This window comes from Balaenoptera musculus, chromosome 11 (genome assembly GCF_009873245.2).
Source record: "Balaenoptera musculus isolate JJ_BM4_2016_0621 chromosome 11, mBalMus1.pri.v3, whole genome shotgun sequence".
NCBI lineage: Eukaryota > Metazoa > Chordata > Mammalia > Artiodactyla > Balaenopteridae > Balaenoptera > Balaenoptera musculus.
In genome coordinates this window covers 67473067-67593364 of record NC_045795.1, presented here as the reverse complement: position 1 = coordinate 67593364, position 120298 = coordinate 67473067, and the positions used below count along the sequence as shown (strand labels likewise).

The 120298-nt window shown below is 50.8% G+C and overlaps 5 protein-coding genes, 1 long non-coding RNA gene and 1 pseudogene across 11 annotated transcripts; 3 read left to right on the top strand and 4 right to left on the bottom strand.

Annotated features, from left to right (window-relative positions):
• Nucleotides 1-6761: 6761 nt before the first annotated feature.
• On the bottom strand, nt 6762-14317 carry GLYCTK (glycerate kinase). 3 transcript variants are annotated; one of them, XM_036870008.1, is made up of 5 exons: nt 14236-14317; nt 11174-11589; nt 10791-10942; nt 10025-10200; nt 6762-9762 (listed from the first exon to the last, which is right to left on the bottom strand). In XM_036870008.1, exons 2-5 carry the CDS (start codon nt 11548-11550, stop codon nt 8896-8898), a joined length of 1572 nt encoding a protein of 523 aa, XP_036725903.1. In that variant the 5' UTR covers nt 11551-11589; nt 14236-14317; the 3' UTR covers nt 6762-8895. The 3 variants fall into 3 exon arrangements, with proteins under 3 accessions (XP_036725903.1, XP_036725902.1, XP_036725904.1); XM_036870007.1 differs by lacking the exon at nt 14236-14317 and adding an exon at nt 12072-12163; XM_036870009.1 differs by lacking the exons at nt 10025-10200; nt 14236-14317 and having other exon boundaries at nt 9593-9762; nt 11174-11862.
• On the top strand, nt 14025-26359 carry LOC118904150. Of its 2 annotated transcripts, none has more exons than XR_005021939.1 (3): nt 14025-14119; nt 14518-14763; nt 26203-26359. It is a non-coding gene; the product is annotated as an uncharacterized LOC118904150 (long non-coding RNA). The 2 variants fall into 2 exon arrangements; XR_005021940.1 differs by lacking the exon at nt 26203-26359 and adding an exon at nt 19009-19229.
• A 5161-nt stretch (nt 26360-31520) lies between these two features.
• On the top strand, nt 31521-48845 carry WDR82 (WD repeat domain 82). Its single transcript, XM_036869309.1, has 9 exons — nt 31521-31979; nt 36098-36195; nt 38966-39032; nt 45062-45161; nt 45571-45687; nt 45932-46087; nt 46894-46963; nt 47515-47657; nt 48659-48845. The coding sequence occupies exons 1-9, from the start codon at nt 31819-31821 to the stop codon at nt 48686-48688; spliced, it is 942 nt and encodes a 313-aa protein (XP_036725204.1). The 5' UTR covers nt 31521-31818; the 3' UTR covers nt 48689-48845.
• On the bottom strand, nt 41877-44098 carry LOC118903459 (annotated as a pseudogene).
• Nucleotides 48846-53231: 4386 nt separating the features above from the next.
• On the bottom strand, nt 53232-61021 carry PPM1M (protein phosphatase, Mg2+/Mn2+ dependent 1M). 3 transcript variants are annotated; one of them, XM_036869935.1, is made up of 10 exons: nt 58052-61021; nt 57239-57362; nt 56830-57084; nt 56262-56374; nt 55809-55893; nt 55601-55719; nt 55373-55436; nt 55039-55146; nt 54778-54926; nt 53232-53977 (listed from the first exon to the last, which is right to left on the bottom strand). In XM_036869935.1, the coding sequence occupies exons 1-10, from the start codon at nt 58273-58275 to the stop codon at nt 53959-53961; spliced, it is 1260 nt and encodes a 419-aa protein (XP_036725830.1). In that variant the 5' UTR covers nt 58276-61021; the 3' UTR covers nt 53232-53958. The 3 variants fall into 3 exon arrangements, with proteins under 3 accessions (XP_036725830.1, XP_036725829.1, XP_036725828.1); XM_036869934.1 differs by having other exon boundaries at nt 53233-54308; XM_036869933.1 differs by having other exon boundaries at nt 53541-54429.
• Nucleotides 61022-66545: 5524 nt separating this feature from the next.
• Nucleotides 66546-83610, top strand: TLR9 (toll like receptor 9). The gene is made up of 9 exons (XM_036869686.1): nt 66546-66719; nt 70434-70511; nt 72578-72756; nt 73169-73264; nt 73499-73603; nt 73752-73877; nt 74575-74725; nt 74842-74963; nt 80464-83610. The coding sequence occupies exons 1-9, from the start codon at nt 66695-66697 to the stop codon at nt 83551-83553; spliced, it is 3972 nt and encodes a 1323-aa protein (XP_036725581.1). The 5' UTR covers nt 66546-66694; the 3' UTR covers nt 83554-83610.
• Nucleotides 83611-89168: 5558 nt separating this feature from the next.
• ALAS1 (5'-aminolevulinate synthase 1) lies at nt 89169-103287 on the bottom strand. The gene is made up of 11 exons (XM_036869317.1): nt 103138-103287; nt 101964-102182; nt 98588-98794; nt 97662-97811; nt 97040-97262; nt 95442-95626; nt 94450-94629; nt 93953-94117; nt 91592-91860; nt 90710-90872; nt 89169-89483 (listed from the first exon to the last, which is right to left on the bottom strand). Exons 2-11 carry the CDS (start codon nt 102160-102162, stop codon nt 89323-89325), a joined length of 1902 nt encoding a protein of 633 aa, XP_036725212.1. The 5' UTR covers nt 102163-102182; nt 103138-103287; the 3' UTR covers nt 89169-89322.
• Nucleotides 103288-120298: the final 17011 nt, after the last annotated feature.

Sequence of the window (120298 nt, the reverse complement as noted above, 5' to 3'; positions counted from 1 at the left end):
CGCTGCCCTGGACAGGCTTGCCCATGCTCCAGGGGAGAAAGCAGAAGGTGCTGGACAGGTGGTCAGAGATCCAGGCTGGAGGCCTGCCTTTGCCCTGACAGGCCAGTGGTCTTAAACAACCTTCTACCTCTCTCCAGTGGGTCCTCTTGCCCACCCCCCACCTCAGCCAGCCCAGAGCCTGTGGAATCTCAGATGTACAGGGCACAGTGGCATCAGAGGGGACTCAATGTCCAGGAAGGACTAACCAAGCCACTGTCATCCACCTATATAGGACACTAGTTACATGCCCGGCCTGGGACAGCAGGAGGGAGAAAGGCTGATGACCGAGCAAAGCCCTAGGCCCTGGGGACAGCACCAGTGTGAGCCAGCAAAGGAATAAACAGAGCTGGCATGTGAGGTGGAAGACAGCCTGAGGAAGTCAGGAAGGCTTCCTGGAGGAGGAGGACCTCCACTGTGAGAGAGGAAATCAGGGCCTCAGAGATCAGATCATCTTTCAAGGTGTGATTTTTTTTTTTTTTTTAATGCCAAACTTTTTAACCATAACCTTCAGGTTGGGGTTAGGAGAGAGAAGAGAGCATCCATCTGGAGGACGGCCCCCAGATGGGACTCCAACCCATTTGGGGGTACTGAGGGACACAGAAGGAATGCCAGCCCTGTGTCAGGAAAAGTTGTGTCCAGAATGACCAGAGCCCTCATCCTGCCCTCTCTAAGCCTATCACCATGGACCAGCTGTCAAGCGAGGGCCCCCATCCCTGTCCTGTCTCTCATGAGGCTGTGGGGTGGGTCCCAAAGGCAAGAGTTTGAGGCCTCAGCACTGCAGCTGGGGCCTCCAAGAGCTGGGTCTTCTCAAACCCAACAGAGCCAGGCAGTGCCCAGTCTGGCGAGTGTGCCCAGGTGCCTCAGTGTGGGCATCCCTGTTCTCCCAGCTCCACCCCACCCGCCTGCTGCCACCTCCGTAGACATATGCTGCAGCTCCACACCCTGCAAACACCACATGCTCACTTTGGTGAGCAATGGCTCCCTGCCTCCCAGGATGGAGGAAAGAAAAAACAAGAGGGACGTGGGGCCTAGCCCTGGACAGGCCCAACTCCCAAGGCAGCCTCGGCCAAGCCCCTCCAGCTCCCAGGCCTCATGCTCCCAAGAGATGATATGCACTCATTCATTGCCTGTCCTGGGCCTCCATTCATTCGGCACAACATGGTCTGGGCTCCCCTACACTGGCTCCAGGAGACAGAAACAGATAAGAAACCATCCTTTCATCCATGACATCTGCAACTTACTCTCAAATGGCTCAGGAAAAAAATTACATATAACTATGCACACATACAAGAGCAAATACATATATAGAGAGGGAAAGCAAGTGAGGAAAAATATTAACAACAGTCGACATGGCTAGAGGGTATATGGGTGTCTTACACTATTCTTATTGACAATTCTTCTGTAAATTTGCATTTATTTAGTAGTAAATGGAAGGAAGGAAGGGAGGAAGGAAGGAAGGGAGGAAGTGAGGAAGGAAGGGAGGAAGGGAGGGAGGGAGGGAGGGAGGTCCTTTCCTTTTATGGGATTCCAGGCTACTAGAGGAGGTAGCTGGAACAGTGGCAGCCGGGTTGATGTGGCCCTCCTTGATGGGGCTGGGACGGCTTCCCTGAGGAGGTGGAGGGAGTTGGGCTAGGCAGAGTCTAAGGGCATCTAGCTCTTACCCTTCCACGAAGGGTGGGATGGAGGCTGACTCCTCCTCTCCCTGTCACAGCTTTAGGCAAGCCCACAGCTCCCTCCCCTCTTCCTGCTCTCCAAAGCATGTTGGTGTGCTGGACTTTCTATAAGGAGTCTCCAGTGGGATGAGAAGGGGAACTTCCCTTGGTCATAAGCTTAGGAGGGCCTCCTGTGCCTCTGAGCATGGGAGGAGACTGGACCAGCCCGGGGTGCTGTGCCTGGGACTAGAGAGGGATAGGATGGCTCTGATCAAGGCCACCCTACCTCCCCTGCCCCTCACAGCACTAACACAGACATGTGCCCCAGCGGCCCAAGCCCAAGCAGAATTCCCTGATGCCCTTGCCTGTCACAGCAGCACTTGGCAGCAGGAGGGAGCAGCAGGAAGTGGTTCATTATTCCATCCTTCATTAGGTCTGCATTAGGCAGCCCAAGAATCGTGGGATGTGCAGGAGGCCTCTGCTTTAGATGGGCCTGTTAAGGGGCTGCAGCTCTGGACCCGCCCCCTGCAGCCTCCTTCCCAACTCACCCCCTCCCTATCCCCTGCTTCCCCACTCCCTTCATTCTTCCCCATTGTGCCTACCATCCTCCCCACCTCCCTTGGGGCCCCAAATGCTCCTCCCTAAAAGGGGACTTCCCCTACCCAGTTCTCAGTCCAGGCTTTGGACCCCATCAACCATCCCCTCCCCCAAAGACACAGTGACAGTGGCATCCCGATGTGTGGTCAGTCTCAGCAGAATGAAGGGGAACCCTGCCCGCTTTCACAGCCCATCCCCTCTCCCCTTGACCTCAGGCTGACACTTCAGAGCCTGGACCGCCCCAGAGTGGACCTGCCCTCCATTCAGGAGACTGTCCAGGACGCTCCAGACTGCGGCACCCAGAGGTCAGCAGGGGCCCGTTCCTCCATTCAGACACCTTTGTTCTTCTCCCGCCTTTGTCCCTGGCCCGTCCTCCTAGCCAGCCCACAGCCCAGAGCCTTACCCCTCGCCTGGCGGCTCGCCTCTCCCTCCCATTCCCCTTCGTGGCCTTTTGCCCACTCAAGTAGCAGAGCCTGGCATGGGATGGGGTGGGGCCTCCCTGCCCACCCTGCCCAGCCCCCAGCCCGCCCGCCCCCTGCAGCCCTCCTCTCCACCGCTCCCTCTCCTGCCCACGCCCCCCTCACTTGCCCCATGTCCCGCCCCTCTAACAACCTCCCCTCTCTAGGTCTGGCCCCCTCACCTCCTCCGCCCCCTCCCCATTTCCTCTTCCCTCTCTTTCCTTGGCCCTTCAGTCCCTGGAAGTCAGGCCTCCTCCCCTCCCCTCTTCTCTCTCATCCTCTCCCTTCTCTCTTCCCCCTCCAGTCTCCACTCCTTCGCCTGCTCACTCACCCTCTCCCTCTCCTGCTGCCCCCCTCTCTCTCCCCCACCTCTTTGTTTCAGCTGAGAACCGGCTCCTCGGGACAGTTCCCACACCGCAGTGCCTCTGGTGAGGAGACAGCGCCGCCGAGGTGAGCTGAGCGATCGGGCACCGGCAGGCGCGGGCAGCCGGAGCTCTGGGGGCAGGTGGGTGGGGAGACGGGGCAGTCCAGCCTGCCGCTTCTCTGCCCGGACCAGTGGGAGCAGCAGTCGGAGTGCCAGCTTCAGATTCCCCGGTGGTTAGCCGGAGCCAAGGACAGAGGGGCAGCCAGTTGGCCACGGCGGGCAAAGCTAGTCAGGAGCTGGCAGGCTCTGTCCCAGCCCTGGTGCCTGGCTTCTGTGGGTGGCCCTGGGCGGAGGGAGACCCTCAGGGGGTACCCGACTGGGTGGGCGGGGGGCTGGGCTGCCCAGAACAGCCATCCCTGACGGTCTGAATGTATGCCCAGTCTTAAGAGTCCAGAGCTCAGGACCCTGCCTCTGGCTGGGTTGCGGCTGCAAGGTTGCCAGGTGGCAGCAGCAGAGCTGTCTGTGGGGCTGTGACCCCTACAAGTGTCCATTCCTGGGGGGCTGTGGTTGCTGGTCAGGTATGTGCTGGACCACTCCCATTGCCCAGGTGGGGGGTGTGGGCGAAGGAGAGCTCTGCCCCATGCTACAGGCTGGCTGCTTTCACCCCAAGCTACTGACCACCAGACCCAGAGAGTCACATGGAGGAGGGGCACTTCTCCCTGCCCTATGGGTCTCTGACCAGCTCCCCCAAGATGGGGTCCCCAGGACAGCTCTACCCAGAGTTGCAATCAATAGGGATTCAGGTCCAAGCTCACATGTTCCTGCAGTCAGCTTCCTGGGGTGAACTGAGCAGGACAGGGAGGAATGCCTTGATGGGGGTGGTGGGCAGCTGGGAGAGAACAGGTGGAAACGGAGCCCTGGCTCTTGAGTAAGGCTGTGTGAGTACTGGAGATGACCCAGGGCTACACAGTGATCCGGAGACCCTGACGCTGGGTAGGAGTGGATGGAAGGGGCAGGAGCCAGTGCCATGGGCCCCACCCCCTTCTCAGCTGGAGCTGGGGATAGAGAGACAGGGCTGGATGGGGACAGAGGGTGCCTCTCACACTTCCCCAGAGAGGCGAGCAGGGAGGCTCTGCAGGCTGCCAGAGGAGGGGCAGGAAAGGCCAGGAATGTGAGGGAAAGGGTGGGGGGATTCCCACTGGGGTGCATCTTGGGGGCCAGACCCTGGCTATCTGGCTAGGGCAGGGCCAGATCCTACAGCTCCTTGAACCCCCAGGAGCCAGCAGTGGACAAGATCATGGTGGGTAGTGATCCCATGAGGCAGAGCTGTGAGGGGCATTTTTCCCGCTAGGACTGGGTAGACGGGGCACTTGTTTCTGGGGGCCAACTCTCCCTGGACAGAGCCTCCTTATCTGAGCTGGCAACAGCCCCTCCCAGACAGAGCAATCTGTAGAGAGAGGGGGCATCAGAGCTGGGGGCCCCGGGGCCCCAAGCCCACCCCACACAGCCTCTCCAGAACAGGGCAGCCTGAGCCAGGGAAGCGGGACAGCAAAGCTTCACGACTGGCCTTCTGGTTGCCTAGGGAGGGGTTGACCGTCAGACATCCCTGTCTCAGGGAGAAAGGCCAACCCTCCCAGCCTGGGCAGAGCTCACCCCAGCTCTGTGGCCCTATCTGTCAAGCGACAGCCCACCTAGGCCACTGGCTTCCCCATCACTCAGGGCGTGTCAGTGTTCCCCCCGCCCCTACTCAACCCCTGTCCTCCCCTAGCACACAGGATTCCTCTCACCCAGCTAGGGACTCCTGGCCTGGGGTCAAGACAGTTCTCCCCCATGCAGCCTGGGCCTCATCAGGTCTCCCTCACACGTGATCCAAGCCCAGAGGGATCAGGCTGCCCCACCTGTTTTTCTAAGCCCTGAGGGGCTCTCTCGAAGGCTGAGTCAGCTTACTCTAGCTCCAGCTGATCCCCCCCACTGGCTCTGTGATCTCCCATGGCACTGTGCACCCCAGCAGCCATTAAAGACTCAAATACCACACCCTGCCAGTGCCAGTCCAGTGCCAGAGGGCAGTAGTCACTCGCTCGGCCTCAGTCAGTGAGCACCAAGACCTCGCCGGCTCAACCCCGACCCTGCCTGGAAGAAGGGGCCTCCCTGAGCCAAGAACTCCCTGAGCTTCTCCTTGGAAGAGGCCAATACCTCTCCCTTCTCTCCCCCTGTCCCTGACCCCCTTCCACAGAGCTTTCCTACCTACATCCATCTGCTGCCGACACCTCCCCAAAGAGGTAAGCAGGATAAGGATGTTGTCCCCATTAAACAGAGGGGAAAACCAAGGCCTGGAGAAAGGAGGCTGGCATGGCCAAGATAAGGACCTAGGACCCGACTCCCACTCCAGTGCTCCTTCCAGGTCTTTTAACTGCCACCTTGGTGAGACCCTATATGCAGTGGGGTGCCTATGCTCACCAAAGTCCACTCGCTGCCCAGGCTCTCTGCCCCACAAATCCTCATGCCCTGATGGCATTCCCAGCAACAGAGGAGCTAGGTTACTCCCAGGGGTGTTTGAGCCAGGGCTTCCAAACTTGGTTCCAAAGTGGGCATCCAAAGGGTTGCCTGGGCTGGCTGAAGGCTGCCGGAATGAGGCTACAGAGGAGCGGGCAGGGAGGAGGTGGGAGGGGGTTCCCGGGCCTGGTGATGCACCTCTCTCCTACATGCCGCAACTCTTCCACCCACCCCCCCACCCCCATGGTAAGGATGGCCTCAGCATCAAAGTCCTAAGACAGCCTCCTGGCATCACTCCTTGCCAAAACTCCTTGTGGGGCCTGCCACCACTGTCAGTGTGAAGTGCAACCCCTTCAGCCAGGCACACGAGGCCTTTTGCCAATTGGCCTCTGCCAGCCTTTATGGCCTCCTTGCTGAACTTGCATCACCGTCTCCCCAACATTCTAACCACACCAAACTGTGTGTGTCCCCCACCCAACTCAGAGCATGGCTCTGAGGCCCACTCAGTGACTGTGGGTTGAACTGGACACACACGCCTACACGTCTCCGAGCACACACACAGATGTGCATACAGATGCAGGCACACACCTTTGTGTGGAAACCCACCGCATGTGGCTTTTTGCCAAATCACACACACAATGGAGCTGTGAAATCTAAGCCAAGAGGGACTGACAAATCTGTTCTAAGGATCCCTCAAGAGACCAGCCATGGTCAGGTCACCATCCCCAAGCCCTTGGCAGGGCAGCAGGGAAGCAGGAGTGGATCTCTGGCTCTGGCTGAGCCCTTGACAGGCCCCAGGGTCTCTAAGCCCCAGAGGGTAGGCAGAGGATAGTCAAGCACGTCCCAACCAGGCTCTCATTCTGGTTCTGTGGCAGACTTGCTGTGCAGCCCCAGACAAGCCACCTTCCCTCTCTGTTTCACCAGCTATAAAACAAATGGATTTGGATTGGCAGACACCTAAAGGCTGGCCAGGCCCATTGCCCAGCTGCTCTCAGTTCATGCCAAGTGTAGAGAATGGAAGCTGTTGGGGATGGAGATGAGGTGGGAACGAGGGCAGCAGGAACCCAAGTGGGGACAGACGGAAGCCAAGAGCCACAGGACGGGAACAGTTATTATGACCCATAATTGACATTTATGGAGCAAATAATAAGTCCTACAGAACACTCACCATGTAGGCTTTATCTCATATTTTCATCTAGATTGCAGCCAAATATATCCTTTCTCATCTTGGGGTTACCAAATGGGCAAATCTAATGGGTTAGGCCCAATCCAGCCTCTGGCCTCCAGCCCCCACAAACACAGGCCCAGGGCAGGGGCCAAGGTGGCCAGGGGGAGACTCTAGCAAGACCCCACTCTCACTCACCCCTCAGCAGGTGTGTAAGCAGCTATGCGCACAGGAAGCAGCACAGCACAGCCCGCACTGAGGATCTCCGTGTACACACACTGATGCGTTCCCCCTCCTGCAATGCCAACACCAACACCTGCGTGCTCACATGCCACCACACACATGCATGCACATGCTTGGGACATGGCAGACAGGCCCTCTGCCACAGCCCCAACCCTCTTATCCTGCTGTTGCTGGGAACTTGACACCCAGTGCTAATCCTCATGCCCCCGAGGGCAAGGACTGAAGCAGGGACAGGGCATATCCAGAGGGTGCCAGAGGAGCACCGGGGCACAGGCACAGCCATGTGGGGACAGTAGCCCCTAAGACTATGACACCCCCACCCCTGCCGGAAGAAACCTCCCACCAGGACAGAAGGAAATGGAGCCCCTGCATCACAAAGGGGTGTGAATTCCCCTCTCCCCTAAATCTCCCTGGACCCCAGAACCCAGCTCACCTGCTCACTTCCCTCCCCATCCCCAGCCCACCAGGAACCATCTGCAAGCTGCACCGTCTAGAGCCCAAGTAGAGAAGGGAGGCTCTTCCCAGGAGCAGGGCACGCCAGCCCTGGCCCAGAGCGCCTCACACCCTCAGAGAGGAGGGCACGGCTGGGGTGGAGAAGGGGGCCAGCAGGAACAGCCCCAAGCCTCGCTGTTCTCTATGGCTTTTTATTCCTATGTGATTCTACTGCTCACTCATATAGGGATTGGAGCCGTGGCGCACGGCGGGGGCAGCCAGCGGAGGGCTCGAACACTGAATAAGGGGGCCCAAGGAGAGCCAGGACAGCGGCCCCACCCTCTCCCAGTGCAGTCTGCTAGCCTGGCTAAGGAAGCCCTTCCTCTGTTGCTCCCCTCCCCACTGGCCTCTTCCCAGCCAGCCGTAACAGGAGAAGGGGAGAGGGGCTGCTGGACCCCACCACTGCTCTGACCCACCATCCCAGCACTGGAGACCCCCACTGCAGGCTGGCACCAGGAACTGGACTGTGTTCCCAGAGGAACAGCTAAAGGATCTGGGGGCAGGGAGTGGGTCAGCCTGGGAAAATGGGTCTGGCACAAGGAAACAACACCCAGTGTCCTGTGTGGCTGGGGGTAACCCCTGGATAAACAGGGGTTTATCAACCAAAGAAAGTACAGTCTGTCTAAGGGCTGTCCAAAGACAGAAGGGAGGGAAGTCCTTGGTGGCAGGCAGTAAGCATGTGCCCAGCGAGGCACACATCACAGGGTGGAGAGATCTCAGCAGGGGTGCCACAGGGGAGAGTGACAGTTGGATGAGTGGCCAGTCCCACCCAGACGTCAGAGACTAAAGTTCTTAGGCCTGTCCTCCCTGGGGTCTCTGCTCACCCACATTGAGCGTGTTGGGAGCCACGCTCAACCCTCCCAAGCTCCTGTTTAAGTGAAGCAAGTGCCCTGCAGAGATGGGTACAGAGAACTCCTGCAGGGCCCTGGCACAGGGGCTGCTGCCCAACACCATTCCCCTTCCCGGCAGCTCCCCGCTAACCTTTGCTGTGAGGGAAGAAGCACTGAGAACCCGTAGTGCGGTCCTTTTTATTTTCAGTCCTTCCTGTTTCACCCCACAGAAGAAACAGGCTCAGGAGCTGAGCAGAGGGGCTGCCTGGGGGAAAACACTGGGAGCAGCAAACTGGCCTAGGGGGGCTCGTCCTGGTCCTCAGGTGTACCTGCTGCCATGGCTGAAAGTAGGGGTGGAAGAGAACCCCCATCTGCCTGTCTGGTTGGGGAGTTGGACACAAAGCAGAGGCCCTGGTTTGGAGGTGTGAGGGCCAACCATGTAGCTAGGGCCAAGGAGAGGAGAGGCCCTAACGCCTGGTAAGGCCCTGGGGACCAAACCTGGTCTTCTCCAGGACGCTGCCCTGCAGGCCTCCTCTAGGTTCCCAAAACATGACCTACAATATCACCGTGGCTGCAGGAACAGGAGGTGGGCGTCCATGACATTGGTGCCAGTCAGCCCCGTGTGCAGCAGGTGTGCCCCACCCTGGAAGCGGCAGAAGAAGGTATGTGAGTCATTGTGGGCTAGGAAGGCAGCCACGTCCAGACCCTGGGCAGCGGCCTGGCTGATAAGCTCAGGCCTGACCCAGGCCCCGGCTGCCTCTGTGGGCCCATCCTGCCCATCAGTGCCACCGCTCAAAAACAGCACGTCAATAGGCCCCCACGGCCACCGTCCCAGCTCTGCTCCAACACGCAGGGCCAGTTCCTGGTTCCGGCCACCCTTGCCTGAGCCCTGCAACTGCACTGTGGGCTCACCACCAGCCAGCAAGCAGACCGGGCCCCGAGTGCCCACCACGGCCTCCAGAGCCTCCTTCAGCTGTAGGTCTGGGAGCTGGAGCTCAGCCGCCAGTTCATAGAGTTGTTCATCCTCCTCCACAGAGGCTCCAGCCCCAGGCATGGTGAGGCGGGCTCCAGCCACTCGGGCCAGCAGCGCATAGAACTGGGCTACACTTTTCACATCTCCCTGTATGGCTGTGCTCAGCACCACAGCCCTGTATCCCAGCGCCTCGGCCTGCTTCTGAGCCTCGGCCAGTGCCAGTGCATTGGAGCCAATGATCACATTGAGGACGTGACCACAGGTGTGTGGCCCATGGGGGTCAGAGTCAGCCCGAGCCAGCACAGTCTTCACAGAACGTGGCAGGGCAGCACGAAGGCCATAGCGATTGAGGATGTGCAGGCAATCTTGCACACTGTGGATGCTGGCCACAGTGGGGCCGCTGGCAATCACCTCCACAGGGTCCCCCACCACGTCTGACAGAATCAGGCTCACCACCTGGGGAGGGGTCGCAGAGGCAAGGCTCAGTCCCACCTGGTCCTTGCCCCAGGGCCCGTGAGGATAAACTGCCTCCACCTATCCACACATCCTCACACCACCCAGTGCACTTCCTCACCCACTTCTAACCCCTCCCAAGTGGGTGTGCAAAACACCTAGCCCTGTGGACTCCTGTACCAGGCCTCTGCCCTTCATCTCCCTGGCACATGTCGGCCTGGCTCCACCAGCCCAGGGCTGCCTGGGGAAGAAGAGACCCACGCACCTGGGCAGGGTAGGCGGCCTGAGCCAGCCCCCCACCCTTGAGCTGGGACAGGGCCTTCCGGATGGTGTTCAGCTCCTGGATGGTGGCTCCACGGGCCGCCAGCAGCTTGGTGAGTGTCTGCTTCTCCTCCAGTGTAACAGGTGGGATGGGGGCGGGCAGCAGGGCCGAGCCCCCACCTGCAGAGACAATGAAGACGCGGGGCAGAGGGGATGGATGACAAAGGGACTTCCCCACTGGGGGGAGCAGGCAGTCAGTGCTCATGTTAGGGTAGAAAAGGGGAGGCTAGAAAGAGGCGTTAGGGTGCCCCCGTGTGGACATATAGTGAATGTGTGCACAGTCACCACACCCAGGTTGAACCCTGCTTTGGGGTAGCCCAGGTCCCAGCAGACACTGGAAGAACTATTCCTTAACAGCTTGGAAAAGGCAGCAGACCTAGAGGAGATAGCAGAGGACGAGGGTGGAGACTCTGAGGGAGCTGGAAACAAGGGTTCTAGCCCCAGGTGACAACGGTACAGACAGCAGCAACAGAGACATTTCCCTTGCAAGGCCTGAGTGAGGTGCCCTCTCATGGTTATCCAACAAGGTCAGTCAAGGGGAGGACCCCACAGCTCACAGGAGGCCACCAAGGAGTCAGCCATCCAGGCTCTTTACTGCTCCCTTGTCCTGTGACCTTGGGAGCTCAGACCAACAGCTTCTTGCAGGCCTGATATTTGGAAACCCCCACCCCCCATCAACACACTGTCCTGAGCCAATCTGGCACCCACACCTGAGATGAGCACGAGCAGCAGGTCATCAGCTGTGAGGCCTTCAGCCAGCTGCCGGATGGCCAGAGCAGCCCGCAGGGCATCTCGGTCCGGCAGGTTGTTCTCTGCGCCCTCGAATACCTGGACACGGCTGTGTGGCTTCAACAGCATCTCCCTCAGGGGAGAGAGAACGGAGAGCAAGATGTGGGGTGGGCTCCTCTTCGCACCTGATTTCCCAGATGTACAGGTGAAGGGGACATTAAAAAGGACACCCACTGACACCCACCCTGGAGCCAGGCCAGTCCCAGAAGAAAATGGAAGCTGGTGAAGGAAGGAAGCCCCGATCCAGCCTGAGTCTGGGCCCAGGTTCCCCTCCAGATAGGAGCAGCCCCCCAAGGCTCCTTACTGCTTGCCAGCACTCTCCATGGCAGCACGGATCCCCTTGGGAACGCTGATCACGCCCTGCACAAGATGCTGGCCCAGTAGCTCCTCAGCTGCAGTTGCCATGCCCAGCACAGCCTTGCCAAAGCCCACCAGGTAGAGGTTTTGCTGCAGCTGAAAGCTCCGGTCCCGCACCTTCAGCTGCCCGCTGTCAGGGTCCAAAGACAGTGCCCGCTGCAGCATTGGGCCCGGCAGCACGGCACCCACAGTGCTCTCAAACAGCTGCCGTGCCTGCTCTGCCAGGGCCATGCTACTGGCCAGCCGGGCCAATGGGCCCCCCCAGAGGAGTGGGCTCAAGGGGGCTCGGGCCAAGTGACGCAGGACCTGCAGGGCTGCAGCCATGCCCCACTGCTCTCAGCACCACCTGGCATCCATGGCTGCCTAGGAGGAAGAAAGCACTAGTTAGACCGTTGCAAGGCCAGAGACAGGAGGCTCCCCACAGCCACGGCTCTGAGGGCTCAGATCCAGTGGACCCCACAGCTGCTGCTGCAAGAATGGGCCATCTGCCAGTCCGAGGAGATTTCCTAAGGCCCACAGCTGCCTGATCTCACTCCAGTCTTCTGAGCCCAGGCCTGCCACCCAACCATGTCCTCCTCTTCCACAGGCCTCACGCCAGCCCTCTGGACACTCTGCTCAGAGTCCAGAGGTCCTGTTAGCTGAGCCCTCCTCCTAGATCACTCCCTTCAGCTGAGAGTTAATCATTCCTAGAAGAAGAAATTACTATCAGTGGGCTGCCACCCCACCCCTTTTCCACCCCCTGCACTTCTGAGCCTTGCCCGGGGCAACGCCCCTTTCTGGCACTCCTTCCTTGCCTCTTTACCACTTCTGTTGCTACAAAGCTGCTGGCTGTCCCACCAACTGACCTTGAGCCCAGTGACCTCCAGCCTGCTCTCTCTTTTTTTTTTTTTTTATTTATTTATTTTATTTTTGGCTGTGTTGGGTCTTTGTTGCTGCGAGCAGGGGCTATTCTTTGTTGGGGTGCGCGGGCTTCTCATTGCAGTGGCTTCTCTTGTTGCGGAGCATGGGCTCTAGGCACGCAGGCTTCAGTAGTTGTGGCTCTCGGGCTCTAGAGCGCACAGCCTGCTCTGTTTCATTAGCTCATGGGTCTGGGCTGAGGAGCCTGGAAAGGCTAGGTCTGTGTAGGGAGGCTCTAGGTTTGCTGGGACACCGACAGGCAGGTCCAGGCACATCCTCGGGGCACACAGCCCGAAGAATCCCAGCACTCAGGGTCAGTCCAGCAACAGGTTCAGGTTCAAATCAGAAGTGGCAGCAAAGCCTGGCTCATAGTAGAACCTTGAAGAAGTCCTTAGATGCCACATGACCCCATGTACCATTGGGCCCAATCTGCAAGACAGAAAAGGATGCCCTTCCACCTACATGGTCAGACCCACCCATGCCAAGAACATGCCTTTGGCTCTGACATAACAAGTCTTGGGTCACACCACCCACAGGGGTGAGAGCAGCATGGCTAGAGTAGGCAAAGGGCAGGCTTCCCCAGCTGAGGCCAAATAGTCATTTTCCCCACTGGGCACAGTAAAGGCTAAAAAAGCTTTAAGGTGAAGGTCAAGAGGCTGTAGCGGAGTTTAGGGACAATAAAGCCCCAAAGAGCTCATCTGTAAAAAGGCATTACTTTAATAAATGCCCACCATAAATGCTGCCAGCTGACTGCAGCAGCAAGTGTGGACAGAGCAGGGGAAGGAGGTTGAGAATCAGGCTCCAGCTCTACCACAGGGACAGCTCCATTTCTCTCATCGGGTCTCATGAGCAAAATGAGAGGTGAGATGAGACTAATGCTCTCCCCTTGACATCCCTGGGCTCTCTGAAGCTATCCACTGTTGTTTTTTTTTTTTTTTTTTTTTTAATTTTTAAATTTTATTTTTTGGATGTGTTAGGTCTTCGTTGCTGTGTGTGGGCTTCTCATTGCAGTGGCTTCTCTTGTTGTGGAGCACAGGCTCTAGGTGTGCGGGCTTCAGTAGTTGTGGCACGTGGGCTCAGTAGTTGTGGCTCGTGGGCTCTAAAGCGCAGCCTCAGTAGTTGTGGCGCACAGGCTTAGTGGCTCCGTGGCATGTGGGATCTTCCCGGACCAGGGTTCGAACCCATGTCCCCTGCATTGGCAGGCGGATTCTTAACCACTGTGTCACCAGGGAAGTCCTGAAGCTATCCACTGTTAACAAAGAAAATCTGGACTCCAAACATCACTTTATCCCACACTCAAAAAACCTGGCAACTTCTAGCCTCTGGCCACTGAGCCTACATGGAGCTCAGCTTTCCCGTAAGAGAAGAGAAACCGCGCCCGACTCCAGCTGTGAAAGGGAACACAGGGGGCGCTGCCACGGGGACTCAAAATGGGCCCAGCTGTTGCCGGGGGCTCGTGAGGCTGGTCCATTAGGACTGGCGCTGAAAGCGGCTTAGGTAGCGATGGCTGATTTTGACAGTCTGGGAGAAATTTGTTACCTGTTTCTCTGATGGATACAGGCCTAGAGGATACCAGCTTTGCCACTGGATATCAGAGCCCAGGGCAGGGGGCGCCCAAGAGTAAGGTAGACAGATAAAATACCGGACGTCCAGTTAAATTTGAATTTCAGATAAATTAGGAATTTTTTAAATGTAAATACGTTCCGTACAATATTTGGGACATACCTACACTAAAAAATTATTTGTTGTCTATCTAAAAATTCAAGTTTAACTGGACGCCCTGCATTTCGTTTTTTGCCAAATCCAGCAAGTCTACTTGTGACACCGCCTCTCCTAAACTCCCCGGCCCTCCAGCAAGAAACCCGGAAATACCGAGCGGACCCTCCTTGACTCCTCCCAGCCACAAAGCGAGGCTGGAGCCCTTTCCGGCCTTCGCCTGCCCGCCCAGCCCCGGAAATGGCGTCACCCTCAAGCCGGAGCCTCTGGCTTTCGTGAGGTAAATGGCGGCCGCGTAACGTCCGGGGTAATGTCCGAGAAATAAGGGCCCGCTGACGCCTGGGCCCGATGTTGCGGGGCCCAGTGGTTCTGCGGGCCCTCGCTGCGCGGACTTACCGCAACACCGTTCAGTGCCGCGTCTTCCAGCCCCGGGGACCGGAAGTGCTTTGGGGGGCGGAGCGGAATCCGGAAGTATGGGGTGGGTGGGGCGCCTGTGGCTGGAGGCCGTGGGGAGCGGGGGCCGGGGGCAGCAGGAGTCAGGACGGCGATTAGGGTATTGACTCTGCCCTGACCGCCCGGAGGCCTGGTTGGAGTCACCTTCAGGACTCGGTGTCTTCACCTCTACAATGGGATAATAATCGTCGATTTCTATAATCCGTCCCCTTCTTTATTCTGTAGGATTCAACCAGTCGCAGATACATTCCGACCTCCTGTTAGGTGCCAGGCACTGGACTAAGCAAACAGGTTGAGAATCAATACTTACCCACAACACACCCCTCCTGGGGCCAGATGAAGTCATCCCCGTGCCTCCTCATCGCTGTAATTCCACAATTCATTCGTGTTCCCCGCCTTCTCTCGTGAGCGACCAAATCACAGCTCTGACTCAGCAAGAGAGTTCTAGTCCGTGATTCTCGAACACACAAGGTGCGTGTAAACACGAAGGACCCTGGGCCTCCCACACTGTCCCTGCTCTCACGCTGGGCCTGGCTTGATACCTTCCCACATTCAAAAGACAAGTCCTGACCAGACACAAAGACACAGAAGAGTACATTGTTTTTCCTGATGTCTTCTTGGGAAGATCACAAATAACACAACAGGTCTTAAAACATATTTCTCCCCACCTCCTCTTTTTAGTAGCTGCCACATCTCCCCTTTCCTCTCCAAACCATGCTCTGCTCTTGTCAAGAACTCCTCCTCCCCCCTTCCTAGCTGTCTCCCTGGATTTTTCTTTCCCGTTGTAATAGAGGACCTTTCATTCCCTATCAACTTCTCCCAAATGCTTCCCCACCCCATCATCAAAACAAAGGCAACTTCAGGAGGATCTGCCCTTTTTAGGCGTGGGGAGATTGTAAATACTTAAAATTGCAGTTTTTCCTTGCTTATAGTAAGCTGTCTTCATCCATCCATGCATTTATTCATTTCTCCAACATTCAACAGACATTTCCTGAGTACCTTCTAGGTGGGCCAAATGCTCTAGCTGCTGGGATGAGTAAGCAGTGGTACTTTTAGTTGGGAAACTTACTCTGCTTTTGTAATTACATTCTCGCGCTTGGGGGGGTGGGGAGTGTAAATTTGAGCACCTCTCATTATTTAGTCCCAGGGACTCATAAACAGACACCATTTACTGTGCCAGTGCTGTTCTGTCAGGTTGTTAACAGGAGACTAATTATATCCATTTTTTTAATCCCCATCCCACCCCACAGCTACTCACAATATGCATTTAACAACAAGGTTTAGATGCCCACTGGACTGTGAGCTCCTGGAAGGTGGTAATTTGGTCTAATTAATACTTGTATTTCCACTGCCTTGCGTAGGACCAGGCACAAATACAAGCCGGAATTTTTTTTTTTTTTTTAATGAATTAACGGTGGGAATTCCCTGGCAGCCTAGTGGTTAGGACTGGGCGCTTTCACTGCCGGGGCCCAGGTTTGATCCCTAGTTGGGGAACTGGGATCCTGCAAGCCGAGTGGCTCGGCCAAAAACAAAAAAGAAATTTTTTTCAAGAAAACAGTGAAATGCTCAGCTACAAAGTGCTGCAGACCCTAGGTGGAAAGGATTGCACAAAAGGGAAAGAGATGCTGGTGCGTGGGAGTAGAAGACTTCATGAGGCAGTGGGATTTGGGTCTAAGAAAACAATTAGGCACATTAGAATGCTTAAACATACCTTGATAGTAGGCATGAATATGTCTACAGTCTTTGTACACTTGGCAATAAGTATCAGTGTCAAACATGACAGGCATTTTCAGTCCAAGGAAATAATTGGTTATGTGGACAAAGATGGTATAAGGGAGAAAAAAACTTTTTCCTCTAATCTCTTAGGTTTATTGACTGAGGCCCTACAAATTAAACTGACACATGACAGATTAACAACAGAATAAGGTTTATTTCATATGGATAGGAGGGGCCTCACAGAAATGACATGAAAACTCCAAAGAAGCCATTAGGCCTGAGAGCTTATGTACTATTTTTAACAAAGAGTGATATTTTTTGGAGATGTGATGAGACAAAAGGGGTTTGAGCTTCTCAGGGCAGTAAATTGTGTGAAGGTAAATATATGAGGGAAACTAATGGAAGATAAGGATTGCTGAAGTAATATTTGTCTGTGAATATTCACCTCAGCGTTGGCTCCCCACCTCCTAGTATGGGGAGGGTGCCTTTCTCATGAAACTGAGCCCCCCAAAAGTGGGTTCCCTTACCAAGTTTATGATTAATCTCTTTATCCAAAACTTTATTCCCTTTCTTGTCCCTTCTGACCTCTATCCCTTTTTTGTCCCCTTTGACCGCAATCTTTTGCTAACTGAACACTAATCAACCAGAGTCAGATGACTAAAACTGCTGTTGTAGATAACATAGTTGATGTACAAAAATTGCTGTTGTAAATATCATCATTAACATACAAACTCAGGTTGTTTCTCCAGGGCAAGATGAGCTAATAGGCCCCCAAGCCATGAACCACCTGGCCAGAGAATTGTAACCCAGAGATATCATGTCTCCCCAAAATATGATTACAAAATGTCATAGAAATGTCCCAAGACGATAATTAATCCCAGACGATAATTAATCCCAGTTTCTTTGTTCTTTCCCTTTAAAAACACCCCCAACTCAAAGACCAAGATGGACTGGATCTGAGACTTGTCTCCCACTCCCTTGCTTGGCGCCCTGCAATAACCCCTTACTTTGCTGCAAACACCCTCTATCAGAGTTTGGCTTTCTGCGCCGTGGACACAGGAGTCCTTGCTCCGTAACACTCACAGGAAATTTGTCCTGCTTTTAGGTTAAAAGGAGGAGGGCACAGAGCCCTTCCTGCATCTGCTGTGTCTCATATTTTTTCAACTCAAAATAATTCTTATGCCAAAGTGGCATATTTGGGGGTGGCATACTCTGATCCCCTTCAATGGACATGAAGAGATATTCAGCCCAGAGATTTTATGAGTATAAACAATCTGAACATCCATTGATAAGAGAATTTATACAAATAAGTTATAGTACTTCTAAACAGACATTAAAAATAATATAAATTCTAATATTATTAAGGCTAAGTACATGCTACTTTTTGTAGCATGACTATTTTATGACTAAAAAGACTGTTGAAAAGGCCATTTAAGTAGAATTTAAGCCTTCCTCATTATTCAGGCAAGCCAAAGGAAAGAAGGCTATGGATTGGGGTACATTACTCGTACCCTATTAGGGGAAGGTTTACTGAATTGATTCATTCAGGGTAAGCTTTAATTTAAAGGTTCCCTTTTAGAAAAAAGGAAGAGGTCATTTCTGGGTGATGTTGGGTAGTCAGTGACCAGGAAAAGGTGGTGTGAATGAAAAATATTTCCTGTCATATTAGTAAACAAAGGATGTTGCAGCCATCCAGCCATCACATTACAGGCGCCCCAGCCGTGAGCCCTGAGGGAACTCAGGATAGAAAAATAATGCCCACCATCAAATCATCAGACACTGCAGGCCCCCCACCCCACCCCATGGTGCACCCTGAGGAAATTCAGGATGAGAAGACACAGGACACTGGCCCCAGATAGCTGAGGTGCATATCAAAGGAATGATTTCAGTGACCCCAGACTCTTGCATCTTCCCATACATAGAAAAATGCTAAATTCCTTAACTTGAGATATCTGGGTTTCTTTAATTAATAATGTTCCAACTACCTGGTCTTTGTTGCAAAAACTCTTATATCCTGGCTCCCGCCTTGCCTTTTCGGAGCAGTCTCTCAGAGTTATCTGAGATGCTGTGTCCTGGGCTTAAGTCCTCAGTTTAGTCCACTGAATAAAACATAACACTCAACTTCAACTTTTAGGTTGTGCATTTTTTGTTAGTCTACGGTGGCAATAATGGCACCCATCCCCACTAACAGTGATGAATCTCAGGAATTCATCGTGGATAAAGTACTAGGTCCCCGTAAGTCTGAAATATCCCCCTACCCCACACACAAGCTCAAGGGGGTCACCAGGGGTAGTGAACGGTGCAAATTTGGGAGAATGGTGCTAAATCTTGGGCTTTCTGACCTGGAACTTTGCCATAAATAAATCCTGCTCATTAAGGAAGATGATCACAGATGATGTGCTGCCGTTTGAGGTTTCAGATGCCTGAGGAGGTTTGAGGTGTTAGTCCATGTCATCAGCACAGCAGAGCCAGCAGTCATACCCCAAAAGCACCCACTTCTCTATCGACATTTGTCCTGTTGTCCTCCAGTGGTGGCTAATAGTGTGAACTAAGAATGCCACTACCATATCAGTAAACAAAGGATGTTGCAGCCATCAAACCACCGCATTACAGCCACCCCACCCCCACCCCCCCACCCCCCACCCCCATAGTGCAACCTGAGGAGACTCAGGATGAGAAGACATAGGATACTGGCCCCAAATAGCTGAGGTGCATATCAAAGGAATGATTTCAACGAGCCAGACTTTGCATCTTCCCATACATAGAAAAGCACTAAATTCCTTAACTTGAGATGTCTGGTTTTCTTTAATTAACAGCAATCTTTTGATGTTCCCACTAACTGGTCTTTGTTGCAAAAACTCCTATAAATCCTGGCTCCTCCCCTACCTCTTGGGAACAGTCCCTGAGAGCTGTCTGAGAGCCTGTCTCCCACGTTTAAGTTCTCAGTATGTCCACCGAATAAAACAACTCTCGACTTTTAGGTTGTGCATTTTTTTTCAGTTGACAGGTATATAACAACATTGAAGAGGTGAAGAACATTTTGCTGTGTGTATTCACAAACTCAGGAGAGTGTTGTGCACTAATCAATATCGTGAAGCAGGAGCATGAAGCAGAAAGTAGCTTCCACAAGCAATTCTTTGCATTGTTGCAAAAATCTTGGTCTCCTGTGCACCGATGCCAAATAAAAATACAGAGACAGAGATTTGTAAGATAAGAAATAGAGAGGGGACTTTCCTGGTGGCTCAGTGGTTAAGAATCCACCCGCCAATGCAGGGGAAATGGGTTCGAGCCCTTTTCTAGGAAAATCCCACATGCCACAGAGCAACTAAGCCCGTGTGCCACAACTACTGAGCCCACGTGCCACAACTACTGAAGCCAGCACACCTAGAGCCCGTGCTCTGCAACAAGAGAAGCCACCATAATGAGAAGCCCGTGCTCCACAATGAAGAGTAGCCCCCGCTCGATGCAACTAGAGAAAGCCCGCACAGCCAAAAATAAATAAATAAATTTCTTAATTAATAAATAAATAAATTTATTTTAAAAGACAACGAAATAGAGAGGCTTTTTTATTTTGTTTGCCAGGCAAAAAAAGACGCAGTAGGCTAGTGCCTCAAGAACTGTGCCTCCCTTCCCTGGGGAGTTACAGGGATTCTTATAGGGGGAGTTCTTAGTCTGAAGTGAGTGATAAGGATCAAAATGGTGAAGGTCTTGCATTCTTCTTCTTGCATTATTTCAAAACAGTCACTGCTGTGTCAGGCAACCCGGTAATTTGGTCCATTAGTCTCTGGGTTATCAACCTGTGACCTTTCCGAAATGCAAACAGCTACAAGGGGTGATTTGCTACAAGGGAGTGCAGGATGTAATTCACACAATGTTGAAGAGTGATAGGTTAGCTTTGTGAAGTACAAATCTAGTTACAGACACTACAGATTAGTAACAGTTAAAATAAAACTAGGAGTGATTAACTCTTTCAGGCCAGGTTATGTTTCTTCTCTAGCCTGTTCACTGTTCCCTTTATTTTCTTTGTTCTCAGGAGAGGGAAAACTTCATTTCTATTTTTGCCGCAACAGCATCAGTCTTGGGTTTCTGTGGCGGGGCAGATTTTTATTCCATCAGTTCACGTGGCTTCTGGCTGGGGTCCCCCTCCTTTACTGCATTTTAATTATGACTGGACAGAGACAAATGATAGTAAGAATTCAGGACCAGCAGGGGATGTAATATTGATATAAAACCAAAAATAAAAATAGTGAATATGAATGTGTTCAGACTTTTCTTCAATAAGGTGAACTCAGTTTGGTTACTTTAATCTGAAAAGCATTGTGAGTTATTATAGTGCCTTCATAACAGAACCTGTAAAAAGTTCTGCCACGTTAAAATCCACTGTGAAAATTGAAAAGTGACTTTTTAAAATGTTTTTTTTAATTTAGTTATGGCATGCGGGAATCTTAGTTCCCCATCCAGGGATCGAACCCATGCACCCTGCAGTGGATGTGCAAAATCTTAACCACTGGACCACCAGGCAAGTCTCTGATTTTTTTTTAAATGCAAAACCTGAGATAAGTCAGAGGGTGTCTGTCATCAACTCCAAACTGGAGACAGCGGCCTTCCCAGGGGGTTGCTCCTGGTCTCCGTGGACTCCCTCCCCTTGTCCTTGACATCCTGTACCTGGGGACTCAGTCCCCTCTTCCCTACCATTTAGCCCCTGATGCCTCACAGAGGAGTGGAAGAACTCCCTTGGGGGGCTGCCAGAGTCATCTCTGAAGTGAGCTTTTAGGAGCCCCCTTTCCCACCTCCCCACTCCCCCACCCCACCTTTGCCTCTGTAAGCCTGGATGCTTTTCCAGGGCAGGCCCAAGGTGGGGTGCTCCGGGGGACCCAGAGCTCTAGTGAAGGAAGATGTCGGTGGAGGGTTGCTCAGCGGGAGGGAGAAGGTCAGGCAGTCTGGAGGCGCGGTGGAGTGGAGCTGTACTAAGTAAAGGCTTTAAAACACCCTAGAGCTATTTTTCTTGGGAGGAGGGGTGGGGGAGAATACAAACAAGCACCAGGAAGCCGCTCAGCTGTGACTGATGAGGGCTGTGAACAAGGGAGGTCGGAGCGGCAGAAAGGGTTTTTAAGCCTTTTGAAACAGTTTTATAGTATTAGAGGCAGTGGCTTTAGGCAGTTCTTCCTGGCTGTGGGCAGTCTAGGCTTATCAGGGAAGATTCCATCCCGTCCTTCCAGAACAAGAAGGCATTGTTTACCAACAATGGACTTTGTTAAATGTGAAGATTATCTACCCTTTGCCCTGGAAACAGAGCTGGAGCTTTCCAGTTCAGAAGCAGAGTGTGAATCTAGACTCAAATCGCTTACTAACTGCATGACCTTGGGAAAGTTACTTAACCTCTCAGTCTTCATCTTTAAAATGGGGTTAAGAACATTAAATAAATGATGTGTTTAAAGCACACATAAAGGGACTTCCCTGGCGGTCCAGTGGATAAGACTCCACGCTTCCACTGAAGGGGACCAGGGTTCGATTCCTGGTCAGGGAACTAAGATTCCCACAAGCTGTGCGGTGTGGCCAAAAATAAAAAAAATAATAATAAAGTACACGTAGAAAGGCTCACAGTTGTGGCTGGGCCAGCTTCACGGGTGTGTGAACTGCGCAGTCACACAGAGAACCAAGGTCAGAAAGGTCCTGCACTAAGTGCTGAATATTCTGCTGTTGCTGTCTTGCAATTCTTAACAATTTGTTGAGGAGGAATTTGTAAATTCTTAACAATTTGTTTTATTTTGTACTGGGTCTGCAAATTATGTAGTCGGTCCTGCTACCAGGGAAAGATGCTGTCCTTTCAACCAGGCCTCCTGGTCCTGGAGTTTCAGGACCTCTCTGAAATTCCAGACACTAGGAGAGCCGTGCTACACCCTGGGAGAGGCAGAGGTGGCACTGAGTCCCGGGCAGGACTGAGGCTGTAATGAGAAAGTTTGAGGCCCCTTCTATGACAGGCATGTCCTGGTTGCTTGGCCCAGAAGAGCTCTTTATCAAGGGGCGTCGAAACCCTAGGCTTGGCTGGCTAACTCAGTATCTGAAGGCCACACTTTGAGTCCTACACAGGCTGACTCCTTGGGGAAAGTGAGCACAGTATGTAATTCAGGAGTGGTACAGGCTGCGTGAATTAGATGAAATCAGCCACGGGTTCCTTGCAAAAAAAATAATTTTTTTTAATTAAAAAAAATCAAATGTTCTAATCTTTTAAAATCCTTCTGGGACTTCCCTGGTGGCACGGGGGTTAAGAATCCATCTGCCAAATGCAGGGTACACGGGTTCGAGCCCTTGTCTGGGAAAATCCCACAGGCCTCAGAGCAACTAAGCCCGTGTGCCACAACTACTGAGCCTGCGTTCTAGAGCCCCTGAGCCACAACTACTGAAGCCCGCGCACCCAGAGCCTGTGCTCCACAAGAGAAGCCACCACAATGAGAAGCCCGCGCACCACAACGAAGAGTAGCCCCCAGCTCGCCACAACTAGAGAAAGCCCGTGCGCAGCAATGAAGACCTAACACAGCCAAAAATTAATTAATTAATTTTTTTAATTTTTAAAAAAACTTTTAAAAATTTTTAATCCTTTTAAGCATATATTAATTCCATCATCAGAAGGAAAAAAACAAACCAAAAAAGCCAAGAAACCAACAAAAAATAGAAAATGTGTTTCAATAAATAAAACCGTTGCTGAGGATGCCTATAACTCCACAGAAGAGGTTTTTGTAATTTCTGTTTGATGTAAAATGTTACCTCTGCTCATGGCCAGGGTTTATTTCCTCTTGGTGGTAAGTGAAATGAAGCATTCATTTAGCAAGTCAAACAATTTGTCAGGTAAGAAGTGGTTACATGTGAACCGGCAATTGAAACATGTTATACAAAATTACCAAGGGTTGGGATTGTGTTCCAACATTCTGTTTTCCCACTTCGGCAGTTAAGCTCACACACACACAGCTTTCCCAAAGAAGAGAGTCACCTGACTCTGGTTACTGTGAGGGCTTGTGTAGAAAGTTGAGGGGGTAGCAGAAAACCACCCCAAAATGTGCTACTTTCACATGTGGATTGTTTTGCGTTGAAGGCAATTAAGACCCAGCAGATTCAAGAAAAGCTTTTTACCTCTCCCTTAACTGTCTAAGAGAATTTAGATAGGGAACCTGTACCAGAAAGAGAGAGATAATTTTTTATATCAGAAAGACTTACCTGTGTGGCATGACAAGCTTTTGTTTACCAGACATTTGCTCTTCTCATCTTCCTGTGAATTGTCTTCCTCCCCTTTGAAGCCCCAGACCACTTCCCCCTTCTCCTTAGCTCAGGATGGTATGTAAGCCTCAATTACCTGACTGCCTTTGAGTCTGTCTTTGTGGGGCTGCTGTACATACTTATGTAATTAAATTTGATACTTACTTACTCTGTCTTATGTCAATGTAATTATTAGACCAGCGGATGAACCTAGAAGGGAGGAACGGAAAATTTTTCCTCCCAGACAAACTTATTCAAGCTCCAGGGAAGCCCCACTGGGCATTCTAACTCAGAAATTTATCTCAAAGAATTGGAATTCGTAAGGAGTCCTCAGTTTTGGAAAGAAGATATATTGTTTAGGTCACTTTAAACTGCAGCATGAAATGTAGAAATTTAACAAATGGGCCAATCTCGATCCTATTGTGGTAATCATTTCACATTTTTGTATAAGTGTATCAAATCATCCTGTTGGGGCTTCCCTGGTGGTGCAGTGGTTGAGAGTCTGCCTGCCGATGCAGGGAACACGGGTTCGAGCCCTGGTCCGGGAAGATCCCACATGCTGCGGAGCAACTGGGCCTGTGAGCCACAACTACTGAGCCTGCGCGTCTGGAGCCATGCTCCGCAGCGAGAGGCCGCGACAGTGAGAGGCCCCCGCTCGCCGCAACTGGAGAAAGCCCTCGCACAGAAACGAACACCCAACAGGGCCAAAAATAAATAAATAAATAATTTATTTTTAAAAAAAATCATCCTGTTGTACACCTTAAACCTGACACAATGTTACGTCAATTATCTCAATAAAGCTGGAAAAAAAAAGAAAACAAAAACCCTATCCAACTAGCTTAAACAATAAGGAAAAATTGTTATTTCACGTAACAAGTGATCTCAAGGTAGAATGGCTGTAGGGTTAGCTGTATAGATCACAAGGACCCTGTGTTAGTTTCCTAGGGCTGTCATAACAAAGTCACCCAAACTGGGTGGCTTAAGACAATGGAATTTTATTGTCTCACAGTTCTGGAGGCTAGTAGTCCAAAATCAAGTTGTCAGCAGGGCCGTGCTCCCTCTGAAACCTGTAGGACAGACTCCAATCTCTGCTTCCATTGCTACATGGCCATCTTCTTTGTGTCTCTCATCCTACAAGGACACCAGTCATACTGGTTTAGGAACCACACTATTCCAGTATGACCTTAACTGATTGTATCTGCAACAACCCTATTTTCAAATATGGTCACATTCTGGGATACTGGGGGTAAGGACTTCAATATATCTTTTAGGGGGGACACAATTCGACTCATAACATTCCCTGTCCATCTTTCTGCTCTGCCATTCTCAACCTGCTGCTACCTTTAGGCTGCTCTCTTCATGGTCCAGCCTGGCTATAGCACTCCCAGGCATCACATCCAGCGCAACAGTGTCTTTCAGATGAAGAGGGAGCATCTTTTCCTTTTACCTCTTTTAGAAGCAAAGAAATCTTTCCAAGACACCTCCCCCAGCAGACTTGCTCTCATGTCTCATTGGCAAAAATGTCATCATATGTGCATGCCTGATACCATCACTGGGAAGAGGAACAAGACCACTCATTGTGATTGACTTGGACCAGCAGTTCTCAGATTTGAACCTGTATCAGCATCACCTGGAGAGCTTCTTATAACACATTGCTGGGCCCTATCCCCAGAGCTTCTGGGTCAGTAGGTCTAGCGTGAGGTCTGAGAATCTGAATTTTTAAAAAATTTTATTGAGTTATAGTTGATTTACAATGTTGTGTTAATTTCTGTTGTCCAGCAAAGTGATTCAGATGTGTGTGTGTGTGTGTATAAACTTTTTAATATTCTTTTCCATTATGGTTTATCACAGGATATTGAATATTGAGAATTTGAATTTTTGATGATTGGAACTCTTCAGGTGAGACTGATGCTGCTGGTCCTGGGACCACACTTTTTGAGAACCAGTGGTTTAGACTAATCAGGTTTTATCTCAGAGGTCTGGGCTTAACTCTTGGGAAAAGCATTGCCACTCAAAGAAGGGAGGATGTCTTGGACAAAATCAGGATTCATCAGAAAGGAATAAGAGGAGAAAACTGTTGGTTAGGCAACCAGTAGTGTCTGCCATACAGTGGCCAAAGAACAGGCAGAAAGAGAGTAGGAGTGTGTCCAGACAGGCAGGAAGAAAGTCAGAATGGAATGATGTCAAGGGAAGCATGGAGAAAAGATTCAGGGAGAGAATGATCAAGACTGTTAATGACATAGATAGGGTCAGGAAGGAAAGCACTGAAAAGTGACCACTGGATTGGACAACCAGAAGATCTTTATTGATCTTAGCAAGAGCAATTTTATTTTGTAGACAGCACATGAGAACAATTATACAAAATATGAAGTTATTTATAAATCATTATCTGCCACTGATGCCAAGTGCTAGAGCTAATTCCTAGCATTGGGATTGGTTTTCCTGGAATCCAGGTAACTAGGTGACTGATAAGAGGGGACAATGGGGTTTTGATTTATTGCTGAACAGTAAAATAAGTTTACTGAGACAGAACCCAGTTCTGAGCTCAAGTTCAAACACAGCCACATCCTGAGACCTAAGTTACAGACAGACAAGAGGTCATGATTATGGGACAAATGTTTGCATATCCTCATCTATTTGCTGGTCCACACATGTCTCCACATATGTTCAGATATGTCTACTTACCCAATCAATTCCCACCTCCTCCTCTCTATCTCGGCACATTTACTGTCTAGCTTTGTAAGCAACTGTCTGCAGGAAGCAACTCTGTGCAGGAAGCAGCTCTTTGCAGGAGGCTTTTTGTCTTGTCACTTTAGCAAAGCTATATTTTAACTAACCTTTACACCAGATGCCCCCCATGCTTAACTAGCCTCCAGCCCAAACACACCTTTTAAGTCTTTTGATCACACAATGCCTTGCCTAATCTATTGACTCTTTTCTTAGATTAAAGAAGTAAAAATGAAGAATAATGAACAGATGACTAGATCTTTTCCCCAGCCTTCCCTTCAGTAATCCTGCAAGCAAACTACATGAACAAGATAGCATCTAAAAGGGGACTTCCCTGGCAGTCCAGTGGTTAAGACTCCACGCTTCCACTGCAGGGGGCATGGGTTTGATCCCTGGTCCGGGATTTAAGATCTCTGGTCAGGAAACTAAGATCCCGCATCCACATGGCATGGCCAAAAAAAAAAAAAAAAGATAGCATCTAAAGGAAGATCATGGGGAGTCTGCACACAGCAGAAAGTGACAAAGAATCTGACCCCCTACCTTAATGATGAACTGAGATTATTTCCCCTTTTCTCTTTAAAAACTTTGATGGCCTAGGAACTTCCCTGGTGGCGCAGTGGTTAAGACTCTGCCTGCCAATGCAGGGGACATGGGTTCGAGCCCTGGTCCAGGAAGATCCCACATGCCTTGGAGCAACTAAGCCCGTGCGCCGCAACTACTGAGCCTACGCTCTAGAGCCCGCGAGCCGCAGCTACTGAGTCCGTGTGCCACAACTACTGAAGCCCGCGTGCCTAGAGCCCGTGCTCCGCAACAAGAGAAGCCACCACAATGAGAAGCCCATGCACTGCAACCAAGAGTAGACCCCGCTCGCCACAACTAGAGAAAGCCCGCGTGCAGCAATGAGGACCCAACGCAGCCAAATAAATTAATAAATAATAAATTAAAAAAAAAAGAAAACCTTTATAAAAAAAATTAAAACCTTCATGGCCTAGCAGAATCTTTGGAGTTGGTTCTGGGACACAGGTCCACCTTCTCCCCAGGTTGCCAGCCTCCTGAATAAAGCAACATTTCCCTTTCCAACCATCTCTAGTCTCTCGAGTACTGGCTTTTAAGCAGTGAGCAGCCAAACCTGAGTTTGGTAACAGCTTCACATATACACATAATTATCTATAGACAAGTCCAGGTTCTGCCACTTGCTGCTGGAATACCTCTCTTGGTCTCCATTTTTGCCTCTCATAGAGTCGTTATGAGGCTCAAGTGAGATCATGTGTATAAATAAAAATGTATATGTATGTAAGATAATTATTACAGCTAGACATCCTTTACTTTCTCCACACATAATGTTGCCAGGTAGCGATTGATTCCCAAGTATTCGGATGAGTACAATTTTTAAGATATATTTATACTGCATGATTCCAACTAGATGACATTCTGGAAAAGGCAAAACTATGGAGACAGTAAAAAGATCAGTGTTTGCCAGGGTTTGGGAGTGGGGGAGGGATGAATAGGCAAAGCACAGAGGTTCTTTAGGGATGTGAAACTACTCTGTTTACCATGATAATGGATACATGTCATTATACATTTATCCAAACCCATAGAATGTATAAAACCAATAGTGAACCATAATGCAAACTGGATTTAAGGTGATTATGATGCGTCAATGTAGGTTCAGCCATTGTAACAAATGTACCACTCTGGTGAGGAATGTTGTTAATAGATGAGGCTGTGCATGTGTGGGGGCAGTGGGTATACAGAAATCTCTGTACCTTCCTTTTCATTTCACTGTGAACCTACAAGTGCTCTAAAAACACTGTCTTTTTAAAAAAGAGAGAGAGAGAAAATGGAAAAAAAATAAATGGGCCAATTAAATACCTTGAATCCTTTGGCTAAATTCATTTGTTCAATTAACAATATATATTGAGTCAGACCTTGGCTGGGCTCTGGATAAAATGGGAAGTAAAATTACTTTCTGAACATATAATGGAATAGTAGATAGCCATTCAAACTGATTGTGTAGTTCTGTATTTATTGATCTGGAAGATGTTCATTGTATTCTATGACAAGAGTAGGTTATAAATAATATTATATTATGAACCCAATAAAAATATATTTCAAGGGAAAAAGTCTGAAAAGTTCTACATCAAAACAAATGTAACAGTAGCTACTCCTGGACACTATGTTTTTTTAATTATTTGTATTTTTTAGTTTTCTGCAATGGATATGTATTTGCTTATGTGGGAAACTATGTATGTAAGTAAATGAAATAATGATTAAAAGGAAAGGAAATAGGGCTTCCCTCGTGGCACATTGGTTAAGAATCTGCCTGCCAATGCAGGGAACACGGGTTCGAGCCCTGGTCCGGGAAGATCCCACATGCTGCGGAGCAACTAAGCCCGTGCACCACAACTACTGAGCCTGTGCTCTAGGGTCCGCGTGCCACAACTACTGAGCCTGCACTCTAGGGCCCGCGAGCCACAACTACTGAAGCCCGTGCGCCTAGATGCCGTGCTCCGCAACAACAGACGCCACCGCAATGAGAAGCCTGCGCACCGCACTGAAGAGTAGCCCCCGCTGGCGCCCACGCGCAGCAACAAAGACACGATACAGCCAAAAATAAATAAATTAAATAAATAAATTTTTTTTTAAAAAAGGAAAGGAAATACAAAAAATTAAGGCTGATGCTCTTTAAGGCAATCTGATTCACTTCTGACTGCAGCTGTCCCCTCTGTCCACCCCCCACTGGAGCCAGCCTCTCTGGGTCACTATTTATTTATGTATTTGGCTGCGTCGGGTCTTAGCTGTGGCACGCAGGATCTTCGTTGCGGCATGTAGGATCTTTCGTTGTGGCACGCGTGCTTCTCTCTAGTTGTGGTGTGCGGAATCCACAGCGTGCAGGCTCAGTAGCCCCGCGGCATGTGGGATCTTAGTTCACTGACCAGGGATCAAACCCGCGTCCCCTGCATTGGAAGGCAGATTCTTAACCACTGGACCACCAGGGAAGTCCCTCTGGGTCACTTTTTAAAGTCCAGCCTGTTAAGGCACTGTTGGATTGGAAGCCAGGAGAGCCCCACTGCAACAGGCAGGGAGCCAGGCTAGGAATGTGAAACAGTGAGAAGGTGAAACAGGCTGAGCCATTTCAGGGTGCTCTTAAAATATGAAAAAACGACTTTTTCCATACCAAAAATAATTCAGGAAGTCAAGTCTGGGGAGGAAGCTTCAGTCTAACAGTGAAATCTGGGAAAGGTACAGGAAGTACACAACTTGAAAGATATATTGCGAAGATTTATTTTGCCTTACAACATTCAGCAGACTATGGCTGTTTCTGTGATTATTTTTATAGATTGAGGGCCCAAAAAATAGTATCTCACTGGGTACATTCATCTTCCCAACCATTCTAAGACATGGCACCAGATCTGTCTTTGTTGCCACCGAACCATTCAAAGCAGACTCTACATTAGCCTTTCTAGCCTGTGAAATAAAAAAAAGCAGGAATTGCAGGGAAGTTTGTGCTCTTGGGGGCACAGAGGACTTTTCTTCCACTGCTTTGCAGTTTGGAAAGTTGCCATCCATTCGGGTTCCACTCAAAGAAGCTTTTTCCAGACCCCAGAACAAATTGTAGCCAGAAGCTCTGCTCTTTGTCAGGAGGCAATTGCAGCCCAGACTTAGCCAGGATCTTGCCCTCTACTCTCAGAGAACAAATTCACTTTATGTGTAGGGATCCTGGTTCTTCTTTTACCTGGGGATGGGACATAGCCCCTGGTTCTTTCCAGAAAGCCCCCAACTGTCCTGAGGTTTCTGTTTTGTTTTGTTTTGTTTTTTAATAAATTTATTTTATTTATTTATTTTTGGCTGCATTTGGTCTTCGTTGCTGCGTGTGGGCTTTCTCTAGTTGCGGCGAGCGGGGGAGCTACTCTTCGTTGTGGTGCGCGGGCTTCTCATTGCAGTAGCTTCTCTTGTTGCGGAGCACAGGCTCTAGGCACATGGGCTTCAGTAGTTGTGGTGCGCGGGCTCAGTAGTTGTGGTGCGCGGGCTCAGTAGTTGTAGCGCACGGGCTCAGTAGTTGTGGCACATGGGCTTAGTTGCTCCGAGGCATGTGGCATCTTCCTGGACCAGGGCTCGAAACCATGTCCCCTGCATTGGCAGGCAGATTCTTAACCACTGCACCACCAGGGAAGCCTGAGGTTTCTGTTTTGCTTTCACCATTGTACAGGTTATATCTGATCTCTGGATATCACTTCTTCCCAGTATCAGTGATTGAAATGTTTCAGTCTTTCCTCTTCCCTTTTCCTTCTCTTTAGCCACTGTAGTTTAGTGAAGCAAAATAAATAGGCCTCTGTCTCCACTGTTGGAGACCCAGGCAATTAAACTTTTGAGGGGCTGCACACAAGTTAGAGACCTATGAACCCTCATAGGAAGTTAAAGCCAAGGCGCATGGTACCTATTTTGTGATCAGATATTGTTTTCCTTTGTTAGAGATCAACTTTCCTTCCTTTTAAGGCAAAGAATCCCTTATGCGAACCATCACAACAATCCCGATGACTACAAAGAGGATAATGCAACTGTTCTATATCTTGAATGTGGTGGTTCCACAACTGTATGGGGATTTTAAAACTCATAAAACTATCTCTGAAAAAGGCCAATTTTTACTGTACATAAATTATACCTCAATGGAGAACACCAACAACAATCTGGTTTAAGTAACATGCAAAAATGTGTAAGATACAATGCTAAAGTGGGGGGAAAATGACAGCATCTACAGCTTATGTTGATATATGAATAAGGAGGAGGATATCAGAATTTAAAACTGTGCTTTGTTGAATGAGATAATTTTCCCTTTCAAAAATTTACTTGTAATTGATGCTATGAGTTTTTTGAGCTATAAATACGTTTTAAAACTTAAAGATGAGTGTTTATAAAATGTGTGGAGCTGAACACTTAAAATTAGTTCGTTTTATGCACTTTATATATCAATTACAAAGTTTTTAAAGAAGGCTTAAAGAAAAGTTGCGGGTGATGGTCACAAGAGTGTACATCCAAATGAAAAAAAAAATTCACCCAAATGAAAAAAAATTCATCCACTTAAAATTTATACAGTCTACCGTATAGTACACCTTAATTTAAAAAATACATAAATTTAAGTCTTCTGGCGATGTGGTGGACACGCGGTCAAAGCCCGACGGCGATGACTCATACCCAGAACAGGCCTCCTGGAGCGCAGCCCACCCCCGCAGTACCTGCTCTCGCTCTGCCTGCGGCTGGGACGCCTGCAGGGGGCGCCCGAGTCTCTCGGGGGAGTTGCGACCCCGCACAAAGACCCACGGCTCCCGAGAACCCGGGGCCTTGGGGCCCAAGGTGGGGAAGGACGTGGGAGTCCCCGCCCCTCCCGCCCCCCAGCGAGTCGGGGAGTCGCCGCCTCTGGCCACCCAGCCACACCACTCCCCGCCGGCCGCGCTGACGTCACCGCCCCGCCTCCCCGCCTCGCTCCGCCGTTCCCGCCCCGCCCCCTTTCCCGGCTGGCGCCGCGGTGAGGCTCCTCGCCCTCAGCTTCTGCCTGTCGCCCCAAGATGGCGGACACAATGAACCGGTGCCGCGCCGGTTGGCCCTGAGGCGACCGTGAGGAGGACCGGTCTGCGAGACCCCATAGTCCCGGCAGAAGAGTGTTGCACAAGCAGGAGGAGGAAGAGGAGGAGGCGGCCCGACTGTCGGCCGCTCTCCAGCCCGCCGCCGGCGCGGCGCCGCGCCCGCCCCGCCCGGGTCGGCCCCTCGGCAGCCCGCCCGTTCGCCGGGCTCCGCCCCGGCTCTGCGCCGCCGCCGCCTCCAGCAGCCGCCGCCATGAAGCTGACCGACAGCGTGCTGCGGAGCTTCCGCGTCGCTAAGGTGTTCCGCGAGAACTCGGACAAGATTAACTGCTTCGACTTCAGCCCCAACGGCGAGACGGTCATCTCGAGCAGCGACGACGACTCCATCGTGCTCTATGACTGCCAGGAGGGCAAGTGAGTGCACCGGTGGCCTTGGGCCCGGGTCTGAGTCCCTCCCGCCCTCCCCGTCGTGGCCCTGCGCTCCCCCCGCGGCCCGCCCTCTAACCCGGTCTGGTCCGCGGCCTGTATTGCACACGCTCCTGCCAGGGCTGCGTCCCCTCCGAAGCCGTCCGGGAGACCTTTTTTTTTTCTTTTAAAATAACGATAGCAATAATAGTAATCGTATTTTTGTTTTGTCTGTCTTCGGTCTCCTCACAGAGAGCCTTAGCATCTCTGGCCAAACCACACCTTGACCTTGACCTTTAAACGCAGGGTCCGCCCACCGCTGCCCCAGCTGGTAGCTTTTCCGCTACTCTGACTCCGTCGAAGGTGCCAGTCTGCTGTGGCCCCCGCGCAGAACCGCAGAGGCTGCTCTGCTGCTTCGTTCAACAGCGGCAGCTCGCTCTCTCTGCGCTCTGCTCGGTGACCTCGATTCAGCCCTGGCACTTCACCCGTCCCCTGCCCCTCAGCTTCCCGCCGCCTTTCTGCCGGAAGGCCGCGTGGGTTGCAGTTGTTAGCTGTCAGGATTTATTTGTTGCCTCTTTGGGCCCCCGACTTTTCCTTTCTGGTCCAAATCATTCTTTTGCTCCCTCAGTCCCGATGCCCACGTTTATAGTTAACTTTTTACCTGCATCCGAAACTTTTCCTTTTTGCCAGACACACCTGGCTGTCGCTCCCAACCTGAATGTGAACCTCCTAGTAGAACAAAGAAAGCATCGTCTAACAATTTCGTGTTTCTTCTTATACTTTTTTTTAAAATTACACTTTATGGTCCGCTTGGACTTATCATAATTCCGAGTCTGAACATGACATTTCTAGGTTGTCCCAAGTCCTCTGGAGACCCACCACACCTGTATCTCTGCAAAATCTTAAAAGCACAGCTTTTTGCCTTTTTCCCTGGGGACTTGTCAGCTTTCCCCTCACCCCCGCCCCAGACTTGCTTTCTCTAAATCCTTGCTAAATTGTGATCTCCTTTTTGAATCCTTGGGTTTTTCTTTACCTTCTCCAGCTGTTTCTTTTGTCTGTTTTGTGTAAACCAATGTCTTCTATAAGCTTTCTTTTGGAACTTGTCTTTTCATTTGTAAATTTGGTTATCTAAAGTAATGCTGTATTGGTCTGAGCTATATTGTTCTGCCCAATTTTTTGCCATTTGGGCTGTGGAAAAAGTATTATGTAACTGACTCTGGATCTGCTTGCGGTATGTGGAAGAGTGGCCTATAGTGGTGGTCCTGAGGGAAGAGAGAATTGTTAGCTGGACTGATGCTGAGAGATGTGAGTCAATGTTATTCATTTCATAGATGGGTTTTCGTCCAGGTCCGGCCACTTGCATTAGCCTGGAATAGAGAGTAACGTATAAAGCTAGGGTGGAGATTGGGGTTGTGGGGTCCTGGAGCTAGAAGTAAATTGAAGCTGACTTGCTTGAAATGTTTAGTGCTTGTGCACAGATCAGAACCTCTCCCTGGATGAATCTGAGGATGGAGATGTATATCCTCATTCAAAGAAAATGAAGGTTGTAGCAGCATTTCTTCACAGTTTGTCTCCAAATACTGCATAATTTCCGCGGTTGGTAGGAATGACATTGACTTGAAGGCTGTCTTGTTAAAAGTAAAATGTTAATTTTATAACATAATGCAGTTTATTCATTCATGTAGCATTTTTACATAATTATAAACTTGCAGAAAAGTTACAGCATTGTTTCAAAGAACTCCCAGGATCCAATAATTGGTTACATTTTGCTCTGTTTGCTTTGTCATTCTCTGTAGATACACACACACACACACACACATATATATATATGTACACACACACACACACACACATCTATATATATATATATTTTTTTTTCTTTCCCTGAACCATTAGAGAGTAATTTGGAGGTATCAAGCCCCTTTATCCTAAACACTTCAGCATGGATTTCCTAAGCACAAGGACGTTTTCTTAGGTAACCAGAGTACAGTTATCCAAATAAGGGAATTTAACATTGATACAGTAGTATACAGCACGCTCTTTAAAATATTCATATGGATTAATTGTGACCTTGTTTCATTGTGATCTGTGGTCAGAGAGTGACCTGATAGGAGACCTGGGTTCTAGTTTGGCCTTGTGACCAGGTATGTGACATTGGTCAGATCACTTCTCTGGCCTCTAGGAGTCCGTGATCCTAAGTGGTAATGTGAAGAAAAAATTTGCCACTAGTGTAGGTCAAACCAACATTGGAAGAAAAGTAACATTTTCTTGGAAGGCACAGTATCTTTATTACATGGTACTAATGTTGGGAGTTTGAAAATGGCTAAAACAAGATTCTTTATGCTTAATATTTTCCATGTGTACTGTTCACTTAAACTTTCTTTATAATAGAGTTCATCCATTGAGTGATTTTTAAAAATTTTTTTAATTTTAATTTTTTGGCTGCACTACATAGCATGTAGGATCTTAGTTCCCCAACCAGGGATCGAACCTGCGATCCCTGCATTGGAAGCACAGAGTCTTAACCATTGGGCCCCCAGGGAAGTCCTGAGTGTTTTTTTTTTTTTTTTTTTAATTTGAAAGTATACAAAGGATATTATCTGTGGTAGGTGATGCGAATTATTCAGAGAGAAGGATTTAATATTATTTATTCGTACCTGATCACCAGAATCATAGTTTGTGCAGAGAAGCTTACCACAATATTCGTGAAAGAATGTTATGCATAAGCTCTGTAAGATCCTCTGAAATGGATGCATTAGGATCTTGCTTTCAAACTAGGAAATGATATGAGGTAAAAGATTTGTGTTATTAAGAACAAAATCTCAGGTTAATATTATGGATATATTTGGATATGGATATATTTGAGACAAATAGGCCGTATATAAGTGAAACTGAAAATTTTCCTTTAACATTGGTTCTTCAGGCTCTGTCTTCATTATTGTAGGGTAAATACTGAGATAAGTAAGCTTCTGTTTCCATTGGTAGGAGCAAAGTCAACTATCTTTTGAGAGCAAGCACACATTCACACGCACGTTCACTCACTCACTGGTTACCACACAGTAACTACATGGCAGAACCCAGGGTGGTGGACTTGACAAGGTAGCATTTGAGCTGCTCTTTTTGTTTATCTGATCTTTCAGTAAAGGTAAAAATGTGGAAAATTCAGTGCATTTGGAGTGAGAAGTCTTGTTTGTAAATAGGTTTAATATAAGGAAACCCTTGACGTCACAGAAATTGAAAGTGCAAATGATTAAAGTTCCCTGAGTCATCTGATTGTTTAGCATCTAGGTTTCAAGAGGTTTTTACATTGAGAGGGTGAACTTCTTTTTCATAAATTAAATTCTTGAAAAACATTAACATAGGATTTATGAAATTCTCCTATACCTAAATGTAGAATATTATGAAGTTTTTGGTTAAATATTTTGCTGAGATCAGTTTCAGCTTGATCTTCAGGGTGCTATAGAAGAAGATAACATTTAAGGAACTTCAACAAATGGACTGATAACTTCTAACTTAGAAATATGTGATTTTACATTTAAGTAAAGAGAAAAGAATCAATGACTAGTTTTGTTAGGGAGAGTGAGGTTTGTCTTGTAAAAGGCTCAGTAAGTGCTTTGGACCTGTAAGATAGAGAGGATGGAAATATTAGGTTATATTAGGAAAGGCAGTTTTGCATCTGGTTTCAGTTTTGATAAATCATTTCTTCTTAAAGAAAGAGCTTCTTTCCAAGTGAATGGCTTAAGTTCTGGCCTCATTGGTCTGGCCTATTCCCATTTTCCTCTTTCTTGTAAGTTATGACTTGTTTTGTGTGTCTTTCTTCCCAAATAGCTGTACTTCCTCTCAAAGCTTACTTTTGAACATTGTAGTAAAGGCTGATTTGAGCCCTCAGATTTACTTCCACTTCCTAACTTTGGCATTTGGTATTCAGAGGTGAAAAGCTGTTGCACTTGATTGATTCTGTTTGTTTCCACCCTTTTGGAAGAAATTCTGTTTCTTTTCAGTGTTAGAGCTTACCAAGAATCTTCACCCTTCCCACATCATTGAAGTGCTTCTCTTTATATGAAGATCCTAGATTTTGGTGATGGAGGATTTTGATGGTTTTCTTTCTCTGTCCATTTCCTCGTCAGACCAAAGAGAACCCTGTACAGTAAGAAATATGGCGTGGACCTCATCAGATACACTCATGCAGCAAACACAGTCGTTTACAGCTCTAACAAAATAGACGGTAAGCAAGCCTTCTTTTTAGGAAGTTATGGTCATGGTTTCCTTTGTTAAATCATTCACGGAATCTTTGTACTTCTGTTTGGTTATAGTTACTTTAAATTCTCCTATGATGTTAGCTGTGCTAACATTGTTATGACTGAAGGGATGCTGGAAGCAAGCAAGCCATTAGTACTTTTGAAGGACTTGAAACTGAGTATTCAAGGTCTCCAGTTTAGAGTGGAGAGTGGAAATAGGAAGCCACGAATTGTATTTACGGTTTGAACTTCTTGAAACTTGAATACTTTTAGAAGAAATAAAAGGAAAGAATACTTGACAGCAAGTGGTAAACAATGCTACCTTCCCGTTCAGAATATATAGATTTGAGAAAAGTTTTACAGATGCTTGAGTTATGGTGGTTTAGCAGACATTAGAAGAGTTTTTGGTGTGTGCCCAACCATTTATGGTCTGTGTCACAAAGGACAGTATACTGACCTTAGTTATCTTTGATTCCAGGGACACTTTTTGATTTGAATTTTATCCCTTTTTCCTTTCATTTATTTATCTTATTTTTTTTGGCCGCACTGCACACATGTGAGATCTTAGTTCCCCAACCAGGGATCAAACCCTTGGCCCCTGCATTGGCAGCGTGGAGTCGTAGCCACTGGGCCACCAGGGAAGTCTCTCCCTTTTTCCTTTTAAATAAAGTTAATGTCTTTGAAGAATAAAGGCTTATTTTTAGAAATTAAACTTGTGAATTTCTTTCTCTAATAAAGGATCTCTGCCTTTACCTGCTTTTCCCCTGGGATAAGTCATTCTCAGTTGACAGATTGTCTTGGAATTGAGCTATAACTTTCATGTTAGGACTCTTTTTTTTTTTTTTTAACTTATCTCACTGATTTATTGATTGTTTCATTTTTAGCAGTACGATTTTTCTAATGTCATTCAACAAAGATTGCTTAGACCGCTATTTTGGTTATGCCTATCTCAGAGCAGATGGGTAGAAGTCTTTTCTTTTTTTTTTTTTTTTTAAATGAGACTTTTCTGCCTGTACTTGATTTTTAGTAAGTATATCGTTTATACTTTTCATGCCTCTATTTCAGAAGTGGTTTTCTAAGTAAGCAGTGCAATTGATGCTTTTGGACAAGAATATAAAACAGGATCTTGAGGAAATATATCTCTGTGATCATCTGAATGAATGGTATATTTCTTCTATTGGGGTATATTTCTTCTGTTGGGGTGTTTTTCTGGGTGATTAAATGAGGATTCTCCAAATATGGTGCAAGATGAGGCAAATGTGTGGCACTTGCAGCTTTGCTGCCAGGCCTCTGCTGTGAGGATGTTGCTTTTCCTGTCTCGAGTGCATCCGTCCTGAAGAGTTCCTCCAACGCTCCGTATCATTTTGCCTGATTCCAGGCTGAGGTAGTAGTTTGTACAGTTTGAGGGTCTATGATACCACCCGGTACAGGAGATAACTGTACAGGCCACTGCCTTGCCAGGAACAGCGCGCCAGCTACCTGAGTGGGGCGGAGAGGATGGCGACGCCCTGCTCATCTCTGGGAAAACCAGGTAATGGGGAGGAAGTCTTTTTCTGCTTAGGGCAGGTGAGTAGTTCCTAGCAGTAGAACAACCAGGAATACTTTATAGTTGTCATTCGAGAACTTTGAAGATGTTTTCAAGGAAAACCATGTTTAGTTTTGGAATATACAAAGAATGCCTTTTTCCCTCTCCCAGGTTAAATGCCCTTTTATTAGTACCCCTGTGAACCACTGGGATGACTTGGTGCTTTCAGCCTCTTTGTTCCTGTGTTGTGTTTGCCTCCAGAATGTTCTTTCTATGCTTTCCTTTCTGTATTTTGGCCCCATTTCCTATTACCTTTTTCTCAACAATTGTTTCTTATTCCTAGTCTTTTCAGAGGCATAGTACTTTCCAGTTCTGTTCTTTATGGCACTTCATTCCCTTCCCACCACCATCATTTTTTGTTTTACTTTTTCAGAAGGAATCATTTGGTTTTTAAGAGTATTTGTCTTGTTTTCCCCAAGCACAAATCTCTGTGATTATTTCTTTCTTGGAAATTGTCAAATTCTCACTGCTATGACGTGGTATAGTTCATGATTTTGATTTTTAAATGTCTTGCGATCTTTTTAATCTAAATTTTCTCATTTCTTCTTTTGGCCACTTTATAATTCACTTTTCTGCATAAGGGACCATTGGATAGTTGGTTAATTAGAAAAGAAGTAGTAGAACGTTACTTCTCTTTCCATTTTATTTAGTTTTAATGTAAATTGTGCATCCAGTTTACATTCAGATGAGGTGAGGGTTGGGTTGACATGCTGTTGGAGAACGCTGGACAAAAGTATCTTATGCCAGAGTCCAGCCTGATCCTCAGCTCAGCATGGCTGTTTAATTCTTTGAGTCTGTTTCCTCAGTAGCCATATGTTTTTCTTTAAGGTTTGCCATTCTGTGGGCATTAAAACTGTTGTGGTTTTTTTTTTGGGGGGGGGGGGCGCATATTTGCAGGACAAGTTTCATTGTAACTATGCAGAAGCCAAAGATTGGCAGCAATAGTGATTTTAAACATTGCTTTATAACGCTGTCAACTTGAGAACTCTGCTTTTGAATTATGTGAAATCTCTAGTCCCGTGAAAAGGAGTTATTAACTATTATTTATTCATACCTTGCTTGGGTTATGGAAAACAATGAATTCTTTGACCTTGTCTTTTCAAGATGAAAATGCAAAGTAAATTCCTTTAAAAATAGTAGGATATCATCATGCCTTATTTATCTTCTTACAGATACTATCCGTTACCTGTCCTTGCATGACAACAAATACATCAGATACTTTCCTGGACATAGCAAAAGGTAAGACGCAAGTGTTACAGAAGTAGATAGTTCTTTTATCCCTGAGGTTATCCAGAGAATGAAAGAGTGGAGAGATTTTATTAGTGAACTGAAGCTAGTTTCTCACTGCTGTTTGGCATACCTCTTAATCTTCTCTTGTTAACCTTCCCTAAACAGTCAACTCATGATTAATCGAGGTTGTAGAGGCCAGGGGTAGGACTTCATAGATAAACCGAAACCTCAGTTAAAACATTAATAGGAAGAATGTGGATTAAAGATATTCAGTGGAAACCTATGTAGTAAAAATAACATTTGGCATTTAGGGATCCCAAATATCAGACATCCCTTAATGAAAGTACATTTACATGTTTGAGGCCTTCCAGTATAGGTGGCCCCCATTTCAGCATGCCCCTGCTCTACATAAATGTGTTCCACATGAAGAGCTTAATGAGGATGTAAAAAAAAATTAATAAAAGTGTTGGCTTCCCTGGTGGCGCAGTGGTTAAGAATCCTCCTGCCGATTCAGGGGACATGGGTTCGAGCCCTGGTCCAGGAAGATCCCACATGCCGTGGAGCAGCTAAGCCTGTGCGCCACAACCACTGATCCTGCACTCTATAGCCTGCGAGTCACAACTAAGCCTGCGTGCCACAACTACTGAAGCCCACGTGCCTAGAGCCCATGCTCCGCAAAACAGAAGCCACTGCAGTGAGAAGTCTGCACACCGCAACAAAGAGTAGTTCCCGCTCACCACAGCTAAAGAAAGCCCGCGTGCAGCAACAAAGACCCAACACAGCCAAAAATAAATAAATAAATAAATTTATTAAAAAATAATAATTGTCCTTTCATACTTTTTGAAAGTCAAGAAACTTGTTTCCTTATTTTTTTTTTAAGGTATATATTTATTTATTTTATTTTTATTTTTTTTGGCTGCGTTGGGTCTTTGTTGCTGCGTGCGGGCTTTCTCTAGTTGCGGCCCTCGGGGGCTACTCTTCCTTGCGGTGCGCAGGTTTCTCATTGCGGTGGCTTCTCTTGTTGCGGAGCACGGAGTCTAGGCGCATGGGCTTCAGTAGTTGCGGTGCGTGGGCTCTAGGGCATGAGGGCTTCAGTATTTGTGGCGTGCGAGCTCAGTAGTTGTGGCTTGCGGGCTCTAGAGTGCAGGCTCAGTAGTTGTAGCGCGTGGGCTTAATTGCTCCGTGGTATGTGGGATCTTCTCAGAGCAGGGATCGAACCCGTGTCCCCTGCATTGGCAGGCAGATTCTTAACCACTGAGCCACCAGGGAAGTCCCCCTTATTCCGTTCTGTAATGCAGGTTGCTTCTCTCTGTCTCTTATCTCAATTCCCCTGGTATTTTTCCTCCAGTTTTTCAAGTTTGGGCTGAATGTTAAACACATTTTCCCTTGGATGATATATTAATCATTGGTGCTTCCCTTTGCAAATGTACAGTAACCCTGTATAGCTTGGAGTGGTTCAGAGCCCTGACAGGAGGTAGACCGAGAGCACCGTTTTCAGCTGCACTTCTGATTGGGCAGGGGCATTTCTGCGTTGCTGAAGATAAGAGGTGGCAGCTGTTGGTTACTGTGTAGTTCAAAGAATGGCTTGTGACAAATAGATGTTTTTGCTTGTTTATAGTCAAATTAATGTTCACAAATATACTGTCTGTAATTAAGACTTGATTGCAGTTGTTTGAAATTCTTTCCAGTCTTCCCAGTTGCCCAATTTCTTGACCTCCTGACCTCCGGATTCTTAATAGATGACTTTGTCCCTCCCTTTTTGAGAAAATCAAGGCCATCCAAAATGAGTTCTTTTCGACTCCTATCTCTTTCACCTAAACTTCTCTCTTCCTTAGAACACTTTCCCTGAGAAAGAAGTAGCCTTTTCTTCTTTGAGAAAACCACCCCCTCTGTTTTTACTTCCGTCTCCTTACTGGACTTTGCTGCCCACAAACTTAGTCGGTCTTCTAAATTTATTTATTTTTATTTATTTTATTTTTGGCTGCGTTGCATCTTTGTTGCTGCACGTGGGGTTTCTCTAGTTGTGGTGAGCGGGAGCTACTCTTCACTGTGGTGCGCAGGCTTCTTACTGCGATGGCTTCTCTTGTGGAGCACGGGCTCTAGGCACGCGGGCTTCAGTAGTTGTGGCACTCGGGCTCAGTAGTTGTGGCTCACGGGCTCTAGAGCACAGGCTCAGTAGTTGGTGGCGCACGGGCTTAGTTGCTCCGTGGCATGTGGGATCTTCCCCGGGCCGGGGCTTGAACCCTGCAGGCGAGTTCTTAACCACTGTGCCACCGGGGAAGCTCTACTCACCAGGGGAGCCCTACTCGGTCCTCTTTATCTTCCTTAAATTTATTTCTTGAGCATGTCACCCACTTTTTTTTTTTTTTTTTTATTTATTTATTTATTTATTTATGGCTGTGTTGGGTCTTCGTTTCTGTGCGAGGGCTTTCTCTAGTTGCGGCGAGCGGGGGCCACTCTTCATCGCGGTGCGCGGGCCTCTCACTGTCGCGGCCTCTCTTGTTGCGGAGCACAGGCTCCAGACGCGCAGGCTCAGTAACTGTGGCTCACGGGCCTAGTTGCTCCGCGGCATGTGGGATCTTCCCAGACCAGGGCTCGAACCCGTGTCCCCTGCATTGGCAGGCAGATTCTCAACCACTGCGCCACCAGGGAAGCCCTCACCCACTTCTTTTCACCGTCAAACATAAAAGAATAATCTGCATATTCCCTTCTCCACCTCCTCATACTCACTCACTGTTTAACTCACTCATCCAAGCCAAGCTGTTTACTCCCCTTTCCCTGCTGCCTCCAGGTAAAATCCACTGCCTGGGGCTTTTTTTGGTTAACCTCTCAGTAAAACTTTTTTTTTCCTTTGGCTTCTCATCTTGGTTCTGTTTTTGCTATTTTTTGCCTCTCTTTCTCTTTTTGACTCTAAACAAGGTTCTACCCTAGCTTTTTTCTCCTCCTCTTGGTATTTGGGCCATCACTGATTTCATTCACCTCAGATAGCTTCCCAAATCAGTATTTTCAGCCCATGATTTCCAGACTCAACTTCTACCTACAGGTCCAATACTCCATCCATCGTTAAATTCCTTGGGCTAGCTCTTCTGTCTGCCTCATGTTTCTTCACCCCTGTCCCTTCCAATTCTCCCAGCTCAAAGGCTCTGTTACCTGTTCACTACTTTTTCCCTGCCTTCACATCCAGTGAGTTGTTAAATCCCGTTGATTCTACTTAGGTTTAACCTCGTGTGTCATTCTGCTCCATACGCCTTTACTTCTGTCCTAGCTCAGGTAAATTATTGTCAACTCCTAATCTCCCCATCCCTCAGCATCCTGCTTCTGCACCCTGTTTTTACAGTTCTGACCACAGCCTCCCTCGAGAAACCTTGGAGTCAGATTCTTTTCCCTCTGCCTGACCCATTTTCCCAGTGTTATCTCCCACCACTCCAGTTGAAGTGAATTCTGGGCTGCTTCCTGAACTGCCTCATGCCTTCCTATCTGGCAACTTCCAGAAAGGCCACTCCCATTGAAACCCTGTTCACCACAGGTGCTGCTTCTTCCTGAAATCCTTCTCTGACCCTCTCTTGGAGTTGTCTGGACTAGACAGTTAAGCTTCCTTAGAGTTGAAGTCGTGTTCCTCCTTGTATTCCCTCTACCTCTCATCGTAGAGCCTTGTGCCAAGATAGACTTCCTCTGAGCTTTTGACCTGAATACTGACCTAAAATTACATGTTCATATGCATTCTGCTCACTCCGTTTTATTACCACCTCAGCATTCCCAGGAGATTTTGGCTTAGAGTATCATTAAAATTTTTAAGTTGATGATCTAGTGCAAATGTTAACTTAGTGATATTGGAAGAATTTTTTTTTTTTGGTCAAAAACTTTATTTTTAAGGAAAAAAAGTACATTTGTCCATTTTTTACTCATGGCATACATTTGTAATTCTTTCTAGTGGAACCAAAACTTCTTGAACCCCTTTCAGAGTCATCCAAAATTTGAACTTCCTCTATTTCTACATTTAAAAAACCCATTCACAAATGAGCTGTGCAATTTGATCTGCTTTTTGTACTCCAGTTTTTTTTTGTCAAAATGAAACAGTACAACACCAACATTTCCTCTGTAATCTTCACCTGTGACACCAGCTCCTATGTCTGTGAAGCGTTTTTTAGCCAAGGCAGAATGTGGAACTACTCTTCCATAACACCCAGAAGGAAGAGCCATCTGAGTGTCCATTTTCACAAGGGCTTCCTCTATAGGTGGTACTACAGACTCATAGGCACTGTACAGGTCATAGCCCATGGACCTCAAGGATCCCTCTGGTTAGGGCCGTGGCATGCTCCAAGAGGCAAGTAAAGTGGAGTCACATGCCATCCTTCTCCACAGGCTGGGCCCAAATGCCGGGGAGATGATGGGTATCTTCAACGCAGAGCATGGCAGAGCAAGAACATGAGCAGAGGGGACAAGAGAGCTCAGGATGAGGCCTTGGAAGAAGTATTTTTCAGTGAGTGACTGGTGTAACCATAAGAGGGGACCCATATCAGAAATATAGCATAGGCTATTAGCATAGGGCTGTGGCTCTCTAAGTGTGGAGCCCAAACCACCAGTCTCAACATCACTGAGGAGCTTGTTAGAAACACAGATTCTCAGACCTCACCCCAGACCTACTGGATTAGAAATTCTGGCAGTGGATCCCAGCAATCTGTTTTAACCCACCCTCCAGGTGATGCTGGTACCACTCAGGTTTGAGAACATCAGTATAGTCCACAAACCTCTAGTTAAGGAATCATGCTTTTTTTTTCTTTTAATTGAGATATAGTTCAGTACCATAAATTCACCCTTTTAAAGTGTACAATTCAGTGGTTTTTAGTATATTCACAGAGTTGGGCAACCATCACCACTATCTAATTCCAGAACATATTCATCACCCCAAATAGAAACCCTGTACCCATTAACACTCCCCATTTCCCCTCTTCCCAGCCCCTGGCAACCACTAATCTACTTTCTGTCTCTATAACTTTGTCTATTCTGGATATTTTTTATAAATGGAACCAGATCATATGTGGCATTTTGTGTCTGACTTCTTTCACTTCATACATGTTGTGATATGAATCAGTACTTCATTTCTTTCTTTTTTATTTATTTATTTTTGGCTGCGTTGGGTCTTCGTTGCTGCGCGCGGGCTTTCTCTAGTTGTGGTGAGTGGGGGCAACTCTTCGTTGTGGTGCGCAGGTTTCGCATTGCGGTGGCTTCTCGTTGCGGAGCACGGGCTCTAGGCTCGCGGGCTCAGTAGTTGTGGCTCGCGGGCTCTAGAGTGCAGGCTCAGTAGTTGTGGCGCACGGGCTTAGTTGCTCTGCGGCATGTGGGATCTTCCCAGAGCAGGGCTCGAACCCGTGTCCCCTGCATTGGCAGGCGGATTCTTAACCACTGCGCCACCAGGGAAGCCCCAGTACTTCATTTCTTTTTATTGCCAGATAATATTCTTGTATGACAATAACACGTTTTGTTTATCCATTCATTAGGTGATGGACATTTGGGTTGTTTCCAGTTTTTAGCAATTATGAATAATGCTGTTGTGAACATACATGTACGGGGGATTTTTTTGACATATGTTTTCATTTTTCTTGGGTATATACCTAAGAGTGGAATGTTTGGATCATATAGTAACTCTAACTTTTTGAGGAAGTGTAAAACTTTTTCAAAGCAACTGTACCATTTTACATTCCTACCAGCAGTGTATGAGGGTTCCAGTTTCTCCACATCCTCACCAACTCTTGTTATCTCTCTTTTTGATTATAGCTTTGCTAGTGGGTATGAAGTGGTATCTCATTATGATTTGATTTGCATTGGAATCATATATTTTTATGCTGTAGCTTTAAGTTGCTTTTTTGATTATACTAATTGCCTTTGATTGTTCCAGATTGCTTGCGTATGTGTGTTTCTTAAAATGGAGTTTTTAGGAGAACACATATATATAGGTAGGCAGGTAAAGTGGTTTAGAGTTCATATCCAATTTTTGTTAATATTTCGCTTCAACTCTTATTTATCTTGATGCATTGCAGGGTGGTGGCCTTGTCCATGTCACCTGTGGATGACACTTTCATTTCTGGGTCTCTTGATAAGACCATTCGGCTCTGGGATCTCCGGTCTCCTAACTGCCAGGTAATGTTACCTCACAGTTACACTTTAAGCGTTTTCAACTCTCCCTCTCAAGGAAGGGGGGAAAGCAGTGATTCTTTTCTGGGATCCCAGAGTCTTTAAATTTTGGAGAAGATCTTTTACTGGTAGGAAGCTGGTAATTAAGCTAATACCTTAATCCAGTGCATACTTATGATGATCTGTGGCTTAGTGCTTTAAAAGCAGTTTTCCTGGAGCCTTTGAGCTATAGATTTTAGACTCCAGGGATTTGTTTTTATTTGAATTCAGTGTCTATAAAATTATACAGTTAGGGTTGATCTGAAATCAATTGCATGGAGACCTGGGTTTTTTTAACTTCATTTTAGTTAGTCTTGTGTTTGCTTTTGGTAGGATCCTGGGTTCATTAACTTTTTTAAAATTTCTTTTTTCTCAGGGTCTCATGCATTTACAGGGCAAGCCAGTTTGTTCTTTTGATCCAGAAGGATTAATTTTTGCTGCAGGTGTCAATTCTGAAATGGTCAAACTTTATGATCTTCGCTCTTTTGATAAGGTAAATCTTTGAATCTTTGAACCGTCTTGATATTATGGAAGTTTTGAAGGGTGAGATGGACATTTAAGAGCCTTTTTCTACAGTAGAGGAGGTATGTGGTAGATATTAGAAAGTGTCAGAGCAGTACTTCATCTTCTGCTTTCCCTAGTCAAAAAGGAATCTAAAGGGATAGAATGAGATTTGGCTCTGGCAGAAGGAATTATTGATTTGCCTTGGGCCTACGGCTGCTGTCTGTCTTTTGCAGGGGCCATTTGCGACATTTAAGATGCAGTATGATCGGACTTGTGAGTGGACAGGACTTAAATTCAGCAATGATGGCAAACTCATCCTCATCTCCACCAATGGCAGCTTCATCCGTCTGATCGATGCATTCAAGGGAGTGGTGATGCATACGTTTGGGGTGAGCTGACAACTTTGAACCATGTTTTTTTTTCCATACTCTACCTTTTTTCCATGCTCATCCCTTCTGAGAATTGTGTCAGCTAGTTGGTGGAGACCGGCAGTTGTCCTTGGCTCACTCGTCGAGGCATGGGACTTGCATTTCTTCCTGCACGTGGCATTATTCTTTGGATTCTGAGACATTCACTTCTCACCCAATGACTCACGTTGGTGTTCAGATAATATAATAAATTCCTGACCATAAACATTTTCTGCACCTTGAATATGGAGTTGGGGATAAGGGGGTGATTTGTAAGGGGTGGTAGCCGAGTTTGAAACCTTGGTAGCACTGTGCATGAGGAAGAAAGGGTTTCACAGAAGGGAAGGTGATGTATGTACTACAACATGGATGAACCTTGAAAACATTATGCTAAGTGAAATAAGCCAGACACAAAAGGACAACTGTTGTATGATTCCACTTAAATTAGTTTCCTAGAATAGAGATAGATAGTAGAACAGAGATTGCCAGGGAGCAGGGGAAGAGGGAAATGGGGAGTTACTATTAAAGATTATGAAGTTTCTGTTTGTAATGATGAAGAGGTTTTGGAGGCAGATGATGGTCATGGTTGCATAGCATTTTAAGTATACTTAGTGCCACTGAACTGTACACTTAAAGATACTTAAAATAGTAAATTGCTATCTATATTTTACAGTAAAAATTTTTTTTAAATCAAAAGAAAAGAAGAAGATGTATGTGCTGGGTCAGTGTTTGTAGGCCATTATTTTTTGTTAATGGCACTGTAATGAGAATTGTTCTGCTTGTTTTAGGGTTATGCCAACAGCAAAGCCGTCACACTGGAGGCCTCGTTTACTCCAGACTCGCAGTTTATTATGATTGGTAAGCTTCCTTTATCCCCCGCCTTGGGTGTTACTTATCTGGTACTGTGCATTATGTTATTTCTGTTAGTTTTAACTAATTTAAGATATTATTTATTATCCTTTTGAGATAGAGTTTCTCAGATTTCTGTGTAGCATGTTATGTCAAAGGTATAGTGTCTTTAAACTGTCCTGACTTTGCTTTCTTTTCTGGGAACGGGTGTTAATGTTGGTCTTCCCTGGACCATCATAGAGTTAAACTCTACAAGCATTGGTGTAACCCTTCATTCAGTCACCTTAGTGTAGATGTTCGTAGGGTGATCGTATTCAGCCCCCTTTTTTAAATGAGAAAACTGAAGTTAGAGGGGAAGTGACTTGCCTAGGAGCAAATAACTAGGGTCTAGATCAGTTCCCAAAGTGTCTTTTCTTCACTGCCATTACTCCCTCTCCATCTCTGCTGGTGGCTGGGTCCTGAAGCTTGGCCTCTCTCCAGATGTCAATCCATGTCTCTTTGCCGCTTGTCTTTGTATTGTGCCTTGAGCTGTTGTTATATCCCTTGATCATTCTCTTCAGGTTCAGAGGATGGCAAGATCCATGTCTGGAATGGAGAGAGTGGTATAAAAGTAGCTGTGTTGGATGGCAAACACACAGGCCCCATTACCTGTTTGCAGTTCAACCCCAAGTTCATGACCTTTGCCAGTGCTTGTTCCAACATGGTATGTGAACAACGGGAGATGTCCTCCGTCTAGGGGCCCTTTCCAGTTGGGGTGGTGGGTCCTTCAATGAGCACAGTGAGCTGTGTTCTAAATAGGTACAATTACAAGCACCCAAGTTCATGTTTCTCAGCTGGTGGCTTCCCTGTTTCACCTCTATTATCTGATCTTTGGTTGGGCTGGTCTTTCACTTTTGCTCTTCTTTCCATGATCTAGGATCGCCTCTGAGCTCCCAGGAGATCTTAGGCCAGTTTTTGCTCTGGCTCCTGGTTTTATGCCCAAACTACCTGGGGCTATGCCTCACAGGTTTTTGGCTTCTTAAAATACTTTGAACCAGCCTTTTGTGGCTGTAACCTTTCAGTTTTCCATTCCTCTCAGGTTATGCTGAGTTCATCAGAAATTCTTACAGTTGATCACAACTCACCACTTAGAGTTTTCTCCAGGCCCCTGTCTCTTCCTAGACAACACTAGCAGAACAAAGCATCAGTGAGTCTCAGCCTCCAGTTTCCTCTTGGCATGTCCTAAACCTACCTGGGTATTCGGGCATGAGGCATTTCATTACTAGCCTACCCAGAACACATTGCTCCATTTCTTTCTTTTTTTTTTTTTTTTAAACAAAGAAAACAGTGTCAGAAAAAAATGCAGCAAAACCATCCAATCCAGTCCCTCACAGTTTTTACAGCTCATGAATGAGAGGGTCTGTCTGAGGTCACCTGGTAGATTAGCTGTGAGGCCAAACACCCACCTCCCAGACAGCACTTCTTCTTTTCTTTACCACTGGACCACTATGTTGGAAGTTAGACAATGTTTATTTTCACATAGATAGGGGAGTGTTTGTCCACAGATTGCCAGAGTCAATTGGTCAGGAGGGAAGACCACCAACCATAACTCCTCCAACTTTGGGGTTGGGTGCCTTGATGGTGGGGGAGGGGTAAGAAAAACCCTCAGAAATGAGGAGACGGGCTTGGCTTTTTAAAGTTGACTTATGTTCTCCTTCCATCCAGGCCTTCTGGTTGCCCACCATTGATGACTGACCTGCATAGTGCTTGGCTGTTTTCTGTACAGCGAGGGTGGCCAGTAGGAAAAAACTCAGAGGGAACTAAGATAATAGTGAGATTGGATCATTTGACTGGGCTGCAGAGCATCCTTCCACTTGGCCTTCCCAAGGATGTGCTGTACATTTGCTCAAAAGAAAAAAATTACTTTGCCAAGCTTCTTCAAAAGGACTCTTGGTGCGGCAGATTCAATCGGGACTCAGATTTTCCAGCTGTCACTGCACCGAGCTCCTCCAGAGGAGTGACCAGACTCGTGACTAGGGTATAGTGGGGCCCTCAAGACACCTTCAGTTTTGAATGTATTTGCTGCTGAGGAGTCGGTGAAGTTGTTAATTCTGCACATCCCTTCGCCCACCCCCATAAATGCGTGGGAAGCCACAGTTCTGGTTTTGAGATGCTAGGGCAGCTCAGTGCCCCTTGCCCTCACCCTGCATGTCTTGTTACTGGTTCTCCCTGTGTCATTGTGGCATTATCCACAACCATCACGTTACTTAGGTGCCAAATATTTACAGAAATAAGTCTTCATATATCTTAGGGTCAGAAAGGGACAGATACAGAAGGACCTTGCTTGCCAGGAAGCCTTGCAAGTTAGTCATGTGAGGGTGGATGATCTGGGTGTGCCTCAGGCTCTGGGTGAGGGAGGAGGGGTAGCAGATGAGTTCCTAGGGCTGGGAGGTTTAGCAGCAGCTTGGTGTGGTGCCCTGTCATCAAAACAAACACACAGTCCTTCTGGGTGCCTGCCAAGTTTGGTTGTATACAGAAGCAAGGTGGGCGTCTATTTTTGTACATGAGATACATCACGCTTTTCTGTGGGCCAGTATTGTGGAGTGAGTCTGAGTTGTTTACACTGATGCCTTCCCTGCCCACCACAAGTTGTGTACATAGTCTCCAGATGATACCACCCCTTCCCCAGCTCCCAACCAGGAGCTGGCTCTAGGCTTGTGTTATATGTTATATTTAGCCTTTTTATATATGACTTGAGATTTCTGTTGTTTGTATTTTAGCACAGTGTGTGTACACCTTCATTTAAATATATCGTATGTTTGCATACATATATACATATATGTATGTATGCATATATATATGTATGTGTGTGTATATATATATATATATATATGTGTGTGTGTGTATATATATATATATATATATATATATATATATATATATATATATTTTAAAAGTATCTGAAGGAGATAGAGTCCTCTGCCCCAGGAGAAAGACTGCATTCTTGCTAATAGTGTTTGCCACAAGTGTTAGTCTTCCCTATTACCTTTTTCCCTTTGGGAGACTGAACAAAAGCAAAGCTTTTGAGTGTTTGCTGTCCCCATGGCAGCTAAGTGAGGGTCTTGGAATGACTCCCTTTTGTTCCTCAAGCCGCACTTTGGGGCTTTCTCTGCAGTATTAGCCCCCTTTTTGCCCAGTGATGCTCTGTCTGCGCCTGTATGTGTGTGACAGTCACTTTTGCATGCCTTTTGTGTCTGGCTCCCAGCATTTGGGGACAGGATGCTGGAACCAGAGCATTTTCAGCTTGTCTGAGGCTTCTTTGCCAATTATAGGTCACTCCTGTTTACCTGGTATGCCTGCTTTCTTAACTTCTTTTCCTTGCCTTCTCCTGGGAGAGGGAGGATTCCTCATCGGGGTTGAGGTGAGCTGCATGTAGCTCATTGCCTTTTCCCCTGCATGGCCTTCTTAGAGCAGGACAAGTGGCATATTATTTCACTAAGTTCCCAAACATCTAAGCAAGTAACACATTCCCTGCAGATCCAGAAACAGGCTCAACAAGGTTATGTTTGACTTGCCCAAGAGTAACCTAGAGCTAGTGGGGAAAGCAAGCCATACTGCCTCTGTCAGCAGCAGGAATAGGCTGTGAATTGACTAGCAATTACTGTTTTGTTTGCTTTTTTAGCAATTATTTTGGCTTGTTCCTTAACCTTAAAAGCAAGGGCATACGTCTTTCCCAGACATAGGCTGGAATCTGCAGCTTCTGAGGTACCACACACCGTATAGCTATGCCTTCTCAGAGTGGAGGGACTTTTAGAAACCAAGTGATCTGAGCTGTTACTGCCCCACCCTGGCTTTCCAGGGTAGAAAATTCATGGTAGGAATAAATGTTCAGAGAAAGTAATCTGGAAACTATAGGTTAATAAGAAAGCCTGCATAATTAACATATCTGTACCCAGAGGAGCCACCACGCATGACTTGTCTATCAGCAGGAAAATGATTTGTATTGAGTTCCTGTGTGTCCAAAGCTGAGGCACCATGTCCTTTGAAAATATGCACTGCACTGCTTCTATTTATGGGGACCTGTGGCTGCAGAGCTGGCTCCTGAGTTGGGAAGGAGAGGGAAAGATGCAGCTGGAAGTGACCGAATATGGTGTGGTAGTGGGAAAAGCAGAATTAAGGGAGAAGAGAAAAGAGTCTGTGGGTGAGCGAGGCTGAGGAGCACCAGGGCTGCAAGGACACGCTCAGTAGGAGCCAGAGGTGCTTAAGCTCTCCTGGGGGTGGGGGGTACACCACGCTCTCAGGAGTCAGGGCCAAAGCCTCTGATTTATATGTGACAGTGACATTGCACTGCTCAACCACCAGCCAGTGGGGTATTTTTTTTTTTTAAGAAAACCGTTGCAATCATAATTAATGCTTATTAAGAAAAATCTGGGAATTTTAAAAAGAATCAGTTTGCCACCCAAATGTTACCACTGCTAATCTTTTGGTGTTTAGTGTTCCTCTAGACATTTCTGTGCATAGATTTTTGGTGTGTTTACATAGTTGTTATTCTACTGTATATACAATTTTATGTCCTTTTTGTACTTAACATATAAACGTTTTTTCCATGTTATCTGTCTTAAACAGAATTTTATGGCTGCAGCCTCTTCCATTGAGTTTTCATAGCATTGTTTGCCTGGTTCCTAGAGTTGGAGGGAGGGGGTGGGCTGTCTCCTGTTAGTCCTCCTGGCTCACACTGGGACTCACTGTAATGCTGTGTGGAAGGGTTGTTGGGCTCCCTGGGACTGCCCCTGGTGACTAAGGCCTGTGCGCTGGTGGAAGGAACCCCTAGATCCAGCTCTCAATGCATAGCAGCCTGGGTATCCTCAACTCCAGGTTCTAATAAGCAGCCATAGGGCCAGAAATGAGTGACCAGGAAAAGGCTGGCCTGAGCCAACCTTGAGATCCTCAAAGACTGCATCTGGCATGTACCTCAGGCTGCCTTTCATCCCCCACTGTTACCTCAACCCTTGATCAGATTGGCAGCCTCTAGCTGGAATAAGGTTCATCCTCCTAGGCCCTGGTTTGTTGGGGGCAAGGATAGTGGGGTGTCTCTGAGGCTCCTGCACCAGTTCTGGCAGAAGGCCTGGCCACTTGCTTGTAAACCCATTGCCTGGCTGGTGAGTTGGTAACTCACTAGTAGCTCAGCATCCTCAGCTGCAACACCTTGGGCCTGCCACTTTGTGCATGGTCATTAGAGGTTGGCCAAGGACTCTGGAGGGCAGCAGAGGGAGCGTCCCGGCTTGTGAGAGGTAGGCCCTGCATAGGCTCTCAACATGACTGCTCAAGCAGGAAGAGTCCCCCCTCACGGCCTGGTGGGAGGGCTACTGCAGCGTTTGGCTCTGCTGAGAGACATGAACATGTAAGTCAGTGGCTGCCCCTGCAGCGGTCACTCCTGTCAGTTTGGCTTGTTCGCAGTTGAGAGACCCACTGTTGCCCACTCCCTGGGCTTCAGCCTAGTGGTGTGAGGAGCAAGACCAGGCAGTGGGCCGGGTCAGAAGCAAAGCAAAGCAGACTTGGGGCAAGCAGGCTCAGTAGTTGATGTGGGTGATTGGTTGGCAGGCACAGGATACTGCCTACGCTTTGCTGGGCGGGGGGAAAGAAGGTGAGTGGTGGGGTGGGGACTGCTGAGGGAAAGAGGGGAAGTAGTAAAACTGCAGGCTGGTAGGGCACACTCTTCTTCTTGCCAGCTGCCTAATTAGAGTCCTGGAGAGGCTGCCCAGAGCTTCTGGGGCCAACCACATTTTCTCAGGACCCAGCTGCAGACAGATGTAGGCCCAGAAGTGCTGGGCTATGGAATATGACTAGGTAAAAAATGAGTAGTTTCGTAGTTTTTCCTATCTCTTCCCTAGAGAACATGCAGGAAGTAGAGTCTAAAATGAGTTAAGGGGCAGGAAAGGAGGTCTGAGAGCCTGCCCATTGTGTTAAACAAGTTTAACCATCAGTTTTGTGGCCTACTGGCCCTTGTCCTTTCTGGCTGCAGTTTAGGGCTGTGAGTTGCCTGGTAAGAATTAATCTCAATTGTAGACTAAAGTTGGAGTAGATCAGGGAAGAGTTAGGAAAGGCTGAGGTCATGAAATTCAACAAATAATTCAACAAACACTTACTGAGCATTTGAGCCTTGGCAAGTGCTGCATGATAAAATCAGTCTTGTGAGGAACATGAAGAACTAAGCTACTCATCAAAACAGCAAGCTCTGGAGCCCCAACTGACTTGTTGTCTCCAGTCGGTAAATCTAGCTTTATTATAAATTTACTATAAACTTTATACTAAAATCACTATAATTTGCCGTAAAAAACAAGGCATCCCTTCTGATACCTCAAGCCCAGAACCCACAGATGGTGGTGGAGACCCCCTTTCTGTTCCCTGGGCAGCAGTTCTCTCACTGGGGCTCACCCCAAGCTGCGAACTGGGGAGGCCACAGAGAAAACACAATGCTGACTATAGGCAAACTTGTAAGGTGGAGCTAAGGCTAAGAGTGATTTTTTTAGAAGGGAACAAGAAAAAGCAAAAGGTATACTGTAACATCAAGCTATACAGCAATTCACGATTCGCAAGGGTTCTTCTGCATACAAACATTTAATAGGAAGGTGATGGGGAACAACAAAACGGCGTTGTTGAGGCATCAGCCTAGGGCAGGGCTGGAGCCAGAGAGGAGCAATCAGGAGACTGGGCTAGAGGCAGCAGCAATAATCTGGGCATTCACTAAGCCAACTCGGGGGCTCCTTCTTGTCCCTTAGTTCTCCCCCAACTTTAGCCCCTGGGCCTGTGCCTCTCCTCCAGCACGGAGGGGAGCAGGGTAGGACCTGAACTGGTCTCTCTCCAAGGGCTGCTTCAAGATGGCTGTTTAGCAGGTATGAGGCTTCGCATAAGGCACTCTGCATGGGCTTTGGGGGTTGTTGAGTAGATAATCTGACATTCATGCATTAGAGACCTGGATCCAAACACAGGCTGTCTGCCCTTCCTGGCATCCTTGGCCAATGCCCTTAGTCCAGCTGTCCCCATCTGGGAATAATATAGTGGGCTGTTAAGGATCCTATCTGAGGAGGCTTACATAGATTCTAAGTTGTAAAGTGACTCTGCCAGACATTATTGACATTAGCACTCTTTCCCTGCCTGCCAAAGGGGGACCTGGGGAGCTGGACTCCCTGTGTTCTTCCAGTTCTGACTGCCTTGTAGAAATGCTCCCCTTGAAATGGGTTGGGGTCAGGGCTGGGTCTGGGGGTGGGGCAGGCAGACCTGCTGTTGACCATGGTGGACGCTCACACTGCACCTGGCCCGTAAGTGGTTCTGGGATGCGATGTTTGAATCCTCAGTGGCTACTGCGCCCTTGGCCCTGGTTGTGCAAGGGAATCACGAACACAGAGACGTCGTCGTAGGACACCTGCCCTTCCTGTGTGGGACTGTCGTCCTTCCCCTGTGTGCTGTGTATCAGCATTTGGGCCAGCTCCGAGAACCTGTGGGGACCATCCTGCAGATGTACTTCGGGGCCAGAGCAAAGAGGCAAGGCCAGCCCTCAGGGAGAACTTGCACAGTGCTGGACACTGAGGACCCAAGCAATGCAGTCTGACTGTGGGGCCAAGCAAGCCACAAGCCTGGGAAGGCCACAGGTTGGACCATGGGTGTCTGGACCCAGAAATTTTTGGGACCCACAGTCACCCCCAGGAAGCTTGAGATAGCTCTAGTCCTGGCCAACTGTTCTTAGCCGGACTCATCTGCAGTGTTGTCTTCTCAACCATAACTACTTCTTGGTGTTTCTGCTGGCACCAACTCAGGCCCAGGCAGATCCCCAGCAGCTATAGTACCTGTGTGGGTCCTCTCGGTTGCCAGGGAGGAAGCTCCGCACCAGCCGTGCCACCTGCTCATTGGACAGGACATCCCAGAGCCCATCAGTCGCCATGACAACTATATCCTCTTCCTGCGGCTCCAGCTGGTCCATATCCAGCACAGTCACCTGCAAGTTAAGCCTAAGGTTTCCTCACTGGCTCCCTTCCCAGCTCCTGCCAACCTTGCATAGTCTGCCTTTCTGGGCAGATAGAAGCTGGTGTAGGCTATTGCCCCCTCACCTGTGGGACAGAGAGCAAGAAGGGCTTGAGCTGAATATTTGTGTCCAGGACTTTGAGCTGATGGTCTCCTAGGCCCCGGGAGACGGCCAGTGTTCCCAGTAACCGAGCCTGGAGACAAGGGAGGTGTGAGGTGACAGCAAACAGCCCCAGCAAATGTACAAGTAAAGCACACAGAGGTGGACTGTGGCCCTGGGCGCCTGGGCTGAGGGAGAAACATCCTCTGACCTCGGAGCAGTCCCTAGGACCCAGCCAAAGCTCCCCACAAGGGACAAAGGAGCTCCCACCTCTACAGGGGGCAATTTAAGAGAGATTCTTGGAGGCGCCATTCACTGACCTGCCTACCCTGTCCATGAATCAGTGGGTACTTGAGATCCGACTGCTCCACGCACTTGTAGCTCCTACCAGGAGCAAACCCAGCATCAACCCAGGCCCTACTTACCACCTCACCACCCCCAACACAGGGCCCACCCTGCCCAGGTAGAAGGGGACTGCTCCAGGCCACACAGCTGAGCCTGGACACCAGGGCTCTCCCCACTGTGTCCCCCAACCCCACCTCACTCACCAGCCGCTCATGTGGTGATCCCTGAACAAAACCTTCTGCCCCAAGTCATCCCCCTTCAGTCGCCGAGGGAACTCCAGTCTGGTGAACTCACCAGCCAGAAGCTCAGGGTAGAGAAAGGCCTGGAATAGGGAGGCCATGCTCAGATCAGGCTCCCTCTGGTGGCCCAGGAGTTGGGGCTCCACAGCCTCCCTCTGCCAAGGGCACCTACCAGCTGCTGGATCCGCTGCCTCTCAGTCTCCGGGGTGAACTCAGAGCTCAGGGGCCGTACCTCATCCCTCCGCACCAAGATGGCCCTGGATGAGGTTTTAGAGGAGAAGGAGAAGTCTGGGGGGGCAGCCTCCATCCTTACCCATAGCCTCCCTCCTGCCGGCCCCTTCTCCAACCACCAGGGGCCAGTTCTGCCCATGCCAATCCCTTGCTCAGAGGCCCCCATGACTGCTTAAGGCCTGCAGGGTAAAGCCTCAGCCATCTGGCCTGGCCCCTGAGGTCCTTGCCCTCCCTGGCATCTGCTGTCTGCCTTCACACTCGACACATGCCAAGTGCACAATTCAGCCAATCTTCCCCAATTCTGTCTCTCGACTTCCAGCCCCCTTTCACTGTCCCCACTGCCTCTGCTGCCTGCCTGCCCACCCCACCCTGCCCACCCTCCGGGCTCACTCACCTGCTATCCCCAGCATTGGCCACATACAGCTTTCCTTGCAGGGTCACAGCCACCAGGGCTGTGCAGCCACCCACCTGTCCTGAGGCCTCCAGCTCTCGCCCGATCACCTCATCCTGGAGCAAACCAAGGCTACTTTAGCTGCTGCTTGTACTGCCAGCATACCACTGTCCCCAACCCTCACCCTACAGTTTACTTCCCCACCAGCAAGCATGGCAGTCCCAGCGCAAAGTCTAGCTATGACTCCAGGATTCCTATGGTCAGGAGATCTAGACATATCCCTTTGGAGGTAGGGAAGTCCTATTCAAAACAGTGAGGAAGGGAAACCAAGGACCAACAGGGTGTGCAAGAAGATGATACAGGTAAAAGCACCTAGCATATAGTAGGCGCTGGACAAATGGGTGGGGTTATGATAACTGTTTAGTAACAAACCAACCAACCCAATCTTGTCCTCCCAATCCAAAGATCCAGGGTGATCACCATCATGTGCAGGGACACCCCACAACCCAGAGTCCCTCAGGTCCCTAAGGGTAAAACCTTCCCTCCTTTCCCAGCCAAAGGTCACACTCACACACTCCTGGAAGGCACTCTCCAGAGCCCCGACAACCAAGTCTTCTGCCCTAATGCCCTTTTCCTCCACAAACTGGGAGTCACTAGGGCGGATGCAGTGGCCGCTGAGGTGCATGGGGGGCTGAGGGGCCACCATGCCCTCTACCACGGCCTCCAGCTGCCGGCGTAGGCAGGAGTGCAGGGTGTTGGCAGCCAGGATAGCTGCAGCTGGACCACCGTGACCATCAAACAGTGCCCAGTAATGACCTGTCAGGAACTGCACAGGAAGGGCTTGGCGTCAGGCTCATGCCTGGCCTCCCCAGTTGTCCCCTGGCTGAATGTAGGGCACTAGGGCAAGAACCTCAGTCTACAGTCCTGGCCCCAATCTTGGCCCCAGCCTGTAAAAGGGGCTCAGGCCCAGTTGCACTCACCTCCTCTGGGCACAAGGTCAGCCATTCCTGGTCCTCTTCAACCCCAAACTCAAATCTCCGGATGCACAGCTTCCCACAGGCCGCCTGATCCTCATTGAATTCAGATTTCTCTGCATTGATGATCCTGAGGCCAGGAAGTGATCAGTGACCCTTTAGGGACACAGCTATGCTCCCATGGGCGCAAAGAACAGATTTGGAACACAAAGAGGAGCCCTCCCTCTGGAGTAACAGCCCCCATGCTGTCCCTGACACACACCTGGACAAACAAATGCTGGAAATTTGCTAACTGTTCAGTAACCTCACAGCTAAAGCAAAACTCAGGGCCCAGCCCATCTGGAGCTTACCTGCTGACCTGGGCCGGGAGGTAAGGGCAAGTCGGCCTGCGGAGGTGTGGGGCTTCCTTGCCTATCCCCTGTCCCATCTCAGCCAGAATCCCCGTCCAGTGCTGCACAGGCCATAACCCAGGGTGAGATGTGTGTGTGTATGTGTGTGAGGGATGGGAGGAGTCTCCAAAGCCCAGAACGCTGGAATTCTACCCAGTGTCCCTACCTCTTTTGAAAGCCCCAGGGGGGGCAGGTCTTTCCCGACCTGAGGTGGAATAGGGGAGGTTGTCAAGAGTGCGGAAGTACCGACAAGAGAGCGTTATCCATAAGGTTGGGGAGGTGGGATCCCTCACTCAGCTTGGCCTGTTTTCTCGGTCAGCACGGGACCCCAGGCAGGATCACAGGGTAGGGGTCGGGGCCTCAGGATTGAGAGTCGCAGGGAGCGGGGAGTGTCGAGGGCAGGGGGGGCCGCTCGGGGCCGGGCACTCACTCGGCATAGCCTGCGTTCCAGGGCAGCGCGCGGCCCCGCACCGGGCTGCGCACTGGCCGGGCGTTCGGGCGGCACGAGGCGTCGGCGGTGCCGGGGCTGGAGCCCGAGCCGCGCAGGAAGCGGGGCCGCCGGTAGGGCACGGGGCTGGCGCGGGGCCGGGGTGGCCGCGGCGCGGGGAGCGGACCCCCCGGCAGGAAGCGGCGCCGGAACCAGTCGGCGGACATGGCGCAGCGGCCCGGGACTGCCCGCGGGGCGCCGGGCAGGAGGCTGGGCCGACGGCACCGCCCGCCCGACCCGGGAGGAGGAAGCGGGCCGGGGCGGGGCGGGGCCGGCTGGGCGGTGACGCCCCCAAACCCCAACCTCCCGCCGTCCCGGACTCTGTGGGCGGCCTGGGTGCCATCCGGCTCCTCAAGCCTCCTAATCAGCCAACGCTGTTATCAACCCCACTTTACAGGCAAGAACACTGAGGCCTAGATAGACAAAGACGCCGGCCCGGCTTACACAGGAACCTGAGCAGGCTGACGTTCACCCACACGTAAGGGGCACGAGTCTTTGCGAGGAAAAAGTCCCTCCTCCCCACCCAGGGAGGCTGTAGGGGTCGATGAGGGCACACGTGGGCCTCCGGGCTGGATCAGTGTCCATGGCAGAGCCTCAGGCCTCTTCTTGCTGGGCCCGGACCTTACGCAAGGGCAAGATGGGAACAAGATGTCCTTGGAGGTGTCAGACTGACACATTGAGTAAGAGTCTCAGAGCACAGTGTTCCCTCAGGAGACCTCCATGCCTCACCCACTCGGCCTGGCACCCTCCACTCCCAGATGGGGCTTGGTGGTCACCCTGGCCTTCCTTATCCTGAGAAGCAGCTCCCACCCTCAAGGCCAGGTCTCCTAAACAGCTGTCCCTCCAATCAAGATGTCCTCTCTAGACAGACAGCAGGGGCCTCACTAGAGTGCAAGTGACTGATGGACAAAAGGAATCCATGGTCCCCAAAAGACTCCAACTGGTCAGAGTTCAGACTTGCGCCTAAGGGAAGTGAAAGACTTTCATCTGGGTTGGAGGCAAGATGTTGCAGCCTCTTAACTCCTGGTTACCTACCACCACTGGGTCAGTGGGGTCAGCAGCATGTTAACAGAGTGCTTTGTCACCCTCTGTCACTGAAGCCCAACTCCCTATGCAGGACTGTTATTTCCATCTCATAACGAGGGGGACTCTGAGGCCCACAGAGGGGAAGTGTCCTGACACCCAGGGCTGTGCTGTTTCCATTATGACAGTGCAGCTGACTCAGAACCCCCAGAGGGGATTTCTCTTCCCCTTCCCTCCTCCAGGAAGGCAGGCTTGACAACTCAAAGCCCCTGAGGCCCCACAGCCCAGGGCCTAGGGAGGGCTGCAGGAGGAGTCCCTACCTTCGCCTCCACACCCAAGCCCAGCATATGCTCACTAGGCCTTACTTCCTCCAGGAGGCCAGCCTTGCCCCATTGGGAGTTCCCTCCACCCAAGGAAGAAGGTTCCTGGGGCAGGGAGCTGTGCCCAACAGCCCCTCCCTCAAATGACTCAGTTTCAGGGTAGCCTGGGAGCTAATTTACTGACCCCACCATGTGTGTCAGGCCCCAAGCACTGGGCACAGGAGTACAGTACTTATGGAAGTGAGCTCCCCTGCAGTGATGGTGGAAGTCCTGGTGGATGGTGCTTGATCCAGCTGGCAAGGGGGAGGGGGAGAAGTCAGAGAAAGCTTTCCAAAGGACACCTGAGCTACAACCTGTCATCAGGACAGAAATGGACCAGGGACCCAGAGTGGGGCAAACCCAATTCTATCAGTGGGGTAAACTCCTCATCCCACCAGCCAATGGCTCAGAAGCTGTTAAAGTCTAAAACTAGAGGAAACAATGCAAACACAGTCTATTCCCCAAACTCACCATCTTGGACTCCCCTGGGTGGATGAAGATCCTGTCCTCTAGGTGTATTCAGAGAAGCTCCTGGCAGCCAGGTGTCACAGGTGGTCTGTTGCCCAGCTTAACTATTTTAAGTTTTCAGAGCCATGTGGAGCCCTATGGCAATCCCATCCTCCCTGTTCCAAGCTGACCTAAGTGTTCCTCCAGTGCTATCAAGGCTCCTCTGGCTCCCTAGGCTCCTGGGAGCCTTTGCTCTTGCCTGGATCCCAAGCCTGACTCTCTTGGTTTACTCTGTCATTTTGCTGAAGCACATCCTCTAACAACTTTCCAAGAAAGGATGACTGGGTCCTGGTAATTTTCTGGGTCCTTGCAATTCTGAAAGGGCTTGTATTCTGCCTTTGCTTTTGATTGATATTTTGGCTCAGAATTCTTTCTGACTGCTCTGTTCATTGTTTTTTGGCTGTTGCTGCTGCTGAAATCCAGTGCCCCTGTCATTCCTAGGCCTTTGGATTGGCTTCTGTTTGCCTTTTCTCTCCAGAAGCCTCCAGGCTCTTCTGTTTCCAGTGTCTGAAGTTGTAGGTGAGGTTCCTTGGGGTGGGTCTGTCTTCATTTCTGGGTAGAGTCCTCCCTGGAGGCCATGCAACTCCTCACTCTCCAGTTATACCCTTATCCTGACACCCTTCTCCCAACTGCTCGAATGAACCCAAGCCTACCCCCTCCTGGCCGGAGACCTTGCCTCAGCTAACTCAGTCAGCATGTGAGGGATGGAGGCGGGGGAAGGAGCAAGCTTAGAAAAAGGAAAAAGACTTTTATGCTATGTTTTTTTCATTCAGCATGAAAATAGCTTTTGTTGAGTCCCATATCTGTTCTTAACAAGATTTATTTTAGATTTAATTCAAAAAATTTAATACATTTCACTATGGCTCAAACAGTTCCCCTCTCCGAAGACAACCAATATTACTAGTTTCTTGTGGATCCTTCCAGAGATGTCAGGGGTATTCTGTGCAAGTTCAAGCAAAAAAACAAAAACATGTAAGACCAGAAACAACAAGTGCTGGCAAAAGAATGTGGAGAAAAGGGAACTGTTGTGTATTGTTGCTGGGAATGTAAATTGGTGTAGCCACTATGGAAAACAGTATGGAGGTTCCTCAAAAAATTAAAAATAGAACTACTATATGATCCAGCAATTCCACTTCTTGATATTTATCTGAAGAAAACAAAATCACTACCTCAGAAAGATATCTGCCTCCACCATGTTCACTGCAGCATTATTTACAATAGCCAAGACATGGAAACAAACTGTGTGTCCATCAATGAATAAATGGGTAAAGAAAGTTTTTATATATATATATATAAAATATAGAATCTATATTATATAGAATCTATATATTATATAGAATATATTATATATTCTATATACTATATAGAATACATATTTAATTTATTATATATATTCTATATATTTTATATTTTCAGCCATAAAAAAAGAAATTCTGCCATTTGCAACAATGTGGATGGACCTTGAGGGCATTATGCCAAGTGAAATAAGTCAGACAGAGAAAGACAAATACTGCTTGATCTCTCTTACACGTGGAATCTACGAAACAAAAAACAAAACCCAAACTCATAGATACAGAGAATAGATTGGTGGTTGCCAGAGGTGGCGGGGCAGGAGGTGGTGGGAGGTGGAGGCAAAATGAATGAAGGGGGTCAAAAGGTACACACTTCCAGTTATAAGATACATAAGTCCTGGAGATGTACTGTATACAGCATGATGACTATAGTTAACAATACTGTATTGTAGGGCTTCCCTGGTGGCGCAGTGGTTAGGAATCCACCTGCCAACGCAGGGGACATGGGTTCGAACCCTGGTCCGGGAAGATCCCACATGCTGCGGAGCAACTAAGCCCGTGCACCACAACTACTGAGCCTGCGCTCTAGAGCCCACGAGCCACAACTACTGAGCCCATGCTCCACAAGAGAAGCCACTACAATGAGAAGCCTGCGCACTGCAACAAAGAGTAGCCCCTGCTCGCCACAACCAGAGAAAAGCCCGCGTGCAGCAACAAAGACCCAATGCAGCCAAAACAAAAAAAAACTGCATTGTATATTTGAAAGCTGCTAAGAGAATAGATCTTAAAAGTTCTCATCACAAAGAAAAAAACTTGTAACTCTGTGGTGATGGTTATTAACTAAACTTATTGTGGTAATAATTTCACAATATATACATATATCAAATCATGTTGTACACCTTGGACTAATACAATGTTATATGTCAATTATATCTCACTTTAAATAAATGGATAAATAAAAATTATATAGATATATATGTTAAATCTTTCCTCTTCCCCTCCTTTTCTTTACCCAAATGATAGCATACTCTACACTGTATCCTGCACCTGAAGTTTTCACATAAGATACCTCTATCTTTTTGTATCAGTCCTTGAAGAGCTGCCTTGTTCCTTGTGAGGGCTGCAGAGCAGTCTCTGCAAATATGCAGACTTTATGTAGCTAGCCCGCCAATGATGAACAGTTAGATTGTTTTCATTTTTTTGCTTTATAATTTTTTGTGTGGGCATATTGGTAGGATCAGCCTAGTAATGGAACTGTTGTGTCAAAGGCATTCATTGTTCATAGCAACACTATTCATAATAGTCAAAAGATAGAAACAACCCAAATATCCATCAGCTGGATGAATGGATAAACAAATTGTAGCATATACACACAATGGAATACTATTCAGCCATAAAAAGGAATGAAATGCTGATACATGCTACAAGGTAGATGAACCTCCAAAACGTTATATTAAGAAGCCATATACAGGACTCCCCTGGTGGTCCAGTGGCTAAGACTCCATGCTGCAAATGCAGGGGGCCCAGGTTCGATCCCTGGCCAGGGAACTAGATCCCAGATGCTGCAACTGAGAGTTTGCATGCTGCAACTAAGACCTGGTGCAGCCAAATAAATAAATATTTTAAAAAAGAAGCCATACACAAAAGGTTGCATATTTTATGCTTCCATTCATATTAAATATCCAAAATAAGTAAATCCATAGAAAAAGAAGAGCAGCCCCCGCTCGCCTCAACTAGAGAAAGCCCACATGCAGCAACAAAGACCCAATTCAGCCAAAACTAAATAAATAAATTTATTAAAAAAAAAGAATGTTTTGGAAGTAGACAGAGGTGGTGGTTGTACAACATAGTGAATGTACTGAATTGTTCACCTTAAAATGGTTAATTTTATGCTATGTGAATTTCACCTCAATTTAAAAGGGGGGGAGGGAATACACAGTAATAATTTTGTAGATATTGTCCTACATGAAGTTTGCACCAATCAGTCTATTTCCCCATCCTTTGACCATTGCAATTTTTTATTAAAATTTTTAATCTTTACCTATAAGTAAAAAATATGCAAGTCTAGTTTGATTTCCATTTATCTTTTTTTAATTAATTAATTTAATTTATTTATTTTTGGCTGCGTTGGGTCTTTGTTGCTGTGCGTGGGCTTTCTCTAGTTGAGGCGAGCGGGGGCTACTCTTCGTTGCCACACGCAGGCTTCTCATTGCAGTAGCCTCTCCTGTTGAGGCGCACAGGCTCTAGGTGGGTGGGCCTCAGCAGCTGTGGCATGTGGGCCCAGCAGCCGTGGCTCGTGGGCTCTAGAGCGCAGGCTCAGCAGGTGCGGCGCATGGGCTTAGTTGCTCTGCGGCATGTGGGATCTTCCAGGACCAGGGCTCGAACCCATGTCCCCTGCATTGTCAGGTGGATTCTTAACCACTGTGCCACCATGGAAGTCCCTGATTTCCATTTATCTTAATAGGAAAGGATACCAACTTTTCACAGGTTTGAGAGACATTATTTGTAGTTCCTTTTCTGTAGATGGTCTTTTTGTATCTTGTGCCCAGTTTTCTACTGGGCCATTGGTCTTTTTCTTATTGATTTATGAGAGCTCTTTATATATAAGGGAAATCAGCTCTTTATTTTGAAATGACTTGCAAGTACATTGTTTGTAGCCAGTTACAGTTTTATGTTTGTGTTTTGGTTTTTTTTTTTAATAAAATTTATTTATTTATTATTATTATTTTTTGGCTGTGTTGGGTCTTCGTTTCTGTGCGAGGGCTTTCTCTAGTTGTGGCAAGCGGGGGCCACTCTTCATTGCAGTGCGTGGGCCTCTCACTGTCGCAGCCTCTCTTGTTGCAGAGCACAGGCTCCAGACGCGCAGGCTCAGTAGTTGTGGCTCACGGGCCCAGTTGCTCCGCGGCATGTGGGATCTTCCCAGACCAGGGCTCAAACCCGTGTCCCCTGCATTGGCAGGCAGATTCTCAACCACTGTGCCACCAGGGAAGCCCTGTGTTTTGGTTTTGATGGTGGGTTTTTCCACATAGACTTTTTATTTTTAATGTAAATAAATGTTTTTTTCTCTTATGGTTTCTGGGTTTGGTGACATACTCAGAAGGACTTCTCTACTCGAAGATTTTACAATTTTCTCCCTTTGTTTCTTCAGTATTTTTATAGTTCACTTTTAAAAAAAAAATTTAAATCTTTGATCCACCTGAAAAAAAAATATGTTCTAATAATTTCAATGGCTGACTCGTTGTTGAGAAACATCAGCAAGAAAGGAACAACCAACCTGCTCCTGGACACTCTGATCATCCCTAGACTCATTTGAGGAGCTGTGTGCAGCTTTCTCATCTTTCTGCCTGAAACCAGATCTCAGCCAGAGATGGAGTCTGTTCGGATATTCCACTGGTCCTTAGGCTCCTCGCTTGCATCCTAGGCTCTGAAACTGCGCAGGACTGAGCCCCAATCCCAGTCTCCCAGGAAGTTCCTTTCTCTGGTTAAACCCTCATCACTCAGGTGTGAGACGGTGATGACGGTGATGGAGGTGATGAGGGCCACTGCCCAGCAGGATTTCTCATCCTTTGTTCCAATTTGAGTAAAGGAAACTAAGGTTCTTGGGGACACTCACTACCTTGTGAATCTGATCAAATCACTTTATCTCTCCAAACCTCAGATTCTTCATCTGTAAGGAGACAATAACACCTACCCTGTAGGGCTGTCATGAGGATTAAGTAAATGTGCCCAGTCATAGTTAGTGTGCAACACAAACACTCATAGTTCATTCAGACACTTTTTTTATTTGGCAAATATTATTGAGCACCTACTAATCCTGGGCACTGTTCTAGGTGTTGGGGATAGAGCAGGGGCAAAAATTTAACGACTGGTGGGGGGAAGACAATAAACAAATAAGCAAGTAAATATATGAATCAGGTAGTGATAAAAACAAAGAGAATGATGTAGGGTGGGGCCAACCAGGTATCAGGGGAGACCTTGATGTTAAGGATGCCATGTAGTTCACCCAGTGATGGACATTTTAATAGGGAACATAACCTTATTATTTTTCATCAATCTGTTTTCTTGGTTAAGTCCTGTTTCCAAGAGGTCAAGGTTCTTATGGTTCTGTGGAATTGCGAAGTGTTCTTGTGGAGGCCCACTACACAGGCCCAGTCCTCAGGGCGTGCACAGGAAGATGAACAAGAAAATCTTTCAATTTTGTGTGAGTTGGACTCTCAGGAGACCAGAAACCCAGGGTCTGGGGCACACAGAGGAGGGCTCAATTCTGTCTAGTTAGGGTGGGGTAGAGGGACAGGGAGCAGGGAGCTCATGCTGGGGCTAGATACCAGGCAGGCCACATCATCCATCATCAACTCTCAGCAACCCCAGCCCCCAAAGCCCGCCTCCTTTCTAATCTTCCCATCCAAAGTCCCAGGACAGGCTCTGACTGGACAGACTGGGGTCAAGTGCTCATCCTGACTCAGTCACAGTGGCCTAGAAGATACATTATGTTGGTAACAGCAGGCAGGGGCTGATGCCAGAGAAGGCAAGTCTGCTGTGTATGGAGCCAGAAGTTGATTAGGAGTTGGGAAGTTTCTCAGACTCACCAAGCTCTGACCCTCCTTCAACCTCCGGGCCTTTGCACACGCAATTCCCTCTTCTCAGAAAACTTTTCCCTCACTCTACCAGGCTTTCCTCCAGGTCTCCACTCAAATATCACCTCCTCCTAGTGGTCTCTTACTCTGCACAGGGCGCTCGCTGCCACAGACACAGCTCATTTGCTGACTGCCTAGTAGAATGTCGGTCTGGGCTCCCACTGCTAGGGCAGGGCCTGCGGGCCGGGACGCCTCGAGGAGCCCAGGCCCCACAGGAGGCGCTCAAGAAACGTCTCCGAGGAAAGGGATGCCACTCAAACGCACGCGCGCCCATCCACACACAGACCACACCCGCCCCCCGCCCGCTTTAAGGCCACAAGTTGGGGTACGCGTGGATCCCACCCACCTACAAACCCACCGGGCCGGAACTCACGGACACAACCCAGCCACAGACCACTCGGATCACGGTGCACAGGCTCAAACACGCGTGCGCCCACACACGCTCGGCCACACGCAGGCCCTTTTCTCTGCCACAAACACGGCACGCGCAAGCGCGCGGACAAGGCGATCAACTCAGTCGCGGGCCCACCCGAAACCAGGCGCCCACTACGCGCACGCGCGGTCCCGAGTCCCCGCCCCCTCCGGGTCTCGCCCGTCAGGGGCGGGGCGCTCTGGGGGCGGGTCTGCGGCACCGCCCGGGAAGCTGCGCGAGGCTGGGCGGCCGCCACCACATCCTCCTACTTCTTTTCCTCCTCCGAATCCAAGCGAGCCGAGCCGGGCCGGGGCAAAGCCTAGGGCTCCGAGGGCGCGGGCGGAGCGGGGCACCGAGTCATGGCGCACCAGACCGGCATCCACGGTGAGGGCGGATGGCGGACGGGCAGGGGGCCGAGGGTCAGTGCTCACGGCTGCGCCCCCTTGCTGGCTCTCGGCCCCTGTTTCTTCCCCGGCACCAGCCTGGGGAAGCTTCCTGTTCTCTTTTGCAGCCGCGGGTCGCCTGGGGTGGGCACATCTTGGTGGGATGCGGACTTACTGTGCATAGTTGAGGGTGGGCGTACATGTACGCACACAGCTGGGGTGGAAGTATCGGTGTTCCCATCTATGTATTTTTGCCTGTGTGTGCCCATCTTTGTATTTTTGTTCCTTTCTGGGGGTGGGTGTACCCGGATGTGCACATCTGAGGGAGTGTGCACGCATGTGCACTTGTCTTGTGTGTACAGTCCTGTGTGTGCACATCTGGATCTGACTGCTTGTGTACATCTAGTGCACATGCACTAATGGCTGATTGGACACTGTCGCATGGAATCATCTTTAGACATCAGTGTTTCGTGACTGTGTGCACATGTCTGTGGGTGTCTGTGTGCGTGTGCACAAGTTGGGTGCATTTCAGTGTTCATTTGTTACCATGGATGCGTGTATGGCTCGTATTGGTTTGTGTCTGTGTGAGGAGGGTGCCCTGACCTTGGGCTCTTCCTGGGACCCTCACAAACTAGGCTGGGAAAAACCTGGGACAGGTTTTTTAATAAGTGGGATGTGGAGAGTCGCCAATCTGACCTTGACCTCTGATCTCTCTGCCATTTTCCACTCTGATCTCCTGAGTCTGCCCCAGCCAGTGCTGGAAGGCTCCTGCTCCAAGCTGGAGGCAGGGAAGTGGGTCCTGACCCTAGAGATTCCAGGCCAGCTCTCCCGACCCCAAGCTTCTCCAGCCCAGAGCATCACCCTCCTCCCCCAAGGGGCCAGTTTCCTCCTTATACAGGATGGGGAAGAAGCAGTGGCCAGGAGCCAGGTGTCCTGACCCTACCTGGGCCTCAGTGTCCTCCTGTGTCACTGGCCTGGGAGGGCTGCCTGGCCTGTGGGGAAGGCCCAGATAGCCCAGTGGTTTGGCTGTCAGCCACTCCTCCCACCACATCAGGATTCCCTGCCCTGGGCCATCACCGTCAAGCAGCCTGACCGCCTGGATCTCTGCTTGTGGTTGTGGCCGCTTGGTGGCTGGCCCTGAGTGGGTTTCCCTGGCCACACCCCACAGGACCAGAAAAGGCGGGGGCCTGGGTCTGGGCCAGCCATTCTCCAAGAAGAGCTGGAGGGGCGGCTTCATGACTCAGCCCCACAGAAGGGAACAGCCCCTCACTGGACCTGCCCCTTCCTTCCCCTTTGTCTGATCATTGCTGCTGCCTCCAACTGAGAGGGGATCAGAAGTTAGGGCTCCTCCTCCCCACTCTAAGCTGACCGGTCCTGTGGCCTGGGCCCTTCCTCACTCCCTCATTTCCCATATGCTGCGATGGGCCTGCCTAGGGGAGTCTGAGGGCTGAGCCCCCCTCCCAGCCCTCCTTCTGCCTGGGAGCAGCCCACTTCTTCCCATTTCTGTCCTGAGGAGGTGGCAGGAGAGATCACCCTGGATGCCCAGGTGCCAGCCCTGACCTGGCCATAGGTGTGGATCTGCTGCCTCAGAGCTGGGCAGGGAGGGACCTGTAACCTGAGGCTTACTGGGAGGGGGGTGGGAGGTAAGGCAGTGGGGGGTGGGGGTGGGGGACATGAATCTTTGATGATAGAGGCTCAGGTGTCCCAGGCCTGGCCTCTGGATTATTGATGGTGACTGAGGAGGCATGGAGGGGGATGTCTCTTCCACTACTGGGGTGTCATTTTGTTCTGGTAACACTAGAAGGGGCGTGTCAGCCTCTCCCTTGGGAGAGGTCTGAGCAGGTGGAAGTGACAGCTCAGCACGGTCCCGCCGTCATTACAGTAATAAAAAATTAATAATTGCTCGGACTTCCCTGACAGTCCAGTGGTTAAGACTTCGCCTTCTGCTGCAGAGGGTGCAGGTTCATTCCCTGGTTGGGGAGCTAAGATCCCACATGCCTCAGGGCCAAAAAACCAAAACATAAAACAGAAACAATATTGTAACAAATTCAATTAATACTTTAGAAAAATGGTCCACATCAGAAAAAAATCTTTAAAAAATATTAGTAATTGTTACTAGGAGAGGCTCTAACCATGTGAGGGGTATTAGCTCCATGTTATAGATGAGTTTGAGGTTCAATGAGGTCAGAGGTCACAGATAGCTATGGGAAAGGTGGAGCCCCTGAGGTCAAGCTCTTCATCAGGGACCTGCTTGGGGTCCTCTGAGGGGCAGCTCTGTCCTGGCCCAGTGGGGCTGTGTCTCCATGCCATGCTGCTCTCAGCCCCAAGGGCCTGCCGGGCTTAGCTGGGACCCTGCCCACCCAGTGGCCTTGGAGTGTGGTATACAGCGTGAGGTCTCAGGCTCAGGGTCACCCTGCATGATGGGCACCTGAGGACATGACCAGAGTTTGTTTTCCTAAAGGCCCCCCCCACCCCGCCCTCGAGCTGCCGGGGCTGGGTCCTATAAATATTCTCTGACCTCAGCCGTCCAGCTGTGTTCCTGCAGAATTCTCCTGACCCCTGGGCAGCCCCAAGGTCATGCTGGCCTGGCCCTGTGCGCCCAGAGACCCAAGTAGGTCCTTCCCAACTTGGACCTTGGTTTCCCTCTCTGAACCACCAGTGGATCTGTGACTTCCATGGTTCCCTAGCTCTGACCATGATCCTCACTTCTGCACTTGGGTCCTTGGTCACTGGCTGTCACCTTTCAGCTCTGTGGCTCAGGGACCAAGACAGGGTCTGTTTTGAGGAGACCCTGAGAGTCACTCATCTTTCCAGCTACCTGGTGGTGGAGGCTTATCGCCCCCTGGCAGGGCTGTGCCAGGGCTGGCCTGGCTCCCCAGGGCCTCTCAGGGTTAGGCAGCGTGGCTGGTGGGCTGGGGCTGGGTGTGCATGCATGTGTGTCAGTGTGTACCTCTGTATTTCTGTGTACACTTTGTACAGCCACTTGCCTGTACACACATGTTAGCCACGCTCTGCATTTGCCTGTGTGTGAATTTATTAGCACCCTGGGGACTGTATCTGTGTGTGTGTGTCTGTGTGTTTGCACGTTTAAATGTGTGTGTCCATTTATGTTAGACCAGCTGAGTGGTGTGTTCATATATGAGGGCGTTTGCATTTCTGTTCCTCTCTCTGTCCCATAGTGTTTATGTGTTTCGTTCACACATGCTGGACTGAGTATGTACCCATTGGCACGTGCAACATGCAATGCATGCGTGTGTGTATGCGTGTACATGTGTGAGTAGACATAGTGGGCAGTGCGCATTGGGAGCATTTGTTCTTGTATTTCTGTCTGTGGACATGATGGTGCTGGGAGTGTCCCAGGCCAGCTCTGTGCTGGGCCTTCTTGGGGGGCAGGGGACAGGAGGGGGCCGTTCACTCTGGCTGGTTTGGCCTGTCCCAGAGCCCGCCCCATTCTCGGGTGGGCTGTCCCATCCCCGTGTGCCCTGTCAACAGAGTCATCCCAGCCAGCAGGCCGCCTGCCTGCCACCTCTGCTGGCTAAATTTGGGAGCTTGTGTTCAGCGGCTGTCTCAGGTTCCCAGTCACATGGGGGGCCGTATTTAACCCGGCTCCCAGCTCCGCCACCAGACCCCCAGGACAGAGCGGGCCCTGAGTGTGTTCCTGCCCACCGTTCTCCTTCTGTCTGCTCATCCTCCACCATGTTTCTTGTTCTGGTAGCTACCGAGGAGCTGAAGGAGTTCTTTGCCAAGGCGCGGGCTGGTTCTGTGCGGCTCATCAAAGTCGTCATTGAGGACGGTGAGTGCTTCCTACAGGCGAGGGTACAGGCTGGTGGCTGGACCCCGTTGCTTCTCTGGGAGGTGGGGGGACATTGGCTTCCAGCCCCCTCAGGACCTCAGTTTCCCATCTGAAAATGGGAGGTGTCTTGTAGGAGAGCGTTGGAGGTGGGCATGGTCATTCTGCCTGTTACACTGAGTAGGAAGCTGAAGCTGGGGGGATAGCAAGGAGAGCCCTCCCCGGGGGGTCCCGCCCAGCCTCCCCAGAGGCTCTGTAGTTGGCCGTTGGCCTAGTCAGGGGGCTGGGCTGGGTTAGGTAGGGTGGCAGGGGATGAGTAAGGCCAGGCACTGCCCCATGTGGCTAGTGCCACTCACCTCCCTGTGTGGTCGGCAAGCCTGGCCTCGCTTGGCCACTGGCTGGGGGAGATTCCTAAGGAGAAGCCAGGGCCCTGCCTTTGGGAAGTGCCCTCACAATGGGGAGAAGGGACTCGTGTCAGCCTCTTTGAGAGCAGGACTAGGGGATTCCAGGCTTGGCTAGGCCTTGACCTGGACCCGGGATACCTGGGGCTTCCGCAAGGGGAGGTGCTGGGGATGTAGGGGTTGGGGGGGCAGGTGAGCTTGAGCTGAGGCCTGAAGTGGGGAGGGGCTTTGAGGAGGTAGAGGATTAGACTGAGGCTTGGGGGGACTTGGGGTAGAAGAGTCCTGGGGTAGAGGACAGCTGAGGGGCTGGCCCTGGAAGTAAAGCGTACAGACTCCAGGACTGGGGGTGGGCCGGGCCGCCACAAATCCTTCCAGCCCTTCTTGGTAGCCATGCAGTAGTGGGCCCTTCTGGGGGCTCCCCGAATGGGGTTGGTGCCCAGCTGACTTTTCACACATTGAATTGGGTCAAAGCAGGGTCTGCCCAGACCCAGAATTCACCCCAGGCTTTAGGGCCAGAGTTGTGCTGGGCTTTGTCCAGGGTCCCCAAATTCAGATGCCCTCAGAGGCTGGGTCAGGGTCATTGGGGTAGGTCAGCCCCCCTGGACCCCTCCAAAGAAGGAACCCCAGTCCTCAGCCTTCCCTGTCGCCTCCCAGACAGGTTGTCCCTGTAGACGTTTAGCAGGAGGAGTCTCTAGGTGAGCCCTTACCTGCATTCAGCATTACAGCTGTGGGGGCACCTGGGAGTGCCCAGGAGGGTCCAGGCCTCCTGACAGGCAGCCATTGCCCAGCTCCCACTGAGTGTGGCTTGATCTGATTTTTCTAGAGAAGCCATGAATTCCACTTCTTATGTGAAACTTCCCAGTTTGAAAAATGTTGGCAACAAATTAAACAACTTGGGCAGTGCTGTTGGGGTCCAGTCGGCCCGTGACTGCTGGTTTTCAGCCTTGATCCCATCTGAGCTCTGGGAGGATAGGTGAGGAGGCCAAGGCCAGAGGGAGGCGGCTGGGCTGGTATGCCTGGCTTGTTGGGACTCCTGGACAGCCAGGCCCCTTGCCCCCATCAGGAGGGCCTGGTGGTCAGGTGCCGGTACCTCCTGGCCAGGCGGTGATTGTCCCCTTGCCCCAGTTCTTCCTCTAGCCTGGGCCTGTGCACATCTGGGCTGGTGTTTGGTGCCACACTAAGGCCCTGTGGGCTGATAGGTCAAGTGTATGTCCAGCCTCGATACCCCATTCAGCCACTCTGCACCAGCCAGGGAGGTAGCAGGCCTGGTCGGCCTCAGGCATTAAGAGGTTGGCTGCTTTTGATTTGTTACTTCCGGGGAAGCTGCAGCTGGTGGGGGGCAGCAGGGTAGCTGTTTATACAGTGTCTGGTAAGAGCCCCTGTCTCCCTCTTGCCCATGTGCCTTTGCGCCTGCAGATCCCTGTGGCCTGAGGCTGTGATCCCACTTCCCATAGCACATTCGTTCTGAGAAGGGTGTGCTGGGGGGTCTGCTGGAGCCCCAGGCTGAGGGAGGAGGGGGCAGGAGGTGGCCCAGTGGGGCTGTGTGCTGAGGAGCTGTGCGGTGGGTCTGAGTGTGTGGGTGTCTGTGAGGGGTCGCGTTGTCGATGGCTGTGGGCATGTGGCTGTGTGTCTTGGCTACTCCTTGGCTCACCTGGCCTCTGCCCCCAGAGCAGCTCGTGCTGGGTGCCTCGAGGGAGCTGGTGGGCTGCTGGGACCAGGACTATGATGGGGCCGTGCTGCCGCTGCTGGATGCCCAGCAGCCTTGCTACCTGCTCTACCGCTTGGACACGCAGAACGCCCAGGGCTTCGAGTGGCTCTTCCTCGCCTGGTCACCTGATAGTTCCCCTGTGAGTCCTAGGGACCCCTGCCCAGCCCCCAGATTGGAGGAGGGGGGAAGCTGGGTCTGATTGAGATAACACGGCCCTGCCCCAGGGAGTCTGAACGGGGGAGACATCAGATCCTGCACTAGAGAGTACGAGAGCAAGGGATGAGGTCCTGCGCTTGGAGCCTGGGGTCTCTGAGAGCGTCCAGCCAGATCAGCCTGACTCTGGGAAGCAGAGGTTGGGCTGGACAACGGCTCCCCCTGCTGCCTGAGCCGCCCTACTGCAGCCTCGCCCCCTCTGCTGGGTGCTCTGCTGCGCCCTCTGCTGGGTGTGTGGGCCCAATGAGGTGACCAGGTCCCCACCCAGAGGCTCTTGCCTGCTCCTGGACGGGCAGCCCTGCCTGGAGGGGTCTCATGGCTTGGCCCCCACCCTTCAGGTGCGGCTGAAGATGCTGTATGCAGCCACACGGGCCACAGTGAAGAAGGAGTTTGGGGGCGGCCACATCAAGGATGAGCTCTTCGGGACTGTGAAGGTAGGCCCCCTCCCCTGGGCGCCCCTCACCCCCTTCAAGGCCAGGACCACTAGGTTGCGGTCATGGACCCACAGAGGGTGAGGTGTTATACAGGCTCACAGAGTAAGTGGGTGCCAGGCTTGGGGATGAGTAGGGAGGGCTGCGAGGGTCCAAGGTCTGCAAGCTGGGGTGCTTAGTGGGCTTCTGCCAGCCCACCCCAAAGTGCTTGTTTACTCCTCTGCATCCACCGGCCAGGATGACCTCTCCTTTGCTGGGTACCAGAAGCACCTGTCATCCTGTGCGGCGCCTGCCCCGCTGACCTCGGCCGAGAGAGAACTTCAGCAGATCCGTATTAACGAGGTGGGTGCGCTGGACAGGGTGGGCAGAAGTCCTGGCCCGAGGCCCTCGAGGTCACGTCAGGCCCTGCTGGCCAAGCCTGTGCTCCCCAGGTGGGCTACACCCTGGTTTGGGCAGGTGAGGGCCTCGCTCAATGTTCACCTGTCCCCAGGTGAAGACAGAGATCAGTGTGGAGAGCAAACACCAGACCCTGCAGGGCCTGGCCTTCCCTCTGCAGCCTCAGGCCCAGCGGGCACTTCAGCAGCTCAGACAGAAGATGGTCAACTACATCCAGCTGGTGGGTGTGCGTTCCCTGCCCTAGGCACACACTCAGGGCGTGCTGCACCTCCACCCTGCTCCTGCGCACACGCATGAGCTCACGTCAGCTCACCCGTGTACTGGTGGGAACACGCCGCCCTCCATCCCTACCCGTTCCCTACAGTCGCCACGTGTGGTGGCTGCACTCTGTTCCCCTGCCCTGCCCGGCCCCGGCTCACCCACAGGGACTCCTGTGAGACACTGTCCCTCAATCCGCCCTCCACGCTGCGTACACACATCACCCCTGGGTTCACCCCTCAGCTCTGAGCCCCTTCCTGTCCCAGACTCCCTCTGCAGCCCCCTGACCACCCCCTTTCCCCAGCCAGGGTCCCTCTGCCCCAGTGGTCCAGCCTGCCCCCTTTCAAGCAGAACGGGTCCTCAGCTCTGAGGATAGGCTGGCCCAAGGGTGATGCCTCCTTGAGGTGAAGGTCCTCCCCACTGTCCTGTCCATTGTCCTTGCTGGGACTTGCTCTTCTAGCAGAGTGTTCAAAGGGGCAGAGTTGGGGCTGCGCCCAGGAGTGGCCTCTTCAGAGGGATCCACATGGCAGGATGGGGGAGGGGAGCCCCGGGAGAGGGAGATGACAGCAGGTTCCCACCTCAGGGAATTCTTGTTGGCGAGGGTGGGCCTGGGCCCTCCCCCGCGCGGTGCCCTCACATCTCCCCCTGCCCCTCGGCAGAAGCTGGACCTGGAGCGGGAGACCATCGAGCTGGTACACACAGAGCCAACGGACGTGGCCCAGCTGCCATCACGGGTGCCCCGAGATGCCGCCCGCTACCACTTCTTCCTCTACAAGCACACCCATGAGGGTGACCCCCTGGAGTCTGTGGGTGAGTGGCCACAGCAGGGCCCCCGCGCTGGCCCACAGCTGGGTGGGCCGCCTGCAGGGGCCATGGGGCAGCAGGAGTCCCAGGCCCACCGCGACTCACCTCCCTGTTCTCTGCAGTGTTCATCTACTCGATGCCCGGCTACAAGTGCAGCATCAAGGAGCGCATGCTCTACTCCAGTTGCAAGAGCCGCCTCCTCGATTCCGTGGAGCAGGACTTCCAGCTGGAGATTGCCAAGAAGGTGGGCGCCCATTCCCTAGGGCCTCGCCTCCCAGGGCCCTGTCACCCCACCCTCCACGTGGGGCATCAGGGTCCCGTGAGAATGGCAGAGCAGGGGCATTGTTGCCCTGTTGGTTGGATGGGGAGACTGAGGCCCAGGGAGTAGTGTGCATAGCCCAGGCTGCCCAGGTAACTGATGTCTTGGACAAGCCCAGCTGTTGACACCCATATCTCTCCTTTTTCCTGGGTCTGGAAGGCAGGTAGGGGGTGACAAGGCCTGCAGGGCAGCAGGCCCCAGGCGCTGTGCTCCTGGAGGTGCGTTTCAGGTGGGGATCTGAGAGGACACCCCAGGGCTAGAGTGAGAGAGATCAGGGGTGTGCCCCAGGAGTGGTGACCAAGGGTGGTGTGTGTTAGGGCCCTCCACCCTTGGAGTGACCGACCACTGCTTTGCCCTGCACAGATTGAGATTGGCGACGGGGCGGAGCTGACGGCCAGCTTCCTCTATGACGAGGTGCACCCCAGCAGCACGCCTTCAAGCAGGCCTCGCCAAGCCCAAGGGCCCCGGGGGCAAGCGGGGCCACAAGCGCCTCATCCGTGGCCCCGGCGAGAATGGGGACGACAGCTAGGTGGCGGGACCCGAGCCCTGCTGGCATGTGGAACTGTGGGGCTGCCCCTACCCCACCCCCACGCCATCCCCGCAGCCACCTCCCTCCTTCCCAGCCTGGGCTCTGGGGTGGCCTCCTGTGGGCAGGAGGGCTGGTGAGTGAACAGTCTTGCAGCTTCCGAGGACCACTGGGCTGGCATTTTGCGACCCTCCCCCTTTGCTGTTCCTGCCTCTCATCCATGTGCCCAGGGCATCTGGGGACCCTGCCCAGCTGGTTCAAGGGACTGGGTGGGGGACCTGGCATGAACCTGGCCCCCAGGGGAACTGAGACTAGGGTCCCAGCATGGCCCAGAAGCCTTTGCCCACAAGGGGTGCGGTCATTTGGGGCTGGGGAAGGGGGTCATTGCAGGACGAGATGGTTGAATGCTGTATTTTTTAAAGAATAAAATATTTTTAAATCAACAGTTGAGTCTGGCCCTGAGGGACCATCTCTGGCACTGGGAATGGGGAAGCCCTGAGCATAGAACTGTCCCCTCCCAATGCAGAAGGGGCCTGTTGGCCTGCTAGGTGGAGCCCCAGCCCTCCCGGCTGCAGATGTGTGGGAGAACCTGTGTTCCTGTGTATGAGGGCACGGCGTGGAGAGGCCGGCTTGTTGATGGGAGCTCCATCCAAGAGGCAGGCACACCGCTGCTGTGATATGGGGGATCTGGGTGATTCGTTTCTGTGGCTGCTGTAACAAAGTACCACCAAACTTACTGGCTTAAAACTACACATTTATTCTCTCACAGTTCTTAAGTCTGATATGAGTCTTACAGGGCTAACGTCACAGTTTTAGCAGGGCTGTTTCCTTCTGGAGGCCTCGGGGGAATCCATTTCCTCACCTTTTCCACCTTCTAGAGGCCGGTTGCATTCCTTGGCTTGTGGCCTCTCCATCTTCAAAGCCAGGGGCATAGCATCTTCTCTCTGATTCTGCTTCCCTCTGCTTCCGTTGCCACGTGGCCATCAGTAGTCAAATTCCCTCTGCCTCTGTCTTATAAGGACATTGTGATTGTATTCAGCTAATCCAGAATACTCTGCCCATCTCAAGATCCTTAACTTAATCCCACCCGCAAAGTCTCTATCACATAAGGGAACATATTCACAGGTGCCGGGGATTAGGACATGGACCTCCTTGGGGGCCTGCCACACTGAGTAAGCTCTGCCCACTAGGTTTCCCGGCTGCCGTGGGGCTGAGGCATGGTGGCTGTTTCCGTGGACCTCTGGATCTTGGTGTCTCCAGCCCGTGTGTGCATGTGCAGACTTCACTGTCAGCTCATTGGCCCTCTCTTAGGTACCTGCGTTCTGCCCCGAAGGGCCTGGGTTTCTGGTCCCAGGGAGTCTGGGAGAATCTCCCTCAGGCTTGGGATTCAGCAGGAACCAGAACTTCATTCTCTGCCTCTGAGAAGTGGGTGGAAGACTCCTCCCATCCTGGGTGGGAGGTGTGCAGGGGTGGGGACATGTGGGGCCAATGATGGATTCAGCTGCAGGATGGGCACCGTCCTTTTTCTTGAGAGTGCACCTTGGGCTGGGACTCAGGGCAGTATTCTATCCCTGGGGCCTCTCTCAGCCCCTACTAAAGCCCTTATTTATTTATTTTTAAAATTAATTAATTAATTAATTAATTTTTGGCTGCGTCGGGTCTTCGTTGCTGCGTGCGGGCTTTCTCTGGTTGCGGCGGGCAGGGGCTACTCTTCGTTGTGGTGCACGGGCTTCTCACTGCAGTGGCTTCTCTTGTTGTGGAGCATGGGCTCTAGGCTCGCGGGCTTTAGGCTCGTGGGCTTCAGTAGTTGCAACACACAGGCTCAGTAGTTGTGGCTCATGGGCTCTAGAGCGCAGGCTTAGTAGTTGTGGCGCATGGGCTTAGTTGCTCCAAGGCATGTGGGATCTTCCTGGACCAGGGCTCGAACCCATGTCCCCTGCATTGGCAGGCGGATTCTTAACCACTGCGCCACCAGGGAAATCCTAAAGCCCTTAGAATTGTAGGGAGGAGAGCTGGAACCCTAGCCAGAACCCAGAGAAGGAGGCTGTCCTTTCCCACCCCAAACACTGGTTCTCAGGTGAGCAGGAAGACAATGCCATCACCCTCAGACTGCTAAACCACCTGGGCCTGTGCACCAGCTGGACGCCTGGCAGCTTGGCACCTGCCTGCCATGACACCCATCCAGAGGTGGGCACAGAGAAGCACAGAGAAGCTTCCCCCTCCCAGCAGAAGCCCTATTTGTTTGTTCATTCATTCACTCATTCATTTAACCATCACTCAGAAACACTCTCTGTGCCTGCCCAGGGCTGAGTGCTGGAGACCCATGGATTCAGCAAATATTGAGCACCTACTATGTGCCGGGTACTGTGCTGGGCTCTGGGGACACAGACAAAAAGATCCTTGCCCTCAAGTAGCTGACATTCCAGCAGAGGAATAAGAGAATATACAAGAAACCATGAAAAATCAGTATTACGGTGTGTTAGCAGGTAAAAACTGTTAAGGACAAATTACGTATAAGAGCTCAGGAATACCCAATCTGGGGTAGGGGGTTTATAAGAATGTCAGAGAAGACCTCATTGAGAGGGTGATGTGTGAGCAGAGATGTAAAGGTGGTGAGGGAGGGGACCATGTGAGTATCTGGAAAAAGCTTCAAGACAGAGGGAACGGGGACTCCCTGGTGGACCAGCGGTTAAGACTCCATGCTCCCAATGCAGGGGGTCCAGGATTGATCCCTGGTCAGAGAACTAGATCCCTCATGCCGCAACTAAAAGATCCCACACGCCACAACGAAGATCCTGTGTGCCGCAACTAAGACCCAGAGCAGCCAGATGAATGAATGAATGAACGAACAGCACATTCAAAGACCCTGGGGCAGGAGAGTACATGGGTGTGTTCAAGCCACAGCTAGAAGGCCAGTGGCTGGAGACTGGTCAGGGAGGCAGTGGGAGGGCAGATACCATAGGACCTTGCTGGCTATGATGTAGACTGGCTTTGACCCCAGAAAGAGCCATGGAGGCATCTGAGCAGAGGAGGGACCTAATGTGACCTAGGGGTCTAATGAGAATAAGCCGTGGGGCTTGAGAGCAGAATCAGGACAGCCCTGAGGAGGCGACGACTGCACTGGTCTAGGCAAGAGGTGATGGCGGCTCAGATCAGGCTGGTGGACGTGAAGGTGGGGGGCAACGGGCAGATTCTGAACATGGAGCCAGCAGGACTTGGTGAGGGTCCCAGGTCACCTTGAGGCTTTGGGCCTGAGTGATCTGTTATGATTACCTGGGTCAGAAGGATCGTGTGAAAAGAGCCTCAGGGGAGGATGAGCCAGGAGGTCCCAGCTGGTCCAGCCATGGGGTTTGTGCTCTGACGGTGTGTTGGGAATGCAGAGGAGGCCCTGCTTCTAGAGAAAGCGGCAGCTGCAGTGGGGCAGGTGAGCCTGGGCAAGGCCAGTGCTGCCCCCCGACCCCGTACGCCAGGCCCGGCATGGCACACAGAGCCCTGGGGATGGGGCCGCAGGGCAGGAAAGGGCAGTGTGGGAGCTGCTGGCCTGAGAGTGCTGCCTGGGGGCAGGGGCTGAGCAGGCCCTGGCATGGGTGTCAGCAGCCCACCCAGGTCTGGCACTGCCCCTAATTCCACTCTCTCACTGACCTTAGACTGGGCTCTGGGTGGTTGTTTCTCCCCAGACTTCCCAGAGGTCCGGTGTGAGGACCATGTGGGATGTGGCGGATTCTTAGGACAGGCTGTGGAGAAGAGGGCGGGGGGAGAGTGGAAAGAGGAAGAGGTGAAGGGGCCGGCTGCCACCTGACTATGCAAATGGCCTCTGACTCATTGCATCCCCCCGACACCCCTGCCCTGGGCATGGGGTGGGGGAAGGAAGGGGGCTAGGTTATTGTGAAATTCTCACTTCCTCTGTTCCCCGAGCCGTCACCACGGGAAGGGGCTGTGAGTGCGAAGCATCCTTCCCTGCAGCTGCTGCCTAGTCTGCCAGCCAGACCCTCTGGAGAAGCCCCCCTTCCCTGTCATGGTAGGACAGCGGCCCTCACTCCCCAGGGAAGGGGACAGTGGGAAGTGGTAGGGAGAAAGGTGGGTTTGGTGGCTGCAATGGTGAAAGGGACAGTCACCCAGGTGGCCCTGGGGAAACTCACTGAACCCTGAAGACATCAGAGCAGAAGACCGTCTCTGAGCCATGAGACACAAACCCACTGCCTGGGTGAGGAGGCTGGGGCCTAGGGCTGTGCTCAGTGGTGGTGCTGGGCTGCGAGCAAGGGGACCCCCAGGCTGGGCGCTGTCTGCCCTTTGCTGCCCAGCCTCCCCTCCAATCCATTCTGACCCACAGCAGGTTGAGTGCTTGGGCTGGGTGAGGTGGGCAGAGGGGGAAAGAGCTGGGCAGTGCCCACCCTGGCCAGGGCCCTGGGTGGTAGCCAGCCTGAACCCCAGCAGGAGACCCTCATTCCCACCTCTTGGCCAAATGCAGAGGGAGGGCTGGGGGAAGCCTGGTAGAAAGCAGAGGGAGATTTTCAGGGGGCTGGAGGGAAGGGAAGATGCCTCCTTGCTCAGGAGGAAAGAGAAATGACCTCTGAGGAACGGAAGGAGAGAGTCGGGGAGAGCCTGGGGGGCCTGTTGACCACCTACCTGGCTCTCCTGTCCAGTTGGGGTTTGGTTGAATGAAAGCTCTAGATCATGAGTCTGGATTTCAGGTCCAGAACCAGTTCTGACTCCCCGTTCTGAGTCAAAGGCTGGGCCTCAGACCTGAGTCCAAGTTCCCTGTGGGCCTTGGAGGTGGGATGGGCACTGGGCAGAGAAACAGGAACCTCCCTGGAGGGCTGGGAGCCCTGCGGGAGACCCCGGGGGGGCGCAGGAGAGGTGGAGCTGGGGCCGTACCCTCACACGGTGCCCACCCCGCAGGGCCCCTGCCGTGCCCGGCACCCCTTTTCTCTCCTGGTGCAGGCGGCAGCACTGGCTGCAGCCCTGGCCCAGGGCACCCTGCCTGCCTTCCTGCCCTGTGAACTCCAGCCTCACGGCCTGGTGAACTGCAACTGGTTGTTCCTGAAGTCTGTGCCACACTTCTCGGCCGCAGCGCCCCGGGCCAACGTCACCAGCCTCTCCTTGCTCTCCAACCGCATCCACCACCTGCATGACTCCGACTTCGCCCACCTGTCCAGCCTGCGGGTCCTCAACCTCAAGTGGAACTGCCCGCCGGCCGGCCTCAGCCCTATGCACTTCCCCTGCCACATGACCATCGAGCCCAACACCTTCCTGGCCGTGCCCACCCTCGAGGAGCTGCACCTGAGCTACAACGGCATCACGACCGTGCCCGCCCTGCCCAGGTCCCTCGTGTCCCTGTCGCTGAGCCACACTAACATCCTGGTGCTAGACCCCACCCACTTCGCCGGCCTACACGCCCTGCGCTTTCTGTACATGGACGGCAATTGCTACTACAAGAACCCCTGCCACCGGGCACCGGAGGTGGCCCCGGGCGCCCTCCTTGGCCTGGGCAACCTCACGCACCTGTCGCTCAAGTACAACAACCTCACGGAGGTGCCCCGCCTCCTGCCCCCCAGCCTGGAGACCCTGCTGTTGTCCTATAACCACATTGTCAGCCTGGCGCCCGAGGACCTGGCCAATCTGACCGCCCTGCGTGTGCTCGACGTGGGTGGGAACTGCCGCCGCTGTGACCATGCCCGCAACCCCTGCATGGAGTGTCCGAAGCACTTCCCCAAGCTGCACCCCGACACCTTCAGCCACCTGAGCCGCCTCGAAGGCCTGGTGTTGAAGGACAGTTCTCTCTACAGACTGGACAACAGATGGTTCCGTGGCCTGGGCAGGCTCCAAGTGCTAGACCTGAGTGAGAACTTCCTCTATGACTGCATCACCAAGACCACGGCCTTCCGGGGCCTGGTCCGGCTGCGCAGGCTCAATCTGTCCTTCAATTACCACAAGAAGGTGTCCTTCGCCCACCTGCACCTGGCGCCCTCCTTCGGGGGCCTGGTCTCCCTGAAGGAGCTGGACATGCACGGCATCTTCTTCCGCTCGCTCAGCGAGACCACGCTCCAGCCGCTGACCCACCTGCCCATGCTCCAGATTCTGCGTCTGCAGATGAACTTCATCAACCAGGCCCAGCTCAGCATCTTTGGGGCCTTCCCAGGCCTGCTCTACGTGGACCTGTCAGACAACCGCATCAGTGGAGCTGTGAGGCCGGCAGCCACCTTGGGGGAGGCGGATGGTGGGCCGAAGGTCTGGCTGCCGTCCAGGGACCTCGCTCCAGGCCCACTGGACACCCTCAGCTTGGAGGACTTCATGCTAAGCTGCAAGAACTTCAGCTTCACCTTGGACCTGTCACGGAACAACCTGGTGACGATCCAGCCAGAGATGTTTGCCCGCCTCTCGCGCCTCCAGTGCCTGCACCTGAGCCACAACAGCATCTCACAGGCGGTCAACGGCTCGCAGTTCGTGCCGCTGACCAGCCTGCGGGTGCTGGACCTGTCCCACAACAAGCTGGACCTGTACCACGGGAGCTCATTCACGGAGCTGCCGCGACTGGAGGCGCTAGACCTCAGCTACAACAGCCAGCCTTTCAGCATGCAGGGCGTGGGCCACAATCTCAGCTTCGTGGCCCAGCTGCACTCCCTGCGCTACCTCAGCCTGGCACACAATGACATCCATAGCCGTGTGTCCCAGCAGCTCTGCAGCGCCTCGCTGCAGGCCCTGGACTTCAGTGGCAATGCCCTGAGCCAGATGTGGGCTGAGGGAGACCTCTATCTCCGCTTCTTCCAAGGCCTGAGAAGCCTGGTCCTGCTGGACCTGTCCCAGAACCGCCTGCATACCCTCCTGCCACGCACCCTGGACAACCTCCCCAAGAGCCTGAAGCTGCTGCGTCTCCGTGACAATAACCTGGCCTTCTTCAACTGGAGCAGCCTGGCCCTCCTGCCCCAGCTGGAAACACTGGACCTGGCGAGAAACCAGCTGAAGGCCCTGAGCAATGGCAGCCTGCCGTCTGGTACCCGGCTCCGGAAGCTGGACCTCAGCGGCAACAGCATCGGCTTCGTGACCCCCGGCTTCTTTGTTCTCGCCAAGCGGCTGGAAGAGCTCAACCTCAGTGCCAACGCCCTCAAGACGGTGGACCCCTCCTGGTTTGGCTCCCTAGCGGGCACCCTGAAAATCCTAGACGTGAGCACCAACCCGTTGCACTGTGCCTGTGGGGCAGCCTTCGTGGATTTCCTGCTGGAGGTGCAGGCTGCCGTGCCTGGGCTGCCCAGCCGAGTCAAGTGTGGCAGTCCGGGCCAGCTCCAGGGCCGCAGCATCTTCGCACAGGACCTGCGCCTCTGCCTGGACGAGGCCCTCTCCTGGGACTGTTTTGGCCTCTCCCTGATGGTGGTGGCCCTGGGCCTGGCTGTGCCCATGCTGCACCACCTCTGCGGCTGGGACCTCTGGTACTGCTTCCACCTGTGCCTGGCCTGGCTGCCCCGGCGGGGGCAGCGGCGGGGCGCAGACGCCCTGTTCTACGATGCCTTCGTGGTCTTCGACAAGGCGCAGAGCGCAGTGGCCGACTGGGTGTACAACGAGCTGCGGGTGCAGCTGGAGGAGCGCCGTGGGCGCCGGGCACTCCGCCTGTGCCTGGAGGAGCGTGACTGGCTACCCGGCAAGACGCTCTTTGAGAACCTGTGGGCCTCGGTCTACAGCAGCCGCAAGACCCTGTTTGTGCTGGCCCACACGGACCGGGTCAGCGGCCTCTTGCGTGCCAGCTTCCTGCTGGCCCAGCAGCGCCTGCTGGAGGACCGCAAGGACGTCGTGGTGCTGGTGATCCTGCGCCCCGACGCCTACCGCTCCCGCTACGTGCGGCTGCGCCAGCGCCTGTGCCGCCAGAGCGTCCTCCTCTGGCCCCACCAGCCCAGTGGCCAGGGCAGCTTCTGGGCCCAGCTGGGCATAGCCCTGACCAGGGACAACCGCCATTTCTACAACCGGAACTTCTGCCGGGGCCCCACGACAGCCGAATAGCACAGAGCAGCAGCCCAGCATGCCTCGTCCCCCCCTCTACTTGCCTCTCTGCCTGGGATGCCCCAACCTGCCTTGCTCTGCGAGACCACTGGTCTGCCTCCCCCTCCCCGCAGCCCCTGGCATATAGCAGGTACTTAATAAATGCTACCGGAGGGCCAACAGCTAACCCTGAGCTCACTGGAGGAGTGAGTGGGAGGAAAAGGGGAGAATTCTCCAGGCCTTCCTAAAATGAAGGGGAGCAAGAGGTGATTTGGGGGTAATTGCCATGGAGAAAAAGAGAGGGCCCACGGGGCATGGGTCCGCAGGGGAGGGAAGATGCTAAGGGCAATTGTGTTCACTGGCATCTTTTCAGGGGAGTCTGAGGAAGACCACCGAGTGTGGCCTTGGTCTTTCCCAGAGAGCAGGCTGGGTCTTCTGCCCCTGTCAAACCCTCCCCAGATGCCCAGTCCTACCGAGCTCAGCATTCCTCTGGAACTGGTCTCAGGATCTGCCTCCTTCACCAGCTGGAACTGAAGCTGCCTCAAGGGCAGAGAACCTGCAGGCCCCCTTCATTTCTGACTGGCGCCAGATTCCTTGGAGGCGGCGGCCCTGGGGAATGTTCATTCCTAAGGAGATGGGGAAGATTTGAGGCAAGTTCAGAGGGGTGATTGTGCCCTCTAGTGGCCATGTCTGTGCTGCACCCAGGAGGCTGGTCCAGGCTGGGGAGAGGAAGGCCTGCGTGTGAATCCTGGCAGCAGCGAGCTGAGAGTCAGGGAAGATTCTAGGGTGAGCTCACAATCCATCCCTTTCTGTTTCCACCTAGAGCACATGCTCAGTCTCTCTGTTCTGACATCAAATGGACACCTAGATGAGCCGCCACCTCTCACAGCTGATTGCACTTAGGTGAGAGTTGCAGCCAGGGTGGAGTATGTGTTTCTAGTTTTGATACTAGATTTCAGTGTAGATTTTGGGATACTGCCAGGAGCCTTGATGCCCACATGCCCAGTGTTTGGAGGCAGCCTGTTCACGGTCTCCACAAGTGTTTGGAGAGTTGTGGGTCCTGTCAGGCCCAGAGTTCTTGTGGTGCTTTGCCCAGGCCAGCTGCCTCACCATCCCCACAAGTAAATCTGCCCTTTGAGGAGCAGAGGAGACACCTGCAGCCTCTCAGTCAGAGCTGGGGCCTGGGGCGGTGGGAGAGTGGAACCAGCTGAGCTGGCCCAGGCCAGTTTGGGGCAGCTCAGGGGCTCAGGGCCTCTGGGCTGGAAGGTTGGAGCTCACGTAGACTTGGCTAATCTTGCAGCCCTGGTGGAGCTGGGAGGCTGCTTTTGCCCTCCCTCCAGGCCACAGCTGGGAGAGAAGTATAGGTTTCCTTCTCCTTTCTGACCTGGGTATAGGGGCTCCTGCAGGGGGCTGGCATCCCCTATTATCTGCCTGCCTGAAAGAAAGACAGAGGAGGATCTCTGACCCACCTATCAGAAGCCCCACAAGGGCCCTGACCCAATCCAGCTTCTGGAAGGGCAGGCTGAAGTTATAGCATGGCCCCATGAGCTTCCGTGGCCCATGCCTGGGGAGAAAAGAAAACAGGGACCATCCTTCCCCCAGGCTGGAGTCTTGGGGGAGGCCCCTGCTGAGTGTCTCTGAGACCTCTCTGGCAACATCTGGAGCAGGAGCAGGAGGCAGGGCCCTGTCCAGGGCACCACATTTTGCATGTGGGAAGCACAATTTGCCTGTCTCAGACCAACAGAGTCTGCCCTTGGGTAGCTCCCAGCTAGAGCCTCCACATACACGGTCACTCACTCATGCTCCCAGACCTGGTTCCTTTGGGGCTGAGGATTCAGAAGAAGAGCATTTTGGAGATGAAGCATGGGGGCTATGGTAGGAGCACTGTTGGGCTGCGCTTAAGTGAGTCTACGGGTCCATGGTGCTTGGATCAATCTGCAGCGAAAGGCTCTGCTGCTGTCTATGGCGTCGGGGACAGAGCCACTAACCCAGGCCCCACAGGGGGCGCTAGGAGCTGGGCAGGAGATAGGGTGGTCGGGAAGGGTGCTCGTGGCTGGCTCCCAGCCCTCTCCTCCACACTGCTGGACATCCATCCTCGCCACTGCCCACAACGCAGCTCTGCAAGGCTGTGGAAGAGATTGGCCTCAGGTCAGGTTACCTGGGGCGATCACCAGCTCTGCCATTCGGGTTATCCTGTGCAGGTGACCTCCCTTGCAGAGCCTGTTTGCTCATCTGAAAATGGGGATGGCCAGAGTTACTCTGCAGGCTGTTACAAGGGTCTGTGGTAATGTATGTAAAGTCTGGGAAACCTAGCGGGTCCTTGGTGGTCATTATTAGGTAAGGGACTTATGCTGAGGACAACTAGCTGATGTGGCTTCGAGATTTTCTCTCTCCACCCAGAGATGGATCCTCCTGAATCAGGGCCCCTGCCCAGAGCACTGAACGGGGTTTGGAGGCAAATGTGGTTGAATCGGAGGCTCGTGAAGCTGGGAGGAGGACTGAGGTGCCTGCGGACCCTGGTGTTTCCTCCTTGTGCTTCTTTGCTGTTGGGGAGCAGTGTGTGCTAGACAAGTAGAGGGCATGAGACTTAGGACAACTTGACGGGAAGAAATGTAAATGTAAGGAAATGCTACCTGCTAAGATTCTAAGCTACAGCTCTCCCTTTCCTCTCTAAGACATTTTATTTAACACCCTAGGCTTCTAAATATTCTTGGGAAACTTCCGTGACATCATACATTTTCACACTTGGATTCTTATTAGAAGCCAAGCTTCTCCTGTGTAAGCAGTTGATAAATCCATCCGCTCCCTCCATAACATTCCATCATCCTTTGTTCTCATAACCACCAGCAGCAAGGAGGAGTTGAGCTCATGACCTTGTTGACCCAGCTGGCTCTGAGTCTTAATGAGAAGGAAGGTGGGTCTCGTTAAGCGTTCAGGGAGAAACACGACCCAGGGTAGAGGGGAAACCACACTGGGCGGAAAGGAGGTGGAGGGAGTTCTAGGCGTGGGAACGTGGCGGACAATGGAAAGGCCCTGAAGACTCTCGTGAAGTAACAGAGCTGGGAAGGCTGAGTGAGGCATGTTTCCTGAGCAGAAAGGAACCGCGTGGTTTTTCCAAGGGGACGTGACTTCCATCACGCCCAGTGGCCTGCCCAGGTGTGTGGCTTTATCTGATGGGACCAGGACTCAGCGAGCTCTCTCAGTGCCTGGGCTGATTAGGGGCGTGGGGCCACCCCCAGCCGCCCCTGGAGCTGAGAGAGGCCAGTGAGGCCGGGAGGCTCTGTGTCCTCCGGCTGCTTGGTTGAGCTTCGGCTCACCTATTCTTTCTGGTAAAGTAGCCTTGAGTGTTCTCACTGGTCCCTATTATGGGCTGAATGTTTGTCCTCCCATCGGTTGAAGCAATAACCCCCAGGTGATGGCATTTGGAGGTGGGGCCTTTGGAAGGTAATTAGATTTAGATTAGGGCAGGAGGTGGGCCCCTTGTGGTGGGATTAGTGGTCTTATAAGAAGAGGAAGAGGGAAAGGTCACGTGCATTTATAGTGAGAAAGCAGCTGCGTGCAGGCCAGGGAGAGGGCTGGCACCAGGAACTGAATCTGCTGGCACCTTGACCCGCGACTTCCAGTCTCCAGAACGGTGAGAAACAAATGTTTGTTGTTTAAGCCCCGCAGTCTGTGGTGTTTCGTTACAGCTGAGACAGTCCCCTTTCGTTCACTCAGCACATTTGCTCAACGTCCACTGTGTGTGTCAGGTACTGTGCATGGCATTGGGGAGAGAGAAGCAAGGAGAACGACAGGGGAACGGTCAACAGGGGTGGTGACCAAGGCTTTGAAGGGAAGCCCGGGGGGAGGCCAAGTGATGGTGAGAACACAGGAGGGGCTGCCTTAGTCCGGGGCCTCAGGGAAGGTCTCCTCGCGGACCCTTCTCCTGTGTGAAGAGAGGCACCCACACCACGATCCAGGAAAGCGAAATCCAGGAGAGAAACAACGGCTAACACCACCAAGGTCTGGAAGCTGGTGAGAACGTCCGGGGGTGTTTGAGGCCCAGGAGTATGTTTCCACACGTGAGGCAGAGCGAACAGATTGGGGTGGGATGGGAGATGAGGTTGCAGAGCTGGATGGGATCCTGATCCCAGAGAATGTCATCAGTCTGTGTGACAATCTAGAATTTAATGAGTGCAATTCGAAGACCCAGAAAAATTTTCTACAGGGGAGGGACAGGATGTGATATATATATTTGTTTTTTAGGCTGCACTGCATGGGATCCTAGTTCCCCAACCAGGGATCAAACCCGGGCTCCGTCAGTGTAAGCGCCGAGTCCTAACCACTGGACCGCCACGGAACTCCGTTTTTTTAAAAAGCTCTCTCAGGCTGCTGTGTGGGGTAGAGGCTGGGGCGGGTGCCAGGATGATGGTGGCGTGAGCAGGATGGTAGCAGTGGGAGGTGACAGGAAGTGGCCTGGCCTGAGGTGTATCTTCGAGGTAAAACGTACATGACTTGCTAACAGTGTCACGCGTGGGCAAGACAGAGTTGTTTTCCACATGAGAGGCAGGAGTAACTGGGTAGATGTGGGACGATGAGGAGAAGGGCAGGAAGGGGAGGAGTGGGCAGACCCAGGGTGCCCTCAGGAGCTGCGTGGTTCAGGTGCTTGTTTGCTGGCCCTCAGTGACGTACAGCTGGAACTGGAAACCCGGGGCTGGGGGAGATCCTGTGCAGGGAGGGGAGGGGTTACATGCAGTTAGAGATGAACCCAGTGGGCGCTCAATGTTCAGAGAAGGACCAGTTCAGGAAGGAGGAGGAAAATCAGGAGAGGTCAGTGGCACGGAAGCTTAGAGAAAGCTGTAAAGAGGCCAAGGACAACCACCTCAAATACCACTGGGAGATCCAATGAAAGGAAAACAGGAGGCCACTGGATTTGGCAAGAAGAAGCAAGACGTGGCAAGGAAAGAGCGGCCTCCACAAGGAACAGGCTGAAGGACCAAGTGGGGAGGGCTAAACAGAAAAGGGGCAGAACAGAGGCAGCAGCTAGATGGGGGTCAAGACTGAGGGAGAGCCTGTTTTATTTTTAGGATGGGTGAGAGCCTGCTGCAGGCCAATGGGGAGAAGGCAAGAGATGGTTGCAGGAATGCATGAGAAGCGAGGGGACCCAGAACATGAGGGGCAGGAGTCCGGGGGAAGGAGCACAAACGCCTCCACTTTCAGGGCAGGGGCGCGATCACAGGTGCAGCTGGTGCTGGAGGACCTGCTGGTGACAGACAAGCCCGACTGCCCAACTTTCACAGGGAAGTGTGAGGGGGAGGAAGTGGCTGGGAAGGGAAAGCGGGAAGGGAGAAGCCGCTGCAGCGCAGACTGCGCGTAAGGTGTGGGGAGAGGCTCGGAGTGAAACAGCCGCCGTGTGGTGCCCTGTGGTGACTGCTCTCAGAACTGCTCAGGCTGGGGCGCAGCTGGGCCACCACCTGGCTCGCATTAAAGACATGCCGGCTTCCTGCGGACTGGGAGGTCCTGCCATCCCAGCAGGGTCTGGAGCCACTACCGGAGGACCAGGATGTTTTTATATACTTCATACATCTCAACAATACAGACCAAGTTTAAAGGGATGAATGATTTTTTGATTCAGGAGCCAATGAAAAGAGGACCCATGATTTAGACAAGAATTTATTTGCAGGACTACACGTTTACTACAGATTAAAATTTAATATAATTTAATTCACATACAAAGACAACTCTGGAGAACTGACTACCTGGATACAATGTGGCCTGGGGTTAGGTGGAGTAATTGAGGGCGCGACACACTTAGGCCTGAGCAGACACCAACTTGCTCATCCCAAAGAAGTAGGATTTCTCTCTTTCGCTCATCACTTCAAAATGCAGCGGCCTCCTGCAAAAGTTGCACTCGGCTGAGGAATGTGGCTTGAGTTCCAGCCCAACTCGCTTCCACGTGGCCAGCAGATTCTCTGTGAGGAGGAACAGTTTTTAAAAATTAAAGGCAGTACATACCCAAGACAAATGGAAACACACGCCCCCAACAAAAACTTGCACACAAATGTTCACAGCAGCATTATTTTCATTAATAGTCAAAAAGTGGAAATAACCCAAACATCCGTCATTTGATGGATAAACAGAATGTGGTATATCTGTACCAAGGAAGATTATTTGGTAATAAAAAGACATGAAGTGCTGATTCATGCTACAACATGGCTGAACCTTGAAAACACTGTGCTGTGAAAGAAGCCAGGCATAAAGGGCCATATATTGTACGATTCCACTTACACAAAATGTAATGTATAGGCAGAAAGTGGATCAGGGCTGATGGCTGACGGGGGCTGGGGATGGGGAGTGGCTGCTAAGGGGTGTGCGGTTTCTCTTTGAGGTGACGAAAATGTTCTGGAATCAGAGAGTGGTGACAGTTGCACCACATTACCTAAAAACCACTGAATTTCATACTTTGAAAGGGTGGAATTTGCGGTATGTGAATTCCATCTTAATAGGCTGTTATAAAAAAAAAAAAAGAGAAACAAAACCCGACTCTGGCTTTCCTTTACATGCCTTCAGGAAAGAAGCTGCTCCCACATGGCTCCACTGTGTCGGGCTGAGCACTCCTAGCAGAGCAGCCCTAAAGGCTCCAGGCAGGGGAAACACCTCGGACGGGGGTGGCGGCTCAGGAGGAGAACGCACCTCTGAGGCAGAGGCAACCAGGAGCAGCCCGTTCGGTCTCTGCCTTTAGGTGGACGCGGGGGGTGAAGGACTGGCTTCTACAGAACTATGAGAATATAAAATGCTGAACAATGACTGTCATCAAAAGGGGTTTGTGTGGAGTTGGTTCAGAGAACAGAGAGAAGTGCAGAGCCGAGCTCTGGAGGCCCAGGCAGACTTAGGCCTTCAGAGGCATCTCTCCTGCGACAGCCGTGACTGGGCATCCTTGAGTTGCACAGACAGGGGCATGGGAGCAGTGAGTGGATTAGCAGGCTCCCTCTGCGCTTCCCAGATGACTGCACCCTCCTGAAGTGAACGCAAACGACTAAGTGTCTTTTACAGTTTTATACCATCTGAGAACATTCTGAATTACTTGGAAAAAGAAGAGACAAATCTGAATGACTCTGAATGCCTTCAGTTATAGACACTGAAAAGACAGCTTCATGCCACTCTCCCATGAGGTGCTGGCGGCTCCCCGGCTACTCACCCACGAAGTAGTTCATCATCTGTGGCGTGTGGTGGGGCGTGGGGGCGATGCGCAGCAGCTCCTCCCCCCGGGGCACCGTGGGGTAATTGATCGCTTGGACGTAGATGTTATGTCTGCTCATTAGCTCATTACAGACCTCCGTGTTTTTAGCAGCATCTGCAACCTAAGTTTGATGATAACAGAAGGTAAGGCCAGAACCGGATAGACTACCTCTTAGCAGAGACTAGTGACAGGTGTGCCCACGTGGCTCAGGCTGGAGCCGCGTATGCAAGCCTGGCACAGAGGTAAAGTGCTGCCCAGACACCTGCGATTTAAAGGGTCCAGTTTTGTTCACTACAGACCAGAGAACTGAAACCATATTAGAAGTAAATTTCACACTGATCTCCCACCCAGACTCTGAATGGGGGAAACGGGAGCTTCTGTGACCCCAGTATGACGGTAGTTGGACGTGTGCATCCCGGGGATAAGGCAGCTTTTATACCAGCTCCACTACTTAGATGAATTCAACTGTGACACCAACAGGGCTACCCTTTGTAGCGGGCAGAGCAAGACCCATTTCAAAATTAAATGAATAGAAAGCCATACTTCAAAGCTAGCCAAGCTCAGACTTCCGGAGCTTTCCAGGTACAAGCTCTGTGTTTACCCTGTCAAGGCTAGTGCTCTGGAGAAGGAACCTCTGCTCCAGCCTGCTGGGTTCAAAGGCTTCATTCTCACTGTGAAGTCAACCAAAGGCGGAAACACGGCAGAGGGCCACTGGCTACAGTCCCTCGCCCTGGCAGTCACCCTGCCGCAGCCCAACTTCAGGAAGGTGTGAACCAGGACATCTCCCGTCAAGTGCGGAGGCCCGGCCCCCAGCGAGTCCAATCACAGGCCGCTCATTACCCGGACGGGGATGATGTGACTGGGGCAGTGGACGACTGGGAGGCTGGCGTCCATCAGCATCTGCCTCATGAGCTTGACGTTGCGCTGGTGCTGGCGGCGAAGCACCCGGCCCTCGGTGCTCTTCAAGATCCGCACAGACTCCAGCGCTCCAGCCAGCAGCATGGGCGGCAGGGAGGTGGTGAAGATGAAGCCCGCCGCATAGGACCGGATGGTGTCAATCAGGGAACTCGTGCTGGCGATGTACCCTCCAACACAGCCAAAGGCTTTGCCTGGGAGGAGACAGGCTCATTTATTACAGCAACTGCCCTAAGTGTGCACAGCCAGGCGCTGCAGAGCCTCAGAGCACTCACTCTTCTCTTCCTCATCTTTAAGTGCCCTAAGACTCAAATCAAGCCCATCTCCGAAAGGGAAAAGGCTGAGAACGTTATGAAAGGGTCTTGACCGAAGTCACAAGGCCAAGCTGGTGTCTGACCAGGATCAAAGCGCAGGTCTCCAGACCAGGCCTGGCACTGGCAACTGATCACAGTGTGCCTGAACCCCACGTGCCACCTCCCTTCCCACCCAGGCTGGCTGCATCCCCCCTTGCTCTGCACTGCGCCTGCTCCAGGACAGGGTCTGAGCGGGGGGCTCACTGTGAGAATCACCCTTGAGGCCGGAATGTCACCCAGCTGAGACATTAACTGTTTTCGCAGGGCTGGTATTTCTACTTAAGTAACCCCAAATTCTGACAAGGAGTGTTTGCTGGATAAATATGAAAACTCAGACCCTGTTAAGGTTGATTTAGGGCCGGCCTCATTTTTCAGTTCTTGTTAAGTCCCCTTGTATAATTGGTATCTTGGGTTTCAGGATTAATGACTCCAGAAGAGTCCTCCTCGATCTTAACATTATGTTCTGTAATTAACAGTCTTGCTTGAGCCCCACACACTGCTGGGTTGGTATAATCTCTGACAGTGGAAAATTTCTCTCTCCAGCCCTTTTCATCTCACAGTGACCATACCTTCAAAGAGCCCATGTCATAAGAGCTCTTTACAAGAAAAGGGCTGCTGGAATTAGGACACATGAACAAGAGCTTTCCTCTTGGCAAGGCTCTGCCCTGCGAGGCCCCAGGCTCTACTGGTCTGCACGACGTTCTCACGCCCCTTCACGGTGCTGAAGGATGCTCTTTTTCGCCTGCCCTTCCTTTACCAACTGCAGACTGTAAAGTGGCACTTTAGCTAACCACTACATGGTCTCCAACTGCCTTACTAACTTTTGAAATCCTCAGATTTGTACAGTTGGACTTGCCTGGTGGTGCAGTGGTTAAGAATCCGCCTGCCAATGCAGGGGACATGGGTTCGAGCCCTGGTCTGGGAAGATCCCACATGCTGCGGAGAAACTAAGCCCGTGCGCCACAACTACTGAGCCCGTGCGCCACAACTACTGAGCCCTCGTGCCACAACTACTGAAGCCTGTGTGCCTAGAGCCCGTGCTCTGCAACAAGAGAAGCCACTGCAAAGCGAAGCATGCCCACTGCAATGAAGAGTAGCCCCCGCTCGCCACAACTAGAGAAAGCCTGTGTGCAGCAACAAAGACCCAATGCAGCCAAAAAAAAAAAAAAAAAAATTTGTACAGTTTACATTTTCACCTCATAGACAAAGAGAATGTCTACAGTAATTGTTTGTATACAGTTCATTTATCTTCTCCAAGCTGAGGTGGGTTCTTTTGTTACCTCCATCATATTGATGAGGAAACTGAGGCACAGAGAAGTTAACCACAAACCCAAGGTCACACAGCTAGTGAGTTATTAAGCATGCAAGATTTACACCCAGCAGGCAGCATGGCTATGGAGTCTGGAAGAGTCTGGAGTTGCTCCGAGAGACACGGCCTCTCTATTGGGAGGAGCAGAGGAAATACAAAGTAGCCAGGTGAACTGGAATGTTCCCGCCCGGTAGGCACAGAGCTCAGCGCTACACAACACAATGCCTGACCTGCAGCTCTAGGAGAAAAGCACTAAAATTCTTCTTTTTTATTTTTTTTTAATATAAGGGAACAATCTGACGCACAGAGAGTAAAGGCTGTTGCCACGGCGTATACCTAAAGCCACAACTATGTTTGGAATGAGCTCAGATGGCAACAAATGGTACTTCTATCATGTTAGGCTGTGAGATTTACTTTGATTCTGGGGGCCATGCCATGACTCAAGGGATTCTGATAAGCTGTGCCACCACTCACTGAGGAAAGAAAAACTCACTCAAAAAAGTGACCCAGGCTTTAGATGCTATCAGACCATCTCCTCACCTGACCTGTTAGACCAGTAGTCCTTGGCCTTGTTAGGAGAATGTAATTTTAGTGCAGATTACAGACTGTGCAGAGTGTACGTACCAAGTGTTCCAGAAATGATGTCCATTTTTGGCATAACTCCATCCCGATCGCCAATCCCTCCTCCTTGAGCCCCGTACAGCCCAACCGCATGGACCTCATCCACAAAGGTGATTGCTCCAAACTCGTGGGCCACGTCACACAGCTCTTCCAGTGGGCACACTGCCCCTAGGAGAGACCACAGACCACACTGAAGTGCTTGCTATTTCACGAATTACTGTTTTGGTAAGAGTTAGAACACAACAGTGTACGTTCTAAGATATTTTTAATATTGGGGAAACCAATTAACTTCCCCCAGTTTCTGGATTACCTTGGGGTTTGGAGCCTAGTAAAAGCCAGAGTAGAATATCTACATTCATCCCAATCTATACAGTGTCCCGCAACTACAAAATCCTGCCAAAGTGAAAAGAAACTACAAAAATGAAATAAATATCACACTTTTAAGGAGTTCAGGCCTTGTTTTCATTTAAGATTTCAGATTGGCCTCTACCTAGACTTACCGTCCATTGAGTGGACAGTTTCAAATGCGACAATCTTGGGGACGGCAGGGTCAGACCTCTGCAGCAGTTCTCGGAGGTGGCTGACATCATTGTGGCGGTAGATGTACTTTGGCACTCGGCTGTTCCAAATCCCTTGGATCATGGAGGCATGGTTCCCAGAATCAGAGTAAATCTCACAGCCTAACAAGACAAAAATGCTATTTATTGCCATCTGCACCAAAGACACATTATTTCCTCGACAGTCAAGGACAACAGACTTTGACCTGAAAATGCTGCTTTGCCCAGTAGGAAAAAGACCCTGCGTGCCAGTTTCTTCCTGGAAAAATAACTAACTAGTGCTTCTCCTCTGAGAAGGCCCATAGGTGTAAAATAACCCAGTGGCATGCAACTAACCTGCTCTTAAATCTGCCTGCCTCACTCCAAACTCAATCGAAAGATAACTACAGGGCCTGCCAACGCAGGGGCACGGGTTCGATCCCTGGTTCGGGAAGGTCCTACACGCTGCAGAGCAACTAAGCCCGTGTGCCACAACTACTGAGCCTGCGCTCTAGAGCCCGCGTGCCACGACTACTGAAGCCCGCGTGCCTAGAGCCCATGCTCCACCATAAGAGAAGCCACCACAATGAGAAGCCCGCGCGCAGCAACGAAGACCCGATGCAGCCAAAAATAAATAAATTAATTAATTTAAAAAAAAAAAAAAAAAGATAACTACACATGATTAAGAGAATTCTCCAAAGGATTTTCTTAGAGTACAAAGCACACTGGAAGCAATTAGCTTAAAGACAAGCCCTGCAAATCTGATTTTTCATTGTTATCATGTTCTACTGGCATTTATAATGCACAGTTAACACTTTATGCTCAATTCAAGAACAAATGCTCCCAGTTACTATCATAACTCTTGAGTGGTTCTGGTAAGCTTTCTTTGTTGTCAATATTCCTGTTACTACTAAGAAAGCCAGAAAACTCTAAGGCACCCATGACAGGCTTCCTACCTGGCATCATCTTAGCCAGAGTGAAGAGGGTCGAGTCGTTGGCCACAAAGCACGAGGAAAACAAGAGTGCTGCATCTTTCCCGTGGAGGTCAGCCAGCTCCTGCTCCAGGTCCACGTGGAATTTACTAGTTCCAGAAATATTTCTAGTACCCCCTGCTCCAGTACCATGCTGTTTCAAAGTGTCCCTTTAAAAAAAAAAAAAAGAGCAGACAGAAAAAAAATCTCATGGTTCTGAATACGATGTGAACATTCCTCCCTCCAGGATCCAGGAGACTGAAACTGATGTTGCTGTAGCACCTCTCTCCCTGTGAACCAGAAGTTCACAGAAGTTTCAACCCACTCCATCTCTAGACTGGGCGGGAGAAGGTCTCCACACCAGGGTGATGATGCGTCTAGGGAGCATCAAGAGCCAAGTGTCAACAATCTTAGTTGAGTTTTAGTTAACTTACTGAGATTTCTTTTCTCTGACAAACATCTTTTTCTCCAATAACACGACCTCAGGCTCTAGAGGGACATCTTGAATGGTGGTTACCTAAACCCTTTGTGAACCAGTCCCATAATGTTAGGCTATCTCTATTACTAAACCTCAGACTGGGCTCTCTCTAGCAAGCCTCCTTGGAGAGTTTGACCAGCAACTCTCTCAAGTGTTCCTAGCCATGGCAAACCTCCTGAAGGACATGAATGACAGGCTCTACCAGCACTTTTATTTTTATTTTTAATATTTTATTTTTTTAATAAATTTATTTATTTATTTATCTTGGGCCTTTGTTGCTGCACGCGGGCTTTCTTTAGTTGCGTGGAGCGGGGACTACTCTTTGTTGCAGTGTGCGGGCTTCTCATTGCAGTGGCTTCTCTTATTGTGGAGCACGGGCTCTAGGCGCGTGGGCTTCAGTAGTTGTGGCACGCGGGCTCAGTAGTTGTGGCACACGGGCTCTAGAGCGCAGGCTCAGTAGTTGTGGCGCATGGGCTTAGTTGCTCCGCGGCATGTGGGATCTTCCCGGACCAGGCCTCGAACCCATGTCCCCTGCATTAGCAGGTGGATTCTTAACCACTGTGCCACCAGGGAAGCCCTTTTTTTAAAATATTTATTTATTTGGTTGCACTGGGTCTTAGTTGCAGCAGGCAGGCTCCTTAGTTGTCACGTGTGAACTCTTAGTTGCGGCATGCATGTGGGATCCAGTTCCCTGACCAAGGACTGAACCCGGGCCCCCTGCATTGGGAGCGTGGAGTCCTAACCACTGTACCACCAGGGCAGTCCCTCTACCATCCAGTGCTGCTCGATTTGTATTTCTCCACCCACAGCCACAAGCCAGGAAGCCTCTGTTCAAGACTTGCCTGTGGAGGGGTAGTAAGTGAGTGGACATGTGTAGTCAATGAGCCCAGAAACTTAAACTCTCACAAAGGGGCTCCACCGACTACTTACACATTAGAGTTTCTCTAAAAGTAACCTGTACATATTTTTAAAGGCTAAGAAGAGCATTTTGCTATGGCACACTTTCAGCTGCTGAATATCCCCCCCATAAAAGATCCAATTCCTATAAATCATCAATGTCTTGCTAAGTCATGCCAGTGATATCTGAAAACTGAAGGCTACTTACATGACGGCTCCACACACCCGTGGGTGGCAACTCATTCCTAGGTAGTCATTGCTACACCAGACGGACACCTGCTTTTTGGTGATGAGACAGTCTGAGTAGTCATCTGCCATGGGGAAGAACTGCGCCCTCCGGTTCACAGTTTTGAAAACTCGATAGGTATGGTCATTTTTTTTCTCATCAATTTTCTTCTCAAAGAAATGATCATACTGAAAAGTGGAAACAGCTAAAAACCGAACAAAAGATGGTACAGTTTGACAGTTAAAAAGCACATCTAGGCTTTGGTGTAAGATCTAGGTTCCAATCCCAGCTTGGCCATTCGGGAGCAAGGAGATTCTGGACAAACTAACGAAGTACTCATCTGGGCAAGTTCCTTGACATCCTTATCTTGAGTCTGTGTATGTCTCAAATGACACTGTCTGACCCCGTGAGCAGACAGTAGGTGTTAAGAGAGACAAGGCAGGCTATCAATAGGATTGGCATTCACTACAGCCAAGAGCATCTACTTGCATCAAGCAAGAGACATGGCTTTTAATCCACAACTCACCATGCAATTATACATTTAATCTGATGTATGTTTAAGTTATAAACTCTCCTGCATCAGGCAAATAACGAGGAGACTCACATTTTGGCAAGTTATCTTGAAGAAGGTGGGACACTCCTTCTGGTCGTTGCTTTCGCATGATATCCTGAAAGTTCTTCAGCAAACCACTCAGCTCCCCTCCATCGGTCTTCACACTAATCACACTGGGATTCACTGAGGTTTGGGCAACCTCTGTAACAAAAGTAACAAGAGGCAAAGGGGACCAATGTTCTATTCTGAGTCTACAATACCTTCCAGACATACTGTCAAAAATGGCTTACTGCCTAGTTCACAAAAATAGCCCATCATAACGAAAGTGAGATGTAACTGAGTGTATGAAGCTTCTCTTCTTCTTTAGTTACTGTTTGGTTTTGTTTTCAGAGCTACCAGCCAGCTTTGAGGAACATTAAAGTCCAAAGCTTTTTTGTTTCTGGCTGGTTTGCCTTCCCCATTGCAACCCCCCTACCCTAACTGAGACAATTTTCTTCACAGAAAACAATTTCAGCCACTTGTATCATTTCTGCTGGGGAGAATTTCTGGGGACCTTATGTGTTCCATGGATACAGCCACAAGTGGAATTAAGGTTGCCACTCAATGACCACCACTAAGACACACAGCTTGGGAGTCCTAAAACTAGCACTCACTGCAGTAACACTGTTTTTTACCTTTTATCCAACCAAATGGTGGGAAAGAAACAAAGGGCAACTGGTAATAGTTTATGCCTGAGGGGTATTTTCAGAAATTAAAGAATTACTGTAAAAGCTGGTTACATCCTACACACTCACACAGAAAAAAAACTCCCACATTTTGCCATATAGTCCTCTATCTTGATGACCTTTCTCCTCGGCCCTAAAACAGGAAGGTGCTGACACAAATACTACCCTAATAATAGTTCACACATAAATCTGAGGGTCTGAAAGAGCCAAAGAATCTCTTTGCTCTTCTGATGGCTCATGTCATCTGTTTACCTTCCCTCACGGCATGCATTTCCTGCACATCCTCCTGAAGCTCTAGGCTGGCTTTGCAGAAGACGCTGCTGCCGCCCTGGCTCATCTGGGCTGCCAGGAAAGGGCATTTGCTCGCAGTGCCCTGGCTCGCGGCAAGGGAGGCGTGTCCAGACGGAAGCTGCGTGCCATCTGGAGTCTGCTGCACCTTGGCTTTGGCAGTTTTGTCCTCTGAGGGGGGAAATGTTAAAACTGAAGCATCAGATCTGGTTAAACGGTACACAAAAGCCCACTTGTTTCTTTCTCTTGTTGCCTCAAAGACAAACCTTACACTTACTCTATCCCATGATCCAAAGACAAGTTTATTCTTATTAGGTTCTGCTAAATCAACTGTTTTCTCATCTGCCTCACTGGATACGACGTTCCTGTGAAGAGTTAACCGGCACAGTTCACCTACCTCTCAAGCCCATAGTATTTCTCACTTATAAATCCCCAAAGTAGTATTTTCTAGTTCTAGACAGCCCAGCATTCTTGAGTTGAATTATTTCCAGTAAATCTACCCCAAGTACACTCAGCATATTTCCTGCGAGGACACACTCTTGACGGTAACTGGAAGTGGTCACAGTTTTTTTCTCTGGTAATATTTTCTAAACAGATTCTTGACAAAAAAAGCTTGCCGTTGCTTAACAGATAAACTACCAGTTTTCTCTAAATGCCTCAAAGAAGTTCATGACTTATGCAGTTGGCTGGTAATTAAGCTTCTAGACTTCCCTCTCCCCTTGAGCAAATGCATTCATCTTCCTTCCAGAGAAGTCTTTCTTCATCATTCTGGAATCCTCCTGTGAGTCATAGGCTAGGCTCTCCTACAACTTGGGCAGTGTCTCAATACAGTTTGTATTAAAATCTATAAAGGAAAGCAAAAAAATTGCTTTGGGGAATTCCCCAGCAGTTCAGTTGTTAGAACTCCATCCTTCCACTGCAGGGGGCACGGGTTCAATACCTGGTGTGGGAACTAAGATCCCGCATGCCGTGTGGTGAAAAAATAAAATTAAAAAAAAAAAAACTGCTTTCAAGTTCATTTCACTCACTATAAAAGTCAGTAAATACATATTCATTGTAGGAAGTCTAGAAAAATAGAGTTCTATTATTCAAAACGTAACCATTGCAGACAATTTGGCATATTATCTTTCTTTACCCCTTATGTGTAGGTTTAGAAAAAGTTGTACTTATTCTGTATATGCTTGTTTATTCTGCCCTTTTCATTATAAAGATCTATATAAGCTAGTAAATAGTTTGTGAATATCATTTGTGATGGATGCATGGCAGTCTATGAAGTGGACAAGTCACATTTTACTCAACCAGGAACAGAAGAGGAATCTACTGCTAGGGACAGATTGGTAAAAACCATAACTAACTCCTAAACAATGGGAAAGAGGAAAAGAAATCCTAGAAAGGATTAAATCCTTTCTAGTAAAAGAAAAAAACATTCTTTTCTTACAAGTCCACATCCAGAGAACACACCTAACAGAGCCTGTAAGGTAAATTATTCCCTAGAATTAAGTGGTATCTGAAAAGCTTCATTCTTTCCTGGCAAAGACAGACCAAAACTAAATCTCTGATCTCTTTATTAAAAGCAAAATTTAAAAATTCATATACAAAATAAAGATACATGTGTCAAGGGAATTCCCCAGTGGTCCAGTAGTTAGGACTCAGCACTTCTACTGCAGGGGGCTTGGGTTTGATCCCTGGTCGGGGAACTAAGATCCCGCAAGCCGTGCCAAAAAAAAAAAAAAAAATACATGTGTCAAAAAAATCACTACTTTAACAAATTTTGTATGATTCCACTTATGTGAGGTTTCTAGAGTAGTCAAATTCAAAGAGAGAAAGTAGAATAATGTTTGCTAGGATCTGGAGGAGGAGGATGGGGAGTTAGTATTTAGTTGGCACAGTTTCAGTTTGGGACAATGAAAAGAGTTCTGGACACTGGACGGTGGTGATGGCTGCAGAACAATATGAATGTACTTAATACCACTGTACACTTAAAAATGGTTGAGATGGTAAGTTTTATGTTATATGCATTTTGCCACAGTAAAAAAAAAATTTAAAAAAGAGAAAAAACCCCAGCATCCGTGCATTTAGTTGGAGCCATGTGACTAGTTCTGGCCAATGGATGTTGTGTGTTGCTTCCTGACTAAAATATCCAAGAGCTGGTGGGGCTGAGTATTTGATGATATTAGGAAATTGCATCATTCTTTAGGTGTGATAATGGTATTGTGAGGGTGCTTTTAGAAAGAACTCATAGGGACTTCCCTGACGGTCCAGTGGTTAAGAATCCGCGCTTCCATTGGTTCGATCCCTGGTTAGGGAACTAGGATCCCGCATGCCACGTGGTGTGCCCCCGCCCGCAAAAAAAAAGAAAGAACTCATATCTTTTAAAGGTGCATACTGATATTTACAGAGGAAATTTCTGGAATCAGTTTCAAGTTAATACAGTGGGCGCAGACGGGGTGAATGGGGACACAAGTGAAGCAAAATTGGCCCTGGATTGATATTGTTGTTCATAATTGAAATTTACTGTTATGAAAAGTTTTAAAAAGATGAGCTGGTTTGAGACCCTCTCACTTTCCCCTTATGCAATAGTGACCCAAAAGCCACCTATTTCAGAGTTAAAGCTGTAGGACACCAGAGTGTGGAACCCCAGGTCACTGCTTAGAACAGAATTGCCCTGATGACCCAAAGTGGACCTTGCGTGAACAAGATAGAAATCTTTATGTGTTAAGCCCTGAGATTTGGGGGTTGCTTGATACCTCAGTGTAGCCTAACCTAACTGAAAAACTCACAGGTAGAGTTGACTTTGAAGATGGTTTAGCCTGGAATAGCCTATATGGTCTGGAGCCAGACAAAGAGATAAGGTATAAGATAAGTGACTGCATAAGAAACTAGCAGGAATTTGGGAAGGCATAGCACAGAAAGGAATTGAGGGCAAAAGGCACAGGTCAGGCAACATAGCAAAGGCAAGGAAAAAAAAAAAAGAAGAAAAAAATCACAACTTTAAAAGCTACAAGCTTCTACGTTCCAACTTTACATAAAGATTCCAACTTTACATTTACATGAATGAGGCACTGACAACTCACAAACTCCAATAGACACTGACATGCAATCCACAAGGTGGAATGCTGGCCACTGTTTCACCTTTAAAGATGTGAAAACTAAAACTGCCTACTTTGTGGGGTTAGGATGACAATTCCATGAGATAATCTATGCAGAGAACTGACCCTGGCACCGAGTAACCGCCTCAGATAGCGTGACCCTCATCAGCACTGTGCATGAGAATTGCTTCCAGGGTCTTGTAATGAATGCAAACATCACCACTCTCTACTTCATTGCTAAGGACACTTACTCTCGTTGGCCGGAGGGGTTTCTTTGACCTGCTGGCAGAGTACTGCTGAAGTGGACAGGGCCCGAGGGGCTGGCTTGGTCCCAACTTCCATCATCTTAGGGCAGTTTTGGGCATAGAACAATAGAGATTTGCCTGCCTTCTGCAGAAAGGCCTGAGGCACTCGGGATAAGAATGGGCAGCGGCGAACAACAGTCTCCATGTCCCGGAGGTGCACTGATCCTGTACAAAGATGAGGAGTGACACCAACACTTGTTAATAATCACGCAAATACCCACTCCAAGGTCACTGGGTTCAGGTGTCACCTGAAGTTTATAGCAAGGGTACTGTGGGATACTAACAAGTCTCACTCAAAAATGTCTAAGGACAGCACTGGTGAGGGACTCAACTAAGAAGTGGTGACCACACTCTACCCAGATCACCTTCATTCCCCAGCTCCATACAAAGGCACCTGCAAAACTACTTTACCAAATACGGTAAATACTGATGATCAATAACCAAGGGGGTGGGACAGGAGGGACAAGTCAGGAACAGGTTTGGGAGGTCAGAGGCTCCTTGAGGAAGATACACAGTGCAGAAGTGCAGATAACACACCTTGGCACCCACCCAGGTGAAGAAGTGAGGCCAGGGAAGAAGCCACTGTCATCCATCAAGGCAGAGAAGACTCTTAGGGATCCTGATCTTCTCCTGGTCCCTACACTCCCAGACCCCAAGAAGGCATCCAGTCCGGCCCTGGGTTCCTGAGGCCAGGATTTCCCCAACGTTATGCCCCTACATCTCCGTGAACTGGGCATAACTGAGAAAGGAGGGGGCATAAAGAAGGCCAGGGTTACGAGGGGAAGCGCCGCTGGAGCTAACTGGGAAGAGACAAGGGCTAAAAAATGAGGGCAGTGGGTCTGGCGGAAAGTGGTGGTCCTGGGCAGGGGAGGTCTGTGGTTACCCGGGGCGTCGAGAGCTCGAGAATAACGGGAGGTGTCTAAGAAGGGAATTCGAAAGCGGTCAGTTAAACGGGGGCCGATCAGGTAGAAGATCGGGCATATGAAAGTTGACCCCGAGGCGGCGGGTGATTGGAGCGGTGGGGGATGGGGTCCCAACGGCCGGAGTAGCGGGGCGCAGGCAAGCAGGACACGCGGGGGTTGTCCCCGGCCGCGCCGCATCTAGAGCGCGGGGCCCTCACCTGCGCGGGAGACTCGGCGGAGGCGGAGGAGGCGGCGGCGGCGGCGGTGGCGGCGTGTACCCAAACAAGGGTAGAAACAAACCGTTGCCCTTATCCGCGAGAATCCTCAGGCCGCGAACCCCGTCGTCCTAATATACACAGATAGCCAGCTGCGCATGCGCCATGGGCGGGGGCGTCCTCCGCGCAGGCGTGCCGCGGCGCGCTCCAGAAGTTGGAAGGGCGGGACGGGGCGTAAAGGCCCTCCTCCTCAGGCTCGGTATGTGCTGGTGGGACCTGGGCTTACCGGGATTGCCTGCTGGGAGGACGGAGAACAAGACTGGGGACGGATGACTTCACGCTGCACTACCTTGCCGCTTCCCCTAACTACCCTATGCTTTAGAATCCTTTGTGGAGCATAAAAGGGCAGAGTCGGAGGGGAAGCGCCTCTAGGGCAACCAGGGGGTTATAGGGCTGCAAAAACGGGTGCCTTGGATATAGAGGAGGGAGGGGAAACGAGGGGTTCCGGACCAGGGTCTTAAGCAGGATCTGACCCACCCAGGACTTTTTGCATGGTGGAGGGCTTCCCGGAGGAGGTGGGGCTGGATTGACCAAGGATGGAGTGGTCCTGGGGGTGATGCCCAGGGAGCTGGAGGGAGGGATCCGTAGTGAGGAGGACGAGGAGAAGCAGACGGAGACCCAGCCGTGGCACTTTCTGGTCCGAGATAAAGGGACTTAACCTGATGCAGAGAAGGAGCACAAGGAACAGGGCTGGATGGAACCCACACACTACACACTGGGTGGGGGGTGAGGGTGGAGGCATGGGGCCTGACACATAGTTGGGGTTTGACATATATTAATTATTATTTTTATTTTCCATTGTGTGCTGTCCAGAGTCCCTGCTGGCCACCCTGGCCAGGCACCAGCTGGGTGACTCAGTACTCTCTCCCAAAGTTCAGAGTTGCCCTCACTTCCTTTGAGTCTCCCCCAGACCACACCTGTGGAGTACAGCTTGGCAAACCCCTCTCAGGAACGCCAGCCTGGCCTCCTTGCTCCACACCCTTCCCAGCTTAACTTGGGCTTGGTTGGTCTGGGCCCGTGCCAGGCTCAGAGTTGCCCTCCTCCACTCTTGAGGAAAGGGCCACCCAGGTTGTTTCCTCCTCAGCTGGGCATTAATAAGAGGGACAAAGTCTAGAGTGATGGTGACCAAGGTGTGTCCAGGTATTTCCCAATTCCCTCTCTTTGAATCTCCAGCCAGCTGCAAGGCAGGTGAGGCGAGTCTCCACCTGAAGAGGAGGCACCTGGGTCCGGAGTGGCACTGGGACCATTCCAGGGGTCCAGGATGAGGGCTTTGCCTGGGAATCCAAAGTTCAGCTCTAACCCATCCTGCTGAGGGCCCCTGGGCAGTGCCCAACAGCCGGAGAGAGGGTAAGAGAAAAGGTCAGACCCAAGTACAGCCAAAACAGGGTAAAGATGGTATTGAGTGCTTTGTCCATCTCTGGGCCTCACTTTTCCTTATCTGAGCAATGGGATCATAATCCCTGTTCTGCCCGCGTCGCAGGGCTGTTTGAGTGATCAGAGGCAAAGCAGAAGCAGAAAGAACTGGACATCGGAGCTGGACATGGGTTCTAACCCCGGCTCAATCTTACTTGGTCTTAAGTAGGCTACAATCTCTCTAAGGCACCATTTCCTCATTGTAAATCTCTCCCAGCCTTGCCACTTGTGGTTGGCAGAGGGTCAAGTGAAGTCATGGATTTCAGAGGTTTATTGTTTAAACCAGTAAGTTTCTAGTCCTCTGGGAGTTTCCTGTTTAATAGAGGGAAAGGTTGGGAAACAAAGCAGATCCACACGGAAAGTAAAATAGGATGTTGTAAATAATTCCAGAGGGAGGAGGAGGCTATTGGGTTGGCCCAAAAGTTCGTTCGGGTTTTTCCGTAAGATGTTATGGGAAACTCAAATGAACTTTTGGGCCAACCCAATATTACTTCAACACAAGCTGAAGGAGAGGGGAATCCCAACCACAAGGAAGGCTTCCAGAAGAGAGGTACTGGCTGGAAGGGTGGGTCTGTATGGGACTGGGAGACTGGTGGGCGAGGCATTGAATGGGAAAGGCCCAGTTTTGTCCTGGAGGGCAGTGTGACTCAGTTTGAATAGCTCGGCTCCAGGGGTGCAGCTAGGATGTAGGGCTAGGAAGTCAGACCAGAAAAGCCAAAAGAGAGCCACAAAGCTTCCCAGTGTTAGGTCTCAAAGAACCACCAGCAGGGCACTGGTCAAAATGCATACTCCTGGGCCATGCCCCTTTGATTCTGACCTAGGAATCTGCATTTTAACCAGGCCTCCCTCCTGGTAATGCAGGGGTAGGGTATACTGGGGCCACATTTTGGGAAATGCTGCCTGAGTGGTTTCCAGTTTGAGACATTGCTTGAAGGGCAAAGGCTAAAGCCATGAATTCTAATCTTGACTGTGCTACTTTCTGATTCTGGGATCTTGGGCAAATTACCCCATGCCCTAAGCCTCAGATTTTGCATCTGTGAAGTGGGAGTGCCCCTCCTGCCTCAGTGATGAGTCTGGGTGGGCCCCATTCTGGCAAAGTTGTGGTCCCTCTCCTGGGTTTAGCATTCTTACTCCCCTCTCCCTCCCCCGTGATTTTTCCTTCCCTCTCTTTTCTCTCCCTCAATCCTGTCTTGCCTCCCTCCTCAGAGCTGCAATATAAACTCATCACCCTGGCCCTGGGCAGGGGAGCCCAAGCCTCCGGAGTTCAGGCAAGGTCAGGCTCCGTTCTGGGGATGACGCTGGGATCTGGCCTCCCTGACTTTCTCCTTCCTCCCCACCCTCCGCCCCGTCTGCGTCATCTTCACCGTCAGGGGCTGCTGCACACAGCACCTGCCCAGGGACCAAGGCGAAAGAAAAACGTTGACCCTAGCCCCAGGATTCATCCTTTTCCACTCTGGGTTCCAGGAACTATTTTTAGCAGTGCCCCTCTATAAGGATCATGCAGCCCAGGGACCTTGAGCAAGCTTACTGCCTTCCTCTGGGCCTCATTTTCCACATCTGCCAGCCAGCTGAGAAATCTTGCCAGCCTTCACCTCGAGGAGACCCGACTGGACATGAGACAGTTTTAGAGACAGACAAAACCTCCAGCCTGTGCTGCTGATGGTCAGTGTGGCCTTGGCCTTGGCCCAGCAGTGCTCCTTGGGGTGTCAGTCCCTGTCTGAATAGTGGTGGGTGAGGGGCCAGCTTTGCAGAGTGGCTAGATTTTCTAGAAACAGCTCAGGTCTGCCCTGGAGGGTTGGAAACATGAGCTCCAGGGTTTACAGTGATAGGGCCCGGGAGTTATGATAGGAATTTGGGGATTGGGCGGGGCAAGAGGGTTCTGAGGCCCCCAACACCTGCCTTATGCTGGCCCTGCCTTTGGAACCCTCTCAGGCTCTGGCCTACCTGGGGCAGGCCTGGGCCTGTGTTTGTGAAGCCATCTGCAGGTCAAGGGGAGGGCTCCGATTGACTAGTCAGGAAAGAGGCCAGAGTGGAGCAAGGCCATCAAATGCTCCAGGAAGCAGGTCTGGGGTGGCACACAAGGAACAGCACCCCACCTTCTTGCCAAATGAGAGCAGGAAATGCCCCCAAAGCAAACACTATCCTTCCAGAGAGCCCCAGAGGGTCCTGGAACCTAGCCTTCTAGTCTACCACCCACAGACTGTGGCTCAGACATGTTCTGTTTGACCCACACGGTGCTTTTTTTTTTTTTTAATTAATTATTTAGTTGCACCAGATCTTAGTTGCGGCAGGCAGGCTCCTTAGTTGTGGCATGCGAACTCTTAGTTGCGGCATGCATGTGGGATCTAGTTCCCTGACCAGGGATCGAACCCGGGACCCCTGCATTGGGAGCATGGAGTCTTATCCATTGCGCCACCAGGGAAGTCCCCACCCAATGCTTTTAAATATGTGAATTAGTTGTCAAGATTTTGCAGTCAGGAGATTGTTAAATTGAAACTCAGATTTCCAGCTTCTCTTGAGGACTCAGCAGACCTGGAGCCCCTGGGCTGGCCCAGGCAGGACGTGCTCTCTCCACTTCTCCACCAGCACTCCCTTCAGTGGGTCCCCAACCCTGTGGACATGTGATGTCCAAGCAGTGACAACTGTCTGGCTTTGCAGACATCTGAGTGTGTGTCTGTAGCCCTAACCCATTTTAGAGCCGGGATGACTAAGACCCAGAGAGGGGAGAGGACTTGCTCAAGGCCACACTGCAAGTGAGGTTTGTGCTGCAAAGGGATCCAGGTGTCCTGCTTTCTAGCCCACACACTGGGCTCTTTTGACCTCAGCCTCTGGAGGAGGGTTGGGGGGCGAGGGGAAGAATCAGGCTGGCCCAGAAGTGGGTTCCGCAGTGCTTGTCCTCACCCCCAGCCTCTGCCTGCAGGTCAGGCCAGAGCAGGCCCCCTGAGGTGATGGAGTGGTGACAAGGGGTGAAGGGAGCAGGCTAAGCCTGCCTCCTCCAGCTGGTGCTGGATGCACAGTGTGAAGGAACCTCGCTCCCTGCCCTGGGCTGCTAGACAGGCATCCAAGGAAAGGAGCCATTACAGGCTGTGACCAGTGTGGGCAAGGGGCCTGGGATGGACAGTGGTGGGGAGGGGGGACCCACCTTGGAACTGGGACCTGGTATCAAGGAGATACCGCCTCTGATGGAGCAGCCAGGCTGAGGGGCCCTCAGGGGAAGCTAGAGGAGCCTGGTGTGGAGGGGGGACTAAAGGGGCCAGGGAGGCTGGAGGCAAGAGGGAGAAGGAGGAGGTATGTGGCAGAGGGGAGGGCGGGGGTCAGAGTCCCAACCAGCCATTGCCAGAATCCCACTGTTATCAACACTGTGATTATCAACCAAGGCAAGGGCCTTCACTTCTCTCTGGCCCTGGAGGCATTTAAAAGCCTACCCAGCACACATTCTGACCAGAAGAGGTGGGAGCTGGAAAAATGAAGGGAGGATGGGGGAGAGAGCGAGCGAGGCTCAGCGAAGTGGTGCTCTGTGGACAGGGGCAAAAAGAAGGCCGGGGAGGATGATACTATGATGCACAAGTACGGCAACAAGTAACAGCTCTATTCAGATGTTTGGCAACAGCTCTATGCAGATGTTTGGCCTGGTTCCTGCGAAGCAGCCCTCTAGGTCTGTGCAATGATTAGCCACATACGTTGGACAGAAGTTCAAAATGGTTAAGTAACTTGCCCAAGGTCACACAGCCAGCAGGTGGAGAACATGGCTGACCTGCTGGCCTTCTGCCTCTGATCTAGCGCTCCACCCCGGGGAGAATAAGGAAGCTGGGAGGAATGAGGCTGGGACTGTGTCGAAGGGTTTCAGGTCTCAGTGGAAGCTTTTCTCTACCTCTGGGTGTTGGTCCAGTTAGGGTGGGCACATGGCAATGACCAGCCAAGGAGCCAGCCAGCCGGACCCTTAGGGGAAATCACCCACTTCCAGGAACCTCCGGGCAACCAGCCACAGCCTCAGGAGGCGAGACTTCTTTCTGACCCCACACGCTGGCGACACTGTGCTCCCTCTCTGTCCCCTGCACGTGGGTCAGAGGCTCTGGGCTTCATTGCCTGGCGCGGGAGATCACAGCCAGCTGGAGTCCACCTTCTGCCCCCCGCCCCCGCTCCTTGGGGGGCCCGGGGGCTGTAGGTTCTCTGCCCCGCACTCTAGAACCCCTCCCTCATGGGGTGGAGCAACACTCCTCTGCCTCCTTTCCCTGTTCCCACGCCGTTCCGTCCTTTCTCAGTACTAACAGTAATTCCCTAATACCACCCACTGCCCTATTGACTTCTGTCCCTACCATAGACATGGTCCCAGGCACTTCTGTGCATTTTCCTATCTGATCCTCACACGCCCCGTGTGGAGTAGCCACCCGCAGCCCTGTCCTCAGAGTGGAGCCGACTCGGGCTCGTGTTCACCTCCCAGCTCCATCCCTCTGTGTGCTCCTTAGCCTTAAGCGTGTGGCACAGCCTCTTTGAGCTTCAATTTCCTCATGCGCAAAAGGAAATAATGCGTTCTGTGGTGGTTAAATGTTATGTATCAACTTGGCTAGGCGATGTTGCCTATTGTTTGTTTAAACATCTTTATTGAAGTATAATTGCTTTACAATGGTGTGTTAGTTTCTGCTTTATAACAAAGTGAATCAGTTATACATATACATATGTTCCCATATCTCTTCCCTCTTGCATCTCCTTCCCTCCCACCCTCCCTATCCCACCCCTCTAGGTGGTCACAAAGCACCGAGCTGATCTCCCTGTGCTATGCGGCTGCTTCCCACTAGCTATCTATTTTACATTTGGTAGTGTATATATGTCCATGACACTCTCTCACCCTGTCACATCTCACCCCTCCCCCTCCCCATATCCTCAAGTCCATTCTCTAGTAGGTCTGTGTCTTTATTCCCATCTTGCCACTAGGTTCTTCATGACCTTTTTTTTTTCCCTTAGATTCCATATATATGTGTTAGCATACTGTATTTGTTTTTCTCTTTCTGACTTACTTCACTCTGTATGACAGACTCTAACTCCATCCACCTCATTACAAATACCTCCATTTCATTTCTTTTTATGGCTGAGTAATAAACACTGGTCTGGATGTGGCTGTGAAGGTATTTTGTACATGTGATTAACATCTGTAATTTAAGTAAAGGAGGTTATCCTTGATAATGTGGGTGGGCCTCATACAGTCAGCTGAAGGCCTTAAGAGCAAAACCTGAGGTTTCCTGGAGAAGACTTATGCTCCAAGCTGTAATATAGAAATTCTGCCTGAGTTTCCAGCCTCCTGGCCTGCCGTACAAATTTCAGATTTGCCAGCCTCCACAATCATATGAGCCAGTTCCTTAAAATGAAATAAATCTCTCTCTCTCCATATATGCTAAATATATATCTTATTGGTTCTGTCTCTTAGGAGACTCCTGACTGGGATACTTTCTATGGACAAGGTTGACACGAGGACTCCCTGAGACCCTGCCTCCATGCTTGGGGGAGGGACCAGCCCCTGGAAACGGTATGCAGTTAGTATTAGCTGTTGGCTACAGATGAGGGAACGGAGGCTTGGAGAAGTGACCTGTGCAAAGTTTCAGAGCTGGAGTCAAGATTCGAGCCAGGCCTGCCTTCCTGCCTCTCTCAATGTGTCCTTGCCCTGTCACCCACCTCATTGCCCAAGGGGCTGCTGGTGGCTCTCTCGTTCCAGGGGTTCCCTTTGGGTTTAATTAAAGCCCTCAAGCCCTGGTCGGGGGTGAGACCAGAGGCACTGTTGCGGCCTGGCGGGTACTGTTAACTGATTCTTGTGCAAGACTAGCCGGCTTGTGACGTGTCAACATTCACCAGCCCTAAAACTGTGGTGACCGTGCTGTGGCTTTTAGAGTCATTGTGAGTGAAATCAACCAGGAGAGATGGCTTCCCTTCACCTTAGGGAAGCCTTCTCAGCCCCACTGTGTACTCTGCAGACCTTGCAAGCTAATCTCTTTGCAGCATAGACCTGGGGTCAGCAGCACAGAGGCCCACAGAGGCCAGATGGGGTGAGGCAGTGCATGCCCTGCACCCCCTGGGCTGAGGGGAGGCCCCATCTCAGCTCCGGCCATTGTCATCTCAAGGAACACAGCCCAGTGTGACCAGGCCTTCCATTTTGGCCAGGCCTTCCTCCCATTTTTTGAGAAAAGCCTCACATCCAGATTTTTATGTGAGCACTCTAAATTCTTATTGTTTTTTAATAGCAAAAACTTATTTATTTGAATAGATAATATTTGTATATGCTAACAATGCAAATAGTATGACAGGGTAAACAGAGAAATTCCCCTCGTCCAGGTCTTTCCCCAGACACTACCACTGCTCCTAAGTTCTCACGGGTCCTTCCAGAAAGATCCCTCTCATTTATTCAACATTTATCAGTTGATTGTCTACTACGTGTCCAATGCTGCACTTATGAAATATATTCCTCTTCGCTCTTTGTACTTAATACTATAGCTTGGAGAGGGCCCTGTAAGTGAACAGGGAGTGCCCATCCTTTTTCACGGCTGCATAATACTCCACTGCACTGTTGCTCATGGTTCACGTGCTTAGCCCCTTACTGATTATTTGGTGGTTTTCAGGAGGTTGTGCCTACAAACATCCTTGAACATGCCTCCTCATATGGGGTGAGGACCTCTATGGGATATTTAGAAATGAAATCACTAGGTCAAAGGTGAAATCGAAGGTCAGAATCTTCATTTTTTGGGTTTTTTAATTTTTTAATTTTATATTGGAGTATAGTTGATTTACAATGTTGTATTAGTTCCAGGTGTACAGCAAGGTGATTGAGTTATACATAGTCATATATATATTCTTTTTCAGAGTCTTTTCCCATATAGGTTATTACAGAGTATTGAATATAGTTCCCTGTGCTCTACAGTCGGTCCCTGTTGATTATCTAGTTTATACTGGGTTAGCCAAAAAGTTCGTACGGATTTTTCTGTAACATCTTACGAAAAACCCAAACAAACGTTTTGGCCAACCCAATATATAGTAGTGTGTATATGTTAATCCCAACCTCCTAATTTATCCCTCCTCCCAACCCACATTTTCCCTTTGGTAACCATAAATTTGTTTTCTAAGTCTATACATCTGTTTCTGTTTTGTAAATAAGTTCATTTGTATCATTTTTTTAGTTTCCACATATAAGTGATATCATATGATATTTGCCCTTTTCTGTCTGACTTACTTCACTTCATATGATCGTCTCTAGGTCCGTCCATGCTGCTGCAAATGGCATTATTTCATTCGTTTTTATGGCTGAGTAGTATTCCATTGTATATATGTACCGCATCTTCTTTATCCATTCCTCTGTTGATGGACATTTAGGTTGCTTCCATGTCTTGGCTATTGTAAATAGTGCTGCAGTGAACATTGGGGTGCATGTATCATTTCGAATTATGGTTTTCTCCGGATATATGCCCAGGAGTGGGATTGCTGGGTCAAATGGTAGCTCTATTTTTCGTTTTTTAAGGAAACTCCATACTGTTCTCCATAGTAGCTGTGCCAATTTACATTTCCCCCAACAGTGTAGGAGGGTTCCCTTTTCTCCACACCCTCTCCTGCATTTATTGTTTGTAGAGAAGGTCAAAATCTTTGATTCCAACTTTGTTTTTTCTCTCGTATAGAAGTGTATGCATTCTTATAAACAACCTCAGATTCCTGCTGGAGTGAGGTAGTTTTCAAGAAATAGATAAATAGGTTTACTCATTCAGCAAATACTTATTGTGTACCTACTGTTTACCGGGCATTGAACTAGGTCCCAGGGTGGCGGCTGTGAACAAGACAGATGCAGTCCTGCTGTCATGGAGTAGACAGTCTAGTGGGGGAGACAGATGTAAACACAAGCCCATCCAAACACGTGATCACATGAGAGTGAGAGCTCACACAGGTGGTTTGAGTGGCCAGAACAGGGACTGCTTTATTTGGGGGCTTGGAGAGGACTCCTGAGGATGGGACATTCCAGATGAGTCCTGAAGAATGAGAAGAGCCAACCAGGTGATGTTGGGGAGGAGGAGGTCGGGCTGGGGATCCATGACCTTGGTTGCTTCCAGCTCCGGTCACTACACTTCATGATATAGGCAGTTGGAAATATCACCCATCGTGCCAGGCACCAAGGAGGTGTTGGATATGTCTCATTATATTGCTATCATTATGAGCAAAATGCAAACGAGGACACATGGATGAGAAGTTGGGGGAAGTGGGCAGTACTTGGAAGATGGACTCGGGCTCTCTAGGCCTTTGAGGACCCTGAGGAGGGAGAGTGGGGAGGAGCTGGAAGGCCTCCAAGCCCTCGTTGAGGTCACAGAGGCTGGTGTAGCTGGTGGGAAGGAGCATGAGGGGCAGCAAAGGCAGTCTGCGCCCAACTGAGGGGACCCCCGAGAGCTAACAGAGAGGTGGACCTTGTTCTGTGGGGTCTGGGATTGGGGGACAGCTCTGAAGCCTTGGGGTCAATCCGAGGTGAGACAGACCCTGGGCTTCAGGCAGAGTGAAGTGCCAGGTCCAGTCAGGGGAGCCTGGGGTCAGGGGAGGGCAGTTATGGCATTTACCCAACCTCCAGAGCCCATCCGGCTTGATACAAAGACCTGGTTGTGACACCAACTCAGAGCTTCCCTCCAGCTAACGGCCACCGTCCCACCCAGCCCCTAGGTTCCTCTTTTCTGAGCTACCCACATGGAGGTCCATTGGGACTTTGCCTTCATTGCTTTGACTTGGGGGGCCTGAGGGGCTAGAGGGGTCAGCAGAGCTGGTGGTTCAGAGGAGGTGCTCCATGAGCATTTGGTGAATGAATGAATGCATGCACACATGCATGAATGAATGGAGTGGTTAAATAGACCAGGATTCTCCATGGACTGTGTGTGAATGCATGTGTGTGGTGGTTTCTCAGGCCCCAGAGCTGGGGGCAGCTTGTGGGCAAGTTGTGTCAGCAAAGAGGTAAGTGTGGAAAGTGGGAAGCCGATGGCTGGTCAGCAGATAGTGCAGAGATGGGCAGGAGAATCTGAGCAAGGTCGTTACCAGGCACTCGGTTGCTTGGGCACTTGCATGAGTCTGCCCCCGGCGAGATCTGCGAGCACCCTACCACTGCACCCCATCTCGTCCATGCACAGACTCACAGGGCCCTCCCCGGGGTCCGTGCCATCTTCCTCCACGCCGTCCTCTGTGTTCACCCTGGAGCTGGTCGTCTTTGATCCTGGTCCTGGTCTGTGGACTGCATGTGTGGTCAGGACCCAACTGAGGCCCCGTGGGGCTGGGCTGGGGTGAGGGCTGCGGGACAGATGGAGGGCAGGTGGCAAGTCTTCCCCATCGCAGACCCTAAGCCTCTCTCCTGGTCCTTCTCCTGTTGCCTCTGTGGCCAGCACATCAGATGACCATGGCTCTGCGTGGCAGCGCTCCCACTTTATATCTGGGTAACTACATTTAGAAAATAGTTTTCCACAGCCTGCCCATGTCTTAGTAGACAGAAAATTGCTGGCAGCTCTGAAGTGACAGTTCAGGTTTGGGAGTTCTGAGGGCCAGAGCAGCCTGCTGGTCACATTCACAGGTGCACACGCTGGATATCTCTCAAATTCACATGTGGTCCCAGGCCCACAGGTGCCAGAGTCACTAACACCCCCTCGTGCACAGCCACATGCCCAGCCACTCTAGTCATAGGGACAGCAACACACTTAAAAACAGCCACATGGGGCTTCCCTGGTGGCGCAGTGGTTAAAAATCCGCCTGCTAATGCAGGGGACACAGGTTTGAGCCCTGGTCCGGGAAGATCCCACATGCCGTGGAGCAACTAAGCCTGTGCGCCACAACTACTGAGCCTGTGTGACACAACTACTGAAGCCCACGTGCCTAGAGCCTGTGCTCCGCAACAAGAGAAGCCACCACAATGAGAAGCCCACCCACCACAAGGAAGAGTAGCCCCCGCTCACCACCACTAGGGAAAGCCCGTGCGCAACAACAAAGAGCCAACACAGCCAAAAATAAATAAATAAAATAAATTAAAAAAACCCAAACAGCCACATGTAGGTGCAAAAGTCACACTTGTTGCCGGCAGACATACAAGGACCGCCACCATGCACCATGGTGATACGCGGTGTCACACACACGTGGGCTGGGCAGTGTAGGGTCATAGGGTTGTGCATGGTGCTTCACCTCTCACCCTTACTGCCCCCCCCACCCCGAGTGCTCACTAGCTCCCTGGGTTGTGTCATCACTGTCCCTTCCCCCACCTGCATCCCTGATGAGGTCAGGGCTATGAGGTCAGTATGTCCCCTTTGGGAGCTTGGGAAACGTTAGTGGTTTGTAAATCACCCGAGTCCAGTCAGGGTCACCTTGGGACATTCGTGCACTTTCTAAAGGGCAGTTGCGTGTTAGGCACAGGCAGGAGACCAGAGAAGATACATCGAAGTGCACCTGAGGTGGCTCTGGTCTGCGTTCAGGCTGTTTAACAGGTGTTCTCTGAAAAAAATGTTCTGTGGTTAAGTAAGTTAGGAAAGCATATTATATAATTCAGCTGGGCTGAACAAAGGTGAACCGGTTTCTTGTTTGTGGGTTTTGGCAGGGCCGTGTGCTGCCAGAGCGTTCAGGGCAGTGTTGGGGGGGTGATAGTGTGGGTCCCATTTCCCACTGACGCTTTCTTCTCAGAGCCTCTGGTGGGCTGGGAGCACTGGGGCAAGGCTGCTTGGGTAGCACCAGCAATCCCTGGACCACTCACTCTGTGCCCACCCCAGGGCTCCAGATTCAGCAGCGCACCAGAGAATCTGCATTTCTACAATTTCTCAGGTGGTGCTTCTGGGACCACACCTGGAAAACAGCAGACCTTAGAGCAGCCAGAGGGATCTTTTCAAAAAAAAAATTGCCTGGGGTTCCTCCTCTGCTCAAAGCCGTCTCACTCAGTGGAAGCCAAGTCCTCATGGGAGTCTGCAAGGCCCACCCACCTAGGTGACTGCCCCTCCCCCAAGTCTGTTTCTCTGTCCCTTAAACCCACCCAGCAAATCCCCACCTCGGGTCTTTGTGTTGCTGCCCCTTCTGCCCTGAAATGCTCCTTCCCCAGATCTTGGTGGCGACAACCCCTCCTGCCCTATCCCTTCCTTCTCACCCCTCCAACCCCGTGCTTGTACCCCTGCTCTTCCAAGAGGCCTGCCGTGACCACTATAGCTTCTGCAGCCCTCCGAGTCCACTCCATGAGGCCAAGGCCATGCTGTCTTGTTCTCGGCTCCATTCCCAGTGCCGAGCACAGCGCTGGGGGGCAGGGGGAGGGGTTGGGTGCTGTTAGATGAACAGAGCTGGAGCAGCCCAGGGGCCAGCAGGGCTGAAGCTCGGGCCTCCCGGCCAGCCAGCCTGAGCAACTGGAGCCTTCACACAGGACGACCCTAAGTGGCACTCTCTGGTCCGATGGCAGGTCTGGTGCCCTGGGAGGGGGTGGCAAGGAGGGGAGAAGTACCCAGGCTGGGGTAGTGGGGAGTGGCCCTGTGGGCAACCAAGCTCTGTCACTGGCTTCATGCTCCTTATCAGTGCTGACCTGTGTCCTCTCCCTGGAGCACTTGGTGGCCTGACACGTCTCTCCAGAGGTCATGGAAGCGTGGATGAACTTGGCTCACCGGCACCTCACAGTGACCCAGGCGAGGTCAGAGGGTGTCCTGTGGCAGAAACCAGAAGGTTCTGAGGAACAGGGGCCAGGCTTGTTTTCCCCATCACACCCTCTATTGGCTCTGGCCTGGCCTAGAGGTGGCCCTAGTGGGCAGCTGGGAGAAGGAGGGTTAGCCCAGGCCTGTCTGGCTGCCGGGTGCATAGGAGTGATGGGGAGGGGGTGGGGGAATGGCAGACTCCCCTCTGACCTAGTCCTCTGTGAGGTCTGCGGGGTGGCTGCCCAGAATCTGCACTGACGTCCCTGGGGCCTGTCTGAGTCTGTGTTCTGCCTCCCTCCGAAAGTGGCTGTGCTGGCTGCACACGCACGGTCCTCCCCTGTCATGTCAAGGCTGTGGGTTTAAGCGGCCTTGGGTGTTGGGATAGTCCGTGAATTTGCCCATGATGTCAATGGTGGCCTTGCTCAGGACTCCCAAGGAATCTTCTGACAAACAAGGCTTTTAAATTTATTTATTTAATTATTCTTAAATATTTATTATTATTTTTTTGGCCGTGCTGCGTGGCATGTGGGGTCTTAGTTCCCTGACCAGGGATCAAACCCGTGCCCCTTGCAGTGGAAGCGTGGAGTCTTAACCACTGGACCTCCAGGGAAGTCCCTGACAAGCAAGGCTTTGACTTTAGGGTCCTTCTGCCCAGGGAGCTGGCATCAGACCCTGAGCCTTGCTCTGAATGGCTCTGCCTGGCCAGTGGACTGCAGGCTGAGGTCTCTAGGTCACTCATCCCGGCCCTCCTGGGTGCAACTCCATGAGCAGTGTCCTGCTTCCCATGTGCCCATATCTGCCCACACACATGTGTGCAGGTGCAGGAAAAGTCTGCAGTCTGCGCTCCTGCACCTCCACCCTCCACCCCTGCCTGCCCTTTATTTTTTTTAATTGACAAAACATTATATTAGTTTCAGGTATACAATGTAATGAGTCGATATTTGTATGTATTGCAAAATGATCACCATGATAAGTCAGTTAACATCCATCGCCATACACAGTTCCAAAAAAATTATTTTTCTTGTGATGAGAACTTTCAATATCCACTCTCCTATCTATGTTCAAATACGCAATACAGTATCATTACCTATAGTCACCATGCTGTACATTTCATCCCCACGAATTATTCACTTTATAACTGGAAATTTTCTTTTTTCAGCTACAAGTTATTTATTTTTAAAAATTTATTTATTTATTTATTTTTGGCTGCGTTGGGTCTTCGTTGCTGCGGGCGGGCTTTCTCTAGTTGTGGTGAGCGGGGGCTACTCTTCGTGTTGGTGTGCAGGCTTCTTATTGTGGTGGCTTCTCTTGCTGCGGAGCACAGGCTCTAGGCAGGTGGGCTTCTGTAGTTGTGGCACGCGGGCTCTAGAGCGCAGGCTCAGTAGTTGTGGCGCACGGGCTTAGTTCCTCCGCAGCATGTGAGATCTTCCCGGACCAGGGCTTGAACCCGTGTCCCCTGCATTGGCAGGAGGATTCTTAATCACTGCGCCACCAGGGAAGTCCCTACCATTTATTGAGGGCTGACTAGGTGCCAGGCCTGTGGTTTAATCCTACTGCAACCCTATGCTGTAGGGTTGTGTTCCCCCAAAAGATATGTTGAAGTCCTAACTCCCCAGTACCTGTGAATGTGACTTTATTAGGAAATAGGGTCGTTAAAAACGTAATGAAGTTAAAATGAGGCCATACTGGATGAGGGTGGGCCCTAATCCCATAACTGTGTCTTTACAAGAAGACGGAAATTTGGACCCAGAGGCACATAGAGAGGAAGGCCATGTGAAGAAGGAGACAGAGATTGGAGCTACGCTCCACAAGCCGAACCCGTGGGTCTACCAGAAGCAAGGAAGGGTCCTCCGCTAGAGGCTTTGGAAGGACCCTGCCAACACCTTGGTTTGTGACTTCTAGCCTCCAGAAGTAGGAGAGGATAAATTTCTGCTGTTTTTAGCCACCCAGTTTGTGGTGTCTCGTTACAGCAGCCCTGGGAAACTAATACACCTAGTTTCTGTTAGGATATCCATTTTACATGAGGAAATAAAGCTCAGAGAGGTTAAGCTCTTCCCCACAGGTACAAAACAAGTCAGTGTTGCACATGGAATTGGAAGCCAGATCTGCACAACTCCAAGCCTGTGGGCTCAGCCTCTCCCCTACGGACCCCCCTTGGCTCCATTCCCTGACCCACTACAGCACCCCACCCCCTGCAGCCTCAGGGGAGACCCCATTCCCTCCCAGCTGGGGGCCGCTGGTCTTCTTCAGTAGATCCTAAAACTCCTCCATGTCCTGGCTTCCCCAAGCTCCAGTCTTCCCTTCCCCAGCAGACTTCAGGGGTGCCCCTCACTGTCCCCCCGGACCCCACGTAGCCTCAGTCCTTGGTGCTGCTCTCAACTGTCCACGTGGGAGTTCTGGTTCCCCACAGCCCGGACCCCTGATCCTCCTGTGCATCTCTGTGCAGTCATGATCTCCTCGTGGCCACACCCCTTCTTCCTGCTGCTCCCAGGTCTCCACGGCCAGGCCTCTGTCCCCAGACCTCTCCCGCTCCAGCCCTGTTCAGGATGGACCCTCTAAAGGGGAGCGCTGACTGCACCGCCTCCCTGGCACCCCAAGCTACCAGCAGGCCCCACTGCCCCCGAGTGGCATTTGAGTCCACTGTCCAGGCCCCTGTGGGCAGCAAGGTTCAGACAGAGGAGGCCCTGGTTGCCTTCTCTGCAGTAGAGAAGGCCTCCCCCATCTCCCTGTCCCCAGCTCATTTGACTCCCCGCCCCGCCACCTCCACCCTGGCGCAAGGGCAGAAGCTGCCACTGCCCAAAGCAGGTCCAGGTTTGCTCAGCCAAATTTGGTGGAGGCCTGGCATGGTTTGACAAATCCTGAGCCAGCCTGTTCAGGAAAGGGAAGGAGAGCAAGGCCATACATAGCTCATTTGATGTTGTGATAGCCTTCCCCTGGTCCAGTGGGGGTTTGCACAAGGAAAGGTCATTGGAGTCCATGCATCCATGTGATGTAACCGGGCAGCGGCTCATACACAGGAGCATAGACATGTGGTGTAGCAGCTGGTGTTGGCGCTCTACCTGCTCCCTCCCACTTACCGTTTTGGGGCACACAAGCCTGACTTCTTACTGCCAGTACAAGAGACCCTGTGCTGAGGGCTTTCTTTGCCCCAGAAGACCCTAGGCCTGGTGTAGGACTGGCTGGAAATGCCAGGCTGTCGAGTGTGGCTGGATAAACCCTCAATTCCCTCACCTCAGGTGAGATGACCCTGAGGCACGTTCTGTATTGGGTCACAGGCTCTCCAGCGACCCTGGGCTCTGGTCACCTGAGGTGGTAACTTGCTTAATAATGCCCTTCACTGGCTGCTCTCCATCCTTTGTCTCACGCTCCCACTCCCTACTGGTGTTTTCTAGAGTCACCTCCCAAATAAATGAATTAACCTTGAATCCTTTCTCAGCTTCCGGAGGAACCCGAACCAAGATATACAGGCACAGGTACACACGTCAAGTATCTCCCATAGGCATGCGCACATGTGCAACAGACACACAATCACGTACAAGCACTCAGAGGCACACGTGGGCACACACAGACACATAGTCACACACCTTCATCCATTCCATATGCTCTCGAGAGGGGACCAGAATGAACTGACAGGACTCTCCCTCTGAAAGCACTTGGATCCTCAGAAGAAAACCCTGTCCTGCTTGTACTTCAAATCCCCACACGCGCCTTCTCCTGGAAGCCCCCCAATCCTGCCAACAGAGGGACACCATCAGTGCTGAGCCGGAACACCTGGAAGGACACACAGAGGGCTCAGCGTGATTGGTGGCCCTTTCCCTCTCTGGTTCCCTTGGAGCAGAGGCTCTGGTTCATCACCTACCTCCCCCATGACCCTCCATAATGCCTGGGGACCCCAGAACAAGGTGGGGCATGCAGCTGGCATTCCACAGACGATTGTGGAATAGAATTGTCTGCTCCTGACCCCATAGCAAGCCCCTCCCTGAGTCCCAGCATCACTGGGGACCTTGGGAAGGATTTCCTGGTGTTCCCCAGGCCCAGTGGTGGTTCCA

Bases quoted from the DNA above. Each gene is read 5' to 3' on its own strand.
- PPM1M (XM_036869933.1), bottom strand. From the start codon at position 58,275: ATGTCCGCCGACTGGTTCCGGCGCCGCTTCCTGCCGGGGGGTCCGCTC. The intron at 55,894-56,261 runs GTGAGTGAGCCC...AACCTCATCCAG, and splicing joins GCCAATGCTGGGGATAGCAG to GGCCATCTTGGTGCGGAGGG. The intron at 55,437-55,600 runs GTGAGTGAGGTG...TGCTCCTGGTAG, and splicing joins GATCACCACATGAGCGGCTG to GAGCTACAAGTGCGTGGAGC.
- WDR82 (XM_036869309.1), top strand. From the start codon at position 31,819: ATGAAGCTGACCGACAGCGTGCTGCGGAGCTTCCGCGTCGCTAAGGTG. The intron at 45,162-45,570 runs GTAATGTTACCT...CTTTTTTCTCAG, and splicing joins TCCGGTCTCCTAACTGCCAG to GGTCTCATGCATTTACAGGG. The intron at 46,964-47,514 runs GTAAGCTTCCTT...CATTCTCTTCAG, and splicing joins CTCGCAGTTTATTATGATTG to GTTCAGAGGATGGCAAGATC.
- GLYCTK (XM_036870008.1), bottom strand. From the start codon at position 11,550: ATGGCTGCAGCCCTGCAGGTCCTGCGTCACTTGGCCCGAGCCCCCTTG. The intron at 10,201-10,790 runs GTGTGGGTGCCA...TTGTCTCTGCAG, and splicing joins GCTGCTCGTGCTCATCTCAG to GTGGGGGCTCGGCCCTGCTG. The intron at 9,763-10,024 runs GTGCGTGGGTCT...ACCCCTCCCCAG, and splicing joins AGGCCGCCTACCCTGCCCAG to GTGGTGAGCCTGATTCTGTC.
- ALAS1 (XM_036869317.1), bottom strand. From the start codon at position 102,162: ATGGAGACTGTTGTTCGCCGCTGCCCATTCTTATCCCGAGTGCCTCAG. The intron at 94,118-94,449 runs GTAAGTCTAGGT...GGTCTCTCCTAG, and splicing joins AACTGTCCACTCAATGGACG to GGGCAGTGTGCCCACTGGAA. The intron at 89,484-90,709 runs GTGAGTAGCCGG...TCCTCCTCACAG, and splicing joins GATGATGAACTACTTCGTGG to AGAATCTGCTGGCCACGTGG.
- TLR9 (XM_036869686.1), top strand. From the start codon at position 66,695: ATGGCGCACCAGACCGGCATCCACG. The intron at 73,878-74,574 runs GTGGGTGTGCGT...GCCCCTCGGCAG, and splicing joins TGGTCAACTACATCCAGCTG to AAGCTGGACCTGGAGCGGGA. The intron at 74,726-74,841 runs GTGAGTGGCCAC...TGTTCTCTGCAG, and splicing joins TGACCCCCTGGAGTCTGTGG to TGTTCATCTACTCGATGCCC.